At 40.2% G+C, this 106,895-nt stretch overlaps 2 protein-coding genes across 2 annotated transcripts; both read left to right on the forward strand.

Moving 5' to 3' along the window:
• The first annotated feature begins 14,873 nt into the window (after positions 1-14,873).
• On the forward strand, positions 14,874-87,384 carry rnf145 (ring finger protein 145). The gene is made up of 11 exons (XM_003223481.4): positions 14,874-15,227; positions 39,821-40,034; positions 54,623-54,731; positions 63,201-63,292; positions 71,597-71,832; positions 75,588-75,763; positions 77,494-77,634; positions 79,586-79,768; positions 82,287-82,434; positions 83,380-83,736; positions 85,743-87,384. Exons 2-11 carry the CDS (start codon positions 39,836-39,838, stop codon positions 86,178-86,180), a joined length of 2,079 nt encoding a protein of 692 aa, XP_003223529.3. The 5' UTR covers positions 14,874-15,227; positions 39,821-39,835; the 3' UTR covers positions 86,181-87,384.
• Positions 24,940-30,269, forward strand: LOC134296114 (uncharacterized). Its single transcript, XM_062970225.1, has 2 exons — positions 24,940-26,712; positions 29,941-30,269. The coding sequence occupies exons 1-2, from the start codon at positions 25,129-25,131 to the stop codon at positions 29,980-29,982; spliced, it is 1,626 nt and encodes a 541-aa protein (XP_062826295.1). The 5' UTR covers positions 24,940-25,128; the 3' UTR covers positions 29,983-30,269.
• Positions 87,385-106,895: the final 19,511 nt, after the last annotated feature.

Below are 106,895 nucleotides of genomic sequence, written 5' to 3' on the forward strand. Positions count from 1 at the left end.
AAACCACCATGTCAGACCACACAGAGAAGCCATAAACATGTGGACAATTTCAACAGAAAGAAGGAAACCATGAACATGAACAAAATCTGGCCACCGGTATTTAAAAAAAAACTCTAAATCAGGACAGTAAATAAAGAACAACATCTGAAAACAGGAATTCCAGACAAGAAACAATACGAGCCAGTTAACACCTCCCAACAAAGGATTCCCCAGGCAGGAAGCAATCCAGCTTTCCATGCTAATCAGGCTGGCCATTTGCAACATTCACACTGGCTTCCAACAAACAAGAGTTATTTCTCCCACCCTGGACCTTCCACAGTTATATAAACCCCACTTTCCAAGTTTCCAACAGACCTCACAACCTCTGAGGATGCCTGCCATAAATGTGGGCAAAACATCAAAAGAGAATGCTTCTGGAACATGGCCATACAGGCCGGAAAACTCACAACAACCCTGTGTTACTATTTTCTGTGTTTTGCGTGTGTGTTGTGTGCCTGCCTTCACATGGCCTGCGAGGTTGTACCTTTGTGCTTGAGGGTCTTGTCCACTTCCTCAGGCCCCTTCCACACAGCTGTATAACGTCCACATTGAACTGGATTGTATGGCAGTGTGGACTCAGATAACCCAGTTTAAACCAGATCTTGTGGGTTAATGCCTTGTTATTCTGGGTTATATGGATGTGTGCAAGGGCTTCTTGTGGGTGTCCTTTAAATCCCTCATCATGGTACATTTTTGATTGCAATCTCCACTCCAAATAATGCCTGAGTGCAGGAAGTCCCTCATACTGCATTATATGGCAGTGTGAATGAGTCTTTTGACCATCTCAAAGCCTTCATTGTGCCCTTCCACACAGCCATATAACCCAGAATATCAAAGCAAAATGACCCACAATATCTGCTTTGAACTGGGTTACCTGAGTCCACACTGCCATATTCAGTTCAAAGCATATGTGGAATTTATATGTCTCCTGTATCAATTTAGCAATATAATACATAATACTCATGCTGTACTAATATTATAATATATTGTATATACATATAATGTTGAGAATATTATGATGAAAACAATGTAATAATCATAATACACTATTATAATTGTATATTTATATTACATGCAATATTACTAATAATATTGCAATATAGTCGTATAGTACAATATAATACTATATAATGCTTATGTAGTGCTTATATTGTGCTATACTAATAATATAATTTATTGTATGTATATATAGCTTGTAAGCCACCCTGAGTCCCCTTTGGGGTGAGAAGGGCAGGATATAAATGTCGCAAATAAATAAATTTTATTCAGCTGTGTGAAAGGGGCCAGAGTTATGTGGTTATTATTTTGGTTTTCTTAATACTCAGCTGTAACCCCACCTTTGCTCCTTCTTCTTTTAGTTTCTTCACAAATCATTCCTAATCTTTGCAATTTTGTGCTAGTACAGACAGTCCTCGAGTTACAAGCATCCAACTTACAAATGACTAATAGTTAAGAAAGGGGTGAGACAATAGAATGTGGGAGAAATCTACCCTTGAAAGCAAATTCACTTCTGAAAGATTTATCATGGGGAAAAGGGAGTTTCCACTGAAGCTTTCTTACCAATCCTTATTTCCACAACAAGCCAAATTTTTCAAAATCCAGTGATCACAGGGACAGAAAGTTAGGTGAAATCTTCTGAGCAGGGCCACAGACAGCAAAACAAACACCACGGGTGTGTTAAACCTTCCCTACGCTATCTAAAGCTTATACACACACACATGCGTGCGCTTTCATAGAATCATAGAATGCTTTGGATAGCGTAAAAGGTACATATACTTAAAAATGTACCTGTTCCAACTTACAAACAAAATCAACTTAAGAACAAATCTACAGAACCTATATTGTTCGTAACTTGGGGACTGCCTGTAGTATGGTGTCATTGCTATATCTTAAATCATGTGTGTTCATTCCCAATTTTCTTCTGCTCTAATCCTGATACGTTCATAGAATCATAGAGTTGGAAGAGACTTCATGGGCCATCCAGTCCAACCCCCTGCCAAGAAGCAGGAAAAGCACATTCAAAGCACCCCTGACAGATGGCCATCCAGCCTCTGCTTAAAAGCCTCCAAAGAAGGAGCACAATACTGTCCCCCATGTTGTTTAACATATACATGAAGCCGCTGGTAGAGATCATCCGGAGTTTCAGGGTATGTCATTTGTACACAGATGATGTCCAACTCTGTCACTCCTTCCCACCTTTTATTAAGGAGGCTATTCAGGTCCTGAACCAGTGCTTGGCCACTGTGTCGGACTGAAGGAGGCCGAACAAATTGAAATTGAATCCAAACAAGACAGAGGTCCTCCTGGTCAATCGTAAGCCAGTGTTGACAGGGTCACACTCCCCCTGAAGACACCGGCTCACAGCTTGGGTGTTCTGGATTCATTGCTGAGCCTGGAACCCCAGGTCTCGGCGGTGGCCAGGGGAGCATTTGCACAACTAAGACTTGTGCGCCAGCTGCACCCGTACCTTGGGAAGTCTGACTTGGCCACGGTAGTTCACGCTCTTGTTACATCCTGCTTGGATTACTGCAACCCACTCTACGTGGGGCTGCCTTTGAAAACAGCCCAGAAGCTTCAATTAGTACAATGGGCGGCAGCCAGGCTTATAACTGGAACAGCGTACAGGGAACATACCACTCCTCTGTTGAGTCAGCTCCACTGGCTGCCAATATGCTACCGAGCCCAATTCAAAGTGCTGGTCTTGGCCTACAAAGCCCTAAATGGTTCTGGTCCAACTTACCTGTCCCAACATATCTCCTCCTATGAGAACTTTAAGATCGTCTGGGGAGGCCCTGCCTCTCTTATGGGTTTTAGAAAGAAATTGAAGACCTGGCTATGCACGCAAGTGTTTAAAGAATAAGCTCTAATGGCTTTGACTCGGTCTGGATCAAGATTTATGTGCTAGGTTTTTCAGATGAATGGTTTTAAGCACTTTATATGTTTTTAAATTGCATATTGTTTTATTGTTATTGCTAACAATAACTATTAACAATTGCTATTGTTATTGTTTTTAATTGCTCTATGTTTTATTTTACTGTATTGTTGTTTATCGGCAATGAATTTTGCCAGATTTGTAAGCCGCCTTGAGCCCCCTCAGGTGAGAAAGGCGGGATAGAAGTGATGTAAATAAATAAATAAATAAATCCCAGGAGGAAAAAGAGAAGGAGATGGACCCACATGCTCCTTCACATACCCTATGGATCCTGCCAACTGTCTGTTTCACCCGGACAAAGTAAGGGTATACATGGTGGAACAAAAACATGACAAACAGGAAGAAAATTAGGAACCAGCCCTATGCACTTTTACGTCACTTACCTGTGGATCTATTTCCTCCTCATCTTCCTATGTGCTACATGTTTCTGTTCCTCCCCAGTACCTCCCTTCCTTTACCTGGGCAAAACAACATTCATGGCACGCAGGAAGAGGAAGATGGGTAAAATCCACAGTAAACGAAATAGTGTATGAGGCTGCTTTTCTTATAGAAACATGCCACCTCCCAAACACCCTTCACCCCACTTACTCTTGAGGACAGGGTGAGTGTTCATAAGGCAGTTCCACACACTAGTTGCACAAGCTTACAAATAATCAAAACCACAAGTATGAAACCTGTGACAATGGAGGGACGAAGGTATATGTCCACGTAAAATCTTAAATGCAGTATATGATGTCTGCATAGTTACAGCTCTGAATTCATAATGTTGAATGAGAAACCCTGCTCAGATCCAAAAAAAATCCCTAGAAACTGGGTGAAAGAGCACAAACTGGCAGATAAAAATACATAGAAAAAAATTATGCACACTGAGAAAACACGGTGCTGCTCTAATTTCATATATAGCATACTAATGATATCTGAACTCAAGGGAATCTAGTGTTGGCGTGAAAGGTTTACTGAAAAGATGTGCCATGGCAGTTAAAAAGGGCAGTGTTAATAATTAAAATAGAGGAATAAAATTAAATACCCAGCATCAGATATAACATGTTTGTTACATAAAGCTAAAATATCACCAGAGCTGGGAAAGCTAGATTTAAAAGATTATTATGGTAGGACCTCAACTTTCATGGGGATTAGGGGTGTAGGACCCATGTGAAAGTGGAACAGTCACATGTTTAAATTTTCATTTTTAAAATTTCTAGGTCATCCTCTGGAATTTCCACTGGAAGCTGATCACAAAATTCTGGTGGCTGACTTAAAAATACCTAGAGAAGTACAATAATAATAATCATCGTCATCATCACCACCATTATTTATATCCCGCCACCATCTCCCTGAAGGGACTTGTGGCAGCTTACAAAGGCACTCCAAGTTGCACATATAACATACAGCAAGTAAAAAATGGTACACAAGTATAAAGAAGTCACATAAAATTATAACAACCCCTGTAACACATATAACATAAAAGTCAAAATAATACCATTTTAAAAAACATCAGTAAAATTAGCAGCCATCGATTCAGAAAGTGCCAAGTGTCAACTTCCTATGGGCCCATTAAGCCTACTCGAGGTCAAAGGCCTGTTTGAACATCCATGTTTTTAGGCTGGAATTGAAGGATTGAAGGGTGGGGGCTAACGTAATTTCTTTTAGGAGGGTATTCCAGAGTCATTCTTCTCTCTAGCACTCTAAGTGTCACATTGTATCAAAAGATTTAGATATACTCTACACTTTAGAATGAATGCAGTTTGACGCCACTTTAATTGCCAATTGTCAATGCTAGGCAATCCTGGGATTTGTAGTACTCTTTGTCAGAGAAGGCTAAAAATCTTGTAGAATACAACTTCCAGGATTCCATAGCATGGAGACATGGAAGTTCAAGTGGTGTTAAGCTGCATTAATTCTGCAGTATAGATGCATCCTTAGAGAGGACCTAGAAATTCCTAGAGAGGCCATAATGATTAAATTCACAAATATTCAAATCTGCAAAAGTTTTATCCACAAATGTGGAAGGCCAACTGTATTCATAATTCCAAGTAATTCAAGCGCAATGTACCTCCACTTATCAGCAGTAAGTGTAAACAATAGGAACCTAACTATCTCATTACTGATAGTCTTTCAAAGATATTTGGCCAATGAGTAAACAGATCCTAAATACATTTGATGATGTCAGCCAGAAAAAAACCACAATTGTATTAATTGCTAAACTGTACATTAAGCCTTATGTAAACCTCACTGGTGGGACTAACGTGGATTTAGACCAGAATCCGGCATTTGAAAAATGATACAAAGTCAGTCTGATCTAGTATGGTCTCATTTTTTATCCAAATAGAAAATTCTCAAAGAGAAGCTGCTGCCATATGTAGCAATTTGTGTGATTTTACCCCCTCTAGGAAAACAACTATAAAATTAAAGGCAAAGTAAGAAGGCAACCGAATGAACAAATGAACATATGACCATAATGTATATATTTCTCTTTCAACAAATCACGCTTCTTCCAATGAAGAAATTACAAGGCATACTGGCACTGTTCCAATCCTCTGGGTGTGTGAAGTAACACCCTTAGATAATTTTTTTAGATTGGAATGTTGTACCCAAAGGCTTCTCATCTGTTCTGTCAGAAAAAAGTACTTTTGATTGTAACCATGTGCCTATTAACACGGAAGCAAACACATTCTGCTCAATGAGATTTACTTCTAAATACAATATAATACAGGGAGTTAGCATGTAGCAGAAGGTTTCCTGAGAACTGCAGAAGCTTGGCTCTTATATCAACTGGTCCTTGTATCATCCATCTCCTGGGGAGATAGTTTGCGTTACAAATAAAGTATTATTATTATTATTATTATTATTATTATTATTATTATTATTATTATTATTAGTGCCCTATTGAGCCAAGCTGAATCGTGATCCTGGGCCAATCGCTGTCTTTCTCACCCTGATCTACTTCTCACGGTTGTTGTGATGATAGGATGGGAAGGAGGAAAGCCATGTCAAGTGGTAATTAGCAAGATACTTGGCTACTAAGAAACAGTGATATTGTGCTTTCAGATAGAATATAGATCAGTGCAGCTCAAGGACATTTTTTCAGAAGAGAAAATCGATTGTTACAGAATCTGCCATCTTAATATGGTAATAAGGTTTTCAAGTTGGGTCATGGCAAATGAACTTTAATGAAGTCATCAAGTTAGGAACATACTCAAGATAATGTTCAGTACCCTTTCCTCCTATTTTGAAGTGCTCTTATTATAGCTGGAAGGTTATAAAATAACACTCATTTGTAAATCTGTTTGCATTTCCAATTATGAATTTAAATAGTTGCATTCGAACCATGGTGCTCATGATTAAGGACTGCTGAATTTAATGGAAATTGCTCCCAGTTAACCATGCATACAGCTGAACCTATGTTTATTAATTGTTTATAATGGGTGTCAATTTCATCAGTGAAAATGTAAGCAATAGCAAGACAGGATAAAAACGGATTTCAAGCAACTGGACTCTGGTACAAAACTCACTTTCCTGCTGTCTACCTTGCCATCCTCCACATATATGGTTTTGACTTTTGCGGATTTGGTTATTCAGCGATTTCATTAAAAATATTGTCTAGGATTCTCCAGGTGTGACTTCATAACCAACTTCCTCTGGTCATCCTGAAGGTCCTAGAGAGTTCTATAGAAAACATCTCTCTAGGAATCTTTAGGTCCTCCAGTGCAATTCTGTAGTCAGCTTCCAGCAGAAGTTTACCATATAGTCATACTGGAAGATGCAGAGGTGTTTTCTTAGCAAATTCTTTATCCACAGTTTCTCACTGTGCTCTAACTCCAGTTAATATGGAGTACTGACTGTATTGGTTCTGTGAAACATGGCCAAGGTTCTCTCACACTACACAGTTAATATACAATGACTCCACTTTAACCCCCACAGCTTTGTGGGAGATAACACAATCTTGGGATTTGTAATTTGGTGAGAGGTGCAGCTCTTTTGCTGAGAATTCTAAGGACCCCTCCCAAAACTACAAATCCTTCATTCAGTCGCTTCCAACTCTTTGTGACCTCATGGACCAGTCCACGCCAGAGCTTCATGTCGGCCGTCGCCGCCCCCAGTTCCTTCAAGGTCAGGCCAGTCACTTCAAGGATACTATCCATCCATCTTGCTCTTGGTTGGCCCCTCTTCCTTTTTCCTTCAATTTTCCCCAGTATCATGATCTTTTCCAAGCTTTCCTGTCTTCTCATGATGTGGCCAAAATACTTCATCTTTGCCTCTAATATCCTTCCCTCCAGTGAGCAGTAGGGCATTATTTCCTGAAGTATGGACTGGTTGGATCTTCTTGCGGTCCAAGGCACTCTCAGGATTTTCCTCCAGCACCAAAGTTCAAAGGCATCTATCTTCCTTCGCTCAGCCTTCCTTATGGTCCAGCTCTCACATCCATAGGTTACTATGGGGAAAACCATTGCTTTAACTATGCGGGCCTTCATTGCCAGTGTAATATCTCTGCTCTTCACTATTTTATCGAGGTTAGCCATTGCTCTCCTCCCAAGAAGTAAGCATCTTCTGATTACCTGGCTGCAGTCTGCATCTGCAGTGATCTTCACGGGTAGAAATATAAAGTCTGTCACTGCCTCCACATTTTCTCCCTCTATTTGCCAGTTTTCAATCAGTTTGGTAGCCATCATCTTGATGTTTAACTACAACCCAGCTTTTGCACTTTCTTCTTTCACCTTGGTGATAAGGCTCCTCAGCTCCTCCTCACTACAAATCCTAAGATTCCATAAAATGGAGCTATGACTACAAAAGTAGAATCTGAATGCTATAATTCTGTAGTGTGAAATAGCCAACATTCAGCCTCTGAGTTTTAAGTAGGCACTTTATACCATAAAGCTCTTATATCTATACAGGATAATTATTTCCTCTTGTAACAGCTGAATCGAGATTTACATGTATATACAACACACAAGACATTTTGAGGATGTGTTGCATTTTCTCTCATGTTATTGTTGCCTCAAAGGAATGTCCATTTGGACCAATTTAAGTTGATGGCTTTTGTCCAGCTGCTGTCATCAGGCCCTCACATTATCTCTCAATTTGGATGATGCTCTAATGAGATTCCTCTGTCCTGCGTGCTTTTATTCTTCCAACTTCAACAGAGCTTTTGTTTCCGAGATCAGAGTGAACTTTTCTCTGTTGATACTTGAGAACTAAGAAATGTAATTTATACAAAGCTCAGTTAATAATGGGGTAAATTATAACTCTAGACACTGTAGCAACAGTATATGAGGCTAGTAGGAAGACTTTTGAAAACACTGACCAAATTATTATCCCTGGAATGTGGTAAATCTCTCTGTCTGGTTTTTGCATTGGAGGATATGTGTTTTGGGATGAAAATGTTTCCATGAAAGACATTCTGCTAACTAAAGGAATTTGTGCTCAAGGAGTAATAATTTGTCTCCCTATCCAAACTGGAAAGATAATTTTTTTTAACAAATAGGAAAACCACAAAAATGCTGTGTAGGAGGCATGGGAGTTAAGCAGTTGCAGGAATGCCAACACCATCCATACCAAATATCTAGAATTGTGCCTGGCAAGAACAGTTCGTGTCCAAGAAAGGTTACATTAACATAGCAACCCAAAGCTTATATCCTCCCACATCTCACAGATGAAAACTGGGGTCTGTAGCCAAGCAATAACAGAGTATAGTCAAGATGGCAAAGGTTATTCATAAGGAAGAACACACAAGCAAGTACAGTCCCAGCAGTTTGAGGACAAAAGGATTACAGTGAAAGAAGGAGAAAGAAACTGAGATATTTTCAAATCAGCTGAAAAGGTGAGGCAACAGAGGAATAGTCAGGACTGCCCCTGTACAACCAAGACATTAGGAAGGAATGTTGTTTCCTGCTTGTGGGTTTCTTAGAAACAACTAGCTAGACTCGTGGACACTAGATAGACCTGTGGATCAAAGAGTATTCTGCTTGGGTGCTTAACTGTGCTGTAGCAAGTGCTGTTGTTTCTATGTATCTAGCAGATTTGGGCTGTGCTGCTTCATAAAGAGCTTTCAGGATCATTTGTATGCAGCCATCCACAGCAGCCCTTGGCACACATAGATATACTGTCAATACCATGCCCAGACAGTACATCTATAATATTTAAAAGTATGATTCCCTCTATTTCCTAGCAAAACCTGACTTTTGTCCACAATAGGCTGAAATCCTACAGACGCTTACTTGGGAATAAAACTTGGTTTTAACATATTTCAAGTAACTGCACATTATTCTTAACATATAACATATGGGAGAAAAAAAGGCCATGGAAACATTCGCTTTGGCAAATACTGCAATGATTAGTATTTATTTCCCCACATAATAAATAGCATTTACTTGTCACTACAGGGGAGGCTAAAATGCCTTTGGAAATTTTTGTTTTAATTGGAATTGATTTTCTATTTCAAATTGACTTTCTATTTTTTAAACAAACTTCATTATTTTGTGACATGAATCACAAAATAAAAAACTAGAGGTCGATCACATTATTTCACTTACTACAACCAGTGAAGGAAGACTGGAAAGAGAAGATATATAGTCACCAATTTTAATGTTAGCATAAATCTGAAACAATGGTTTCTTGGCACACTACATTTATGACAATATATGCTTTCATTGCAAGGTAAACATATAATAACATTTTCCTGAGAGAATTTTCTACTACATGAGTTGCATGTTTCTGGATCCTATTACATTCAGTCACGGTTCTACCACTGTATAAATACATGACCGAGACCTAAGTACCTGAAAGCTCATGCTAAAATTTTAAAAACCAGCTAGTTTAAAGGTGCTGCCACATTTTCTCCCCCCTCTCCTTGGGGTGGGATAAGCATAATTTATTACTTTCACATCCCTAGACTAACAAACAATAAATTCACACCGTTAAATTGCTTAACAGACCTGTATCACCTTACATAGCTCTTTGAAGATTTATTACTAGGGTCACAATTTGCATCTTTCTGCATTCTATTTCAATTTGATCTTATCTTGACAGATATGTAATCATTCTTATGTGTATGTGTGCCTTCAATTCACCTGTCAACCTATGGCTACCACAAGAGCTTCATACTGTTGGGGCCCTTCTACACAGCCATATAACCCAGAATATAAAAGCGGAAAATTCTACAGTATCTGCTTTGAACTGGGTTATCTGAGTCCACACGGCCATATATTCCAGTTCAAAGCAGATAATGTGGGATTTTATTCAACTACAGTAGAGTCTCGCTTATCCAACCTTCGCTTATCCAATGATCTGTATTATCCAATGCAGTCTGCCTCTTAGTAGTCAATGCTTTTAATACACTGTGATGTTTTGGTGCTAAATTCGTAAATACAGTAATTACTACATAATGTTACCATGTATTGAACTGCTTTTTCTGTCCATTTGTTGTAAAACATGATGTTTTGGCACTTAATTTGTAAAATCATAACATAATTTGATGTTTAATACACTTTTCCTTAATCCTTCCTTATTATCCAACATTTTCACTTACCCAGCATTCTGTCAGCCCATTTATGCTGGATAAGTGAGACTCTACTCTATGTGGAAGGGGCTTAGACAAGGAAGTCTCAGAAGTGATTTTACCAGTTCCACCCTCTGAAATCTAGCCTACAGCACCTGGGATTCATATGTACCTGTCTTAATAAATCAGTACACCATAAAAGCTCAGGCAAAAACGAGTTTCAAAGATGCTACTCAACACTTCCCCATAATAAACAGACGTAGAGATCTCGTTGAAAAAAAACACACACATTGGAACTGCATTACATTACTTTTAGGAAGGTACATCACAACCATCAAGGAAATTTCCAAGCCTCTGCTAGTGAGTCTCACTGAATGCAATAGATTAAATAGAAGTTACTTCTGGGTAGTCATGTACAGGATTGCACAGCAGTTTGCTTGAACAAGGATGGACGCTGGTGACTACACATACCCTAAAATGGCCATTCTGGGTGGGACTGTTGGAAGTTTGAGGCCAAAACATTTGGTGAATCAGATTGAATTTTTTACTCTTATATTCAGCTGGGGATCATCAGGTGAACAACTACAAACAAGGAAACCAAAATTAAACCTAAGCTCTGATCATTCAAACTTTTATTCCATATTCAAATTAGACTTACTTCTTAGAGCAGGTGCAGGAAAATAGTGTCTTGTCTTGGAAGCAATACATCATCATGTATTTTAATAAAAATATAAATGAAAGGTTTTTGTGAGATGTGTTGTATCCCCATACATTTTACTATTACAATTCATGCATGTGTCTGTATCTCTTATAAAAGACCTCTGGTTTGCTAGTAAAACTGTATTATTGTGTTACAAAATGTCTAAATAAGTGTACCATGAAATGGTTGGAAAGTTCTGATATGGATGATGCTTTGGTATTTAAATTTTAAAAAATAAAATAAAGGAGTTAATGAATATAGAAACCCCTTTTGTGACTTTTGGCCCACCCTATGTGTATTATATTTATATTCTGGTATTTGTGGAGTTTGTTTTCAAAAGGTAGCAAATTAAAAAAAGAAAAATGAGTTATTGGTGGCAGTGAATTGTAGGCTCATAGTAGAATATTAGTACAGTTCAAAACTATCAGAAATGTATCACATCACTTTGGAACAGGGTTTTCAAAATTACATTTTATAGCAAAAGAAAACATGTTGTCAACACGGGTTTTTTTATTCCTGTAAAATGCATTCAGATGGATTTGGTACCTTTTACATACAGGCTATCTCCAAAAAGGAATAGATAGGGTTTTAACATTTGAATGTTTAAGTGATGTCTTTGCCATATATTTATTACATGTGTCGCCTTTGTCTCTCATATCCTTCCTTCCAGTGAGCAGCCGGGCATTATTTCCTGGAGGATGGGCTGGTTGGATCTTCTTGCAGTCCAAGGCACTCTCAGGATTTTCCTCCAACAACACTATTCAAAAGCATTTATCTTCCTTTTCTCAGCCATCCTTATGGTCCAGCTCTTGTATCCATAGGTTACTATGGGGAATACCATTGCTTTAACTTTGCAGACCTTCATTGCCAGTGTGATGTCTCTGCTCTTCACTATTTTATCCAGGTTGGCCATTGGTCTCCTCCCAAGAAGTAAACGTCTTCTGATTTCCTGGCTGCAGTCTGCATCTGCAGTGATCTTCGCGCCTAGAAATACAAAGCCTGCCACTGCCTCCACGTTTTCTCCCTCTATTTGCCAGTTATCAATCAGTCTGGTTGCCATAATCTTGGTTTTCTTGATGTTTAACTGCAACTCAGCTTTTGCACTTTTTTCTTTCACCTTGGTGATAAGGCTCCTTGGCTCCTCCTCACTTTCAGCCATCAGAGTGGTATCATCTGCATATCTAAGGTTGTTAATGTTTCTTCCAGCAATTTTAACTCAGCCTTGGATTCATCCAGCTCCGTACATTGCATAATGTGTCCTGCATACAAATTGAATAGGTAGGGTCCAGGACTGTAGCCAAAGGGGTGGGGGTTAGGGGTTCAAACCCGCCCCCCCTCAAATCTTTTCAGATTTTTTTTAAACCCTGGTTTTCTCATGAATTTTAACTGGTTAACCAAATCCCCATGAGTGTCCACTGAAGTTTATCTGTCTTGAGTGTCCACTGAAGTTTATAAATGGAGCCTGATTTCTAAATTATTTTTGCTTTATGGAACTACTCTTCATGATTCGCTAAAAAAAGTTTCAACCCCCCCCTCATTTTTTTTCTGGCTATGCCCCTGTACAGCCCTGCTGTACTCCTTTCCCAATCTTGAATCAGTCTGTTGTTCCATGGTTTATTCTTACTGTTGTTACTTGGTCATTATACTGAACACATACAACAATCAGTTGATAAGGGTATACACTTTTGGGCAGGGGGTTACCCTGTATGACATATATATTAATACACACAGGGCCATATGAACATCGCTATGTGTGTACTATATGTGTGTGTGTGTGTGTGTGTATGTGTATGTATATATATATATACAGTAGAGTCTCACGTATCTAACACTTGCTTATCCAACATTCTGGATTATCCAATGCATTTTTGTAGTCAATATTTTCAATACATCGTGATATTTTGGTGCTAAATTTGTAAATACAGTAATTACTACATAGCATTACTGCATATTGAACTACTTTTTCTGTCAAGTTTGTTGTATAACATGATGTTTTGGTGCTTAATTTGTAAAATCATAACCTAATTTGATGTTTAATAGGCTTTTCCTTAATCTCTCCTTATTATCCAACATATTTGCTTATCCAACGTTCTGCTGGCCCGTTTACGTTGGATAAGTGAGACTCTACTGTATATAGCATATTACACATTCACAGAGATATACTGAACACATACAACAATGATAAATTGATAAGGGTATACACTTTTAGGGGGGATAGTCTGTGTGTATTCCATACATATTAAAACACACAGGGTATTCCAGCAAATGATATATAACCTTACGAACCTCACTGTGTATGCAATATATATAATGTGTTTGTGTGTATATGTATGTGTGTGTATTTATATATAGTATATTACCCATACACAGAGATATATTGAACACATACAACAATGATAAAATTATTTATTTATTTATTTATTTATTTACAGTGTTTATATTCCGCCCTTCTCACCCCGAAGGGGACTCAGGGCGGATTACAATGAACACATATATGGCAAACATTCAATGCCAACAGACAAACAACATTCAGTTTTAGACAGACACAGAGGCATTTTTTAACATCTTTCCAGCTTCACGATTCCGGCCACAGGGGGAGCTGTTGCTTCACCGTCCATTGGTGGCTGTTCTTCCTCTTCTTTTCCTCGTGAGCAGTTTTATGGTGTTGTAGATTAGTTAAATTAGCCTCCCGCATAAAGCGTCCCTAAATTTTCCCTACTTGACAGATGCAACTGTCTTTCGGGGCTGCTAGGTCAACAGCAAGCCGGGGCTATTTTTTCTTTTAATGGTCGGAGGCTTAACCTGACCCGGGCTTCGAACTCATGACCTCTCGGTCAGTAGTGATTTATAGCAGCTGGTTACTAGCCAGCTGCGCCACAGCCTGGCCCTGATAAGGGTATACACTTTTAGAGAGGATAGTCTGTGTGTATTCCATACATATTAAACACACACAGGGTATTCCCGCAAATGAGATATATATACAGTAGAGTCTCACTTATCCAAGCCTCGCTTATCCAAGCTTCTGGGTTATCCAAGGCATTTTTGTAGTCAATGTTTTCAATATATCATGATATTTCGGTGCTAAATTTGTAAATACAGTAATTACAACATAACATTACTGCATATTGAACTGCTTTTTCTGACAAATGTGTTGTATAACATGATGTTTTGGTGCTTAATTTGTAAAATCATAACCTAATTTGATGTTGAATAGGCTTTTCCTTAATCCCTCCTTATTATCCAAGATATTCGCTTATCCAAGCTTCTGCCAGCCAGCCCGTTTAGCTTGGATAAGTGAGACTCTACTGTATGTATGTATGTATATATATATATATATATATATCCTTATGAACATCACTGTGTATGCAATATATATAATGTTTGTGTGTATATGTGTGTGTGTGTATTTATATATAGTATATTACCCATACACAGAACACATATACACACATACAACAATGATAAATTGATACGGGTATACACTTTTGGGGGAGATACCCTGTGTGTATGACATATATATTAATATACACCGAGTATCCCCCCCAAAAGTGTGTGTATATATTGGGAGAAAGGCTGTCCTGCTTCTGAAGATGCGCATGCACGGGGCCTCGAGCCAGGCGAGCGTGGAGCCTTTGAAAAGGTCCCCCTCCTTCCGACTTTGTTTCGGCGGCGGCTTCGTGCGCATGCGCCGAGCCCTCCTCCTCCTCCTCCTCCTCCGGCGGTGGAAGCGGCGGAGGGGGCGGCGCAGGAGGCGCAAAACGCCAAGGCGCCAGGCGTCCTCCTCCTCCTCCTCCTGCTTGGGCCATGGCTGCCCGTTAATGGCGGAGGCAGAGCCCGCTCGGACGGCGACGGCGATAATGCTGCCCAGGAGGGCCGACCTGGAGCCGCGGCGGCTTGGAGGCAGGGAGCCGCGGCCGCTGCTTTAGGAGGACGAAGAGGGAGGCCGGCAGGCAGGGAGGGAGGCAAGGAAGGAGGGAGGCGGGGAGCCAAGCCTGCAAGCAAGCGGCGGCAGCAGCAGCAGCCCCCTCCTCCGCCTCCTCCTCGGCTGGGGCGGAGGCCAGGTGAGCGGCAGGGGCCCTTCCTTCCTTCCTTCCCCAGGGGTGGGTGCAGGAGACCCCCGTTCCCCGAGCATGGCGCCTGCTTGCCTTCCTCTCCTTCCTCGCAGCCAGGCCTCTCTTGGCCCCGCGTCCCACCCTTCTCCCCTCTCTTCCTTCCCGTCCAGAGAGGCGCCTTGCCTGCCTGGCTATTCCTCCCACTCCCCTATTGACTCCTGGACCGTACACCCCCTTCGCAAAGGAGCCGGGAAGCCATGCCGTGCTGAACCCCCCGGGGCCCATAGGCGCCTGCTGGGAAGTCCCCTCCCTCCTCCCTCCCCTCCTTCGGGGTTACTCGAGTTCAAACGCAGCTGAACTCAGAGGGAGGGGGACACAAAGCGGGGAGGGGTATGTCGTAGCCAACACTAATTGGAAAAGTCTTGGGTGGCTGTCAGGGATGGGAGAAGCGCAGAGAGAGGACACCTCTTTTCCCAGTTGTTAGGATTTTTATTGGGGGGGGGGTCATATTCATTTTGCAGCAAATATACTATCGATTGGGGTTGTTGTGAGTTTTCCAGGCTGTATGGCCATGCTCCAGAAGCATTCTCGCCTGACGTTTCGCCCACATCTATGGCAGGCATCCTCAGGTTGTGAGCTCTGTTGGAAAAACTAAGCAAGGAAGGTTTATCTGTGGAAGGTCCAGGGTGGGAGAATGGTCCAACACTGGACCTTCCACAGATATATAAACCTCCTATGCTTACTTTTCCCAATATACCTCACAACCTCTGAGGATGCCTGTCATAGATGTGGGTGAAATGTCAGGAGAGAATGCTTCTGGAACAGAACCATACAGCCTGGAAACTCACAACCCTGTGATTCTGGCCATGAAAGCCTTTGACAACATACTGTGGATTAATTGAAAAAGTCTTGAGAGGGAGGACTGGGGAGAAGTGGAGCCCTGGTTTGAGTTGCTGGGTACTCCCTTTCCAGAGAGAAATGGGGAATCTGCCACTGGAAGGAGGATAGATGTGAGCCTCTGTTTTGGGTTTTGTATATGTCTTGGCATGACTTCTTTTCATTGTTTTTTCACTTTCCATAGAGATAGACCCCCCCCCCACCACCACACACACAAATAGAGGCTTGCCTCCTCTATGGATGCCTTAATGTAGGCATGGGCAAACTTTGGCCCTCCGGGTGTTTTGGACTGCAACTCCCATAATTCCTAACAGCTGGTAGGCTGTTAGGAATTATGGGAGTTGTAGTCCAAAACACCCGGATGGCCGAAGTTTGCCCATGCCTACATTAATGCCTCTTTACATGGAATAGCCATGATCCCATGTTTTGGGCTTTGTAAACATCAGGGCTTGCTATCCCCATGCTTCCTTTTTCAGGATTGTGTTTTGTTTACATTCTGTCTAGAGTTGGAGAGGTGTGGAAACCCTTTCCCCTAGAAGTCAAGGAGGGCTAACAAAAGAAGGGCTGCACCATAGGGAAGGGTTGCCCTTTCAAGAAAGGGGTGGCCCCCTCCCCTCCTGCCAAACCTGTTCAGTTTTAGGGCCCTGGAGAAAGAGGAGAGGAGAGAGCTCCTCCACGGACCAAAACCCAAGGCTTATGTAAGGCTTCCTGCCCCGTCTCTCAGCCTGAAGAGCAGGGCACTCACTCTGCCTGGGCATCTCTCTTCTGTCACCGATTTGAATTATTTGATAAATTCCTCATTTCCCCTGTAACACTTTGGGGAGAAATTTCCCCTTGGGACTGCAGATAGGTTGCATTTCCCAAATGCATTTTTGACAGGTAGGTAGTTTTTGGAAATCTGTCTCAGTATCAGTTATGACTTTGTCCCTCTGATAAGGAATAGAGAGAGAGAGATGTGCAAAGGAGATGGTCTGGTTTGGAAAAAACCCTGACTTTACAGATATAATTTTTCACATGCTTCAGCATTTTTCAAAAAAATATGGGTGGGCTTTTGATTCTGCTCCCTTACAAAATGTAGATCTCGCTCTCCCTCCCTCCCTCCCTTGTTTATAAGTTGGCATAATTCTACCTGTGATACAATTTTTTAAGAATGGAGCTATGTTCAACATCCCACTATTAAGCAAAACAGGTAAAACAATTTGTTTACTATATTGACATCTAAAATAATAGTTGATATTTTATAATGCTAGATGCCATACTGCAGAAGTTACTTTAATATGCCTGTAGGTTTTCCTACAGAAAATAAAGCAGAATGTCTGAATACACCTTCTTTGTATGTAAATCCATTAAATTTACTAGAAAATGAGATCCTCAGCTTTGTTTTCCTTGTTCAGATCTGTAAAAAATAAACAAAATTGTAATGGATATTTAACTCTTCAATCTTTTCCTAATTATGATTAGGGTATGCTGCTAGTTTAGGCCTAAATACTGTAAATGCACCATATCCTTCTGATCTTGGAAGTTAAACAGAGTCAGTTCTGATTAGTACTTGGTTGGGAGCCTGCCAGTGAAGACTACTGGTGCTATCAGATAAATTTCATAGGAAGGAACTGGCAAAACCATTTCTGAATATTCTCTGAATAAACCATCCCTAAAAAAATGATGAAATGCAAAAGTTGACAGGTAACTTGAAAGCACATGTACGTACACCAAGAACTGCTGGAGAGCGGGAATTTTGGCAACTTCTTGTGATCCCTTTTATTGTCCAAATCATGCTGGGGATATGTGTGTATCAGACGCATGGAGGAAGCAGGGATAGCAGCTTTTCCATGCCAAAGCTGCTGCGTTATAACTATTTTAGGATAAGCAAATGTGAACATTTTTGAAACTATATGAATACTGGGGAAGACATCACTTTGTGCTCCTCCTTGTTTTGTGATTCTTAAAACCATACGTGTCTTACTGAAAAAGTTGGCTGACCAAGACTGGCTTTGCATGGCATGAAAACCTATGCAATGAGAAAGACATTTTTTTTAAAATTATGGCATTAATAAGGAATTTGGTTTTGTTTTGGCAAAAACAGTTTCACAGTTTTTGAATAGAATGTGATTCTCTGCACACTTCTTCAGGGTGTAGTAAATAACATGCTTCAACTGTCTCATGGTATTTGCATGTGCTGTGAAAAGATGCCTCACCTTTTTACATCCTGCAGTCTCCTTTCAGGAAACATCCTCAGCTCAATTTCCATTGATTTCATGTTGGTGGTACATTATAATTAGTCTGTTGGTAGTTTGTACAGTTAGACCTTGGGTTAATATTTTATATTTCAAGTGCTCTTGAACCAGCGTACTGCTAGATACTGTCAAGCTATGCTCACTTCATAGAATCTTGACTGTAGTGGCTTTTTAAAGAAAAGCTGTAGAGGCAGGTGGATTTTATATGTTTCTGGTTTCGATAATAAAAGCATTTGACAAAAGTGCTGTTAGTTCAGACTGTATTTACTTTGCAGTTATCTGTCAAAATTCTATTAAAGAAGTAGAATGCTTGAATCTCAGGGATCTTTTGAGGAAAGTTGAACCAGATTCAATATATTCTTTACAAAACTGATTTCTATGAAACATTTATTTAATTCTCCAAATTTTCTACAAATATACATAAAATTGTTCACACATCTTATTGTAGTTAATTCTTAAGTAGTTGTACTCAGAAATTCTTGTAGGCTGAGATCCATTTTATTGTACTATAATAGAGTGGAATTCTATACACTTGCCATTTTTACTGCAGCTCTTTAAAATCTCTTAATTTCTATATCTAGATGCACATCTTGCAAGTTTCACACTGTTTTAGTGTTGAAACAAGATCTCTAAAATGTGTGTCTACTTTTAAAAATAACATGCAAATCTATATGCAACCTAAGATTAGTTTCCCCCAAAACGCTGAACATCAAATCACAGCATAATTGGCTATGTAGTTCTGGAAATTGTAGTCCCATACATCTTATGGTTCCGGGCTGGGAAAGGCCGTCTTGACATTTTATTTAATTTTCTACTCAAAAAGGTAATATTATGTCCTAATTTCGTCCTTAGTAGTACTTCTCAGAACCTAGTGAGCATATTTTGAGAAACAACACTAAAGCTTTTCCAGGAGAAAATTCTAGAGAGGAAATTAGAATTAAGTCAAGGTACCTTGGGAAATGTAGTACAAGGGAATACATTAAAATGGTCTAGACGTAAATTCTAAGTACCTCAGTACACTACAGTTTCCAAGATTCCTTAAGATGGACATGTGACAATTAAACTATCAGACTGATATAATTGTATTGCGCAGATAATGTGGATCCATATATTATTCAATCTTCTGTATTTATGCTTAGAATCATAGAATAGTAGAGTTGGAAGAGACCTCATGGGCCATCCAGTCCAACCCCCTGCAAGAAGCAGGAAAATCTCATTCAAAGCACCCCCGACAGGTGGCCATCCAGCAGCCTCTGTTAAAAGCCTCCAAATAAGGAGCCTCCACCACACTCCAGGGCAGAGAGTTCCACTGCTGAACAGCTCTCACAGTGAGGAAGTTCTTCCTGATGTTCAGGTGGAATCTCCTTTGAAGCCATTTTTCCCACGTCCTAGTCTGCAGGGCAGCAGCAAACAAGCTTGCTCCCTCCTACCTATGACTTCCCCTCATGGCTATCATGTCTCCTCTCAGCCTTCTCTTCTGCAGGCTAAACATACCCAGTTCTTTAAGCCGCTCCTCATAGGGCTTGTTCTCCAGACCCTTGATCATTTTAGTCCCCCTCCTCTGGACACTTTTCAGCTTGTCAACATCTCTCTTCAACTGTGGGGCCCAGAATTGGACACAGTATTCCAGGTGTGGTCTGACCAAGGCAGAATAGAGGGGTAGCATGATTTTCCTGGATCTAGATGCTATCCCTCTATTTATGCAAGCCAAAATCCCATTGGCTTTTTTCGCTGCCCCATCACATTGTATGCTGATGTTTAACTTGTTGTCCACGAGGACTCCCAAGGTCTTTTTTACACATACTGCTGTCGAGCCAGGCATCATCCCCCATTCTGTATCTTTGCATTTCATTTTTTCTGCCTAAGTCGAGTATCTTGCATTTGTCCCTGTTGAACTTCATTTTGTTAGTTTCGGCCCATCTCTCTAATCTGTCAAGATCGTTTTGAATTCCTGTCTTCTGGAGTGTTAGCTATCCCTTCCAGTTTGGTGTTGTCTGCAAACTTCTAACCCTTCGTCTAAGTTGTTAATAAAGATGTTGAACAGAACCGGGCCCAGGATGGAACCCTGCAGCACTCTACTTGTGACTTCTTTCCAAGATGAAGAAGACGCATTGGTGAGCACCCTTTGGGTTCGTTCGCTTAATCAATTACAGATCCACCTAACCGTAGTTTTGCCTAGCCCACATTTGACTAGCTTGTTTGTCAGAAGGTCATGAGGGACCTTGTCGAAGGCCTTACTGAAATCCAGATAGGCTACATCCATGGCATTCCCCGCATCTACCCATCTTCTGTAAAAATACTGTTGTAGTTGCATTAAATACCTTACTGTTTTGCACTATAGATGGTGATCTGTAATATTTTTGAGCTTTTTCTTTTTAAAAATCCTGTTGAACAAAATAGTGCGTTCAGAGTGTAAATTTGATAAAGATGTGTGAGATTCTGCTGAAACAATGAATAAACTTGGATTTTGATTTTGTATATTTTACTTCTAATGATAAACTTTTTAAAGTTTTCTTATTTAAAACATGTTTATCCTGCTCTTAAACAAGCAAAAAAAATGGCTTCTGGAGTGAATTATATAAAAACAAGATAGTCTCTGCCTTTAGGCTTATAGTCTAAAATGGTATATCACAAAAGGAATGTAGGGAGGAAACAGGTAGTCTTTTAATAGTTCCTGCAAAATAGCCTTGCTTCCAATATCTCTCTTTGCTGTAGCCTGCTGGTGTTGATATGCTAAGAGAGGAATTGTTAGGCATGTACACATTGAGGTCTTCCAAATATAACCTATAAAGTCACCCTAAGAATTCCTTTCTTGAAGCTGCCTTCTTGTACTGGAGAGAGAAGGGCATTCTTGGAGACCTGAAGTATTTCACTTACTTGACAGACATGGTAAAACCTGTATTTGCAATAGCTTCTACAGAGTCAAAGTATTTTGGTGAGGTACCTCGAAGTATTATCTTTAGATCTTTGGCCAGCTTGCGGTTTTCAAGGTTGAATTTAATTGCTGCCTCTAGGTACAGTGTGCATGTGACAAAAAGGTTGGAAATATTTTTTAGCAGGTAGCTGACAGTTCTGCAGCAGATCCCCTATGTGTCTGTATATACTGTATTCCCAAATCTGCTAAGGGAAAGATTCTCTGATCATTCTTTTTACTGTTGTTGCATGCCTTTACATAATTTCTTGCTATGCTGACCCTAAGGCAAACCTAGCATGGGGTGGTCTTGGTAAGATTTGTTCAGAGGGGTCTTCCTCTGAGGCTGAGAGTGTGTGACTTGGCCAAGGTCCCCAGTAGGTTTCCACGGCTGAGTGGGATACAAGCACTGACTTCTAGAGTTGTAGTCCAGTGCTCAAACTACACAATATCGTTTATTTATCCAGATCTGAGTATATGTAGGAGCATGTTTTCCTATAAGCTGTTGGCACTGTTATTCTGATCCTTGTGGGAGCCCTGTATGAAGCATTCTAGGAAAACAGTCTTGCTAAATAGCATGAATTGCAATTGTATTCCAAAAGGTTATTACCAAATGTTAAAGCCGCTGTGCTAAACAGCTGGGTATCAATGTTTTTATCACCTAAGGGAGTTTAGCCAAACATTGCTCCTGCCATAAACCCAGCATCTTTCAGTTCTAGATGATGTATCTGTTTTGCGTTGTTTTTCTGTCTTGCAGTGATGATTGTTGCTTACCTAGCTGTTCTTTTCAATAGGCACAGAATCTAATATTTGGATGCTTGTACTAAGTGCACTAGTCCTTCCAAAACCTTGTTTATTGCTACAGAAGGATTGAGGTTTCAGCTGAAATGGCTTTTAGTTTCCCTGTTTTGAGAAAAAAAACCCTAAGATATTGAAATGATGTATTTTGTTTTGGTTTTTTGATGGCATATTTGGTATTACTTTACTGTTCAGAATGCTTAATGGCAGTACATTTTAATGGCAGTCAGTTTGGGGTTCTGTGTATGCTGCACTTGTGTTCTGTGTAGGCTGTGACAAATCAGAATCCATAAATGACTAAAATCTAGGCATTTCTCTGTCCTAGGAAATTCACAGAGGAATAAACAAAGTATTGGAACTTTGAACATTATTGTTTTGATTTTGCAAACAAATGTCTGGAGTAAACCAAGTACAGTAGAGTCTCGCTTATCCAACCTTTGCTTATGCAACGTTCTGTATTATCCAACGCAGACTGCCTCCTGCCTGGATCCAAAGCTGTTTCTCTAGGCAGCAATGCACAGTGGGGCAACACACACAACAACAACACAAGTGCAGTCACACTCCCAAAGAAGTGGCAGACTTGTTGTACAACATGATGTTTTGGTGCTTAATTTGTAAAACCATAACGTAATTTGATGTTTAATAGGCTTTTCCTTAATCTCTCCTTATTATCCAACATTTTCGCTTATCCAACGTTCTGCCGGCTCATTTATGTTGGATAAGTGAGACTCTACTGTATGGGAATCATACACCAAATGCAATTTTCAGCATAGCCAGTGGTGAAGAAAACTAGGACCTGCAGTTTAGCATTTAGAAGGTCACATGATTCCCAAACTACTATAAGACCTTCATATGATTTCACCAATAGTAATGGGTGCATATTGCACCATACAAGTCTTCAAAATAAAAAGATGTGAGACTTTTTGTTGAGAGCTGTTAGTAGTCGGTATAGATAGTACAGGATTCGATGGGAAGATAGTCCCAACTGATAAAAGATATCTTCCTGTGTTGTCAGTTACCATCAAACATCTACAATCTGTGTAAGGCTTTTCTGTATCTCACCCATGGCCTTTGAACAGTATAAAATCTGTGATGCCTCCCAAATGCTTATGATACGAGCTTACAAAAGAAAGTTTATCCATACTTACTTATACTCTATAGCTCGCACTCAAAATACCATTCACATACTGTTGGTCCCCTACGTTTGCCTGAGTTAGGAGCCCAGGACTCCCACAAAAGTGGGGGACTGACAGTATATGAATGACCATAAGCCCCTACAAACATGCATGTTCCAGACCCCTTTCTCATCAGCATTCCTGGCCCATCATTTTCTTTCCCATCTGCCCAACATGAAGCATTAACCAGATTTTAAGCCCCTTTCCCAGCTACCCCCTCCTTGTTGCACGCCTTCTGCTGTCCTTCTGCCTGCCCTTCCATGTCCTGCCAACACTGCCAGCCCCTCATTCCATTCACCACTTTTCCACGATGAAGACACAGCCAGATTTTAAATCCCTTTCCCAATAATCCACGAACTCGCTGACCCTCTGCCTGTCCTTCCATGTCTTGCCAACAACTCTGGATCATTGGAAAGGGATTGAAAATCTGGCAGTGGAAAGAGAGGGGAGGAGATGGATTGTTGAGAAAGGAGCTTAAAATCAGGCTGCATCTTCATGGTGACAAGGTGGAGTGAGGGACAGTCACAAATAATCAAATATGTGGGAAAAAAACCCTGCAAATGTGGGGGATTGGCTGTATATTGAAATTTCTGTTAACAGCATATACATGGTTGCAGTGGGTGTGCACACAGAATGGGCTGGTTCATACATAAGCCAGCTCATTTTCTGGCTTTCCTTGGGCTTGTTTATCTCCTGATTCTGGCAAAATGTGGTTTGCTGTTAATGTTCAAATCTGGAAAATATGCTTTCTGCCTCTCTTCCAAGTAATACTGAAAACCAGTTTTTGTCATCCTAGGATGTAGTGTATTGCCATGGATTTAATATTTTATTATACCTTTTCATATGCCTCAAGAACCTTGAAATATTTAGATTTTGGAAGTCTTGCAGCACTGTTTAGATAAACAGTGGTGTTAGGTAAGTTAGACTAAGAGATAGCAGCTTTTAAAAGGACTGTGCTATGGGCCATAATGTTTTACTTGGGGTTTAACCAGAGTCACCATATCCCAGTCTAATACTGTACTCCTCACATGTTATATTATACAAATACCTAGAAAAGCACTTCAATAGCCCCATTGAGACATTTTCCTTCAGGACATAATGAGCAAGCAGGTATGTGGTGTGACAAGGAGAACAAACTATCCCTGAGTGGGTGTAGTATGAGTGGGTTAATAAAATTCTTTAACTTTAGTCATACCTTACATTTCCTGTTCTTGAATGGATTGTCAAACTGGGCTTTGATTTGTTTGCCTTGTAGGTGAGAATGCCACCTTGCTGTTATGAATTAAGATTTTAATTTATTTTGAAACCCTTTTGAAAAATGCAGCATCCTATTTAAATATTTGACATCTTTCAAAATGTGTAGTTCATTTACTGCAGTCGCTTTTCTGCACAACTTTCCAAAATCGCTACATTCAATGCCACTGGGGCATGATTTACAAATTATTGAGTTTACTTGTAGCAAACTACAAGAAGAAGTGGAAGGGCAATACAGTGGAAATTCTGACTTCATTAATACAAAACAAGTTCACTATATTGCAATACAAACACTCTCCACTTCAACAATGTATTTTTTCCCCATGGAGCATTCTATGTGAAGGAAAATCTTCCATTATCCACAACATTTTATATCAAAACCATTGTCTATCATATTCTAACTCTTTGATGTTGGTGGAAGGTATATGCTATACTCTGTCAAGATTTAGAAACCATATATATGTCAGAACCCTGCTACTAGAGCCTGGATGTGGCTCTGAGTTTCAGGGTCACTGACATTGATAAGACACCTGCGGCTCAGGACTCGGAGAAGAAACGGCTGCTGGACTTGGCGGGGAATTTGCGCGGGGTTTTACTGAGCGGGAAGAGACTTTTCAAATGAGGGGGAGGGTATATAAAGGATGGTTGGCCGGAGCCTCCCATTCTTGGCTTTTTTGATGTTCATGTTTCCTACAGTAAAAGTTTCTGGTGATATCACAGAGAGTCTCGTGTGTTCATTCAGGAGCGGCTGTGGTGAGCTGACACTAAGCCAAGAATACGGACACCATCCCGCTGTAGCGGTGAGGTGTAACATGCAAGTGGAGGATGAAGAGCTCTTGGGCGCAGGAGGAGGAAGGTCGGAAAGGGCCACTCCCGAGCCGGACGCTGAGTTCCACCAGCTGGCGGCCCTGGCGTCATCCACCGCTTATGCCCAGCCAAATGGGGTAACCCAGAGGCGTGGAGTGGTGCGGGGAGACAGCACCGGAGGAGAGGAAGGTTCACCTTCCCCAGGCCCACAAAGGATGGTGTTTCTGGAGGAGAGGATGTCGGCGATGGAGACCACCCTGGCAGTGATGTCGAGGGCGATGGAGCGCCTGGCGTTTTTGGCGGAGCCAGAGAGAGGAAGGGAACTTCGGGCTGGCTCAATGTGGGACGTGAGCGTGGGAAGCAGCCAGGGCTTTGCAGACCTCCCAGCACCGAAGGGAAGGGAAATGCGAAAGGAGCCCGGCGCCCGGCCCAAGACCCAACCAAGCCTGACGCGGGTGGAGGAGAGTGACGACGAAGGGGAAAAACCTCCGAGAATCCCAGCTACGCTCCCAGCTGAGACCCTGGTGCCCCTGGCGAATGCCGGGCGTGGCACAGGGCCAAGAGAAGCAGCAGCGGGGCCCACTGGTCCGCAAGGGGGCTTGCGACGGGCGGAGAATTGGGGATTGCCACCACAGGGACCCCTACCAAGACGAGAGGAACTAAGGATCGAGTTTGGGGGAGAGCCCTCTGAACTGGATTTTTTCCTGACCACGGTGAGGGGCTATATGGAGGACAATGCTCACACTTTTAGAACGGAATCCAGCCGGATACGGGCCATTGGTGCAGTGTTGAAGAGGGGAGCGGCCAGCTGGTACGTTCAGCTGCACGCGCGGCGCGACCCATGTCTGGGGTCACTCCGACGCTTTATGGGGGCCCTGGAGACCCGTTTCCGAGATCCACTGGAGCAGATCCGGGCGAGGGAGAAGTTGAAGACCGTCTCCCAGGGGCAGAGGTCGGTATCTGAGTATGCGGAGGAGTTCCAATGCCTCGCCGAAAAGGTGCCGGAATGGTCTGCAGTAACAAAGATAGAACTCTTCAAAGAGGGTCTCAGGCGGGAGATCCTCTCCTGGGCGGTGCATCGTGATGAGCCTGACACACTGCGCGGATGGATTCAGCTGGCGGGGCGCGTCGAGACATCGCTGGCCCAGGCGAGGAGGCACCGAGGAGGGCTACAGCAGCGGCCGCAGATGAAAGAGGGGAGCCGGAAGGAGGGATCAGCCCCAGCCGGGAGGAGAACGGAGCCGACAGGGAACGTGAGCGCCAGCAGGAGTGGCTGCTTCGTGTGCGGCCGGTTGGGCCACAGGGCTGCCGAGTGCTGGCAGAGAAAAGGGGAAGGCGGAGGCCCGCCCAAACCAAGAGCCGTGGCAGGGAAACGCGCCGAGGAAGAACCACCGATGAGGCACCACTCGGGGGGGTTGGTAAGTCAGGACAAAGCTATGATAGTGGTCCCCATTCAGCTTGAAAGTGGCAGCAAACAAGCAACCTGCAAAGCATTTGTGGATTGTGGATGTTCCAGGAACATCATCTCCCCTGAATTAGCCGAGGGATTGGGATGCGAAAGAACGAACCTAGAATCCCCAATAGCTTTTTCGCAGTTGGACGGATCCACAGCATCGGGATCGTTAGCTAAGTACAGTGCCGAAGATGTAAAGTGTAAGATAGGGAGTTGGGAAGGAAAGGTGTCATTTGTGATATCACAAATAGCCAGCTATAATGTGATACTAGGCATGCCGTGGCTGGGGCAGGCCAACCCGCAAATCAACTGGGAGGATAAGAGCATGATCTTCAGGATGAATTTGGAAGAAGGGAGCCAGGAAGGGGAGAGGGAGCCAGGGAAAAGGGGGGAGGAAGACTCTATCAGAATAGCAGATCTGGCAGATAAATTACCCCCAGAGTATCGGGATTTTGTGGACGTGTTTGATGAGAAGGAAGCAGACAATTTCCCACCGAAGCGGAGAGTTGAAGTGAAAATAGAGCTAGTCCCAGGAGCAGAGCTTCCCAAGGCAAAAATATACCCGATGTCAGCTAGGGAAAAGGAGGAACTGAGAAAATACATTGATAAAAACCTAGCGAGGGGTTTCATAGAGCCTTCAAATTCCCCTTTAGGGGCGCCTGTGTTGTTCAGGCGGAAAAAGGACCAAACACTGAGGCTCTGCATTGACTACAGGGGCCTAAATGCAATCAGTACTGTAAATAAATACCCCCTACCCTTAGTGAAGGACTTGATCGCCCAGTTATCGGAAGGACAGATATTCACTAAATTGGACTTAATTGAGGCCTACCATAAATTGCAGATCAAACCAGAGGACAGGTGGAAGACGGCCTTCTCCTGCGCATTCGGATTATTCAATTATCGTGTGCTCCCCTTCGGTTTGTGCGGGGGAGGGGCCGCGTTCATGCAATTAATCAACGAAGTATTGCATCCATTGTTGTACAAGGGAGTCTTTATTTTTTTAGATGACATATTGATAATGTCTCGGACTAAGGAGCAACACGTAGAACTAGTCAGGGAAGTCCTACAAAAGTTGAGGGAAGCGAAACTGTATGCGAAGCTTGCCAAGTGCGAGTTCAATAAAGACCAGATAGACTTTCTGGGGTATAGGATTTCCTCCCAGGGAGTGGCGATGGACCCTGCGAAGGTGGAAGACGTGAGGGGGTGGGAAGCCCCCAAAACACGGAAGCAGCTGCAATCCTTCCTAGGGTTCGCAAACTTCTATAGAACATTTATCAAGGACTTTGCGCGCCTCACTTTGCCATTAACGGATTTGTTAAAAACTAAAGGCAGGGGAGAAACAGCCAAAGTGAAGGCCCCAGGGGCCAAACTGACATGGACAATAGAATGCCAGGAAGCTTTCGAAGCCCTTAAAAAGCGTTTTACTGAGGAACCTGTCCTACAGCACCCTGATATGTCTAAGGCCTTTGTATTACATTGCGATGCGTCAGACCGGGCATATGGGGCAGTTCTGCTGCAGAAAGACGAGGGGGGGAACCTGAAGCCATGTGGCTATCTGTCAAAAAAGTTTAGCGATACAGAAAAAAACTGGCCGATTTGGGAGAGAGAAGCCTTAGCGATTCTAAAAGCACTAGAGTGCTGGAGACACTTTCTGGAAGGAAGTGGAACACCGTTTGAGGTGTGGACTGATCATAGAAATTTACAGTATCTAAGATCCCCTCGTAAACTATCAGCGAAGCAAATTAGATGGGCCCAATATTTCAGCCGTTTTGATTTCAGACTCAGATTCTTCCAGGGGAAACATAACATACTCGCTGACGCTCTCTCTCGGATGCCTCAGCACGGGGGAGGAATTCAGGAATCTGAAGGGAGCCTGTTCCGAGATAAGCAGTGGGGCCTGGCAGTACTAACTCGAGCACAAGCGGCCAAAGAAAACAAACGTACTGCCATTTCCACGGGGGGAGGAGAAATATGGGAGGAAGAGTTGAAGCGAGCGTATGGAATGGACAAATGGTTACAAACTAACAAAGAAAAGGGAGAATTGTGTGGGGATTTGGTGTTTGTAAATAAGAAATTGTATATTCCTGAATGTTTAAGACGAGAAATGTTAAGGAAGTGCCACGATAACAAGGGTGCGGGTCATCTAGGCCCCACCAGGACTATTAAACTGTTGGCCAAACAATGCTGGTGGCCCGGAATGAGGAAAGACGCCAGGGGGTACGTCACGCAGTGTGAATTATGTGCAGAGGGAAAAACACCACCGGGGAAGCCCCAGGGGCTATTGCAGAAGGTGGTGGAGCCCATGAGGCCATGGGAATGCGTGGCCATGGATTTTGTAGGCGAACTACCCCCCAGCAGAGGCCACAGATACATTTGGACAATATTGGACCTATTCTCAAAACAGGCACACTTTGTGGCCCTGCCAAAACTCCCCTCGGCTGAAAAGCTCGCTGATTTGTATGTGAAGCATGTATATCGCCTACATGGGTGTCCCGACAAAATAATTAGCGACCGGGGAGTCCAATTTACGGCAAAATTTTGGGGAAAATTCTTACAGCTGTTAGGAGCAGAAAGGAACCTGAGCTCGGCTTTTCATCCCGCAACCAACGGGGGGGTCGAACGTACCCAACAGACACTGTGCCAATTCTTGAGGATGTACACCAATTATAGACAGGATGATTGGGCGGACCTTCTTCCGTTTGCTGAGATGGCTTTTAACGGGGCCGTACATTCGGCCACAGGTCGTGCCCCATTCGAAATAGTATACGGACAGGAGGTGGCACCTTTCCCCAGGCTACCCGAGTGGAAGGAAGGAGAGGGCCAGACCGACAAGGAATGGCCGGCCAAAATTAAGCAAGGGTGGCAGAACGTGGTGGAGGCATTGCGGGAAACACAAAAGAAGTACAAGCTCTTTGCAGATCGTAGGCGCCGAGAGGGGGACAAATTGGGCGAAGGGGATCTGGTTTGGCTGAGCACAAAAAACCTGAAATTGGGGTTCCCATCTAAAAAATTGGCTCCACGCTATATAGGGCCGTTCAGGGTAGCAAAAAGAATAAACGAAGTGACCTATGAGCTGAGGCTACCTAAGGACCTAGGAAAGGTACACCCGGTATTCCATTGCAGCCTGTTAAAAAAGTATAAAGGAACTCTGGACAGCGGAGAACAATAGTTGTGTTTAATCTTTTCCTTCCAGGACGAAGGGGAGGAGGACGCCATGTCAGAACCCTGCTACTAGAGCCTGGATGTGGCTCTGAGTTTCAGGGTCACTGACATTGATAAGACACCTGCGGCTCAGGACTCGGAGAAGAAACGGCTGCTGGACTTGGCGGGGAATTTGCGCGGGGTTTTACTGAGCGGGAAGAGACTTTTCAAATGAGGGGGAGGGTATATAAAGGATGGTTGGCCGGAGCCTCCCATTCTTGGCTTTTTTGATGTTCATGTTTCCTACAGTAAAAGTTTCTGGTGATATCACAGAGAGTCTCGTGTGTTCATTCAGGAGCGGCTGTGGTGAGCTGACATATATATGTAGCAGAGTATATAGTTAGCATTGCAGGAGATTCTAGGTTTGATTCTTTGAAACCCTATTTAAAAAAAAAAAAAAGACCAGGGGCTCTTTCACACTATATTATTATAGCACTATGATGTTGTTCTAACTGGCATTGTTCCATCCTGCGGAATCCTGAGATTTGCAGTTCATGGTGGGATATTTGGAATTATCAGCCAGAGAATTCATGAGACTATAAGCTCCATAGTTCCGTAAAATGCAGCAAAGATGGTTTAAGTGGAATCATAGTGCAATAATTGAGTAGTTTGAAATGGTCCCAGGTGAAAATGAACTCATGTGAGGCAAGAGATATCTGGAGCTTCCATCAGAGAAGGAATGTTCAAATAGCTTACTGAAGTAGAAGGCTGCTTCCTGTGTTTTGCCGGTAGTCCTGTTGATGGCAATTTCCAGAGATTTATTTTTAGTAGCAATAACTGAGACAGTATTCACCCATCCAAAGTAAAAAAGTTCAGTTGGATCTCTATGCCTGCTTACTGTTGCTTTGGTGTCATGTGTCCTGGGGAAAGTTTTGGCTGTGGTTTCAGTAAAGATGTGTTACTGGTAACTACTGCCCTTAGACCTTCTCCAGTCAGTCCCTGGTTCCCCTCTTTAACCCCACTCTAGAAAGTTTTCCATATATTTCTGATATAGATGGATTACAATTAAAAATGAAGGTTGAATAAAGGAATGAAGACGTGCATGATGTCTCATTCATCCCTGTTTATAATAGCAGAGTGGTCAACTAAGGTACCATTTGTATAAGATAATTTGTTCTAATTATGGTGAAGTCTTCCATAAAGAGGAGATAATAGAACTGGCCTGTTTGCTATTTAGAAAAATTGCATTTTTGGAAATTACTTTTGCATTGCTGTCATTTTGCTTTCTTTTTTTAAAAAAAGTGTATGAGTAAATATTTTAAAAAATATATAAGCCTTGTCCACTGTAAAATCTAGAAACTATAGTAATTAAGGTGCTTTTTTTTTTTAAAGAGAAATTCCTTCCATTTGACTGTAACAGTTAACCAATTTGTTTCCTGTAAGTAAACATAAAATATTACACCCACTGAGCTGGGTTACAGATGTGGTTGGAGACCAAGACCCAGCAGTCTTAGCCAGCTAATGGTGATGAATGCTGGGAGCTGCAATCCAGCATTGTCTGGAAAACAGCCATTGATGGTGAAAATATCTTTGTTGTAAGCAAGCTCATATTTTGCAAGTACAAGACTGTTCTTTGATCATGCTTGCCTGCTCATAGGGCTAGTCCTGTCTCCGTCTTACACAAATGGGACCTTATATACCATCTTCCATGCAAGAAAGATGCAGCACAGATAATTTTTCAGAAGCCAAGACTGGGGAAAATGCAAGTAATCAAACATTATTTATCTTGTTCCCTTTGTAAAAGTTTAACCTCCAGACACTGTGTGTCTTAAGTAGCTATCAATCATCATATGTTTATCTCAGTGTAGAGGTGGCATTAGTGGCAATTTTAATGTGCTGTGAATCAAGCAGCTTTTACTTTCATGGTGAAAGTTAATGTATGTGACTTTCTCTTTAATTTTAAAGCTCCAATAAAGAATACATTTAACTGTAGATCATGGCCTTGGTGGGCTGAGACAAGATAAATCATACCTTTAATAAATATATAGAACATCACTTCTGAGGTATGCTACTAAAATGAGTCTTGGAATGTCTGTAATGGAAAGATAGGGTGATGTATTGATTTACCTAGAATCAGTACTGCAGGTGGGAAATGGGTGTTTGGCATGTAGAAGGGCTTATATCACACCAAGCATTTCTGAGCTCTCCTTAGTCAATTTCCTCCACACCCACCACAAATCAGTGCTGACATGTAAAAGGAAATCTGCTAGAAATGACTTTGCTAGCTTTCTACACTGTGGCACTTAAGACATGGGTGTGAAAGTCCCATCAGAGTGGAAAAAACACTTTTAATAATACATGAATACTTTATGCTGGAAGTACACAGGTGTGAAGATTCTTTTGCAGGATGGGCTGTAGATGGTAATACTTTTCATACTATCTTCATATACAGTAGAGTCTCACTTATCCAAGCTAAACGGGCCGGCAGAAACTTGGATAAGCGAATATCTTGGATAATAAGGAGGGATTAAGGAAAAGCCTATTAAACATCAAATTAGGTTATGATTTTACAAATTAAGCACCAAAACATCATGTTATACAACAAATTTGACAGAAAAAGTAGTTCAGTACGCAGTAATGTTATGTTGTAATTACTATATTTACAAATTTAGCTCCAAAATATCACAATATATTGCAAACATTGACTACAAAAATGGCTTGGATAATCCAGAATGTTGGATAAGCGAGGCTTGTATAAGTGAGACTCTACTGTATATGCATTCATGGATTCAACCATCAATAGCTTGCATTTTTAAAGAAAATTGCAGATACCAAGGACCCATTGTATAGTTACTGCCTGATTACTGAACTGTCTTATTGTGCAGATCCATGTATCTCTACTCAGAAATAAGTGCATTGAAATTCAGCAAGGTTTACTCTAACGAAACATGTTTATCAGGGTGGGCAATTGCAGCAGGGATTAATGTTCTGCTTCTGGGGGTGTCTAGGCACTTCACAGGTTTCCAATCAAGGAAGAGCTTCATGAGAACCACCACTTCTCTTGATGTTCCTCCAGCAGCAGCAAGGGTGTCTCTCTGGGCAGCTAAACCTGGCAATTCCAACTGGATGGCCCCCCATGAGGGTCTTCCTCCAGGGGCAAACCAAGAATAGGCAACTTGGAAGTCCCTGAACAGACTCAGAAGCGGAGTGGGCAGATCAAAAGACAACCTGGCAAGATGGCACTACCTGGAGGAATCCTCCACCTTGTGTGACTGTGGAGCTGAACAAACAACTCAGCATATGTATGCTTGCCCACAATGCCCTGCCTCATGTACGGAGGAGGAGTTGTTTAAAGCTATGGACAATGCGGTTGCTGTTGCTTGTGATTTCCTCCCCCCCCCCCCCATCATTTTGAAATGTATTTGTTGAACAATGCTTTTGACACGAAATAAATAAATAAACAGGTTTCCAAAAGAAGAAAAATAGAAATATCTAGGAGTCCACCAAATCAGGCATTCTTTCTTGTTAAAGGGTTAACCCATCTTTAAAAAACATTTGAAGGGAATTGCCAGTATAAGAGGCTTCCAGCATTGGCCATTCACTTTCATTTCTTTTTTGGCCCAATAAATGGCTGAACTTATTCAGGAAAGGTTGAGGGCTACTGAAACAGCTTTAGGGAGCACACATTCTGCCCCTGCCATATAGCATCCCAGACTTATTAATACAGAATATTATGTTTAGCACTAGAATTTCGTTCTTCTGTAAGATTAAGTGGGCATGAATTGCTGAGGAATTACTGAAGGCCATTGAGGTTGCAAGGCTGCTGAACCAAAGCTTGTGAGTGAAATGCCTAAGAGCTCTTGCCTTGAGCGAAAGAACAGCAGTGGAGGGAACTGTGAGCTACAGTGCCAGCTACACAGTGTAGGCAGCTCCGTACAATAGACTGTTGTGCTGTTGTCCGTGACTGAAGGAATTCATCTTAATCATCCTGTCATTTTTCTTTTTCCAGCAACTGGAACAACAATGTCTCTAGTTATGAATGAGCATTTTCAAGACTGCTTGCAATTGAAACAATCTATTTGAAGGCAAAGCAGAAAATTGGTTGGGAACTGTGGAAATATTTGGCACACTTTAATATAGTTCAATTTAAATAGGTCTTTCAAATTTGAATGGGACAATATTGACAGAGACAAAATCACCCATATCATATGGCGGAGAAATGTTCACAACTTGTGTAGCCTAGAAAGTTCCAGTATATTGCAACATTGCTACTGTTATGTATCTTCTCACAGTTTTCAATTTTGGGGTGGTTGTCCTTCACCTTCATATTTTCTTACTGCATGTTTTATACTATTTTTGCTTTCATGGATCTAGCGGGATCCTAGGATTTGAAGTTTAGTGAAATATCTAGAAATCTGTGTTGGAGAACTCCACTCCCTTGAACTACAGCCATAGACAACTACAGCAAAAAGAAGTGATTTACTTTGCCAAATGGAAAAAAATCTCAACGTTCCATAGAATGGAGGCTTAAGGGCCCTTCCAGACAGAACCTATATCCAAGATCTGATCCCAGGTTTTCTATTTATTCCAGATTATCTGGCAGTGCGGACTCATATAATCCAGTTTAAAGCAGAAAACCTGGGATCAGATCTTGGGATATAGGACCAGTCTGGAAGAACACTAAGAAATGTTCTTGATCTTACAATAGAAACAGGAAACCATGGATAATAGCAAACCTTATTGAAATAAACTACTTTGGCTGGAGGCTACCACTGTGGGCCATTCCACACAGCCATATAACCCTGAATATCAAGGCAGATAATCCACAATATCTGAGTCCACATTGTCATAAAATGCAGTTCAATGTGGATTTTATACAGCTGTGTGGAAGGGGCCTGAGTCGCCTTGCAGGATACCTCTTAGAAATTTGCTAGGTCCTCCAGGGCAACTTCTGATGGAAACATATCATAGAGTCAGCTGGAGGACATAGGAAATTTCTAGAGAAGATGCACTTTGTTGGATACAAGTAGGTGAAACGGTGAGCATGAAGACTGTACTGTATTAGAGCACTGAAGATACAGCTACACCCATATGCGGAGACAGTCATAGGTTCTACTCAAGGTGCCACACAGTAGGGGACAATAACTCAAAAACATCTTTTTACTGGTAGCTCTCTCCACTTTCATAATCTTTTCTACAAAAAAGTCTGTGTGGACTCCACCTCAGGCTTTTCAATACAAGGCAAAGTCCTCCCAACCACCCTGATCACTTAACTTTTATGTTCTTATTGCCTGGTTATAGTTTAACATGGTTTTACCCCTGACCATTTTAAAATAACTTCTTAAATCTTTATTGTCTGCTGACATATTTTAGTCTCTATTGGTTTAAAATTGATTGTCTTGTTCTGCTGCTTTTTATTTTGACTTTTTTGTTTGTGTCCATCAGCTCTAGGGCAGCATACTGTAATAAAATAAATACAAAGTATAATAAAATAACTCCCAAAGTATGTCTAAACAAATACAACTGCTATAATCTTTGATGATCTCCTATGGAAAATCACATTTAGTTACTAAAAGAACATAGGATGATTGCAGAAGGTAGGCAAATAGCAACAATGGGTAAAACACTAAACATAGCCCTGCTGAGTCAGAGCAAAGAGCAACCTATACTAGCCAATCCACAACATTTACTCTTGCTTAAACACAAGTGATGTTGTCACTCAGAACAAGAGCTACCTAGTAGCAAGTAATCCAAAAAACAGCAAGTGAAAAATGTTTCACTAGAAATGTCCACCTATAGACCATCTCATCTACTGGACGCTGCTATACCTTGCTGTGCATTTAATTAAAATTGTTCACTGCAGGCAGAGTTATAGACCCCACCTCCTCTCTGTTCACAGCTTACTTTACAAGAAAGGGGCACCACCACTAACAAATACCATGTGCTGTAGGCTATATTTCAGAGGGAAAAACTGGCAAAACTACCCCTAAGGATTCTTTCCCTAAAAAAAAACTATGAAATTCATGGGGTTGTTTAAAGTTGACAGATGACATGAAAGCACACATACACATGCACGCAGTCTCTAGAAGGGCTTGCAGCACATCTAAAAGGGAAGTATCACTTGTTTGCAGTTTGGCCAGCTAATTAACTGTGATTTCAAAATGGTCTGGGAATTGAGCAGAAATATGGATTGCAAGGAGAGATCCATTTAAACATTGGTTTTTGTTACACAACCATTCTAAATGCCTCTAGCTTAAATTATGCTAGATTTCTGGACATGAAAAAGAGCTATATACACTACATGTCAGGACTGATGGCTCACACACCTCAGTTCCCGTGTTAATAAACTTCCTATTTGGAGACTATGTGTTTGTGGGTTTGTAATGTTAACCAATGCAGATGTGATTTGGAGTCATCCATACAAGTAGATGCCATTTGCATCTTTCAAGGATTCAACAGAGAGCCATAACTTTTCAACTACAACTCCCATTAGTCCTAGCTAAAAACAGCACATAGTGGGAGGTGCACGCCACCACGGCCTCCCAATTCGCATCCCCAACTTAGATGAATGAATATATTCACATTACACAGTTCTAACAGTTTGATACCAACATTATTTCCCCTTTGGATGTGGGGGTTGTACTTCTTTAGGGGTTTTTAAACAGAGACTGGATCTTTTTAAGTGCTTTGTTTGTGTATTCTTTCATGGCAGGGGATTGGATGAGTTAACCCTTGTTTTCTCTTCTGATTCCCTACATCTGGTTTTGATTTGACTTTATTTTGGGGCATTTTTGTCATTTTGAGGAGTTGTGAGAAGACAAAGTCCATTCTATACATTTTGGCACATGTTGTGCTAGTTTGTTCCATTTGGGGGCTGATTTTTTTTTTTACCTAGGGGGAATTTAAGGACTATAAAAAGGATGCTAGAGCTTGTACCTAACCTCCAGGCCACATGTCTTCCCACTCCTGTTTTAACCAAAATGATACAGTAAGCTTAATTAAAGTTATTTTGTCTTTATTTTGGATCAAAAGATGAACTTAAATCTGAAATAACTGGATGAATGCTAAATAAAGAATGCTTTATAACTTAGCAAGCTATGGCTATCCTTACAGCTTTTAGTACTTGTCTGTCATGTATTTAGTTACTATCAGAGAACTCTTGTCTTATTAGAATTAGGGATCGATAGATACAAAGACTGTTTACTATCAAATTTTTTTTGAAATCATGGTATATAAGAAGAAATTAATTTTATTTTTTCTTGGGTCAGCCCCTTGATGGAGTTTTAAAGCAGTTTCTTTAGTTTTCTTGTGGCTTGTTAACCAGTATTGTACCATTGTAGCTGTAGAATGTAGATCACCTGTGTGGAAATCAGGATATAATTTAACTTCCTTTGTGGCTAGTTTGGAGATATCTATCATCCATCAAGTACCAGAGGATTTTTGCCCAGATGTTTGGAAGAATATATGATATGAAAGGAGCGCCTATTGGTTTTTTTTTTTTTACTGGGTCATCTTAAACATGACTCCAAACATTCAGAAATGAAACATTTGGATTTTTTAAAAAACAAACAAACAAACAAACCCTTTATGCCCTGTTTTCCACCCAGTGTTGTAACTATCAATGTTGAGTAGACAACAGGAGGGGGGTTCCCTACTGATATTTTAACTAATGGGTCATCCATACGTTTTTCTCCGAGTGGTGAAATTTATTCCTTCTATTTGCCTTTGCACAAGAAATAGTTATGTGTACTTCATTGTCATGAGTTTGGTTTGTACAAAGCTTTAAGAAGATGGATCAAAGAAATCCACAAAAAAATTACAAGTATCACTGCTAAATGACATCTCCATTTAGAGACTGTGCCCTTCTGACTCACTGTGAATGTTGTATTCTGTTCACAGAAAGGTTCTGCAGGCTAATGCTAAAAATAATTAAAAATATTGGACTAACATAAAAATAAGGACTAAGCCCCCCCCCCCCCCCCCAAACGGGAAGAGCTGCAGCTCAATTCAGTTGTTTGTCCCCATTTAATCAGTTGCTGAATGATAAGCTAACTCTTACGTGAATCTCATTGATTCAGTGGGTCTGCACTAGTTGTTTAAACCTTTGTGCTGCCAAAATTCCAGGTTCAATCTTGGGTATCTCCCATTGAAAGATATATTGTATAGTAAAGGGAAGGATCTCTTCCTTCAATGATTGAGAGCTGTTGCCAGTTAGTACCAGTGGAGGTTTGTGGTGCCAGAAATTGATTTTGGGTTTTCATCTGAACTTTGGAAGGTGGTGAGTCTATTTTGGGGAAAATCCACTGAACTGATTACACTATATAACAAAATTTGAAAAAAAACGTTCCTGGTTTGAAAGTGTTATTTCCTGTTTAGTTGTGAGATATTTGCTTTGAAAGTAGTTGTTATATTCCAGAAACATTGTTTTTGTGGTTGAGGGCAATACTATTATTTTCTTCTGTCTAGGCCAGGGGTTCAGAAACTGTGCTCCGTGGAGCCCTTGGGGCTCCATGAGTGATAGTGAGGAGCTGCACAGCACCATACCGATTCTGCTACCTCTGCTTTCCTCCTCCTGAGAAATGCAGGGAAATTAAAATTTGGAGTTGCCGAAGCAGCGGCAGCATCCTCCCGGGGTACAGACCCTTTCTCCCCCGCCTCCCTCACTGCCCAGACTCTTCCTTACCGCCAAGATCTTTCCCTCTCTCCTCCCTTGCTTTCAAAGCCTTTTTTCCCTCCCACTACTCAGAGGGTGCTTTGATAGTGCTTTTACTGCATGGCAGAAGGGGGTTGGACTGGATGGCCCCTGGAGTCTTCCACTGAAATACTATTAAGTTTGTTAGTTAAATTTTTTCTTCATTTTAAATATTGTATTGCTCTTTCTCCCCCCCCCTTTTTTTTTTTGCACTACAGACAAGATATGTGCAGTGTGTATAGGAATTTGTTCATGTGTTTTTAATTAATTCACACAAACACTCTCCATCCATCTGCCTCTGGCCTGACCTGTCTGTCAAATTTTAAAATGTAGTGCTTCAAAAAGTTTGCCTGATATATATACATTTGATATATAATATAATACAATATATAAACGCTAGCTGTGCCCGGCCACGCGTTGCTGTGGCGAAGTCTGGTGGTATGGGAAATAAAGTCTTGAGGAATTGGTGGTAGTTAAGGTAAAGGGTAAAGGTTTTCCCCTGACATTAAGTCCATTATAAATGGGTTATATAGCTGGGTGGAAGGGCCATGAGTCTACATTGCCATATAATCCAGTTAAAATCAGATAATCTGTATGTTATAGGCACTGTGGAAGAGGCCTAAGTGAGGCCTAACTCTGCCTGTCCCCTGGGCTGAGTGGGTTGCTAGGAGACCAAGTGGGCGGAGCTTAGCCTTCTAACTGGCAGCAATTGGATAAAAACAATTATTCCTCTCCTTCTAATTAGGACTTTGTCTTTCTTTTCTTTTTGTTGTATGAACGTAGAGGCATGGATGAGGGGTTGTGCTGCCAAGTTTAGTGTTTCTGGGATGTGTAGTTTTGTTGTTTTGTCCTAGGCCGAAATTTCATTACTCTTTTATATATATAGATTTCTAGGGGTGCCACGAGAAACTTTTGCTTCAAAAAGGGCTCAGCAGCTGAAAAGTTTGAGACCCCCTGATCTAAGCACTTAGTTTGCAATTTTCCTTAATGAAAATATCCCATTTTAAAACTCAGTGTGCAGACTGCAATCAAGTGTTTGCATTTTAATAAACCTTTTCCATGTCTTTATGATAGAACCAACTAGGAAATGACATATAACCCAGGAAGAAAAAGTGTGTTAACATAGTGTTATTGAACTAGGTGGACCAAAATAACCTGGCTCTGCATATGCAGCTTCGTTGTTTTTAATAGATACTTCTAGTATACTGAAACTTATTTTTCTGATTTCTGCTTTTCACAGTCTGCTACATATTCAATGATCAGAAACAGAATGGCTGCGAAGGAGAAATTGGAAGCAATGTTAAATGTGGCCTTGCGGGTCCCGAGCATCATGCTTTTGGACGTCTTGTACAGATGGGATGTCAGTTCCTTCTTCCAGCAGATCCAGAGAAGTAGCCTGAACAACAATCCCCTCTTCCAATACAAGTACCTGGCTCTTAATATGCATTATGTGGGTGAGTATCTCTTTCCTGAGGAAAATATAACCTTATAAAAGTACAAGTATGCATTTACCTCTGGTACTACTTTTGAACTGAAATTGAAGCATAGAGTGATGACTTAATTATGAACCTAAGTGTTATCTTCTGATTTGGGGTTCATTGTTGTTTAAATTATGGTTTGAGCAAACCAGCTTTAAACTGTGACTTATGTTACTGCGTTCTCTAGATAAATCGTTGATAGATGTAATACAGTAGAGTCACACTTATCCAACATAAACGGGCCGGCAGAATGTTGGATAAGCAAAAATGTTGGATAATAAGGAGGGATTCATGAAAAGCCTATTAAACATCAAATTACATTATGATTTTACAAATTAAGCACCAAAACATCATGTTTTACAACAAATCGACAGAAAAAGCAGTTCAATGCACAATAACGTTACGTAGTAACAGCTATATTTATGAATTTAGCACCAAAACTTCACAATGTATTGAAAAATTGACCAAAAAAACACTGACTACTAAAAGGCAAACTGTATTGGATAATACAGAACATTGGATAAGTGAAGGTTGGATAAGTGAGACTCTACTGTAATAGTTCACGGCTTCAAACAGAAGCAAATCCTTTCTGCCCTCTCAATAGCTACACCAGATGAAAATGGAAGAGAAGAGAGTGTAGAGCGCAATGTGTACCCTGGATCATGTTTGTAACACTAAACTCTGGCTTAACATTTAATCAAAAGCGGACCAAAATTTCCGGGTGGTAGTGTCTATCAAGATGGATTCATACTTCTAGTCAATCTATCAGTACACACACTTTCTAATTTGTGTCGCCCCAACCATACCAAAGAAAAGAAGAGGCAGGAGCAAGAATTAAAACGGTATACATGGTGGCATTGGAGAATACTTACCAGATAAAATTGACAAGTTACTGGAACCATGTTACGATTTTCCCATTTTACCTGGGTCCAAAAATGTGGCCGCTAGGGCTAAATGCCCTCTGAAACCATAGAGGCATTTTCTTCATGTGTTTGCCAGACCATATGAGACTCAGGAGGAGCCTTCTTTAAAAGCAGGAAGTGCTAGGGATGTGATCCTCCAAGGTCTGTACTCTCCCACAGTTACCTGCCCTAGTCTAGGGATCAGTAGACCTGAGTTCCACAGTGTGGACTGAATCCATCCAAAATATTCTAGAAAAACTACCAAATTACCACCAAAGAGCTGACTTATCGGTGGCTGGGTCTACTTGCTTGATTTTCAGCATCTTTGTTAAGCCTATGTTTTAAATGAGAAACACAGTTGTCAAAAAGAACAATGTGTCGAATTTGCCATTGGCCCCCAACCAAGAAAGACACATGTGGAATGAATTAAATTAAATAATGCCACGAGGAGGCGGGGGGATGCTATCCTCCTGTTGTCTTCACCCTTCATGTGTGGAGAGAGACTGTTAAGAGAAGAAAATCTCCTTTGACTGCGTTGGCTCTCCAGAAAATCTTTTCAAGATGGAAATTCACAAAGTACAGGGGAATGGAAGCAGTAATCGAGGGGTAGTGATAGCTTTCTCTCTTGCATGTTGACTAAACACAAAGCTGTGATCCCTTGTTTGAGTTAATGCAGAGGGGAGAACTTGACAGAGAATGCTCAGACCTGTGTTTCTACAGAGTATTGAGTCATCAGTGGTCTAGTGGAAGTATAGTGTCAACTGAGATGTGCCAGAATGGTACACTATTGTAATGGTGAAGGATATGGCTGTTCCTTTCATTATCTTTGCTCTGTCACAAGCACAGGGTGAAAAATATTTTAAAGAAGAATTTGGTGTCATCTAGAGCAGTTCACAATTTCTTATTCTCTGAATATTTGAGGTCAGCTATCCAAGATTCTAGTCAACAGGGCCAGTGGTCAGGAATTGTGGGAGTTAAATTCCCAGCATTTTAGAGCATGAAGGTTGTAGAACTGATGATCCAGGGTTTCTTTATCAGGATTCTCTGGAACCCTAAGATTGCTAGCTTGCTAGGGATTCCAAAAGAAATAATTATTGGGGGGGGGGGGTATGTGAGTAATTTAGAACTATAGATACGAGATGATGAGGAGCATGCTGCTGGGGATATTGTGGGTGGGATTTTGTTGGAATATTTAGTTTTAAATGTAATTTTAATTGCTTTTTGATTATATCTTAACTTGATTTAACTTGTATTCATGACACACATATTTAATTGTTTTTTATTTTTGTATTTGCTGTGCTTTTAAATTTATTTGGTTGTGACATTTTATTGTTGCCTTGAATCCCTATGAAGAGAAAGGTGGGATAGAAATATAAATAACAACAAAAATCCTTTTTGTTCAAGGATTCCTTGAGACCTGAATATTAATTGCAGGGATTGTTCCAAGTAACAAAAGGTTGGAAAAGCCGATCTAGAGTATTTCTTGGGTGATATCTTTGGCACTGCAGTCTTTGAGTTACACCCTTCTGGTTTAACTGGCAAAATATACACTGGATGTATTTAAATAGCCAAACATAGAAGCAGCAACTGGAAAATGACCAGATGCTGGCTTTTAAGTGCAATGTGGATTGAAGAGCTCTCTTCAAGTGGCTAAGGGCCATTCATTAATATTGGATAGTAGAAACTTTATGACAAAGGAATTGTTTTAGATAACATACTCTTAATGTGATAATTTGTCCTCTAGATTTTGTGGCTTTGGAAGACAATTAGATACATCATGGAAAATATGAATCAAGAACCATTAGCCAATGATTGAGTTCTCCAATGGGACTCTGGGGTAATGATAAAATCTCCTGGAGGACATGGACAATTCCTAGAGAGGGCATAAATATTATTTAATATGGGTAGGTGAAATCAGGGGTACAAATCCCACTGATCCAGAATTGCACTGTATATCCGCTAGTGAGTGTATGTGTGTTTTGATGGTGTTTTAATATGTGTTGTCGAAGGCTTTCATGGCCGGGATCACAGGGTTGTTGTATGTCTTTCGGGCTGTGTGGCCATGTTCCAGAAGTATTCTCTCCTGATGTTTCGCCCACATCTATGGCAGGCATCCTCAGAGGTTGTGAGGTATCCATACCCCTGAGGCGAAACATCAGGAGAGAATACTTCTGGAACATGGCCACACAGCCCGAAAGACATACAACAACCCGGTGTTTTAATAGTTCTGGGGTTCCTTTTAAGGGGATCTAGTGAAATATTAAGTAAGATGCACTGTCTTGTAGCTCAGATTATCAAAGAGAAAATGCTTGCATTTGTGCTAGTATGCAGTGCCCTTGATTTTAATGGGTACTATTGCAGTGTTTGAGGTTCACATAAAAATGTTTCAGATTAATTTGTTGATTGCACTGCTGGTCTCCAGAGAGTGTTAGTAGCAAGAAGGAAACATTTATATAATTGGGAGAGTTCTGAAAATGTGGCATTGGGAAGGAGTTTACAAAGAATCTGAAAATTAGGTAAGCTAGTAAGAAAAGAAATATGACATAGATTGCTGTGTAAATGAGAAACTGAAACTAAATCAGAGGGAAAATACGAATTGGTTTCTTCTTCAGTAGATCTCTAGGTAGGACTTTAAGGTGTTATTGGACCATAACTCCCAGAATCCCTGATTACACTATGTAACACGACTTTTGTTCCCGGGTTATAAGTGTCATTTCCTAATTGGTTCTATCATAAAAACATGGAAAAAGTTTATTAAACTGCAAAAACTTTGTTTTTGTGGGACAACTTGCAGCACGTTTTGCTATAGTTTTACAATGAATATCTCATGGAGTCTCAACCAATTCAACATAGTTTATGGCAGCCACAAAAATGAAGTTTCCAGAGTCTAAGAACTACTTTCAAAGTAAGTCCCACACAATTAAATAGAAAATAACACTTTCATACCAGGAACAGCATTGTTTTTTTCAATTTTTGTTGTATAGTGTTATTGAACATGCCAAATGGATCTTCTGGGAGCCAAAACAGACAGCATCTGAGGACCCAACATTGGGAAACTGTGGTTCCTTAATTAGTTGTCAATATAGGTACTGATCTGACCAAAACCTTGGCTTCAGTAAAGACTCTGCATTGGCATATGACTTATGCCTAAGTCTTTATAAAGCAGAAGTAGGAAAAACTGAGGTGTTCTAGGTGCTACTGCTTTACAACTCACATAATTCCTTACTATGTTGTGGTCTGAAAGGAATTGAACACTATCAAACAGCTAGTGAGTCACATAATTCCCAGCCTTGGTGTAGAGATAGTGGAGTTTTAAACTGAATTGTAGAGGTCTGTCATTTTGCTAACCTCATGTTGGTTTTTTAATTAATATGAGGCAGGCCTAGTGTCAGCATCTGGCACAGTTGGTAACGGCTTGATTTCATGGGTCTTAGGGTTTCTAAGTGTTCTCTTTTGTTGTGGGATGTCCTGTATTTGAGGCACTAAAATCTTGCTCTGTGTGGGGAGTTATGAAGGACCCAAATTTATGTTTCAGAGTGTGCACTCACCACACTCCTTATCAAATTGGACTTTGGCCCTTAGTTAGTTTGCTGAGGTTGTGGCATTTCACTTCCTCATCTCTGTCCATCTGAACTGACTCCAAACAGTAAAGTTTGAAATCTTGCAGCATCCTTGAGATCTTGAGGGAGACTCGTTTTGGCTGACCTCACACATCCCATTTTGATTTTCAGAATACCTGGCAACCTTAATGGCTCCAGAAGGTCCACCAGGTCTGCCATCAATTTATATTTAAATCACCCTGATTTCAGTATCTGGCTGGACAGCTCTGTAGTGGCCACCACCTTTGCCTTGAGAAAAGGCCTCTTGGCTCAGCCCCAGCATAACTCTGTTACCTTGGACATGAGGCATAGAGGTATTTTGGGAAAATCACACCACAATGCTCTACCTATGAGATAGTTGGTGAGTGATGGTGGAAAGAATTAGGTCCTCCTTTGTTCTGGTACCAAGCCTGGTAGGAGATCTCCAATTCTTCAGCCACTGGTAAGGGGAGTAGGAATGTTTAAGGCATGGTGACTGGACATAATTGCCATAATGAAGGGCTGCACTATATGGACATAGAAGTTGAATCCTGATCTGGCCTCCAGCTATAAAGTCCTAGTCATTTAGCATTTTTTTCTCCTTGTTCGGAACATTGCTGCCTTAGCAGTATTTGTGGGAATGAGGTTCATTATAACTTCTGCTCTGCATATCAATTATTTGGAAGGAGGTTGCCTGGGCTTTCCAAAGGATTGTTGGCATTCATCTCTTCCGTTATGCTTGGCAATGCGTCCTTGTAAAATCTGACTCAGAAGAGAGAGGCTTCACAACTCTTGCCAATTAAACATGGTACCCCTCGTGTGAGTAACAAAATTATTGTTTGGGTTGACATAGTAGTTCTGTATTAACCACTTGATGGTAGGTGTGCGCTAATTATCAGCTTACACACCTATTCCTTGCAGCATGTTGTTTTTTTATCACTCATTACATGTTATCTATCCTTTGGCTGTTGTAGATTGATGTACACCTTGCGGAGGTATTGAGAAATATACTTAAGTGAATAAAACCTATCTTCCTCCCACCCTCTGCTCTTGATAATTCTGCTTTAACTGGCAGCATCTGTCTAATTAAGTTATATAAAACATTAAGAAATCTTGGCCTTTGCAGGAACAACCATATTGAAAGGATAAGCTAATCTTGCAGTATGTAAACAAACAGGAAAAGAGCAAAAGAAGAAGTTGTATCAGGCTAAGCCCTAGTAAGATGTTTCAAAAGGACTTAAATCAACACATAAGGAAAAGACTTACTGCCTCACCACCCTCTGCTATAGTTTCGCTCACATGAAAAACAGTGGTTCTAAAGGGGGAGAGCCTCTTTTCTGTTGCCCTGGCAGGGAGTTAGGAGTGACCTAGTATTGTGCCTTAGACAGAGCTCATCATAGGGAAGAGGCATGTACAGCCAAGTTTAATGATGTCTTATGCCAGAACTGGATGTGATTCAAGGCCACCTCAAGAGTTTTTTGATGCCGAACACTGACATATGCTATTGCATAAGCTTTATTGGTAATAAATAATGCAGTGCATGGTACACAGGAGAAAAGCATGCCAGCCCTTTCATTGATAGGTTGCAGCATCCTCTTATAGCCAATAATAAGATACTACCCCCCCCCCAACAAATTCTGCCAGACTTCTCTCAGTCAGCAATCACATTCCTCATCACTGATCTTAAAGGGGAGCTGGAGCCTGGGTTGGGGTGCACACTCTGCCTCCCCCATCCAAAGCCTGATGGAAGGTGGGAACCCAAGGGTGTAAACTGCAGAAGAAAGCAAAGAAAATCAAAATGTGCAAACATAACCTCCCCAAAGCTGTGACTACTGTACAACCAAGTTAGCAGCAGAAATAAATTCACTTCCCCAGTCTCCATATATTCTCTTTCTTAAACTGCAAAGTGAATAGAAAAAGTATTTGGCAAGATAACTAATAAAAATGAATATTTTCATGCTATCAGACATTTGTTAATGTTTGGCCATTATGCTGACAAAGATTCCAAAACCCATGTGGCAGAGGTCCAGCTCACTGTGCGTGGGTTTTTTTTTCTGAGCTAAAAATATTAGTCTCTCGCATAGTTTAGCCATTGCCAGCTGAGCAAGGCTTCAGGTGTAAACTATCATGCAGATGTCTGGTACTTCTCCCACTTACCTCATCACTTGACAAGACCCACTTGAGCAGTCACCTCTCCCATAGGAGGAATGCTGCTCCTCTCATGAGGGTTCTGGAGGTCTATTTCTCACAGAGAACGTCATTTCTTTTCCAGCCTGCATTTGTCACGACAGCTTCATAAGCAAAGAGGGAGCTGGAGAAGATTTTGGTACAAGTGCACTCCTTTGTCCTCATCTTGGACTAAGGAAGAGCACTGCCTGCCCAAGGGCTTTTCTGGGTCATGGAATACCGTCCTGAGACACCTAGTGACAAGTGCAGCCATCATCTCCAAGGATTGTGGTTTCATTAGAGTTTGTGTAATCTATTTATCAACCATATTCTGTCTGCATGTATTGCAGGTGTATGATCTGGATGTTGCCTTGTTATGCTAGTAGCTGTGTTTAATGTTGATGATCCCAGAATGAGATACAATTGGGTGCTGATCACACCCCAAGATTAAAGTGACCAAGTAAACCAGAACTCAGATTTTCCAGGGTTTTGGCTTATGTAAAGAAGCATTCTTTCTTGGAAGACACCCCCTTCTTGAACTCCTCTTGAGTCGTGAATAGTTGAATCTGGATAAAGAGTGTCAACCACTATTTAATACTTCCTTTTAAATCCACAAATGTATAGTTGCAGAAAAAATACCACTTTATTTCAGGAATTCTCTCCAGTTGGTTATTGTTTTGGGGTTTTTTTAAATGACACTTTACCAACAAGTAAACTGGTGAAAGAAGAGCTTTTCACTTTTCCCATCAACCTCCTGTATCTCTGCATTAGTTTTGGAGAAAGATATTTATCTGTGGCTAGTGTAGAAGCTATGACTTCCGGCACAAGAACAAAGTCACCCACCAGAACTGCTTGACTAGAAGTGGACTGCAATCTTAAACACACATGCGTGCACACAGTCTTGCTTTGTGGAATGCCATGAAACTGCATATTACTTATAGCACAAGAACAAAAGAAGAATCACAATAAATGTGAATCAGTATTGTGATAATAAAGGATCTGGTGTTATATTTGCTGAATCATTTATTTTTATTGCTTTTTCATGTAATGCTGATATCAGACCACCTGCTGGCATAAAAGTGACAAAAAGATGTTGCTATAATTAGCATGCATGTTATCTTTCTACCCACAATTTTATCCTTTCTCCCCACATACTTTTTTCTGGAGAAACAGTGTCATTTTAACATTAGTCTTATCGCTCGAATTTTGAGGTGGAAACAATTAAAAACCCTTCCCTTCCTTACTTGTCCAGGAATTGCCTTTCTAAATATCATGAAAGCATTCCAATAACATTAGTAAAGGTTAAGGTTTTCCCCTGACATTAAGTCTAGTCATTGAGTAAACACAGCTGTCTATTCTAAACAATGTAATGAACTGTATAACACAATAGTGGTTCAACACATAAGTAGTACACAATATGTATATTGGAGCATCATATACATATAACATTCACAGAAACAATACTCAGTCCTGAGGTATATAACTCAAAAGTATCTAACTCAGTATTATAAATCAAACAAAATGATATAATTCTCTGCAGTCCTAAAAGGATTGGATTGGCTTAAAGGCAAACCGATTCAGAGTCTCTGCAGTTCTGGAGGGATTCCTCAGGACTCCACAGGTTTTGGATCAATAGTAAAGCCAAGTAGACAGAGTCAAAGTTGCTGTAGCTCCTGTGTAGATGGTAATATATCCGTTCACGCTGTTTACACGCAGTTTACACGCCGTTTACAACTGGTTCCCGGGTTTTATCCCAGTTTCGGTAACCCTTCTTCTGGTAAGCGGCAAATGTTTTATTGTTTCTTTATTGATGGCTCTGCATCAGGTATTCTTAATTATGTTTGCAGTATCAATATGCTGCTGTGGATTTTGTGGTGCTCGCCTTTAAGCCAATCCAATCCTTTTAGGACTGCAGAGAATTATATCATTTTGTTTGATTTATAATACTGAGTTAGATACTTTTGAGTTATATACCTCAGGACTGAGTATTGTTTCTGTGAATGTTATATGTATATGATGCTCCAATATACATATTGTGTACTACTTATGTGTTGAACCACTATTGTATTATACAGTTCATTACATTAAGTCTAGTCATGTCCGACTCTGTGGGTTGGTCCTTATCTCCATTTCTAAGCCGAAGAGCTGGCGTTGTCCGTAGACACCTCCAAGGTCATGTGGCCGGCATGATTGCATGCAGCGCTGTTACCTTCCCACTGAAGCAGTACCTATTGATCTATTCACATTTGTATATTTTCAAACTACTAGGTTGGCCAAAGCTGGTTGTAACAACGGGAGCTCACCCTGCACCATGGATTCAAACCGCCGACCTTCCAGTTGGCAAGTTCTGCAGCTTAGCAGTTTAACCTGGTGTGCCTCCACAACCTGGCAAAATAAAATGATTAAAAATCCAATTTGACTATTAAAATATAAATACAAATTATGCTTACTTCGGAATCCTATCACTTCAGAAGTGCTTTGAGTAAGGAAAGTTTGCATTATAATGATCAAGAGACGTATGTTCACTGCCTTCTTATGTTGACACTATTGTATACATCACAAGGCTTTCAAATCAGCCTCCTTTCTCAGATCTTGCGACCCAGAATGATGGCTTCCTTGATATATATAGTCTTCTTCTTTCCCTTTTGTTTTCTACCTTACCAAGCATTATTGTGTTTTCTAGTGAGTCATGTCTTCTCATAATAATATGACAGGCTTAGTTTAGTCATCTTGGCTTATAGGAAGGGTTCTTTTAGTAGTCCATGATATCTGTCAAACTCTTCTCCAGCGCAGCATTCCAAATGTGTTAATTTTCTTCCTATCTGTTTTCTTCACTGTCCAGCTTTCACACCATGCATAGAAATTTGAAATATGATGGTATGGCCAATCCTAATTGCAGTCTCAGTTCTGTTTAATGACTGAGCCCATTCACTCAATGTATTCCATTTCTTCTTTTACTTTGTCTAGCTGCCCTCAGTTCATGCTTCTCACATTCCATGTTCCAGTAAAATGTGTTGTCCCCCTTCGGACTTCCTTTTCACCTCTTGAGGATCTCAACAGCTGACTCTCATTAATGTTAATCAGATTTCTAACAAAAAGTGTCACACTAGTGTCCCATTCCTGCTTCTTTATGACATTCTCCAGGGACAGAGAATTCTAGTTTTGATTAACACTTCTAACAGATCTTGTCATTGTGTGTTTCATGCTCAAGCAGACACTAGAATGAGTGGCAGGTCTAATTTTCAAATGTTCTATTTTAGTGTGCAGCTATTTTTAAATGAACTCATAATCTTATGACTTGGTCTTGTGTGTTTCTTTTTGATCATGCACATAGGGAGAAGAACCCTTCTGCAGTGTGATGATCAATCATTATTGTTATATCTTTGCAGAAAATTAGTTATTTAATATAATAAGAAGGTACATGCTGCCAAAACTGATTTTCCTGCACTCAGAACATGCTGTGCAGTCTATTCCTGTTCACACTTTCCTCTGTGCTGGTTGCTAAAATTTATGTGCTGGTGTTTCAAAACACAGGAAAAAACAAAAGTGGAAATCATGACTGGAGGGAAGCAGTTGATTTCACATGAAACTCGCCAACCTGCTGTAACTCTCTTTGTGATGGTCAATTCCTTCATATAAAAGAGAGTTTACCAAGATGGATTTCACCCATCCAAGTAATCTACTAGCCAAAATTGAAAAATTAACGGACATGGAATCATAGAATCATAGAGTTGGAAGAGATCTCATGTGCCATCCAGTCCAATCCCCTGTCAAGAAGTAGGAAAATCGCATTCAAAGCACCACCTGGCAGATGGCCATCCAGCCTCTGCTTAAAAGCCTCCAAAGAAGGAACCTCCATCACACTCCAGGGCAGAGAGTTCCACTGCTGAACAGTTCTTCCTAATGTTCAGGTGGAATCTCCTTTCCTGTAGTTTGAAGCCATTGTTTTGCGTCCTAGTCTCCAGGGCAACAAAAAACAAGTTTGGGATAACATAATTATCCCAAAGTTGATTACAGTCAGCCTTCCATATTTGAAGATTTGATTATTCATGGATTTGATTAATCTGTTTTTTCAAGGAATCTCAAGGTCCTCCAGCACCTCGAGCAGTCCATGATATCTGTCGATCTCTTCTCCAGCACAGTATCTGTTGAACTCTTCTCCAGTTGTCAAACTCATTTGACAACTTCCAGGGGAGAAATGCCTTCTGTAGGCATTTATAGGTCTTCCAACAGGATTCTGTGGTTGACTTGCTCTGGAAGTTGACCATAGAATTTGTTTGGAAGACCTAGAGGTATCTAGAAAGGTAAAAAATTGTGGGTTTTATTCATGATTTTCCACTTTCACTGGAATCCAGGGTCCTTAATCCTAGCAAATGTGCATGGCTGACTATATGTGCTTTAACTGGAAGTAATTGAAAGAACTTATTGAACTGCACTACCTGAATACGTTTCGACCCAGAGCTAAGTGTTAAGGTTGATGGTTACGAACTGTCAACTCAAGCTATTGACCATGGTTGATAGTCTTCAAGCTCTGATTTTCTCATCATAGTTCCTGCTGTTGTCCATATAAAGAATCATGCAGTACCAATGGTGAATACTCTTTATTGAGGAAACTGCATTCAGTGTTTAACTTGAAGCAGCAGAGAAGCTCACTGTGGGTTGGCCCACTTCAGAAGTTGTGATAAGTGGGGGTAGTGTAGTGATTTGATTTATTGTGCACGAGCCACATTCTGGCTTGCACTGCTGATTGTCCCCTCTCACTGTAAACAATGTGTGAGATCAGTTTCCATCATGCCTGTAGCTTATTTGCTGCACCTTCTGTACTGGGCTATAGCCTCATCCCCTGGTAGGTCTGGAGGATCTACTCTCCCTCCCCTCCATCCCCTCAATTATTGTTTCAGGAAAAATGCTGCATCACTATCATGGGGCAAGTCCGTCATGTTAGTGCAATGTGAGTGGAAAAAAGGTTTCAGTGGGGGTGGAATAATGCTTTGGCAATGTTTGTGGTTTAGTTTTTTAGTGGTTACAACAGGTATAAAAACACAATCAATGCTGAGATACTGCTTTTGATTCATAAGCAAAGACAGCATTATAGCAGAAAATTATTGCAGTGACCACCCTGCTATTATTGGCCATTAGCTACACCACTGTTTTTTAACAGCAATTTAAACAGTCTCTGGCTCAGCTTTTACAGGAAGCAACAAATAAAGAAGCCATCCCAGCCCTTAAAGGACTTACTTGCAAGTGGACATGTGAACTGCTTTTATAGAGGTCTTTCTCATGCAGAAGTTACACATAGATTGAATGCAGTGGATTCATGGCAGTAAGTCAAACCATGCCCACTTTCCTTGCTTCTGACTTTCACTTGTTGGCCTGAAGAATCTATGTATAAATGTATTAGCTGCATGGAGGTTCACTCTCTGCCGTCAGGAACTTCATAAAATGTTGGTACAGAACCTTGGTGCAAACTACTGTATGCACAAAAGATTTATTCATATTTTCAACTGAATACACAATTATTTTGTTGATGGGATTGTTATTCAGCATGAAGGTTGCAACTGTTGCCAAACTTGGCTTCCTAGTAAAATCCAAACATTATAGAAACTTCACCGTGCAGGAAACTCCTACTTATCTGCTGGGTTAGGGACTGGATCACTGTCAGGACCTGGAATCAGTTGAAAAGTGGAACCTAAGAATTTTTAGCTTGCAAATGAAAAACTGAACTTGGTGGCACTGAGAAGAATGTGGGGGAAAATGGCATTCTCCCCAAGCAGCAACAGAAGTCAAAAGAGCCAACCAAGGGTTTGCATTTATAAGCAGGGATAAAAAATGTGGAACATGCTCATAATTTAGATTTCTTGAAACAGTAGTCCATTGAACAATGAATCACAGAAAAGTGGGGGGTGCTTATATCAGTACTGAAATATATCAGAGCAGTCTCTGGTGAATGTGTGGATGGAAGAAGGGGGTCAATCAGGGACAGGTACTTCTGCTGTTTCTTCTTGGTGATAGCCAGCCCTTGTGTTCAGGAGGGCAGTTTAGCTATAAAAAGATTATAAACCTGACCAGTAATACTACAAATGCAGTAATTCATTTGATTGATGAGTGATAAAGAAAAGGCTACTTCGGCTTCTGTAACCCAGTTGACCAGACTAAGCAAAACGTCGTATGACTGTTCAAACAAAAAAAATGCCACAAAGAACTCTCATAAGAGTGCAAAGGCACAGTGCCATTCTTCTTGTACCAAAGGCAGTCTGTGCTGTGCTTGTAATAGTTTTGTTCAATAACAAAATTGAAATATGGTTTGTGATGCAGTTGGGCATTAAAACAAATTTCAGGTACAACGTAAGGACATTTTCCTCCTGCAGATTATAGCTCTTGGAAAATTTGATTGTCCTTTCATTCAGGAAGACTTTATCCCATCTTTCTCCCAATATGATACAGCATTTACACTAGCATGGTGCAACTTTCTGCCATCTGAAGTTCTGGAAGGAAGATTTAGGAGGGTCCCTTGTCATGAGCAGTAGTACGTACCCTTCAGATAAAGACAAATGACACCCTTGCAAGATGAGCAAGGATGCACCTTTGAAAGATGAACAATATGTTTTATTATATTCTTTTTTTAAAAAAAAATGAGTGAGTTTTATAGAAAATTCCTAGTAGATGTGATGACTTTTATTTATTTTATCTCTTGTCAGGTGATAATCCTGGATTAGAGATAAAGTGACACATTTCTTTACAATTTCCGTCACATGCTTTAGTCTGCTGACAAAGTCATATTTTAATACCTACTTAAAGGTTTTGATACACAGATTGAATGTTTTGTATTATATATTGCTTGCATGTTATATTTTAATTTTTAGCATTTTGTATTTTTATATATGCAGTTACCTTCACGATTCATTCATTCGAATTTATTGATTCTTGATAGATTGTTTCATTAGATATTCTTGTGGGTATGACATGATGGATCCTTTGGTCAGGGAAATGATACAGCGGGCGTATATGTTAGCCTTCCCTCTCCTCAATATAATCACCCCAACATTAATATTGGCTTGCTCATCATTTGCACCTTGTCTCTTCAGATAGCCCTTGAAATATAGATTAGTTGACATTACTGTGTATAGGAATACTGTATTATAACATTGGAATACTATAACCTACAAGTAGGGCTGGAATAGGCACCATGCATAATTAGTTGCTGTATGCTTTTATTTGAATTTTTGCATTTATAGTTACCATCCCATGGGTGACTGGCAGAAGTTATTTTTCAGTGATAACAATCTATGATGAATCCACCAGCAATCATCTGGTCTCATTTCTTGAGAGAAATATGTTCTACATAGAAGGAATTTGAATAGAAAGTTCCGATTTTTGATGTCCTTGATATTTTGGGCCTTATGGCTGACAGAGCTAGGTTCTTTTTCCTCTATGGTATGTGAGCAATCATGAGAAGAACCCCATTGCTGGTGCAAACTTTGGAGCCCTCCAGATGTTGAGAGACTGCACTTCTTGTGTTCTCTCATTACTGCCTGTCCTGGCAGCCTGGTGAAAATTTGAAGGATGTCTTTTACTCATCCTTGCCTTGAAGTAGCTCAAAAAGTGAATTCGAAATCTTTCCATTCAAAAGTTGGATCCTGGTGCATTATCTTCTAAAATTTAGTTTACTCTTAGTGTAATACAATCCTGAGTGGGACAGTGGGGACTACACATTGTTCCAGACATCTGTTAAAAGGCTCTTCACTTAAATAGTTATGCTCACCTCTCCGAGTGAAAAAAAATCCTGGGGATTATGTGGCATTTTAGGTTTTTAAAATTCAATAACATAGTGCCCTCAGTACATACTGGAAGTAAGGAATTCAGAACAGTCTTATGAGATTCATATACCTAATGATGAATTGCCTTTATTTCTCTCCAGGTTACATCTTAAGTGTTGTACTCTTAACCTTACCAAGACAACACCTAGTTCAACTCTACCTGTATTTTCTAACTGCCCTGTTGCTGTATGCTGGACATCAGATTTCAAGGTAAGAATAGCAGAAATTGATACCCACCCACCCACCACACCCCCAATTTGGGTATTCAAATGATTTTGTATATATTCTGCTCGTAAAACTATCATTTATTCCTTAAATCTATCTTTCTGGCTGTTTAAGTGTACGTACAGAGGTCTCTCCCCCATTTCATTTTATATTTTATACAACAAGCTTGTGAAATAGGGTAGAATGAGAGAATGACAAGTCCAGGCTCTTTGCTTTGTCATAGTTCATTGTACACAAACCTTGTTTTATGCACAAAAATATTTAAAGTATATTGTATAAAATTACCTTCAGGATATGTTTATGTGAAACATAAATGAGTGCTATGATCAGGCTTAGATCTTGTTTCCAAAATATCTCATTATGTATGTGTGAGCAAATACAATTATTATAAAATGTAAAGAAAAAATAAAAATCTGAAATCCAATATATTTTTAATTCCAAGCATTTTGAATAAGGAATACTTTACCTGCACAATACTATATTGATTTTTTTTTTACTATTTCGTAAACTCATGGTTACAAGGAGATCAGAAACTTCTCTTTTTATTTATGACTAACCACATTTGTCATTTAGTCTGTGTCTGGAGGAACTGCAATTAGTCTTGCCTACAATATACTTGTGCCCCGGTGGCGAAGTGTGTTAAAGCACTGAGCTGGAGACCGAAAGGTCCCAGGTTCAAATCCCGGGAGCGGGGTGAGCGGCCGCTGTTAGCTCAAGCTTCTGCCAACCTAGCAGTTCAAAAACATGCCAATGTGAGTAGATCAATAGGTACCGCTCCGGCGGGAAGGTAACGGCGCTCCATGCAGTCATGCCAGCCACATGACTGCTCTTCGGCTTAGAAATAGAGATGAGCACCAACCCCCAGAGTCAGACATGACTGGACCTAACGTCAGGGGAAAACCTTTACCTTTTACAATATACTTATACAAACTTAACTTTTGAACCCAATTTATAAAGTTGACCAGTTTCCAATTACCATTTTACTTTTAATCACAGTTTATTCACAGTGTGAATCACTTTAAAACTGCTGTAAATTGAAAAATTAAATGAAAATCTTTTGTGTTCTCAAAGTTATGTTGGAGAAAATATATTGAGGAAGAGTCCATAAGCCCAGCATTCTTTGTGTCTTATGTTACTGCTTTATGTATTGTTTCTGCATGAAGTGTGTATGTCTACCCATTGCCATGACCACCATATTGACCAAGCCAAAAATCTTTCATCTTCATTAGCTATGTCGTTTCCAAATTTTTCCTAATTGTTCATCTCATCACAACTAATTACCATAAAAGTCCAGTTCATTTGCTGGCTTTTCTGGTGTCCTTTAATTTTGTGTTTTCTACTTTAGGTTAGGTAATGCCCTGCTTTGTCCATAGATACTACATTCTGTGATTACTGGATATTCATCTATGCACATTAGACATAGATCTGTTTTTCTACCAATAATCATTATTTTTCCAAATAACTTTTGGATATTTTTACTTGGTTCCTAATCTATTGTGATACAGAGACTGCTCTTTTTTTTCTTCCCCATATCTTCTTTCCTTGGTTCCTTCCTTGATTCTCTCTTTGCTTTGTGCTTCTGACTCAGCCCACTCCATACTTATGTGTATGTTTATAGCCTCTTCTTTTCAAAACTCTAGTTCTTTCTCATCATCATCATCATCATTATACCGTGTTTCCCCGAAAATAAGACCTCCCCAAAGAATAAGACCTAGCAGGGGTTTGGGGGGATTGCCAAATATAAGGCCTCCCCTGAAAGTAAGACCTAGCAACTAAGGCTGCAGCAGAGTTCCATTGGGAAGCATGGCTGCAGGGCTAAAGCAGCACTCCTCATACACACCGGAGGGAGGGAGGGAGGGAGGGAGAGAAAGTGCTTGCTGGCCTTGCCTTGCCTTGCCTGTCCCCCAGCCTCCGTGGCTGCTGCTGCCGTTATATTATCCTATTAATATATTTTATATCATTATATTATATTTTTCTATTATTATTATTATATCATTATATTATTATTCTATTATTATTCTATTATATTTTCATATTATTATTCTGTTATTATTATATTCCATTTTATATTATCCTATTAATATATTTTATATCATTATATTCTATACTATTATTCAATTATATTATCATATTATTATTTTATCATTATTAGCATATTCTTTTATTATTATTATATTCCATTTTATATTATCCTATTAATATATTTTATATCATTCTATTCCATTCTATTATTCTATTATATTATCCTATTATTATATTATCTAATTAATATATTGTATATCATTATATTATTATTATATTATCATATTATTATTATAGTATATTATATTATTCATCATTCATGACTACATTGAAACTAGAATAGAGAGAAATCAGCGTGGAAACCTTGTGAAACCTAAACTGCAAGAGGTACCATAGATTGTTGCACATGTAAATAATGGTAGTAACAAGAAATTCTTGATAGGATTCACAGTTTGTCTGGTTATGCTGGTTTGTGATGACAACTACTTTACAGTATATAATAAATGTTCATTTTGTTGTTCAACAATAAATGTGAGCTCTTCTTCATGGAAAAATAAGACATCCCCTGAAAATAAGACCTAGTGCATCTTTGGGAGCAAAAATTAATATAAGACCCTGTCTTATTTTCGGGGAAACAGGGTATATGCTTGTTCCTAATCACTCCTCCTTCCAGTTATTGTGTCGTTTTGTCCATTCAGCCTGGAACATCTTCTTGAAACAATCTGTTGCTGTTAACCGTCTGTTTTCATTAATGTGTCGGCTGTAAGATTGTCATTTGGCTCCAGTTAACTTTCATATTTTTCTGGGTTTCCCTTCTTTGTTCTTCATTATGCACAATCTGTTGATCTCTCTTTTCTCCTTCTGCTACCTCTCAACCATCCTTTCTCAGGGTTGCTGTATGTCTTTCGGGCTGTGTGGCCATGTTCCAGAGGTATTCTCTGAGAATACCTCTGGAACATGGCCACACAGCCCGAAAGACATACAACAACCCTGTGATCCCGGCCATGAAAGCCTTCAACAACCCTTTCTCATTTTCTTGTCAGCCCAGGTCACATCCATCACTTTTTCGAATATTTTTTTTTTATCTGTTGAGTCTCAAATGCTTCATTAGTCTTTTGGTTTCTTCTTCCTAGTAGTGCAATACAGACAGACCTTAACTCTTTCATTAGGCCATGATTGTGCTACCTCTTTCCTGGCAGTCTCTCATCCATATACTTATCAGAGCTGGCCCTGCTTTGCTTCCAAAATCAGATGAAATCCAGTGCCTTTAGGGCATTTGAGCAGATGAATCATAAGAGGAGAACTGAATTGTCCCAATTTCAGTCAGAGGCACCTCCCATAAGTGCAGAAATCTGTCTGCAGAAAATACCTCTTTAAATATTCTGGTGATTCCCGTCAATTCACCGTATTGGGGGGAGAGTGAGATTATTTGGCACTCAGAACCCCCCCCCCCCCAAAGGGTACTCAGTTGGCCACTTGGGGCCCATTCACATTACATGGACACATGGCAGTTAAACTGGAATCTACCCTATCGTAAGCTTGGGTAGAGTGCTCAGCCAGAGTGCTCTTGTGCCTCTAACGAAATCACAGATCCCATGCACTATATTTATTTGAGTCTAGTGCTCACATTTTTGCCTAAATTATATTGCCAAAATTGAGATGTGTGATACGTAGATTCGATGGTGCATTAGAATCACACACAACCCACCTGTGTGGAAAGGCCCGGGAGAACCCAGAACCCTAGAGGCTGGACAGAGAGGTGGGGGAGGCCTTCAAAACCTCTGCACTGTTGGGTACATTGTATTTGAGGGCAAATCCATTTTTTGTAATGTACATCTTCAAAACTGAGGTGTTCATTACATTTGATGGCACATTAATACTCGAGGAAATACGGTATTACAGTACTTTGGTAGAATGCATTTCGTTTTTCAAAAACTGTATACGTTATCAGCATCATCGGCTAGAACCTTGCTGCCCAGAAAATGTATGAGATCTGCTCAGCCAGAAACCTGCAATTTGTAGTATCAGGCAGCCTGTGGTTTGTGTAGGAATAGGGACACCCTCAACTGTCAATCATGGAGCAAATAAAGGAAGCAGAAATATCATATTCGCTTTGCAGAAACTGTAGGATGATAGATTAGGATAAACTGGCTGGCAAAACTCCTACATCTCATAGTCTCTGGGAAATCATTGGGGCTTTTCACTCTTATTTGCTGTCTACCCGTACATGCTCATAAGGTTTGCAACCAAAGAATTTGTTAGTATATCTCTGGATGTGATACATTTAAAAAGCCCCTTGTGACTGCTTCTTTTTTCATAACAGCATATTCTCTCCACTTATTTGCCAGAACAGAGTGAAACAAATGCTAATGAAGCAGGACGCACAGTTCCTCTTGTGCTGCTCCATCATGGCAATTTAATAAGCAAGGCTATTATTTGGAGATGATTCCGTATTTTAGTTTCTTCTATACTGAAAACACCTTTAATAGGTTTTCCCCCTAAATGTTGGTTTCAGAAATGACAATTAGAATAATGATTTGTAATGTCTGATTTTTTGAAAATCCAGCAATGTAGTAAAAAGTCTGCAGTTGCGTGTAGCGTATCCAACCACAATTTAATGCAGGAACAGGGAGTACCTTCCTGATGTTTTCAGGCCAAAGCTCTTGTCATTCTTCACCATTGGCTGTGATAATTATGAATGATGGGAGTTGTACTTCATTTATAACATATGAGAATGAACTGTTTCCCAGGCTGATTTGAAAAAGAGATTGAAACCTTGGAAAGAACTGTGATCAGTGCCGGGGAGACCTCAAAATATGAGCCAGACAAGTCTCCTTTGGGGAGTATTTGGGGGAAGTGAGGCTCAACACAGAGAACCTCCTTTCTTCCTTACCATACTAGTAAATTTTATTTCTGAAAGCAAGGTCATACTTAGATTAAAAGTTTTGCAAAGACTAGTATACCGTACAGTGGGCTGCTTTCTTAGCTAAATACAAGTCTATCAGATACTTAAATCTGAAGCCCTATAGGGCTTAATTAATTAATTAATTAATTTTAAGATATTTCTTCCCCACCTTTCTCCGCAAGTGGACCCAAGGCAGCTTACAACATATAAATCATGCCATACAGAATTATTTATTTATTTACTGTAGTTTTGCCTCGCTCTATCTCACCCCAAAGGTTGGCAATAATTCAGTGCCACAACAAACATAAACATACAAATACAATATACACCATACATTAAAATCAGTAAAAAATCATAAATTAAAACATAATTACCAAAGTTAAAACATAGATAAAATCATGTCTTCACTATAACCTAATCCCACCTCCCCAGTGGAGCCCCCAGATGGCGTAGTGGACTAAGTGACTTGAAGGTTGGGTTGCTGACCTGAAAGCTGCCAGGTTCGAATCCCACCTGGGGAGAGTGAGGATGAGCTCCCTCTATCAGCTCCAGCTCCATGCGGGGACATGAGAGAAGCCTCCCACAAGGATGGTAAAAACATCAAAACATCCGGGCGTCCCCTGGGCAACGTCCTTGCAGACGGCCAATTCTCTCACTCCAGAAGCAACTCCGGTTGCTCCTGACACACACACACACACACAAAAAAAAACCTCCCCAGTATAAAACCCCTTCGAAATACAAACGTTAACCTGGACCAAAGCTATATAGGGCTTCATAGGTAAGAACCAGCACTTTGAATTGGACTCGGAGACATATAGGCAGCCAGTGGAGCTGTCTCAGAAGCGGACTAGTATGCTCCCTGATGCTCTGGCAGTCTAGTGGTAATGGAATAGGCTCAGAGGTTCTCCCCTTCTGGTGGCAGCTCGCAAAGGCCATGGAATGGCGTGGATTGCAAATGATGGTGTGGAGGAGCCTCACAGCCCCACCAGCATCAGCACCATCTTTCTTTTCTTTAGAAGTAAAACGTCATTAGAATTGTATATAGAAATGGATCAGCGGTTAGGGAACCTATTTCAGAACTGGCAAGAATATTTCCCAGTAGCCAGGTCCATTTAGAAAACTCTCTATATTGTCTACTGTTTTTTAATTGAATGGGACAAACTTGTGCATGCTGAGTCAGAATTCCTATTGCGTTCAGTGGTGCTTGCTAACAGGAAGGTGGCTGTGGGATTGCAGCTGAAGCAGCGTCTTTGCAAAGGCAGCCCTGGCACAGGAATCTAATCTGAATTTTAGTGTTGATTGTTCTTTTATTTTGAGAAAATGAAAGGTGGAAAAACGGTGGAGTAAAGCTTTCATCATCCATCCCAAACATAATAAATTATACTTTTCCAGAGCAGCAGATCACTCACTGCTGGCAAGAGGAGGGGGGGGAAAGAAAATGTGAGCAGCAAAGATGAAAGGAGGAGGACAAAGCATACTTATCCAATCCGATCCTCTAGATTCTATGCTTATTCTCATACATTTTGATTTCAGGTTGGAGCCTGTAAAGAGCCACTTCAGCATAACTCGCACGTACTTGTAAGGCTTAAAAATCTGCAGTGAAGTTGCAAGCCTGTCAGAGTTACTCAGGAGGGACGTTTGGAGTGCATACCACTTGAGAATGCTTGTCAGTTTTATAACTAAAAAAGTAAATTTTGTAAGGGGAGTAAATGAAAAAAGCTGTTGAGCAAGAGTTGCAGCTGTAGTACTTTGCTCCCTTGTTGGAGATTGGAAATAAAATAAAATTGGACCACAGAACATCATGGGAAGGATGCAGAAGGTTGCAAAGATTCAATGAACCAGAAATTGCACCATAAACAAATAGTAAATGAATAAAGTTATTCCTTATCCCTAAATGGTTTTTTTTATTTGGTTAATTGCTTATAGTGATTATTTCAGTTATCCGTGCTGTAGAAATGGATAAGCCAGGCAAGTCACAATAACTTGACACAATAAAATTGCACTTTAAAAAATTATCAAGAAGGAAGTTCCACAAATCACAGTTGTCAGTAAACATGTTTAAGTTTAAATTCTTACTGATTTATCCTCAGAAGAACTTACCCATTTTTACTATTATTTTAAAGAATACACAATCAAAGCACTCCCAGCAGAATGGCCATCAAGACTCTTGTCTAAAAACAATTACAGAAGGCACTTCTACCACACTCCAAGGGAGCATATTCCTCTTCTGAACAGCTCTTACCATCAGGAAGTTCTTCCTTATTATTATTATTATTATTATTATTATTATTATTATTATTATTATTAATGCATTTATTTATTTTTATCCCACTTTTCTCCCATGGGTGAGATTCGGCATACAATGGTTAAAAGTGGCAAAAATTACATAAAATAAAAATCAACAAAACCAAATAAACAGATTACAAACTAGATAAACCATATGTAACAAATTAATAAATTAAGACATTATACCATTAAAAATTCCCTGACCCTCAGGCCGCTGAGGTTGTCCATTAAAACCATTAGACTAGGGTCCTAAGAACTCCATTTCCTTTAGGCCATGTAAAAACATTGCCAGGTCCTAAATAGCATTCTAAAATGTATATTACCAGTAACTCTCTGACCATTGCCTATTATTGCTCTTCAGGAAAGGGCTGGTTCCACAAAAAGGTTTTAATCTGTGAACGAAAGACCAGCAAGGAGAGGACCATTCATACCTCTTTTGGAAGGGTGTTCCACCAAAAAAGTCATCTCTCTCTCGTTCCCACCAATTGCACTTGTGTTGATGGTGGGATTGAGAGAAGAGGGCCTCTCCTGATGATCTCGGAGCTTGTGTGGGCATGTAGGAGGAGATGTGGTCCCTCAAGTACGCTGGTCCTGAACCGTTTAGGGCTTTATAGGCTAAGGCCAGCACCTTGAATTGTGCCTGGAAACAAACAAATGTTTAGGTGGAATCTCTTTTCCCAGAGTTTGAGTCAATTGCTCTGTGTTTTCATCTCTAGACCAGATTTTAACCCCTTTGACAAGCCTGAGTTCATTCTGAGTTCATTGCTTTTCTGAGTTTCTCTCTGAAGTGCTGGTTATTGGTTTGAATTCCTCTTTGGTGATTTCCCCCTTTTACATTTCTTGTACATTTACCTTTAAAATCATAACTCAGTTGAAAGTTCTTTAGTCATCTATCCTAGTTTCTTTAGATGTCTCCCATGTCTCCCCTTCATTAGAACTGTTTGAAATTGTTTCATCAGTAGCCATCAGTTGTTACATCTAAATTAGGCCATTGTGTACATATTTTACAGTGTTCTCTATATACTAATAGGAATAAGTGATGTGGGTGTTAGTGAAGGATTTTAGAACTAAAAAGGGCAGAGAGTACTACAGATCAAAGTACATATACATATCTACAGATCAAAGTACATATTGTCTATAAAATTCACTTGGAATGTTAATGCATTTTGTCAGTAAAAATAAATGCTAGGCATACAACTTTTGATTGTACTAACATATCTTCATTGTTTTTATTCTTTTAGGGATTATGTAAAGAGTGAACTGGAGTCTGGATATGAAGGGCCAATGTATTTAGAACCTCTTTCCATGAATCGTTTCATGACAGCCTTAATTGGTGAGTCCATACACATGCTATTGTCTTCTAATATGCTCCAGTTTTGTACAGTTTATTAGATATACCCATCAGTAAAATACATTGTTCAGCCGCCCAAAGTATTGTTGGATCTGGGTTGCTGTGAGTTTTCTGGGCTGTATGGCCATGTTCTAGAAGCATTATCTCCTGAGGTTTCACCCACATTCATAGCAGGCATCCCCAGAGGTTGTGATGACCTCACAACCTCTGGGCATGCCTGCCATAGATGTGGGTGAAACGTCAGGAGGGAATGCTCCTGGAACATGGCTATACAGCCCAGAAAACACAATGACCCAGTGATTCCAGCCATGAAAGCCTTCAACAAAACATTATTCATGGATCAACTTGAAAATATTTGCTGTATGAATTGCAGCTTTACTTTATCATTATTGACTTTAGAAAGCAAATTACAGTGGGGAAAGAAGTATTTCGTGAGATACCAATTGTACAAGTTCTCCCACTTAAACAGATGAGAGAGGCCTGTAATTGGCATCATAGGTAGACCTCAACTATGAGAGACAACATGAGAAAACACATCCAGAAAATCACATTGTCTGATTTTTCACGAATATATTTGCAAATTTTGGTGGGAAATAAGTATTTGGTCACCTACAAATAAGCAAGATTTCTGGGTCTCGCAGACCTGTAACTACTTCTTTAAGAGGCTTCTCTGTCCTCCACTCATTACGTGTAGTAATGGCACCTATTTGAACTTGTTATCAGTATAAAAGACACCTGTCCACAACCTCAAGCAGTCACACTCCAAACTCCACTATGGTGAAGACCAAAGAGCTGTTGGAGGACACCCGAAACAAAATTGTAGCCCTGCACCAGACTGGGAAGACAGAATCTGCAATAGGCAAGCAGCTTGGTGTGAAGAAATCAACGGTGGAAACAATAATTAGAAAATGGAAGAGATACAAGACTCCTGATAATCTCCCTCGATCTGGGGCTCCATGCAAGATCTCACCCCATGGGGTCAGAATGATCACAAGAACAGTGAGCAAAAATCCCAGAACCACAAGGGGGAACCTAGTGAAAGACCTGCAGAGAACTGGGACCAACGTAACAAAGGCTACCATCAGTAACACTACGCCGCCACGGACTCAGATCCTGCAGTGCCAGACGTGTCCCCCTGCTTAAGCCAGTACATGCCCAGGGACAACTGAAGTTTGCTAGAGAACATTTGGATGATCCAGAAGAGTATTAGGAGAGTGTCATATGGTCAGATGAAACCAAAGTAGAACTGTTTGGCAGAAACACAACTCGTCGTGTTTAGAGGAGAAAGAATGCTGAGTTGCATCCAAAGAACATCATACCTACTGTGAAGCATGGGGATGGCAACATCATGCTTTGGGGCTGTTTTTCTGCAAAGGGACTGACCCGTACACATGAAAGAATGAATGGGGCCATGTATCGTGAGATTTTGAGTGCAAACCTCCTTCCATCAGCAAGGGCACTGAAGATGAAACGTGGCTGGGTCTTTCAGCATGACAGTGATTCCAAGCACACCGCCAGGGCAACGAAGGAGTGGCTTCGTAAGAAGCATTTCAATGTCCTGGAGTGGCCTAGCCAGTCTTCAGATCTCAACCGTATAGAAAATCTTCGGAGAGAGTTGAAAGTCCGTGTTGCCCAGCAACAGCCCCAAATCATCACTGCTCTTGAGGAGATCTGCATGGAGGAATGGGCCAACATTTCAGCAACAGTGTGTGCCAACCTTGTGAGGACTTACAGAAAATGTTTGACATCTGTCATTGCCAGTAAAGGATATATAAAAAAGTTTTGTTATGGACCAAATACTGTATATACTCGAGTATAAGCCTAGTTTTTCAGCCCTTTTTTTAGGGCTGAAAAAGCTCCCCTCGGCTTATACTCGAGTGAGGGTCCTGGCTGGCTTCTATTCAGGTCAGCTTATACTTGAGTATATAGGTATTCAGAGTTGGACCGTCTTACCTTATTAAAGTCTTATTATTATCTTAACTTACCGTTTTATATAAATATAAAAAAAATTAACCTACTGATGCCTCAAATAATGCAATTTTATTAATATCTATTTTTGTTTTTGAATTTGACCCGTAGCTGCTGCATCTCCCACCCTCACCTTATACTCGGGTCAATAAGTATTCCCAGTTTTGTGGTAAAATTAGGTGCCTCGGATTATATTCTGGTCGGCTTATACTCGAGTATATACGGTACTTATTTTACACCATAATTTGCAAATAGATTCGTGAAAAATCAGACAATGAGATTTTCTGGATGTGTTTTCTCATGATATCTCTCATTGTTGAGGTCTACCTGTGATGTCAATTACAGGCCTCTCTCTTTTTAAGTGGGAGAACTTGTACAATTGGTATCTGACTAAATACTTCCCCCCCCCCCCCAAAGCTATAAAATGCCTAGTAAATGATTATTATTTTTATCTCAGAAAGAAAATTATCATAATAATCACATAGAAAATAAATGAACCCAATTTCAGAGACTTTGATTCTGGGCCTCAGATGTTATTTGAAAGTTCCATGATAGTCTTCAGGCTTTGATTGGTTGTTGACTACTTAACATTCTTGGAGCCTTCTTTGAGAAACAATGACTGCTACAACATGTCATCTTCAATCTTTTTGTCTTGATTTTGAGCAAGGAGGTGGAGATCTTGAAATCTCTTTTCCGGGAGTAATGTTCTACTGCAGCAGTGAGATGCTGCACTGTCTTCCTTTCTATGTTGATTTTACAACACCCATACATTCTGTAATTCTGGGAATTAGAAAAAATATGGGTCCTTGGAATATTTATTTGCATTCTGCAAACAAATTTATGTAATTTCCATTTTGCACTTATCATGCAGCGGGTGCTTTTTTTTGTTAGAGAAGCATCTTGTTTACCTTGCATTTGAAAAACAAACTAAATGCTTTTTTGTTTTTATCCTCCCACTGCTGCTATTTCTGTAACTGTTTCCCAATTTGGCTGACCCAGACTGAGACTCCGATCTGGGAAAAAATGATTACAAAATTAATTCAGTTACCATATGTATTTGATTCTAAGGTTCCATTGATTGTAAGATGCACACCAATTTCTGCTGCTACTCAGTCATTTAGTTGTCTCCGACTCTTCGTGACCTCATGGACCAGTCCACGCCAGAGCTCCCTGTCGGCCGTCAATGCCCCCAGTTCCTTCAAGGTCAAGCCAGCCACTTCAAGGATACCGTCCATCCATCTTGCCCTTGGTCGGCCTCTCTTCCTTTTTCCTTCCATTTTCCCCAGCATCGTGATCTTTTCCAAGCTTTCCTGTCTCCTCATGATGTGGCCAAAATACTTCAACTTTGCCTCGAATATCCTTCCCTCCAGTGAGCAGCCGGGCATTATTTCCTGGAGGATGGACTGGTTGGATCTTTTGCGGTCCAAGGCACTCTCAGGATTTTCCTCCAGCACCAAAGTTCAAAAGCGTCTATCTTCCTTCGCTCAGCCTTCCTTATGGTCCAGCTCTCGCAACCATAGGTTACTATGGGGAATACCATTGCTTTGATTATGCGGACCTTCGTTGCCAGTGTGATGTTTCTGCTCTTCACTATTTTGTCAAGGTTGGCCATTGCTATCCTCCCAAGAAATAAATGTCTTCTGATTTCCTGGCTACAGTCTGCATCTGCAGTGATCTTCGCGCCTAGAAATATAAAATCTGTCACTGCCTCCACGTTTTCTCCCTCTATTTGCCAGTTATCAATAGGTGTAGTTGCCATGATCTTGGTTTTCTTTACGTTTAACTGCAACCCAGCTTTTGCACTTTCTTCTTTCACCTTGGTGAAAGAGTGGTATCATCTGCATACCTAAGGTTGTTAATGTTTCTTCCAGCAATTTTAACTCCAGCCTTGGAATCGTCAAGCCCCGCACATCGCATGATGTGTTCTGTGTACAAGTTGAATAGGTAGGGTGAAAGTATGCAGCCCTGCCGCACTCCTTTCCCAATCTTGAACCAGTCTGTTGTTCCGTGATCTGTTCTTACTGTGGCTACTTTGTCTTTATACAGATTTCTCAGGAGACAGACAAGGTGACTTGGTATTCCCATACCACCAAGAACATGCCATAGTTTATTATGATCCACACAGTTGAAGGCTTTAGAATAGTCAATAAAGCACCAATTTCAGTCCTACCAAAAGGAAAAAAGCTATCTGTCTGTCTCTCTATCTATTTATCTCAACTGCAATTCTAGAATGCTTTTCACTTTTAGAGATTTTTATATCAGGGAGAGATCCTCTTCCTCTCTCCCATACCCTGTTAAGTCTTTCATCATAATCTCTGGGCTGAATTCAGGAGGGGCAAATGGGATCCCTCTGCAATCGCCCTTGGGATCCTTTCCAGGGCATCTCCCTGATCTTCACCAACACTGGCCAGGCAGAAGGTGAGCCCAAGCCATGGAGTCCACTCAAAAAAGTTTCTGGAACTGCCTTCTTTCTGTAAAATGGCTTTTGCACGTCACCTTGCATTGTAGAACATGGGCTGCTTAACATGAGAAAAAGTATTCACCCTTTCCATCCAACTTATACAAATGAAGAAATTGTTTCAAAAGTATTCCTGTTATGAAATTGGGATGTTTATAACTCATAGAGATTTCTAAGTAGAGGATGTCATCTTGTTGATTTCTGGTAGTTGAGTCTCCCCTATTCTGAAATCTGAAATTCTAAAATCTTCCACATTTGGCTGATTAAGTTAGAGGCACCTTTGCTTTGTAGTGGTTCAATGTAGCTGAACATTGTCTACGCATAACATTATTAAGGTTTTTTTTGTTTATAAATGTCTCAGAGGCTTTGTGTACAAGCTGTATATGACACTGGGAAATACAATTTTTGGGTTGTTGTATGTCTTTCGGGCTGTGTGGCCATGTTCCAGAAACATGGCCACACAGCCCGAAAGACATACAACAACCCTGTGATTCTGGCCATGAAAGCCTTCGACAACACAATACAATTTTTGTTGAGTTAGATCTGACATTTGTTTTTGACTTAACTTTTGGCATCTGAATCCAAAAATGACCCCAGTTTTTTTTCTATCATGCCAACTTTTAAAGGTACAGGATATCCCCCTTGTCCTAAAATCGTACAAAATGTACATACACATGAAAATAAGATAAACTGTAGAGAATTTGGATAATCCCAAATCTCATGCCATCATTCAGTTCATGCTGATCAAATCCTTATGAATTGAGTCATCTTCAATTTCAAAATTTTCATTGTTTCTGCCACTTAGTTCTTTGGCATATACCAGTTTTTTGAAAGAAGGTAGTTCAATGAAAACTGGCAGTGGGATTTCAACTGAATGAGGCACTGGATGTATAGCTGATGGTAGACTAAGTACTCTATTTTACATTTATTTTTCTTGTTATATCCTGACGTTTTCACTATACAAAAGTAACAGTCACTTGAATGATCTCTGGGCTCTTACTAAACAATAGGTATGTCAAATGGCAGTGTATCTCGTGTTCCCTTCACCCACAGCTGCAAATTCTCAACACACTATTTGCACACCTTGTGAGAGGCCCAAGACTTATCTTGATCACCAAGTTTAACTTAAAAATATGCAAAATAGGCTTGTCTGAAAAATGTGCTCGTGTTTGTCCTTTGACTGAGAATGGTGGAATTGCCACAGATATAACAACATGAATTAGGGTTGTTTTGGCACTTATGACAAGAAATAGCAGGCACGATGACAAGAAATAGCAGGCGCAGACATGATCTTAAGGAAAGGGAAAAATTTTAAATTAAAAATAAATTCTGCTAACTCCATGTATGCAAATAGGAACTCAGACTACACTTCAGAATACGATTCGCTATATAGAGTGGCACACAACCACTCACCACACTGTCTCATGTGCAACTGAACAGACTAGACAAATACAAACCTTTCGGTGGTCTCCAAGGTCGTCCCCCAACCCTCCGCATTCGAGGGAGATTGCATTAAGATAATATGTAGAGAAAAAACTTGACGTGATAGAAGAAAACTAACTGCAGTTTTGAAATCAGCATGCCCATTTAAGTCTACAAGAGCTGAAAAATCAAAAACAGGAATTATGTTAAAATTGTTCCCCAGTGAAACATAAATCATTTTTGTGCTTCAACTTGGGTCCCATCTTCAAGATATCCCATTATGTCTATGGGGGGCAGTGGGTCAAATCCCCAGAGGTTGGCAAATATGTAGATCTTGAGAAGCAGGATGTGGATATAAACTGTAACCAGTGTTGTTACCATTGTGGTGATAACCTCATCAGTACAGCCACTTGAAAATGTGACTTATTTCCTTCTATTTGTGGCATGTAATTATATGTTGAACATTGAAGGGACAGCCATAGTCTGTGCAACTTGTTATTACGGTAGCAATGCTATTAGTGCAGTAGTAACCAAGTACTTTCTTAAAAAATGCTAGTGTTTATACATGTATACACATTCAGTGTTAGTAGAACATTTTGTTCCCTTTTGGTGTAACTTACACATATATGAGAATTACAGCAACATTAGAAAATTGCAGGATTATATTCCTCCTCCTCCTCTTACTGTTTTGTCCTAGCTAATTTCTTCTCACTATACCATACTATAACAGAACAGAGCAAGGAAATCTTACATACACTAGGCTGCATAATTAGAGAATGGTAATTCTTGGGCATACCGTGGACATAAACATATCACTCAATTCCGCGACAGCCTTTCTGCACCTACTGAGTGAACAGGGAGTTATGGTGATAATACATTCCTGAAGAGGTTTAAAACTTCAGTGTTTAATTAAACTCCATATTTAACTATGCTGCTAACCTAGTCCTTGTGGTTTTATATTTTATATCCCAATAAAAGAATTTGTTTGCTACAAACTCTGAATATCTGTTTTCATTCTTCTTGCTTCCCATATGGCTAAAACTGCAATCTAAAGATGCTCAAGTGGCATAGTGTGCAGTAGTTTAGTGTAAAGGATATTGGTAGTTTTACTTATTAAAAGCTAGGGCTTTTATATTTTTAAACTTCATGAATGTGTCAAGTAGTTCAGTTTTATTTGTAAAGTGTCCCCATGTTGCTAAAATGTTAATAAAATGTATGGGTTTGATTTTAAAAAAATGAGTGTTGCGTGTTTTATTGTTTTTCTTGGACTAAATAACGAAAAATTGATTTTCCACCAAAGCGTCAACATTTCCAGAAATTGTGCCACATCAAGCTCAGTGAAAATTTTGAGTAAAAATGTACATGTGATTGCAGTGTTAGTTGGATATGTGACGCAATCCCTAGAAAGTGTTCCTGCATAGAGCTCTCAAGCACATTTTGTGCTCCTCCACACCCCTCCGGAACAGCTCCAAAACACACACACACACATTTTTATTTTCTGAATTTTTTGAGTGATGGTTTCATCCCAAATTTGCCCTCACATCTTTTAAATCTGCCTACAAATGCAGTGATTCCCTAAACCATTTTCCAACTCCCACAAATAAGCCTAAACAGCTACCAGAAATAATGTGACGTCACTTTCAGTTCTCTCCCAATGCATTGGTGCATCCCATTGGAGATGATGCACAGGGATGGAAATTGGGTCCTCCCCAATCTTACATCCCAGGTGTAAGGCAATCCTTCAAATCATTGACCAGGCATTTGTTTTGTTATGCATTTACTGCATATTGATATAGTATAGAGGCAGCTTTACAAAAGCAGTTCCACTTTAAAGAAAATTGATAAATTTAATCCAGTACAGATTGAGCATCCCTTACCTGGAATCTGGAAATCCAAAATACTCAAAAATTGTCCACATAGAGGGAAGAGATAGTTTCACCTTCATTTTCTGATGGTTCAATGTACATAAACTGCATTTTATCCCCATTATTAAAAATATTGTTTATAAAATTAACTTCGGGCTATATATGTGTAAGGTGTATATGAAACATAAATGAATTTAATGTTTAAACTTGCGTTCTATCTCCAAAATTTCTCATTATGTGCAAGTATCCGAAAATCCGGAAAATATCAAAATACGGAACCCTTGTGATTCCAAGCATTTTGGAAAAGGGACATTCAACCCATAATTCCTTCCTAGCAAATGTGTTCTATTATATTTTCAGATTTTTTTTTAAAAAAATGGATATAATAATTTAGAACAGTTCAAAAAGTAATAAAAACTTTGCTGATAGCAGATATCATTGCTGTGCAAAGGGTAACACTTTAAAAGGTAATGGATATTTTACAGTGTATTGTAAGTATGATACTGCGCATGGAATATTCAAGTTGAGTGGAGAGCCATATTATGATTGTATTTTCATTTGTGTCATTTGTAGGTCAGCTTGTGGTGTGCACCCTTTGCTCCTGTGTCATGAAAACCAAACAGATCTGGCTCTTCTCTGCTCACATGCTCCCTCTTCTGGCACGACTCTGCCTGGTCCCTCTGGAAACAATTGTGATCATCAACAAATTTGCAATGATTTTTACGGGCTTAGAAGTCCTTTATTTTCTGGCATCTAATCTTCTGGTACCGTACAATCTGGCAAAGTCTGCATACAGAGAACTTGTCCAGGTAGAGTATGTTGAAAATATTGACTGACTTTCTTCATTGGTCTTGGGTTATTTCCATAACTTAAGCTGATAGGAAAAGGACAAATAATATATCTTTGAACATTTGTGGTTTGTATATGAGCCAGTTGTAAATCCAGGGCACTTCATTAATGACTGAACAGGAGTATGGTGTTATCTACAACATTTTAGGTATATATGCAGGCAAGAAGATTTCCCAGATACATTTTCTGAAATGAGATTGGAAATTTTAGGACGAATGAAAAGGTAACATTGAGAAATGTATGTTTTCTTGAGCTGAACAATGAAAGGGAAGAGGAAGAAGAAGACTGACATTGCTAATTTCGGTATCCCGAGGAAAACAATCTTTATGCCTTTTAGTTGGTTAACAAGTCAGGGCAGGTGAAAATGCATAGCCGCTTGTCAGGGATGTTAGTCAAGAGCTCCTTTGCATCCTGCTGCAGTAGTTTGGCAAACTGGTTTAAAGACACCCCATGTCCTCCAAACTTTCTGTGTGTATCATTAAATGTTGGGAGATTTGCTGGTCACTGATTCTGACTAAACTTGGGAAAACTTATTCTAATACTTCAGTCAGCATTTTACTAACTATAAGTCAACTTAAGTTTGATTTCTAAGGACAGTTTTCACATAACTTAATTCCATATCATAGTTTTTGATGACTTGCAACTGAATAGGTGTATGTTCTGATCTTCTATATGTGTAGTATATGGTTATTGTTTTGTTCTTTGGAGTGATGTATACAAGCATGAGCCAGACCTGGAATAACTAATTTTGATCGCTATGAAGATTGCACAGAATGGTAGATGTTGTCTGGTAGCATACCAATATTTTTAACAATTGACTGATAGTACCTATAACAATGACGAACACACATTTTGATGCCTCAGATGTTAGTTTCCGGGTATATGTGACCTCCTGATTCCAAAAATGGCACCAGTTTCCCCCATTAGCTCAAGTTTTTGGATACAGAACATATGGCATCTACCAGTCATCATCTGCTCCCCCATTAAAAAAAAACATAACCAAATCTAAGGAACAAGAGCTGATGAGGTCTATTTTCTGAATCAGCACCGCAAATAATCCCATGAACAGGCCTAAAAATCAAGACACCAAGATTGGGGCGGGGCTGCGTAATCTTTGTGTAAGTTCCATGCCCCTGCTTTTGTCCCACGATCCTCAGAGTTGCATCTGATGGGAACATGATGAAGTCTTCTCAGTAGTTACTCCCAGGTTTTTGACCTCCTTCTTTGGGCTCTTCAACACAGCGATATAACCCAGAATATCAAGGCAGAAAACCCCAAAATATCTGCTTTGAACTGGAATAGAGTCCACACTACCATATATCCCAGTTCAAAGTAGATAATGTGAGTTTTTGCTCAGTTGTATGGAAGGAGCTCTAGAGAGGTTAGACTGATATATTTCCACAGACAGGTGAAGCCTTTTTTTGCCAAACCTTTAAAGACTGCTTAAGGAGAACAAGCCTTGTATAACATACAGCATCTTCTATTCATTGTTTTTTTAATGACTTTGCTTTTTACTAGTTTTCATTTTATTGATAGTTTAATTACATTTTTATTTTTTGAATGAGGTGAAGTTTTAGCTATGTTTGTTTAATGGTTGTAGGCAGCCTTGAGTCTTGAAGTGAGCACAACTGGAATGCAGAGTTAGAAAATCACTGTCAAGTTTGCTTTGCACAGGATGAGACAAGTCAAGTTATGGAAAATATAGAGAGGGCATAAACTTGTGTTTAGTGTAGTGTTCTGAATCACTGTTCTTTTTTTCTTTTTCTTTTTCTTTTGATCGCATAGATTTTGCCCAATATATGTTTTGTATTTCAGGAGAGATACTCAGGTAGATACAACATGTTATTAGGAAAAGCCGTTATTCTCTAAACCTACATTATATTAGATTAGATCCTTAACACAAAAGCCGGCTCAAAGGTATAATTATAATCTGATCACAGTCAGATTGTCTGAGATGCACATCAGGAAGGGGGGAAGTTAGTGGTAATTTTTCCCCTGATGACACCATTTCATTCTTTCTGGTCTTATATCACACTAGCTGTGCCCAGCCACGCGTTGCTGTGGCAAAGTGGTGGTGGTATTGGTTAAAAATTGTTGTGTAATTTTTATTTGACGTTGTTTGTATTTTTTTTATAAATTTTATTGTAAGTTATCTTTTTATTATATTTTATTATTTTCTTGTATTATTTTTAGTTATTTTCTGTTATAGTATTTTATTGTATTAATTTTTTAGTGTTTTTAATTGTTTTTTAGTGTTTTTTATTATTTTTTATTGGGTTGCTAGGAGACCAAGTTGGAGGAGCTTAGCCTTCTAATTGGCAGCCATTGGATAAAAGCAATTATTCCTCTCCCTGTAATTAGGACTTTATTTTTCTTTTCTTTTTGTTGTATCAACCTAGAGGCGTGGATGATGGGTTGTGTTGTCAAATTTCGAGGTTGGGGGGCCTGTAGTTTTGTTGTTTTGTGGGTCGCCGTGATGCCATCACTCTTTTATATATATAGATGTTATTTTTAATCACAGTTTATTTTTGTTCATTTTCTTGTTATCCAAAACAGTCTCCAAGATTGTCCAGATATTCTTAATAAGTTAATGCCACGATTTGCAAAGGAGTTAATAAAATGGTGGAATGAATACTGTTTCTCATGAACAACACATTTGAACATTTTTCATGAAATGTTGACGGCAGAGTATCTTGGATGTCTCTCATTTAAAAGTTGACTTAATGGAAAATGACAACAACAACAACAACAAGGATTTGCTTGCTTTCTGTTGGTAACTGAAGAGTACAAACTTTAGAAAGAGTCCTTGAGAAGATGGCATGCTGTGTTACTTCCAGTGCTTTATACAAAGTAGTTTGTAATGTTTTTAAAGTCATTCTGAACACAGATACACACAGAGGGAGAGTAAAAGCTATGACATTACCACTTTTTCAACTGAATACTCTACTGAATGTTAAATGTGAGTGCCCATGCCTCAAAAAGAAATTTAGAAAGCTAAGCCGCCCATTGTGCACTTACTGTTACCATGTCAGTAGCAGGGTTGCAAGACCTAGAGGTTTTAAGAAAAGCAACTTCCTTAGATGTTGTCTAGATATTTTAGGTAAATAACATTTAGCCTTGTTAGCTTTCTCATTCCATGCTTGTCCACTACCAGTCCTCTTTGGGGAACATTGCATGGTTGAAATGCCTTCCTTTGTATCAAAATGACCGAGCCATGACAGCGTATCATACATTTTTAAAAGGCAGCTGTGGAAACACATTTATATCTTAATTAACACAAATTAATTAAAAGTCAATCAAGTAGTGGTCACACAATACAAAGGAAGAGGATGTGGTGACTCAGGTTGATAACACCTGCTTTTTAAAAATGATTTCTCAGGAAATAAGTAGTAAACAATATAGATGTTTGCTATTTTGTTTTAATGTTGTGAGGCGTATTTCCACCACCATCACATATTGTAAAAGTGAAAAATTCACTTAATATTTATTTTTGCTGATACTTTAGATTGAGTGAGGCAGGGTAGGAAAGAGATAAGGTACCAGTTGGCGCATACAATCTTTTGCTATTTTTATGTATTTTTTAAATTGAATAAATAATTAAATGGTCATTACCTTTTGTTTGAAGGTTGTAGTTATATATCAGATCACCTACATACAAACATTTGAAAGAAAGAAACCAACTAATCCAGATCTTCTCTTCTTTTGGTTTGTCCAGGTGGTTGAAGTTTATGGCCTCCTGGCCTTAGGGATGTCTTTGTGGAACCAGCTGGTAGTCCCTGTCCTCTTCATGGTCTTTTGGCTTGTATTATTTGCTCTTCAAATCTACTCTTACTTCAGCACACGAGATCAGCCTGCATCTAGGGAGAGGCTGCTCTTTCTATTTCTGACCAGGTAATTTACTAAAATCTATAGCTGGCAATTGATGGTCAGTTGCTATTTGCTGTGTGTGGGTGGGGGTGTGTGTGCCTGTGTCCTACAAATGAGGAAGAAGAACAACTACAGGCAGATCCCTTTGGGTATACTTTGGATGGGAATTGCTTAATGAGTAGTGGAATACAATACACCCCCATATTGAAGTCTCAAAAACCTCAGTGGACACTTGAATCCATGGATCATAGCAAATCCTATGTTTTGGCTGTACTTGGACCAAAAGTATACCATAGATTTGGACTAGGAGACCAAGAAAGCCACAACATACTTTCACGGGAGGGGTATTTTTTTGAAGCATGGATAAATGAAACTGGGCCTTGAATCCATGGATAAGAGGGGCATAGTCCTTATATTTGTGTAACTGAGTTTTTTATTTTTATTTTTTATCCTACATTTTGAGGTATAAATACTGTGAAAATTCAAAGGTCTTGTTTCTGTTTATATTATTTCAGGTTTGGAGATTGTACCATTGAAAAAGTTCATAGAAAGTATTTGGGAGTTGTCCTAATTGTACTAAAGCTAGAATAATCAATTTGTCCAAGTTCAAGTGCCTGCTGTACTACTGTTTATTTTCCCCACCACCCCCAGTATTATGGTTCCTTGGGGTGTATTTAGGTTTTGTATGTTCTGAAACCTCTGTAAAATGTATTGTTTCCCAAGCAGTTAGACTGGTTTTCTTTGCATGCTTAGAGAATGAATAAAAATAGGAGTTTTTAGAAGGTCCCCAAAGCTCTTAGTCCGGTCAAGCAGAGTTCTATTGCACAACATAGTTATAAAATATTGAAGAAGAATTGAGGCTTAGACTGATTTATGTGGCTGAGTTTCCTCCAGAGGAGGAACTTTGTGACCAGAGTTTTTATCCTTCTGCTGAGTTGGTGGTGAAAGCATATGAGTTCGCTTTCACCCACAATAAAGTGGAGGAAGGATTGTGTGAACCAAAAATAAATACATGGGAATTGAGTGCTCCATTCTGAAAAGGCCTCAAGGAAGGAAGGAAGGAAGGAAGGAAGGAAGGAAGGAAGGAAGGAAGGAAGGAAGGAAGGAAGGAAGGAAGGACGGAAGGAAGGAACACAGGAATTGAAATTTACAGCTTTAACCTCTTTTTAAAACAGTTGTCCTTGATTATTTACTGTTGTTGTTGTGCACCTTCAAGTCATTTCCAGTTTATGATGACTCTTTGTCAAGATTCATTCAGAGGTTGTTTATTTTTACGTTTCTCTGAGTGTGACTTGCTGGAGGTCAACCAGTGGGTTTCCATAGCTGAATGGGGATTTGAACCCTAGTCTCCAGTGTCCTAGTTCAACTTCCAAACCATGCTACCTGTCCCTAATTAAGAAGTTAATTAGTGGATCTATCTACTTTTCCTTGCTACGTTTAATTGAAATGTCAGCGAAGTAGATGAAAGATGCTTTTCCCCTTCCATTCATGAATAATATATTTTCATATAATACAAGTAGAACAACAATCAAGATGGCGCTATCTTGTAATAAACATTTTCAAGATTCTACAGTATATCCATCTGATAAGCTGTTTTGTGTGTGTGTACACAGACATACTTAAAAGGCTTGTCCTAGGTCAACACATTTCAAGATTGGTCTACTTTATGCCAGGGCTCAAATATGTTAATTGCCTCTCTGCACATGGCGTTCTTATTCAGAATTTTAATAATACTTGTATTTTCTTGATCCCAGTATTGCAGAATGCTGTAGCACACCCTATTCTCTTCTGGGGTTGGTGTTTACAGTGTCCTTTGTGGCACTTGGAGTTTTAACTCTCTGCAAGTTTTACCTGCAAGGCTACCGAGCTTTCATGAATGACCCAGCTATGAACAGGTAAGCTGCACAATCAGGAATGCATAACCCTTTCTTAAGCCATGCTGGTTAAGATGAAACTGATTTTAGACCTTACATGGATTTTAAAAATCCACAGGATACAACCTTTGTAAAACACCTTCACATTCTATTGTTTCAGGATTTAATGCTGAAGGAAGCATTCTTGAAAATCTTCTTTTTGTTAAGAGACATGCTGCAGTACATGGCTTAAATTTTATTGCAAAGCCCTAATCCAGTTCCCCAAACATTTAGTGAGTTCCTTATTCTTTCCTTCTATCTCTTAGGACTCCATGCTTTGTTTGATTATTTATATTTGATACTCAATTTTTGCTAGCTGTTGGTATGGCTTTGATAGTAATTTTTCTGCCACCGTTTGTTTAGCTTCTCTGTTTTCCAGACCCTTTTGCATTTGTAATTCTTCAGTAGAACAACCCTCACTACTATTTCTATTCCTACTGTTGTGTAGGGCTGAAATATCAGCCCCAGTGTATCATCTCAGGTGACACATGATACTTGGATAAACCTTGAAATTGGATAGGAAGGCAAACAGACAATGAACAATAACTTTGGCTTCAGGACTCACCAAGCCCCCACATGCTTTGAGTCTATCCTACTCACCTCACTGGCCAAGATAGGTAAAGAGTGTCAGAGTCATGCAGACAAAACAAAGTGCACATGAGCAATATCTAATGCATGTGTGGTAATTCTTGTCTAAGGTCTGTGTGACCAGCACAGAATGGAGTCAGTGATGGCTTGTTTACGAAAATGTTCTCGGGGTCTGGCACTGTTTGCAACCATAACTTCTGGTTGTTGGCCCTGGGCACACAATATTGCAATTACAACATCTTCAGCATAACACAAATGATAGAGCTCAGCAAAACAGTACCGACCACATCTCCTTGTACGCATTTGGCCGACCACATCCTCTTGTACGAACCTGCCTGGGCCCGGGGATCTTCATGAGAGGCCCTTCTGTCAGTTCAACCTCCATCTCAAGCTTGGTTGGTGGGAATAAGAGAGAGGACCTTCTCAGTGGCTGTCCCTCGACTCTGGAACTCCCTGCCCAGGGAAGCCAGGATGGCCCCCTCCTGCTGTCCTTTTATTCAGACAGGCTTTTAAAGATGGTGTTTAAAATCAATTAAGGGGTGCTGTAGTTTTTAACTTTGAATGTGTTTTAATGGTTTTTAACTTGGATTTTTTAAATGCTGGTTATATTTAATCCTGTTTTAATATTCATATATTTGTATATTTTAATTGTTATGCTGATGCTTTTATAATTAAGCCACTTTGAGTCCCCTTCGGGGGAGATAAAGTGGGGTAATAATAATAATAATAATAATAATGAGATATCAGCTATTGTCAAAATGGAATTTGTCAGGCTCACTAAAACAGATTAGCATACAAATAATCTTTAATTTTTATTTCATGCAAGGGATTTCTAGAATTTTCAAACCTTGTTTCAATGCATAAACACATAAAATAGAGCTTTAAAACTGAACCAAGAACAGAAGAGTTCAGAAGTGATCCAAGATCATTTCAGGTGAAGATAATGTGTAGAGAAACTCTCCCCAGTCACGACAGTATATATTATGCAACATGTACAGTTGCAAGTGTTCTCAAGGCCAGAAATATAGAACCACTGTGATTTCCTTTTTCATAGGGAAATAAATAGCACTGAAGTGTGGTGGCTTGCCCTGATCAACACATAGGTGTTTGTTAAAAGATTTCAAATCAGTTATCAACCCTCTAATAGGTTTTTGTAACTGACACTTAGCAAAAAGTGTCTGGCTTGAGGAAGCCACTAGCTGGAACATTGTGCAAAATACAAAGCATTCGCTCACATAAATGAGGAAAATTGTTGTATATTAATTAAAACAATTGTAAAACTTGATTACATTGGTATGTACTTAACACTTTGTTCTTTTCTTTTTAATATATTTTATATGTAAAGAGGGATGACAGAAGGAGTCACGCTTCTAATCCTGGCTGTGCAGACTGGATTGATTGAGCTCCAAGTTGTCCATCGGGCCTTCTTACTCAGTATTATCCTCTTCATTGTGGTCGCATCCATCCTTCAGTCCATGCTTGAGATTGCAGATCCCATTGTGCTTGCACTGGGAGCTTCAAGAGACAAGTAAGCCATGTGCATTTTCTAAATTTGAGACAGCTTTTCAAATTCTTGATAATTGAACAGTAAATCCAGTTCATTATGGGTTCTACAGTGTGACTGTCTTCAGGTGTGAGCACCAAACTTTGTTTTGATTTGAAGAGCAGGCCTCCAATGGAGCCTTGTTTGTTTTCCTCCCCACAAGCATTTCCATTCCAAATTTGCAGTAATCATAATCTTATATGTAAAACTTGAAAACTAAAATTGCTTTCCAGAATAGGATGGTTTAGTAATACTTCTTTAATTAGTGCGATGGAGTATCTTTTTTTGGAGGTTTTAAAACAGGTTGGGTGGTCATCTGTTCGGAGTGCTTTGATTAAGTATTCCTAATATGGCAGAATGGAGTTGGACTGGATGGTCCTTGGGGTGTTTTCCAACTCTATGATTCAATGAGGACTTGATGCACCACTTTTAAGGATTTTTTAGTACCTCAACAAGAAAATGTGGATTCTTTATCTTGCCAGTTGTCTGCTCTGCTTGTTTTGCTCTTTTCCTCTGTAGCTTGAGAACATAGTTAAATCAAAATTAGTTTATTTTTATCTACTGTTTGTTTTGCTTAGAGATTACTTGTGGCCAGCACAGGTTGTTTGCACCATATTCATGTTATATTTATTAGCAAAGGGAAAAGAGGAGAGCAGAGGCACAAGATGTTAGCTGGGCAGCTTGTATAAATTGAGCCTGATGACTGCAGGCTGCTCTTAATCTCTCCCGGGTTCAAATTAAACTCTGAACCAAAGTTCTGGAAAAGATCTTAGATGATACTTGACTGCACTTTTGAAATTTCAAGATCCAGATGTTAATGTGTGAATTATTGATATTTGGTTATACAAGTCTGCTGGTGAGATGCAATTTAGTGTGACGTAGCAAGTATTGACTGTGACGTAGTGGATGCTTCCACACACCCCCACACCCCCATGAGGTGCAGATGACTTTGGGCTGCATTCATATTCACTATTAAGGAAAAATAACCCTGTCATGGAATGAGATATATAAAACAGTTAGGTTTCTTCAGCTGAATGAGATAATGCGTAGTAGAATGGTACTGCTATTGCATAATAATGATGGTGCCATGAAGGTTATTTGTGTTCAGTTCACAGAACCATATTTGAATTAATTCCTCTTTAATATAGCCATGTACATCATGTGATTCTAGTACCTGAACTCCATGTGATTCTAGTACCAGAATAAAAATAAGGTATAAATGCAACCAAAGAGTTTCACAATTACACAAATACAGTCTGTACCCATCTGCAATGTGTACTGTGTGAACTTATTATTATTGGATCAGATTTCTTCCCTAAGAACAATCTGTTGCTTGCAGGGCTATATTATTATTATTATTATTATTATTATTATTATTATTATTATTATTATTATTATTATTATTATAAAAACCAATTTCAAAGGCTAGGGATGACCAATGAAATAAAGAGCAAAAAGACTCTTTCCAAGAATACTCTTATGCAGTGGGCAAAAATACATTTCTCCCTTCTTTGTGTGTTTGAATCAGATATGTACTTTCTGAATAGACCTGATAATATAGAGACTTATGCATGCTGAATCATACAGTTGGAAAAGACCACAAGGGCCATCCTATCCGATCCCATTTTGCCATGCAGGAAAAGCACAATCAAGGTACCCTGACAGATAATGAGCATAATGCACGCACAGCCCTAAAGTGACCCTGTAATCTTGGTGAGGTCCTGACGCATCCTTAAGCAACTCACATAAACAACAATCCTTAAGCTATTCTGTGATATTACTATTGGAGCTAATTGTACTGCTCTGGGATTTAAACTGAGGATTGTAGAATATTCATTATCTCCAGTTCACCTCCTTCTAAAGATCGCATGCAGTTAAAGGCTTATGACACTTTAGAAGGATAGGGGGCACATCAGGCTCCCTTGAGACCATGGAGGACTGCACCCCCACCAAACCTGTTCCTTAAAATCACCACTCCCCCCCCCCCCCCACTGCCTGCCTGTTAGGCATTTCTTGTTCACTTCTTGTTCACTTTCTGTTTTTTAACTAAAGCTCCTTTGGGGTCACAATTGTTCCAGGTTGGGCTCCACAGATGTTGGGAATGCCCTCCACATTTTTATAAGGCATTGGTGATGGTGCTGGTGGGGGGGGGGGGGTTTGAATAATTTGCCAAAATAAACGTTTTACCTCTAGATGTGATAAGAGGTCTCTACACATAATGGAAATGTCCTCTACACACACCCATAGGCATTTTTAATGCAAACTTTTTTGGACCCTCTCAAGGCCACAAAATGGCTTTGGGGGCCCATGGTTGGCACTTTGTCCATCCCAGTTTGTTTAAAATACTTTCAGGTGAAAATGTTTAAAAATGTGCATACTATGAGAGTGTTTAGGAGGGATTATATTTCCTAGAGAGTCTTGCCTTTGTATGTGACTTCTGATTTTTGTCAGAAAGGGTAAAATCAGCTTTAGTTTTAGTTTTTAAAGTTACTGCTTTTTACAGGAGCCTCTGGAAACACTTCCGTGCTGTGAGCTTGTGTTTGTTCCTACTGGTTTTCCCAGCATACATGGCCTACATGATATGTCAGTTTTTTCACATGGATTTCTGGTTGCTGATCATTATTTCCAGCAGTATTCTCACTTCTCTCCAGGTAAGCCATAATAGCCTCTTGCATGTATTTAATGATTTTGCAGTGCTAAAGGAGCCAAATGTGTTGTGAAACAAGTTCGGGAAATACAAGAAGAAATGAGATGGAAATGTGGGTATAAAACTGAGTAACTGGTTATTTAAAAGACGTAAGAAAAATATGTAAATGATCATTTGCTGTCTCTCCCTTTTCCAGCCTACATCTTGAAATAGATTAGTAGCATATTTAATGTAGTTTTAGTCTGTTTAAATTATTTTTGCTGTTTTTAACAGCTTAAGTTTAAAATTTTATATGCCACTTCATACATATAGAGTGAGATATAACTACTAAGACAGACAGACATATATAGATAACACATGTTCTTGACTAAGCACAGGCCATTTGTTCATCCAGTGCAGATTATCGTATTTTATGATAAATTATGAAAATGTCATAACAAAGAAGCTTCATCCATGTCTGTCCAAACATAGAGCACAATCCAAGCAAAACTGGACACTTCTAAGTCCCAGTAATTACATGTGTGGTCAATGGTCCTAAAATATTGTTCAATTCAACTGGACTTTGTCTGCTGAGATTAAATTTATAGCTCTCACCTGAATGTGTTAACATTAGTGTTAAAACTTTTGGCACTGAAACAAAGGCTTCTGTGCCAGTTGGGTGTAGGTGTGTGTATTTAAATACATTCCTAATGCTGAGTCTTTTAAAATAAGAGTTTACATAAAAACATTTATCGTATAAATGCTATAATATTTCCTTAGAACAGGAATAGATATGATGACAGTGATCATGCTTCCAGTGTATAAATGATTGATGGCTGTCATGTTTGGGAGTGTTGTGAATATAAGTGTTGTACTGCGTCTGTTAAAGAATGTATGAAACCCACCCAGATACAATCTTACAAAGTTCAAGCCTTGTGACCTCTAGTGATAAACCTCTTTCTGCTCCCAGGTACTTGGAACACTCTTCATTTACGTCTTGTTTATGGTTGAGGAATTCAGAAAAGAGCCAGTAGAAAACATGGATGATGTCATTTACTATGTCAATGGCACCTATCGACTGCTAGAGTTCCTTGTTGCTCTCTGTGTTGTGGCTTACGGTGTATCGGAAACCATCTTTGGAGAGTGGACGGTGATGGGCTCCATGATCATCTTCATTCATTCCTACTACAATGTGTGGCTCCGTGCTCAGCTGGGGTGGAAAAGCTTTCTCCTCCGCAGGGATGCTGTGAATAAAATCAAATCACTGCCCACCGCTACCAAAGACCAGTTGGAACAACACAATGATATCTGTGCCATCTGCTACCAGGTGTGCAACTTGTCTAAGACAGATCTTGCATGGATATTATTCTATCTCCCTCTTCTGGCCATTTGTAGGAAGGACTGGCATAGATGTCCTAAGCTGGGCTATAAATGAAGTAAGAGGAGGAAGTTGCCCTATTTAGATACTTACAGAGCTGGTACTCCATAATTGGCCTACTGAGAACAATATATAATGTAGCCCAGTGACCTGATCTGCAGGATTTTGCTTTTTGTGGTTAGGTGTGGAGTGGAAAGTGGTAGGTTTGCAAGACTCCCAAGTAGAATGCCCACATCATGTGATGTACCAGGTGAATTTCCTGAATATGTGCCTATCCCCCTTCCCATGCATAGTACAGGACCAGCCTGTAATCTGTCATTTCCATTAAAAGTTATCAAGGCCAGTAATTCTTCAAGGGTTTGATGGCTTGATGTTTCAGGACCATACCTGAATTTGAAAAGATGTATCAGACTGAGAAATAGGCATATATTATTTGAATGAGAGGTGGGTAATGTGAAGTTTTCTCAATATTCTTGGGCTTCAACTCCTGTTAGTCTTAACCAGCAGCAAGGGACAGTGAGGATTGCAAGTCATCAACAATCAGGGTTCAGTTGGTGGTGGTTGTGTGCCTTCAGGTCATTTCCAACTTATGCCTAAGGTGAACATTTCCTGGGGGTTTCTTGGCAAGATTGGTTCACAGTAGCTTTGTCTTTGTCTTCCTCTGAGACTGAAAGAATGTGACTTGCCCACAGTCATACAGTGTTTTTTTTCATGGCCATTTGGACAAAAGTGTCAACTGCCACTGGCAACCATTATAAAGTAGGAAGGGCACCTCGAGCACACAAACAGTATACTCATCTCTTGAAGGATTCTATTCTCAAGTAGTAGAAATTCAGTAATCATTACTAGCCCAACAGCTGACACAACTGCATGCAGTGAACCTACATCAACTATGAGACATGAGTTGGAAGGATCTGCAAAATGCAAACTGTTCACAATAGGCTGTTGAATGGCCCATACTTTCTTCTTTTAGGATAGAACATAATAGGCCTTTGACCACTTGAAAGGGCTCAGCTGCAGTATTTTCAATACATCTTTAGAACTAATCACCAGAAATTAAGTGACTATTATATTTTGCCTTTCTAAGGCAAAAGAATAATGCAACAAAAATAAGCCTAAAGTACCACTTCAGCATTGCATTCTAAAGGCCTCTTATGTTTTGTCTCCCAAGAATGTTCTGAACACCAGTGATGTTCTAGTGTCATTAAAGTGGTACATTTAAGAGTCCTCAAAAGAAACATTTTGTACTTTGCAATTCAGTCTCATGATATTGGATCCATGCCACAAGTTGCTAGTAAAAGATTCATGTTATATGTATAGATTCAGATGAGATGGTGCTTCCAGTGGAAAAAATAGAGGCCCTTGTTTAATGTAATAGAATGAGATCATGAAGACTGGATGTTGGCCAGATAGGTCAAATCAGGGATAAACAACTTGACACCCTCCAAGTGGGTTGGAGTAGACCTCCCATAAACCTGGCCATACTGCTTGAGGCCTCTGGAAATTGCTGTTTAAAACATCTGGAAGACACCAAGTTGCCTGGCCCTGCTAGAGATGGGCTAATGACTTGCTATAAGACAGATCCTTCTATATCTGTGACAGAATTCAAATTTACAGCAATCCAGCTATGGCTTCTTTTTCTTTTTGGTTTCTACTGAAACCGAAGAGTTTTAAGAAACTCAATTCTGTACCTCTGCTCTGCTCCTAAATCTTTTAGAATACATCTTCTTATTTACTTGACTCATGCAACACTTGCCCATAATTTCAGGTTTTAATCATATGTATTTTAATAGTGATGCATTGCTAAATGATGACAAATGAAGCTGGGCAGTGGATCACCCTTGTTCACTTTTAGCAGCCAATCTAGACTATGTTGAGTATTGGGGAAGCCTTGGGAGTCTTGATGCATATGGATAGACATAGTGTGACCCCTCTGCCTTTTCTTTTTATTTCAGGACATGAAGTCTGCTATCATCACTCCTTGTGGCCATTTCTTTCATGCAGGCTGCCTTAAGAAATGGCTGTATGTGCAAGAAACCTGTCCCCTGTGCCACTGCCAACTTAAAAATCCTACTCAGCTCATGGGCCAAGGACCAGAGCAGCCCTTGCCACAACCAAATCCTGGAGCAGAGCAAAATACTGTTCATCAAGAAGCTACAGAGCCCCCTGGCGTTGAGCGTCAGGAGGGGCCAAGTGGTGGACCTACTGACCAGGGACAAGCTGTCAAAGAGCTGGGTCTCCTACAGGACTCTGCTGATGCCAAGGATGCCTCAGTTAGTCTGAGCGATGCATCTTCTAGTGAAGCCAGCCAGAAGGAGATGACCGCAGAAGGAGTGGCCAAAGAAGAGACAGAGGTTTTAACGTGGGACATGGGAGGCTGTATCCAGAACTGAAGTAGCAGTGACTGGTGCAAGAATAAGCACTCCAGGGCCACTCCGTTCGGTGGACAGAATCCGACCCTTTTTATTGTAATAAGCAAGTTTAACTCTCAGAATGCTGGCCAAAATGTATTCATAAGATCCCATGCTGATTTCTGTGAGCTGCTTGGTTTACAGGGCTGCCAGTGCACTCCACTGGAAACTTACTTTTAGAATCTGTCATGTTGCAAATGGGCAGAAGCTGGAAAGCAGAACTGAGTAATTTGCGAATTGAAAGGTAGGAAGGGCAGAAACATGAGGATGTAGGGAGAGGAAAGAAGGCAGGTGAAACGAAAGACCGTGTTTCTGATGAAGGGAGAATAAAACAGAAGGATAAACCAGGGGTTTGTATCCCTGGCCTTGGTTTTCAGCAATGATGGAGTTAAGTACGTTGGCAAAACCCCTATAGAGGCCAGAAGTTTTAAAAATGAAAATATATCAAGGATTGTGTTGGAACTGGACAGCACTCAGTATGTCAGATGTAGTGCTTTGGGCATGTTGGGTAGGGCATTTGCATTCATGTAATCTATAGCAATTCTTGACTTTTTATGATGGAGTCTTCAACACTTTAATGTTTAGGAATCTTTTTGTTACTCAATATTCTGGACAGTGTAGGCTGTGTGAAGTCAACTAAAGCTCCAGTGAACTCAGTCTATGCTTCACTATTGAGTGCAGATGAGACGTGGGAGGAGTTTTAGATCACGACTGAAGCCACGGTGCTGTTCAGATATGTGTAGTGTTTAATTTCTTGCAGCTGAATTAAAGCAGTATTAATCTCTTGGCAATATTTGCACCTTTGGGAATGAGTACATAAATTGTATGATCAAATGCCGCAAATGCCACTTCAGAAGCTGTTACTAGGATTTGCACCTTTTTCTCCTATGACAACAATGTGTGTGTATTCAAATTTTTACATTTATCATGGCTTTCAGGTAGAAATAGGGGCTGGGGGTGGGATGGGAGCTGGCAATTTTTTAATGTGAATTTTGATATGAAAAGGAACTAGTCGTTTATTTATACACTAGGCTTGGCGCTCAAAAGTGTTTTTCCTCCCTCCCCTTTAAGAATTGTTGTTCCGACCGTGAAATGTGGATATTATTTTATTTTTTAGTAGTGAGTATGGATGTAGATTGACAGACATAGCTGAATGTCTCAATAAACTCCATCTGAAGATTTTGTACATTTGATTATCTTGTTCTTTTATAGCAAAGGCTTTCTTAACCAAATGGACTTGTAAATGGAAGCACCTGGTAGAGTCACTTTAATGGCTCTTGGACAGGCCAGCTTTCAGTATAATGTTATTGTAATAAGGCTTCTCTGAGGAGGAAAAACACTCAAACGTTAGGGGTTTCTGTGTTGCCCCTTTTTATTGACTGCTAATATCCTTGAAGTGGCAGGCTTGATTTTAAAGGAGCTGGGGATGGCAATGGCGGACAGGGAGCTCTGACGTGGGTTGGTCCATGAGATCACGAAGAGTCAGAAGCGACTGAACGAATAAACAACAGCAATCCTATCATACAGCTAATAACTTGGAAGTTTACCTACTAGAGTTACTTCACCAAGATCTATTTATTTTTGTCATTTTCTATATCTACCATGCCCAGCAGAAAGAATTCAGGCTCTCTTTGGATTTTTACTTTTAGAATTGATTGTATCGCTTCATTTATCATTTTCCAAAACTGTTGTGCTTTCTAGCAGGAACACCAAGTATGAAAGAAAGTTCCTGTCTGTCGTTCGCATTTCCAACATTTATTGGATGCATTCTTGTAATATTTAGAAATTTTAAATTGAGTTATATACCATCTATATTGCATCTTGAGCCAATTTTCTTTCAAGTCATATGAGTAAGTGTACTTAAGCCTTTGGTTTCAAACTTTCTCCCAGTGTCTCAATTCGATTGGATGGCCAACATTCTGGGCCCATTTCACCATAGAGTCTTTTATTTGTTCTTTTTCAGTTACCCACTCTAATAGTTTTTCGTAAATTTTAGTAATCAATTTTCTGTCCGTTTTCATTATACTGTCCCAGTATATTTATTTATTTATTACATCACTTCTACCCTGCCCTTCTCACCCATCAGGGGACTCAAGGTGGCTTACAATATAAACATATACATCAAAAAACAGTTTACATCAAATTTAAAATTCCATTAAGATTAAAAATTACAATAAGAGCATACATTAAAAACATACATAATTATACATTTAAATATATATTTAAGGCACTTTTCATGTCCAGGTGGGGTCTGTCAGTGAGTCATATATTCATATCTCATTTCTGCTGCTACTTATGCTCAAATGCCTGGTCCCATAACCATGTTTTCGCTCTCTATCGGAAAGACAGGAGGGAGGGAGCCTGTCTAATTTCATTTGGGAGGGCTTTCCATAGGCGGGGGGCCACCACTGAAAAGGCCTGTCCCTTGTCCCCGCCAGCTGCACCTGTGAGGTTGGCGGGACCAAGAGCAGGGCCTCCCCGGAGAATCTTAGATTCTGTGATGGGTCATAGCAGGAGACACATTCGGACAGGTAAGCTGGGCCGTAACCGTTTAGAACTTTATAGGCTAAAGCCAGCACTTTGAATTGTGCTCGGTAGCTGATCGGCAGCCAGTGGAGCTGACATAAGAGAGGGGTAGTACGCTCCATTTAACAACCTGGCTGCCTCCCGTTGGACTAGTTGAAGCTTCCGAACATTCTTCAAAGGCAGCCCCACGTAGAGTGCATTGCAATTGGCCACCTTGATTAGCATTGAATAACCTTGCAGAGGGCTCAGCTGGGAAGGGAAGGGAAGGGGGCGGAGCAGGATGCCCGGGACAGGGAAAGTGGTGCCAAACTGCCTTGGAGCCTGCATATAGATGCATCTGAGGGGCACCAGGCAGTGGGAGGGGGCCTGGATGGCGGGGGGAGGAGGGAAAGTGAGGTAGAAGTGGAGCGGGAGCCCGAGGGAACTCCAGTTTTCCTGGAGGCTCTTGGTTACTCTAACCCCTCCCCCCCACCCACGTTTCAGTAGTAAATCGATCCGGTGAGTCCAGGGCCCTGGTTCTCTTGGCCCAGCAGCCATTGAGCCCAGGGGCTGCCCTCCTCATCCCTCAAGGCAGAAGGCGAGGGGAAAGGGCTGGAGGTGCTTGCGGCCTTCCCTTCAGACGCAGCTCATTTGCAGCCGTGACCTCGAGTAGGGGCGGGGCCACATGGCGCGGGGGGCGGGCCAGGCCACGCGCCCCCGCCCCCGCGCAGTACCGCCCCCCATGGGAAGGCTCGGAAAGGAGGAGAAGGAGGCAGGGGGTGTCGCCATCCTCCCGGGGCCTCCACGGCTCCCCCCGGACGATGGCACCGCAGTCACATGCCTTCCTCGCCTGGCGGTTGGACCGCCTCTGATCTTCAGCATACTTTGCCTCATGAGAACCACTGAGGTCATAATTTTGAACTTTTGCTATGAATACCACTGGTGCTAAATTCCAGAGCTCTTTATAGGAGCAGATGTGGAATATAGTCCAAAAGGAAGGCAGTGGTATTTTCAGGCCTTTCCTGACGCTTAAAGGAAGAGAGATACAGATAGAGAGGACATAACTTCCTTTGTAGATTGGAATAAAATGTTTTCTTTTTCAAGCCTTCTTTGCTTTGCCTTCAAAGCTGAGAAAAGAAAACAGAGGTCCCCACTGGAATGCAGGAGGATTAAGTTCTTATTTATTCCCCCCGCTCTGAGCTTGTATTGTGCAGTTGGGAAGGAAATGTCCTTGAAAGATGGGTTCCTCCATAAACGATTCCAGCTTCTGTTTGTTTTTAAGATGGAAATTATTTTCTCAGGGACTTTGCCTGGGAGGAAGTGAGTAAAATAAGAATTGCCTTTTATACAGGGAAACATTCTTTCTTTCTTTCTTTCTTTTTTTCTCCAACATTGGACACAAATTATTAGAGCATTTCATTGTATGCTAAACAATCTGACTTGTTAAACAGAAGACAAGTGGGCTGCTCTCACTAAGAAATGTTACAATCCAGTCTTTATTTGTTCAAATATTTCTAAAACTGTTTGACAACCCCGTGGGCAAATCCAGAAGTCTATATCCACCAAACAGCTCTTATTGGAAGGAGTTGTCATCACTGCCTCTAATAGCCAAGATGCGGCTGACTTATATAATCAAAGAGAACATACTGTGCTCATAAAAAGAAACTACTAAAGAAGTCAGAATACAGGATTCCTCATGGGTCTAGCTGGATAATCAAACAAATGGGACCTGCAGCATGGAGCCCAGAAAAATTTATTTCTGGAGACAGCTTCCAAATTTGGAGAGTTGTACAAAAGCACAGTATTCTCTGGCTTTAATAAATGTTGCAGAACACCCCACACTTTCAAACAAACAGGCTTCTGGGAAGAGTTCCTGCTTATTAGACAAACAACAGATGAATTGGGGTTGTTGTATGTTTTCCAGGCTGTATGGCCATGTTCCAGAAGTATTCTCTCCTGACGTTTCGCCCACATCTATGGCGGGCATCCTCAGAGGTTGTGAGGTATGGAGAAACTAAGCTAGGGAGGTTTATATATCTGTGGAAGTTCTGGGTGGGGGGAAGAACTCTTGTCTGTTGGAGGCCAGTGTGAATGTTGTAATTAATCACCTTTGTTAGCCTTAAATGGCCTTCCCAGACTCTCTTAAATTAACATTTTAATATGTGTGTTTTTTTAATTTTTGCAATGTTGTTTTCCTGTTGTTTTCGTCAGTGTGACTGTAACCTGGTATAGCGACATCAATGATCCAAACCTTTTTCTTTTCCACAACTGTGATGTCTGGTGTGTTGTGTTCCAGAACTTTGTCAGTCTGGATTCGGAAGTCCCACAGTATCTTTGTGTGTTCATTTTCCATTACTTTTGCAGGTTTGTGATCCCACCAGTTCTTTACTACTGGCAGGTGGTACTTGAGGCATAAGTTCCAATGAATCATTTGGGCCACATAGTTGTGCCTCTGTTTGTAGTCTGTCTGTGCGATTTTCTTACAGCAGCTGATAATATGATCCATGATTTTGTCAGCTTCCTTGCACAGTCTGCATTTTGGGTCATCAGCTTATTTTTTTTTTATCTTGGCCTTAATTGCATTTGTTCTGATGGCTTGCTCCTGGGCTGCAAGAATCAGGCCTTCTGTCTCCTTCAGTGTCCCATTCGTGAGCCATAGCCAGGTCTTCTCCTTGTCAGCTTTTCCTTCAATTTTATCAAGGAACTTTCCATGCAATGTTTTGTTGTGCCAGCTGTCAGCTCTAGTTTGTAGTGCGATTTTCTTGTACTGATTCTTTGTCTGCTGTGATTTGAGGAGTTTCTGATTTTTGACTTCAATCAAAGCAGGTTCTTCTTCACTTTGTTTTACATATTCTGCCAGGGCATGTTGTTCTTCTTTGACTGCTTGTTTTACTTGTAAGAGTCCTCTGCCCCCTGATCTTCTAGGCAGATATAGCTGGTCAACATCACTGCGAGGGTGCAGTGAATGATGAATGCTCATGAGTTTTCTTGTTTTTCTGTCTAAATTGTCCAGTTCAGCCTGTGTCCAGTTTATGATGCCAGCAGTAAATCTTATGACAGGTATGGCCCAGGTGTTTATGGCCTTGATGGTGTTGCCTCCATTGAGCTTGCATTGAGAATTTTTCTGACCCTTTGTGTGTATTCTTTGCTGACCACAGTTTTCACATGTTCATGCTTGATGTTGTCCAGCTGTAATATGCCCAGATATTTATAGGCCTCTGGCTGGTGACACTTTATTGTTTGGCCATTAGGCATATTTATGCCCTCACTTTCAATGATTTTTCCCTTCTTCAATGCCACTGTCAAACATTTGTCCAAACCAAACTCCATGCTGATATCAGTGCTAAACATTCGAACAGTGTTAGTCAGAGACTGGATTTCAGTTTGCGTTTTCCCATACAGCTTCAGGTCATCCATGTACATCAGATGCGAAATTTTGTGAGATTTCTTAGATGTTTGATAGCCGAGATTTGTTTTTTGTAAGATTGTTGACAGAGGGATCATGGCAATAATGAAAAGCAGAGGGGACAGTGAATCTCCCTGGAAAATTCCTCTTCTGATGTTGACAAGTCCATAGCTTTCATTTCCAACAAACAGTTCAGTTTTCCAGTGCTCCATCATGTTTTCAATAAAGGTGCCAACGTTTTTACTAATCCCGATGGCGTCCAGGCACTTGATGATCCAGCTGTGTGGGAGTGAGTCAAAGGCCTTTTTGTAGTCAATCCATGTCATGTGAATATTAGCTTTTCGGCTTTTACAGTTCTCCAGAATCATTTTGTCAATTAATAACTGGTCTTTTGTACACCTGCTTTTCCGTTTGTTGCCTTTCTGTTCATCTGGCAAGATGTTTTTTTTCTTCAAGATAGTCTTGAATTTTGTCAGCTATGATGCCAGTCAGTAGTTTAAACATAGTGGGCAGACACGTTGTTGGCCTGTAGTTTCCTTGTGCTGCTCCTTTTGCTGGATCCTTTTGTATCAGGTATGTTCTTCCATACCCTGTTCTTCCAGTTGTTAGCCATTCACTGATACTTCCTTTCTGCAGCATCTCATTGAATTGTTGGACCATTTTTCCATGTAAACTAATCATATGTTTGAGCCAAAATCTATGAAGTTGTTCACTACCAGGCGATGTCTAGTTCTTGATCTTTTGCACTTGTTTGCTGATCATTTCAGTTGTTATTTCCATCAGTTCCATTTTGTTCTGTGAGAATTTTCCTTCAAACTCCTTTATTCACCCAGCGTTTTTGTTGTAGTTCTTATTATTTCCCCAAAGCTCTTTCCAGAACTTCGTTGTTGCAGTTTTCTCTGGCTTTATGGTTACTGTGTCCGTTGTTTGGTTCAGACTCTGGTAGAACCGTCTTTGGTCTGATTAAAACCGTTGATTTTGTCTGTACTGGATGATTCTGGCTTCATGTCTTTCAATTTTTCTGGGTCTTGCTGTAATTTCTTTCCAAAGCTTCCTCAATTTTTCTGGTGTTCAGCCAATACTTTCTGATCAGGTATTGCTTGATTTTGTCATTCTTCAGTTTCTTCTCTTTCATATTTTTCAGGTTACTTTCATCTTATCTAAGATTTTTGATTTTCAACTCTAGCCTGACCTTCCACTTTGGTTTTCCAGTCAATTTTCTTTGGGGCTGCCTTGGTTGTAGGAGCCCAAGCTCTTCTGTTACTATCACTGCTGCACTGTAGGCATACTGGTATGTTTGTTCAATTGGTGTTATTTGGACAGTTGAGAATACTGTATTCACATCTTTCATGAGAGGCGCCAGGTGTCTCTTGAGCACTGTTTATAGAGTTGGGAGCTGCTTTCTTACTGCATTTGCTGCAGCATGAGCCATGATTTTATTCTTGAGCTCTTGTTGTCTTGCTGTCAAGGTTCCTGGTGGTTCAACAAGTGTTTCAAGTGCTGGTTCTTCAAATTCTTGCAAAAGCGTCACACTTTCTTCTGGTTCAATCTGTTCTACCATTCCAAGTGTTGCTGGAGTCTCTGCTGGTGTCTGTGCTGTGGTCTGATGGTAATTTGCTTTGCAGATTTTCTGAATTTCTTCGAGTTCAACTTCACTGAACACTTTGTTTCTGATTACGAATCTTTGTTGGTCAGCCAGTCAGGGTTCTGTTATCTGTGAATCAGGGTACTCTTGTTTCCACAGTTGATGCATCCTTTTTTGGTAGCCGCGCTTTTAGGTTCAGATTTGTTATAGCATTTCATAACTGTGCGGTTTTCTGGCATTGTATATTTCTGCTGCTTCTGTGGCTGTTCATTTGTATTTTGATTCTGTAGCCCACTTCTCGATGGATGTCCAGAATCGGCAGCATCCACCGTGGTCCTTTTTATCCTGGGCGACGACCAAGCCAGTATAGACTTCGTTTTGGTTTGATTCTCCATAATGCTAATGGGTTAGGTGCTCTTAGTTCCACTCCTCAGCTGAGACCTCTCTGGCTTGGTTGGACCTGCCAGTAGTTACATCACCAGCACAGCTCTCAGCATCCTTGGAACAGTTAAGCCCCCCCACCACGACAAGGTGGCACCTAGTTTATTATTATTATTATTATTATTATTATTATTATTACTACTATTATTATTACTATTATTATTACTATTATTATAAACAGTTATTTTATGAAATAGTTAAAAACAAGACATCAAAATACAATTTTTATGCTGGCTTTTACAATCAGAAACAGCCTGGATATTTAACAACTGCTTAAAGCCAGAGCTTGAAAGGTAAATGTTGAAGTTCCTGTGGTCTGAAAAACCAAGCCCCCTGCTACTGTGAATATACCAGTTTTTAAAAATGCTCTTCTTTAAAGAGAGCAACCATTTTGACATGTTATAAATAATAATTTAATAACAATAAACACCATTGTTTTTGGACTCTTCCTCAAAAATAGGTACCTCCTCGGAGAAGACATTCCAAAGGGTTGGGATAATCACAGAAGAGCCTTGCTTTTGGATGTGCACTCAATACATCCTTCAAATATGTCGCCTTTGCACAGGTCTGGGGGAGACAGAACAATTAGTATCACACATCAGTACATGCTTTGCATCTGTAGGGCAGGTGCCTAATTGAACAAGGCAATCAAATGCTGAAGGACAATAATATTTCTACCTGTACATTAAGATCTTCAGTTCAGGATCTTCTTGTCCACGTGATAAGCTGTGTCACTGCGACTTCTTTGAGAAGAACTTTGTGAAGTCTGGACTAACCCTACTAAAATTGGCCATGAGTTTCTTCTGGAAAGTCTATATGATGGCTTGCTATCTCGATTGAACCTTATTTGAAGTACAAGCTTGTCAGAACTCTGATACAGGGCTGGCTTTACTATCATGAGCTATGAGGAGAGGTAGGTAATAAATCATCAGGCAGAAGGAGGCAGCTCTTCAAGCAGCAAATCTGGAATGCCACAGAAAGATTGGAAATGGACAGGTACTTGTGTTATTGTTGGCCTGAATTCTGGTGGTTAGTCTCAACTTGAGTGGACACACTAAATTAATTGTAAAGTGGTGAATGGATACAGATCAATCCCACTGATTGGATGGGCCTGTTGTACTTGAGAGTAGCAATAGAAGTCAGGCCAATTAACTTTTATTACCAAGGATGGGGAGAATTGCTCCTGGGATGTTCTGCTTCATGTAGAATCATAGTCATAGTGTTAGAAGGGACCCCAAGGGCTACCCAGTCCAGCCCCATTCTATGCAGGAAAACACATTCAAAGCACCCTTGACAGATGGCCATCCAGCCTCTGATTTAAAACTTCAGATAATAAGACTCCACCATCCTTCGAGGCAGCATATTTCATTGCCAAACAACGAATGTCAGGAAGTTCTTACTAATGTTTATGTGGAATCTCCCCCCCCCCCCCCCTACCCCCAGAAATTTGAATCCATTGCTTTGAGTCCTAGTCTCCTAGTCATTTGGTTTGCCCTTCTCTGAACATGTTCTAATTTGTGATTAAATAACTTTGCTGGATTTGGTTGGGCAGATGAATGGGTACTCATGCATTGGGTAGATGAGTAGGAGGGGGTAGCATCAAGCAACAAATGGCTTGAGCTGCTCCTGCTCTGATATGCCATGTATTTCTGGTCTCAGGCTTCAGGCTTGATTCCCAGCTTGTTCTCCAGCTTTGCCTTCTAGCTTGTCCTTTATAACTACCCCTTTTTGGCTTCTAATTCCTGATTTGCTTCAGGTTGCTTTTACGTCCCATCTCATTAATTACATGGAATTCTCAACTGTGTAACGATTCACAATATCAACTATGGCCTTTTAAATGTTTGGGGGTTGCAATTTCCACAATCTCTAACCACTGACTATGATGGGATAGACGGATGGTATCTGTAAGTCCAAAACATCAAGGGGTGTGTTTGTCCACAGTGGTTCAGAGACAGGCATTCAGCCCCACTTAATTCTGTCCTAGTCTTGAACTCAGGAAAAGGATCCCATTAAAGTGGCAGTGAGGGGGCCCTGCACTTGGGGGGCATAATTCCTGAAATTGATTTTTCTTCTCCATGTTAGGGTTTTCGAATTTGTCTGTTCATGTAGCCCTAAGAAAAGAATAAACATCAGAGAATAAAAAGAAGCCATTTTCCTCTTCACACAAAGTGGAAACAGCAATTATCCAATTAAATGAAAAATAATATGAGACATAACTCAAGACCTTAAATTGGTTCTATGCAAGAAGCTATCATCCTTTCATAGCTGGAAAAAATGTCTCATCTGGAAAAAAAAACCTCACAAATTATAGAAAAAGCAACTAGGAAAGTAAAACATGAGAATGTACTTTGTTTTCTCAAATTGTCCTCGGGAACTGGGGGAATAAATACTTGCCAACACTCTCTTTGGCATACACAACAGCGTTGGGTTACAGATTGACTCCTAAATTCCTGTATTTATTTATTTATTTATTTCCATCATTTCTATCCCGCCCTTCTCACCCGAAGGGACTCAGGGCGGCTCACAATCTGGCAAAATTCAATGCCAATATACAATACAAAAAGATAAAACATAAGCAATTAAAACAATTGGATAATTTAACAAAATACAATAAATAGATTTAAAACCATATTTTTAATACACTGGAAACTAGTCTCTATGGTTCATTTGATTCACTACCCTCAACCTAAGATTACACTTGTTTCTTGAAACAGAAAGTAGGTGTGTTAATAATATCTTCAAAATAACGTGTACATCTTGTATATTTGACAGGCTTAGGTAGTTAAAACCACTGACTGAAAATTCTGAGTTTTCTTTATTTCTGTGTATGCTTGGTACATATATTTTGAAACTAATATTTAATATAGCTAGATCAAAACATTAGTAGTTGTGACCACTGGATGGCAGCATGGTTCTGGAAACCAAGTCAAAGTTGCCAACAATTCCTTCAGTTACTAGCTGCGGAGGCATCAGAGGAAATGTAATAAATGAAATGATTATGTCCAAAACTGTATAAACACCAAGTCCAGCTAACGGTGCTGTGATTTTGAAAAACATCTTCTGTTTTCTGATATATTTCATGTTTTTTTTTAAATGCTGTCTTCCCAGTATCTCTTGCAAGTGAGATTTTAAAACAGACAGATTCCTAGATAGAAAATAACAGAATAATCATCAAGTGACCCCAAGGCCAATGATGCATTGCTGAATGTGAAAGAAATTTATTATAAGTTATGATTTAAAAGAATATTTCTATAAGGCGGTGCAGTGATGGCATTTAACACTAGAAAATATATATATCAAAACCCGACCTCATTTTCCTGGTGTGTTTGCGTGTATATGCCTTCAAGTCAGCTTTTGACTTATGGCAACCTCATCAAAGTCATGGGGTTGTCTCAGGGAAATAATACTTAGAAGTGATTTTGCCAATTCCTTCCTCTGAAACATAGCCTACAGGATCTGATGGTCTTCCATCCAAGCACCAACCAGGTCTGGCCCTACTTAGCTCCCAAGATCTGGCTAGATTCAGTCCCTTTAAGGCTTTAAATCAATATGCCTCTTCTCAAAGGGACAAGAACTGTGCTATGCCAGAAGATGACTTAGAGGAACCCTTCTACACTGATCACATGATGCAGTTCGAAACCTCCTCAAGACACAAAATGCACACTGCCAGTGTGTGCTGCAACACACATCTAAAAACATACTGAATATTTTTTTAAAATCTCAAAAAAAGTCAGAGTTTACAGATACAGTGTATCCCAGATCCAGAGCAAAATTAGCTCTGCAAAATGTGGAGTGTGTTGTAGACACTTGCCCCTGATGAAGTACAGTAAAGAAACCAGAATGGAGGCTGCCGAAAAATGCCCCAAGGGCACAGCTGTGCAGCAGGGGGCTCACTGACCCCTGGGAGTGGGAACGAATTACCTCTGCTCCATTCTGTCACTTTTCCTTTTTTCAATCTATATCCCTTTGGTGCACTGATGCAAACATAGTTCTTCTCTGTAAGAGATCCTTAATTGATCCTGTAACTCTTCTCTTCTTGGTAAGTTTTGTTTCTGGCTAAATATGCTTAAGAAGCCAGCATGGTGTTAGGGTTTGAGTACTGGACTACAACTCTAAAGACCAGAGTTCAAATCAGGGCCGGCCCTAGGTAATTTCCATGTGTAAGCAAACAGAATTTTGGCACCGCCCCCCCAGCTGGCCCCGCCCCCTCCTCCTCCTCCTATGGAGCCCGGTGCAGACAATGGCAAGGTAGGGACGCTGCCGGCGCGAGGAGGAGGAGGGGGCGGGGCTGGCTGGGAGTGGGCAGCGCCAGGCCCCTAGGCCCTATGGTGGCTCAGCAGGGCTACCATAGGGCTTAAGCGCTTGGCGCTGCCAACTCCCAGCTGGCCCCACCCCCTCCTCCTCCTCGTGCCAGCGGCGTCCCTACCTTGCCATTGTCCACACCGGACTCCATAGGAGGAGGAGGGGGGGGCAAGGCCAGCTGGGAGTGGGCAGCACCAGGCCCCTAGGCCCTACGGGGGCCCTGCTGGGCCCCCGTAGGGCCTACAGGCCTGGCGCTGCCCACTCCTAGCCGGCCCCGCCCTTTCCTCCTCCTCGCGCTGGCAGCATCCCTACCTTGCCATTGTCCATGCCGGTGATGGTCTCTCTTGTTGTCCCTCAGGGCACGCCTCCTTCCTCGCCTACCTGCCTCCGGCAGTGAGTCTGGGAGGAGGAGGTGGGTGTGTGTGCACATGCAAGCATGTATGCACACACACAGGAGGGCGTGCCCCCTCCCAGCAGGGAGGAGAAAAAAGAAGAAAAGACAAGAAGCTGCTCAACTTGGAGGCACCTCAAGAGGCACCTCAACTGCGCCCCCCAGAGCATGGTGCCCTCGGCAACCGCCTAGTTTGCCTAATGGATGAACCACCCTTGGTTCGAATTGCCGCTTGGCCATGGAACCCACTGAGTGACTTTGGACAAGTCACAGGCAATGGCAACCCCTTCTGAATAAGTCTTGTCAAGAAAATCCTGTAATGGGCTCACCATCACATGGCCATAGGCCAGAAACAATTTGAAGGGCACGCAGTAGCAGCAACAACAATGGCAAAACATAGGTATAGTATTGTCCTATCAAAAAAATTGGAAGTCTCCTGTGTGGAAAATTTACCTGGCCATAGCATTTTATATTTACAGATATGTACAGTTTTATTTTCAAAAAACTAATGAGCAGAAAATTTTAAAACACTCTAAAGCAAACACCCTTCACATTTCATTTTTGCTTATGGAAACTGGAAATGCAGAATTTGAAATTTTTTTCTAACCTTTTAATTGTACAGAAATGATCAATAACTGGAGAAAGTTTACAACTTAATTATAATTGTGGGGAAAACATGGTCCTCTTTGGCCATGGGTGGGCAGAGGTAGGCCTCCAGATGTCTTGGACTTCAGTAACCATAATCCATGAATACTGACCACGCATGCAGAAGATGGTGAGGATTGAAATCCAAAACATTTGGACATCTGTCTTCTGTCCTTCCTTGCCTGTTTGGAACATTCATACCATAACAAAGAAATATTTACATTTGCCCTTAAAAGCAAAAACTCTCAAACTGAGATTGTGTCGATTCTGCAGGTTATAGTGTACTAGATAAGGGGAATAATTTATGAAACAGGATTTGTATTCAGAACCATATGGATTTTTAATATCTCCCAGGCTAAAACCACCTATGCTAGTGCTAATTTCAGGATATTTTGGAATAAGCAGCATGCTCATTATGTTCTGTTAATGGCTCATGTTTTCAAATATTACCAGTAAATTATGAATTAATTCACAGTGAGAAAAGATCAGCTTTGAATCTAAGTCTCTTCTGTTTCAAAGTCTTCTTTTTTCCTGTGAAAGTCAGAGGGTTCTGTTCTCAATGGCAAAGTAATTATATGTCCACAAGCCAATTTCTAACTTAGGTATTTCCTACAGATAAAGATTTATGAGAATGAAATTATACGACTGAGGTCAGGATTTCTTCACAGCAATGTTACCCAAAGGGATTCTTAGGAGTGCTCAAATTTTTATCTCATTCCCACGGGATGCTAATCAACAAACCATCCAACTTCAATTATGGTTTCTGAGGGCTAGCTCCCTACCAGCCCCCCTCCCGGCCCCCACCCATGCCTCCCTGACTTCATTACTTTGAATTGTAAAGCTGTATGCAGAAATGCCACTGACATTTTCTAGTTGTCATCTTTTCTTCAGTTGTGAAATTAACATTTATATAAATAATACGGAGATCTGGATTCACACAAAACATTTTGTTTTTAATGAATTGCTATTCATTCAACTCAATAATATATTGTAACTGGTGCATACCTTGATGAGAGCAATTCTTCCACCTCATCTTCTTTCCACTTTTTCAGCAGATCTCTCCTGAACTTCAAATTGGCATAATATTGAATCAGACCTTGGTCAATATTTATCAACTCTAACTGGCATGGGATCTTCTGGATAATAGAGATCTCTGTGGTCCATTACAATGGAGATGCCAACAACTGACCCTAGGACCCCTGTTATGCAGTCTATGTGATCTGATTTGGGAAGAAGCCACGTTAATCCAAAGAGGGCTTCTGTTTCAGGGTATATGTATGTTTCCCTGGTTGAACTGAAAATATTCAAAAATATTAAACAGGAGGAGGAGGAGGAGCAGCAGCAGCAAACATTAATTTTGGCATTTTACATAAAGGATATCATTTTATAATGCCATTATATATAATGGGACTTGAGCATCCACAGTTTTGGTATCCTTGAACAAAATCTCAGAGGGCCCACAGTAAAACATTTTCAAGGGGTGCTTCCCCAGATAGAGAAAGACATCTGTTTCAACACATGATCTCCCTCGCTTATTGGTCATGCTCTTTGTGTGCTTTGCTTCATGATTGGTCACCACTGGAGGTTAACTGTAAGGTTAATTTATATATCTGATTGCTAAGACATATATCTCTAAAGAAATTCCAATGTGGGAAATGCGTTAATTTTGAGTTTCAATGTCATATTTTGATTGTAAGTTTCTTTATTTTCAAGGCAACATAAGAGAGGGGAAAGGGTGGTTGATTCTTTAGCACTTGTTACCATGCACGTTTATGCACTACACAGGGTAAATTATCAAGAAGCGTACAGTGAAGTCTACGTAAAAACAAAAATTTAAAAAGTGGACCACTGCACCACAGCCCTTCCCAATCTGCCCATTACTACAATTCCTATCACTTTGGCTGGTACAGAGTGCAGTAGCTGGGATGACAGGTGTTGTAGTCCAGTGTGCCTTGCAGTTCCCTGGTTTAGAGATGTCATGGTACCAGAAGCTGTATGAAAGGTAAACTTTCGGAACTTTTTTCCCTTGTGTAGTTTTTTAAACAGATTTTTGTATTTAACTTTTTTTTTTGCATTTTAAAACTACACATGCACACACCCTTTAGGGAATAACATCAAGAAATAAGATGAAATAATATGACTCCTGGCTCCAATGATGTAATGGTTCTCTGCAGTGACATTTTTAAGAGCCCTCGGGGAACAATGACAATAGTAGCATAAGCATGTGAGATGTTCTTTGTAGTAAAAAGGAAACAAATAAATGTCCCCATTAAACTCTCCGAGGTCAAGAGCATTCTCTGGACCATTTGATTCATACTTTCACTGACACTTTTTTCCTGACTTATCTTTTAGAAGGGACATAAAATAGAGGTACTGCTCCCAACCTTTTGTACGCAGAACACGACAAAGAATTTGGAAACTGCATATATCCGCTTGACTATGAAAAAGAAGTCTTTTGTGAAGAGACTTATAAAGCCTTTGTTAGGGTCCTCTCTCTCCACCAGAATTCACTTTTAAAGCGAACTTGTCATTTCTATTAACCCTGCACACACTAAAATTCTGCTCTTCTAGTTATTTGATGAAAAATGTTTGAAACCAGAAAGGGTTGAACTGTCACTTTAGGCTGTCCCATCTCAAAATGATATATCAAAGCTGGAGATGGTACCAAAAGAAGGAGACATCAAATGATCCAAGAATTAGAGCACTGCCCCTATAGGGAAAGGTTAAAGCATTTGGGGCTTTGGGGCTTAGAACAATTGCTGGAGAAGACATAAGAATAGTTTATAAACTTGTAAAGTGTAGAGTGAGTGAGCAGAAGTTTTCTTAGATACACACACCTATTCTAGAACTGAACTGTAATGTGGAATTAATCGACAATGGGTTCAGAAAGAAAGAAAGAAAAAGAAGTTCTTCTACATATCCTGAATTTAGGAGCCTAGGAAGCTGCCCTTTATCTAACCAGATAAATATTTGATGTTATGTGGAAGATGGAACTTGGTTGTTTTCTGCTGCTCCAAAGACTAAATACAAACAAAGGGATTAAAATTACCAGAGAAAAACCCTACCTAAATATTAGAATTTTTTAAATTTTAAGACCCTTTCAATGGTAAAACTGATTACATCAGAGACTAATGGATTCTCCATCATTTGAGGTCTTTAAACGGTGGTTGCATGGGCAACTTTCAGAAGAGCTTCAGCTATGTATTCCTACATGGCAAAGGATGGACTAGGTTCTTGTGGCCCCTTCCAGCTCCAGGATTCGGTGTCTTCCCTGGCTAACGTAAGATCCTATGAGAACAGGCAGGGTATAAATAGTTGTTGTTGGACTGATGGCATTATTATCCTAGATGTCTACAATTTTTCTCTTAATGTTTGTTCTTGTGGTTAACTAACCACTATGGACATTCCTGCATCTTTCCTCCTGTTGTTGCCTGTAACTACCTTTGACTACCAATGATGCTTATATCTTTCATTTTATTTTTCCTAAACATTCATCCTCATACCAGGGATACAGCTGTCATAAGTTAACAAATATAAGTTTTCAAAAAACAGAATTAAATGTTAGCTTTCATGTTTTCTATATAGCCAGTCTCAGGTTTAATTTCAATCATTCCCCCTGTTACAGCAGCTACACCGGCTGCTAGTCTATTTCTGGGCACAATTCAAAGTGCTGGTTATGACCTTGAAAGCTCTAGACGGCTCAAGTCAGGCTATTTGGCTGACTGCATCCCCTGCCTGGTCCCTGAGGTCTTCAGGTGAGGCCCTTCTCCCATTCCTACTTCCATCTCAAGTTTGGTTGGTAGGAATGAGAGAGCGGGCCTTCCTTCTCAGTGGCTGCCCCTCGACTCTGGAACCCGCTGCCCAGGGAAGCCAGAACGGCCCCCTCCCTGCTGTCCTTCCAGCAGGAGGCTAAAATCTTTCTATTCAGGCAGGCTTTTAAAGATGAAGGTGATTAAGATCTAATCAGGGGGATGCTATGGTTTTTAACTTTGAATATGTTTCATGGATTTTAACTGAATTTTAAAATACTGTTTGTGATTAATACTGTTTTAATGTTTGCATATTTGTATATTTTAAATTATGCAGTCATGCTTTTAATTGTAAGCCGCTTTGAGTCTCCTGTGGGAGAGATAAAATGGGGTATAAATAAATATAATCATCATCATCATCATCATCTCTGTATAACATCAGTATGGAGTTTGGCCTAGACAAATACACCACAATAGCATTAAAGAAAAGGAAAATTACTTACAGCGAGGGCATGGAGATATCAAATGAACAAATCATAAAGTGCAATCAGCCTGAAGCCTATAAATATCTGGGCATACTACAGCTGGACAATATCAAGCATTAGAATGTGAAAAATGTGGTCAGCAAATAATATGTCTAAAGGGTCAGAAAAATTTTGAAGAGCAAATTAAATGGTGGAAATATGATCAAGGCTGTCAACACCTGGGCCTTCCTCGTCATCAGATACACTGCTGGAATTGTGAACTGGACGCAAGCAGAGCTTGATGATCTGGACAGAAAAACAAGAAAACTGACGACAATCCACTACTCATCACACCCATGTACTAATGTCGACATACTTTACCTGCCCTGAAAATCAGGAGGCAGAGGGCTTCTGCAAGTGAAACAAATGGTAGAAGTAAAGAAACATGCACTGGCAGATTATGTGAAAGATAGTCAAGAACTAACATTGATGGAAATCAATAGCAGAAAACTGTTTAAAGTGCAAAAAACAAAGAGTGAATACCGTAAAAATACAATGCAGAGCAGAAGAGATAACTGACAAAAGAAGGCTCTCCATTTACAGTTTCTGGAAAAAAATTGAGAGCAAAATTGACAAGGAAAAACCATGGATGTAGCTCACAAATGGAACTCTGAAAAAAGAGATGGAGGGCCTGATTCTGGCAGCTCAAGAACAAGTAATTAGAACAAATGACATCAAAGCCAGAATTGAAAAGTTGAGGACAGATCCCAAGTGTAGACTCTGCAAGGAAGCAGACGAAACGATGGATCGCATCCTCAGCTGTTGCAAGAAGATCACACAGACAGACTACCAGCAGAGGCATAATACCATTGCTCAAATGATCCGTTGGAACTTGTGCCACAAATACCATCTGCCTGTGACAAAGAACTGGTGGGATCACAAGCCTGAAAAAGTTACAGAAAATGAACACGTCAAACGACTCTGGGACTTAGGAATTCAGACTGACTGAGTTTTGGAGCACAATACTCCTGACCTCACAATCGTATTAAAAAACCAAGTATGAATCATTGATGTTGCAATCCCAGGTGACAACAGGATTGACGAGAAGCAACTGGAAAAGCTGACTGCAAAGACTTTGACACAAACCAGTAAAGGTGATCCCAGTGGTGATCGGTACACTTGGTGCAGTACCTAAAGACATTGGCCTGCACTTAAACACAATTGGCACTGACAAAATTACCATCTGTCAGCTGCAATAGGGCACCTTACTTGGATCAGTTGCCACCTAAATCCCAGCCATTCTTCTGAGAAACAGAACTGCATGCTCCATATTGCTCAGCAGAATTGCAATCCTAGCAGGCTGTCGTGCAAACTTCTACTGGGAAATAGTATGTCATGTGTTGCATTTCCTGCAAGAATTGCTGGGATTTTGAAGGTGACTTTTTTAAACAGCCAGCGAGGTGGAAGGGTGAGTCCAGAGAAGGGCCGTGCAACCTGCCAACATTGAGAAGATGAATATTCTTGCTCTACCTAAGTAGCGTGTAAAAACATAACTCTTCAAGATTGTGACTGATTAAATGTTTCAATAACTCTTGAGCTTGGAATGTTTTTAAAGCACTGGAACTGCCATATTAACAAATTGTTAATGTTATTTATTAATCTAATTTATTAAAGCTGTTTTATGCACAATGGTCAGAAGTTATTATATGGAATATAGCTGATGTAGTTTGTTACCAATTTGAATTCCATCTCTAGAGAATAGATGTGAAGTTTAAAAAATAAGAAAATCTGATTTCACTGGGACTTTATTTATTTATTTAAGATAGTTCTAAACTGCCTTTCTCTGCGGCCGGAACCAAAGTGCTTCAGGGCATTTATAAGAACACACAATATCAACAATAAAAAATAAAATGCGAAAGTTAAAACATACTAAAAACATATATACGATAAAAACCAACTTCCACCTCCCCCATATTAGCCCTTCAATAAATATTCGCAAACCTTAAAATACAGCCCATTCCTATGGCACATGCCTTAGTAAAAGGCCTTCTTAAAAATAAAGGTCTTTACCCGCTTCCTGAAACTTAGGAGGGGTGGGGCCAATCTTAGTTCCTCCGGGAGGGAGTTCCACAGTGCTGGAACTGCCCCAGAGAAGGAGCCTTCTATCTGTTGTCGAAGGCTTTAATGGCCAGAATCACTGGGTTGCTGTGAGTTTTCCAGGCTGTATGACCATGTTCCAGTAGCATTCTCTCCTGATGTTTTGCCCACATCTATGGCAGACAACCTCTGAGGATGCCTGCCATAGATGTGGGTGAAACATCTGGAGAAAATGTTTCTGGAACATGGCCATACAGCCCGGAAAATCACAGCAACCCAGAGCCTTCAATCATTTTGTGTAAATGCATTTTCAAACTGAACTGAGTGGCAATCAGGGTCTCCTTGCTGGACCACAACTCTTGACCAGGAATGTAAAGGGGGACACAGTATTCCAGGTAAACATTTTGTTTATTATGTTTATTTGTATCCCGCTTTTTCTCTCCACCAAGAAGATTTTAGAAAGGTAAATATTGGACTAGATCTGTGAACATGAGATCTAGTTTCCAAGCTTGATGACAATGCAATAAAAGGATTAAAAAATAATTTTCTCAGTTGGCTTGATTCTGTTGGTGTCTTGCTTTTAGGCTGCTACAGACAAGAAATGAAAAGGAATGATAAACAGAAGTGGACACTAGATGTCAATGTCGTTCCATAAAAGCTGGAGTAAAGAGCCCAAGTCTATTTTACAATTGAGAAAAAACCTGAGTATTTAAAAGAGCATGGTTGAAAAGCTGTATTTTTAGAAGAAAGGAACAGTTGTCCAGAATCTGAGAAATAAACTAACAAACAGCTAAGCAACATTTGTTTCACAAATAGATGTCTCTTATTTTTATTTTTAGTGCATTCCTAACCTGGGTATCTTGTGGTCTCAAAATGTCTAATTAGAGAACTCTAATTAGAACCAATGTTAAACATATTCAGTCTGACCAATTGGAAGAATTTGAATCATTTAGAGGAGAGAGCTATTGAACCATAGACACAGCAGAACGCTTTTTAAAGCTACCTACCTATGCCACAGAAAGACCACAATATTTGCCTTCTAAAGAGGAAGGATGCAACACCCCAGCTCATCCCCCAGATATTAATGCAGTTAGATCTGCTTTATTATAATC

The sequence above is a fragment of the Anolis carolinensis genome, chromosome 2 (assembly GCF_035594765.1).
Source record: "Anolis carolinensis isolate JA03-04 chromosome 2, rAnoCar3.1.pri, whole genome shotgun sequence".
In the NCBI taxonomy this organism is placed as follows: domain Eukaryota; kingdom Metazoa; phylum Chordata; class Lepidosauria; order Squamata; family Dactyloidae; genus Anolis; species Anolis carolinensis.

Coding starts and splice junctions, on each gene's coding strand:
- LOC134296114 (XM_062970225.1), top strand. CDS start 25,129: ATGGTTGGCCGGAGCCTCCCATTCTTGGCTTTTTTGATGTTCATGTTT. Junction 26,713..29,940: donor GGCACCACTCGGGGGGGTTG/GTAAGTCAGGAC, acceptor TTTTCCTTCCAG/GACGAAGGGGAGGAGGACGC.
- rnf145 (XM_003223481.4), top strand. CDS start 39,836: ATGATCAGAAACAGAATGGCTGCGAAGGAGAAATTGGAAGCAATGTTA. Junction 75,764..77,493: donor CTCTTTCTATTTCTGACCAG/GTAATTTACTAA, acceptor TCTTGATCCCAG/TATTGCAGAATGCTGTAGCA. Junction 82,435..83,379: donor GTATTCTCACTTCTCTCCAG/GTAAGCCATAAT, acceptor TTCTGCTCCCAG/GTACTTGGAACACTCTTCAT.